At 31.9% G+C, this 144179-nt stretch overlaps 1 protein-coding gene across 1 annotated transcript; it reads right to left on the minus strand.

Moving 5' to 3' along the window:
- Positions 1-1750: 1750 nt before the first annotated feature.
- On the minus strand, positions 1751-71284 carry LOC145263885 (SNF2 related chromatin remodeling annealing helicase 1-like). Its single transcript, XM_080120965.1, has 17 exons — positions 70842-71284; positions 63294-63800; positions 59058-59108; positions 47401-47584; positions 44987-45137; positions 42197-42358; positions 40036-40101; positions 37323-37460; positions 35352-35431; positions 28525-28657; positions 27650-27714; positions 24762-24861; positions 17042-17227; positions 14796-14896; positions 12605-12692; positions 8338-8467; positions 1751-2127 (listed from the first exon to the last, which is right to left on the minus strand). Exons 2-17 carry the CDS (start codon positions 63769-63771, stop codon positions 1901-1903), a joined length of 2340 nt encoding a protein of 779 aa, XP_079977091.1. The 5' UTR covers positions 63772-63800; positions 70842-71284; the 3' UTR covers positions 1751-1900.
- Positions 71285-144179: the final 72895 nt, after the last annotated feature.

The raw sequence follows: 144179 nt of genomic DNA on the forward strand, positions 1-144179 counted from the left end.
TAATTAATTAAATAAGGAAATAATTAACTTTATCTTGTATCCTTTGTGTACGAACAATCATAATTTGCAACATTTTAACTTCCTTCATATATTAATACTCTATCTCAAATAGTGAGCAGTTTTTATCTGGATATGATTAATCTATAGATATTAGTAAAAATTTATACATATATATAACTACTTCATTTACTCACATAAAATTAATATACAAGAGTATAAATTTATGCGTAAACTTTAAGTATTTACTTCAAAAGTGCTCAATACGTAGGTAGAGCTAGTTAGTAAGTTATAAAATATATATGGCGATTAAGCTACACTAAATATTCTGTGTTTCTCTCTCTCTCTCTCTATATATATATATATAGAGAGAGAGAGAGAGAGAGAGAGAGAAACGTGGAATATTCAGTGTAGCTTAATCGCCATATATATTTTATAACTTACTATATATATATATATATATATATATATATGATGAAAATAATGGAAATAGTATTCCGACAAAATAGAGAAAATAAAAAGGAACAAACCGTATTATGTGTTCATCAACGTTTCGTCTTTATTTAGGAAGTCTCGAAATAAAGACGAAACGTTGATGAACACATAATACGGTTGGTTCCTTTTTATTTTCTCTATATATATATATTTAGAACTTGAAATTTGAAAATTGAGATTAAATTAAACATGGATCTAATATGGAAACAGTACTAACCCTACGCAGGTTTCACAAACTTCCTCCAAAGGAGAAAGTTCCATGGGAGTATTTCGTAAGTGGTCCCCAGTCACCTGTATATTCCCATTAGAGAAGATGATGGATGATGTTAGGTTTTTGCAACTCTTGCAGGGAGGTGTCGACATTCTAATATCATAGCATATGATGCAAACAGTCTTTGTATTTTTTTAGATTTATGAGATTATGCTTTTTTTCTGAAGTCTATGCAGGAAATATTCAAAAATAAAATAATTATATGATTGTTTCTGTGCTACGAAATAGATATTGTCAAGAGTGGATGTTTTAACAGGTTGAAACAGATAAATGGTGAGATGAATAACATCTTGGAATTTGGAATACAACTGTTTTGTCATTTATTTATACAATTAATTAAGTTCAGTTATATCGTTAATATAAAGTAAAAAAAACAATATTTTTTCAAAGGTGTTCAATACGAGCGTATAGCTTTTATATAAATAAAATGATATAAATATTGCAAGGAGTCTACGTGGATCGATCATCGCTTCAGCATTTTCATGTTTTTCGACAGAAAATAAAAAAGTCCAGAGGAAAATGTTGAAATGTTGATTGAAGCACGTAAGATGCCTTAAAATTAGTTTTTTTATAAAAGCGTTGCACTCATATCGCATTTTTGAATGAAAATTGGTTTTTATTTCGTGTTAATATAACCTTAACCAATTCATAGATAAACAGACATGTAATTATACAAAATCTTAAGATATATAATTTATTTTCAAACAAAATTTAGTTGGTTACAGCATCTTTTTTGAGCTTTTGTATAATTTGCCACATAAATAAAAACTGTTTCTATATATACGTTAGTTCTATTTTTAAACCTTGGTTCTATTCAAACGATATGCTTTTTAATGTTGACCTGAATGAATTTAAAGCTGAAATACAAGAACAATTTATTAGAAACAAATTAAATAAAAGTTGCTATTTTTATCCATAGATGAGGGGGGGGAGAAGGGATGTTCATATAACCGCTTTGTTGCTAAGAGATAAGTTAATAAACATTGTAGTCGACCTAACTTGGTTCAATGTATTGTAGTCGTTAATGATGGATTTTTGAACTTTATAAGATAGCCTCTAACTCATTGCTCTAACCACCGAGTTGTGCCAAGGGGAGATAATTAAGATTTTCTCGACATGTAATCACATTTTTTTTTTCTATTTCTTTTTTTTTGTCACTGGTTCCGAGAATGACATGTCGGCTTCTTCGTTCCAATCGACATCATCGATCAGCCAATCCATATCATCAGCAAATGGATCCGTTTCAGTCTTTGATGTGTTATCCTTCAAGGTTTCAGAGTTTTGGAGATCTGGAGAATTGTCTTTGGTTTTTGATTCATCCTTCGGGAAGAAAGATGTTAACTCGGACTGGTGGCTTGAAATTACTGTAAGAAAAAAAAATCAGTAATTATGATGAACTTAACTTAGTGCATACATATATATATATATATAAAATAAAAATTACAATTAAATTTACCAAAATGATCCAAAATGGTAAAATTAAAGTATATTATAAATATTAAAGAATTAATATTTATAAAGTTATCTCAGCCACATGTAAAAGCTCGGTAAAACCAAATAGGAGATAGAGCTCATAATACGAGCAAACAGTTAATAAAACATGTTAAAAAACACTTTGAAATGAGTTGAAAACATATTTAATCTGAAAAGGAAATACTAGATAAGTAGATAGTCCTTAACCCGCAGAGTTCCGAAGAAATACTTTCCTTCTCATAAGAGGGTAGGAATTAGCAAAATGCGGGATCGGATTTTGCATACAAAAGTATTTGATGAAACAACAAGTAAGTCAAAGATCTTACTTGAAAACAAAAAAGTGAAGCAGAGGGAATATGGTGAAGAAAAAAGTGATTGCATGTGAATGGATTTATATTTATGTCTCGGCAGTCGTGTGAAAAGCATATCTTATTTTTCTTTTAATATTATTGGAATTTTTCCTCTTTTCCCTTGTACATATTTGTGAATTATTCCATGGATTTCGGCCTTTGGATTATTTTGGAGCATCTTCCAATTACGGGATTTCCTTGGATTTTACTTGTGCAAATGGAAATTCAATTAACTTTCTTGAAGTTATATTTTTGGATTTTACCGTCATTGGATTATTTATCTTTCACCAGACTATCCATTCACGGGAACAAAGTTGGAGCGCTACATGAGGGAATGGAGTTGGAGCTCTACATGAAGGAACAGAGGTGGAGCACTACAGGAGGGAACGGAGTTGGAGCGCTACATGAGGGAATGTTTTAGTTTCGGTTCTAGCTGATGGTACACAAGATATATATATATTTTTTTTTTTTACTTTTCACATGCGTACTATATGAAGTGTCTTCAATAAGTTTCCAGACTTTTTTCATATGGACACTTTTATTGAAATTCTAGTTCTCTCCAAAGTAATCTCCTCTGGCTGCAATGCACTTGTACCATTCCAACAACCTCTGGAAGTCCTCTTGTGTGAGCGTGTCAATGACCTTCATCAAAGCCTCTTTCATCTTATTTCTCATAACGACAGCCTCTAAGGTTTTCCTTGCGCTTAGGGAATAACCAAAAGTCACAGTGAGCAAGGTCTGGACTATAGAGAGGCTGAGGAACTGTCTTCATGCCCATCTTTGTCAAATAGTCTGTGACAAGGATCGAGCACTCTTGAGAAAAACTTTTGTATCTTCAGTTCCTCGTGAATAATTGTGTGTACAGTTCCCACACTGACATCAAACTGTGCATTTATTGTCTCTATAGACACACGGCAGTCAATGAAATTCTTTATTTGGCTAATCAACTGGTTTTCTGACTTCCTTACTCCTCTCACACTTCTCATCCTCTCTCACAGACTCTCTGCCTTCCTTGAATCTCTTATGCCACTCAAAAACTGATACTCAATTCATGCAAGATGAGCCAAAAGCAGTCTGAAGCATTCTATGTTTCTGTGGTATTTTTTCAAGTTTAAAACAGCATTTTATTGCATATCATTCTTCTAGAGTGTCCTCATATCTAGATAGTATTTTTGAAATTCATCAGCTGTGATAATCAGGCTTTAGTAGGGTGTATTCCAATTCCTGCTGTAGCTGTTCATTTGAACCTGAAATCATAAAAATTGATCAGCTATCTCATAGGATGTGTAGCAATAACATACTGAATTTTCAAGAGCCTATAACAATTTTAAATGCCTATACAAAAAAGTCTGGAAACTTATTGAAGGTACCTCATATATATTAGGTACAATATAATATTCAATAGAGAAATAGCACCATAATAATAAATAAGAAATCTGCATAAATTAAAATATATTTATGATCCGCAAGGTGTCCCCACCCCTGCTAGTCTATCTATATATCTATGAAAGTGAACCTGTCTGTGTATCTGCGTGACTCTGTCTGTGTGTGTACATTTCCCTATGCAATAACTCTGTCAATTTAAAGTCTACAGACTCGAAATTTGATATACAGGGTAGTAAGATTTGGGAAAATCTATGTGATCGGTTTTTGGACAGAAATTTGGCTGTTAAGGGGTCAAAGTTCAACGATTTGACCTTTGAGAACCCTACCAAACTCCAGCAACAATTTTGGGTCTAAAAAATTGAAATTTTAGATATAGGTTCCTTGGAAATGGATCTAACTTAATAACTTGATTTGAGCCCAAAACAATAAATTTTAAGGTGTCATAATAGGGGTCAAAGTTTAAAAAAATTTAACCTCTGCGGTCTCTACCAAATTACTCAGACAAGTTCTGGTCTAAACATTTGAAATTATATATAAAGCATAATCAGAGATAGGGCAAGCTTTTTCATCGGTTTGGGTCGAAAATTTTTAATTACCAATATATAAATGTATTTATGTATGTATGTTTTCATGTCTGCCCAACATTTTCGACAGAGGCGACAGATTTTCTCAAGATCAGTATCGTTTTGAAGTTCGACCTTTCAGACGACAAATATCGAAAAATTGGCTAAAAACATTAACATCTTCACCTTAAACTGGGCGCTTTTCTACAGGTGGGGAGATCGCTTTTTTCACTGATATTTTTGAAAGTCATCCTCTCCTTTCGATTGTCTAGCCTTAATTTTAAAAAATGTCACTTCCGGTTTGGCGGTGGTCGTAACAGCATAGACATCAGGTTTTTTTCCGTTCTTTTCCTCCTTTGCGCTATGGGTTCGAGACTGCCTTCCTACAACCACTTTTTTTTTTTTTTTGCTCAACATACACATCCAAACACCCGGGCAATGCCGGGCTGAAATGCTAGTCTATATATAAAAGTGAAAATGTGTGTCTGTCTGCGTACACTTCCCTACCGTACATATACACACTTTTCAATATATACATATACACACTTTTCAATATATACATATACACACTTTTCAATATATACACATGCACATAAAGTTATGAACAGTACATAGGGCCCGAGCAAAGCCGGGCGGAACTGTTAGTTTATCTATAAAAGTGAAATTGTGTGCACATTTCCCTACCAAATTACTCTGTCAATTTTCAGTCTCCAGACTCGAGATTTGACATAAGGGGTATTGAGATTTGGGAAAATCTTTTTGATCGGTTTTCGGGCAGAAATTTGGCTGTCAAGGGGTCAAAGTTCAACGATCTACCAAACTCCTCTGCCAATTTTGGGTCTAAATACTTGAAATTTTAGATGTAGGTACCTTGGACATGGATCAAACTTTTTAATTCGATTTGAGCTCAAAACAATAAATGTTAAGGGGTCAAAATTAGGGTAAAATTTTTTCAAATTTGACCTCTCAGCCAATTTTTGGTTTAAACATTTAAAATTTTAAATAAAGTGTATTCAGACATAGGGCAAGCTTTTTAATCCGTTTTTGGCCGAAAATTTGGCTACCAAGAGGTCAAAGTTCAAAATATTTGACCTTTGCGGTCTCTAGCAAACTATTCAGCCAATTTTGGGTCTAAACATTTGAAATTTTACATAAAGGGTATTCAGACATGCAGCAAGGTTTTTACTCAGTTTTGGGCTGAAAATTTGGCTGCCAGGAGGTCAAAGTTAAAAGAGTTGACCTTTGCAGACTCTACCAAACTCCTCTGCCAATTTTGGGTCTAAACACTTGAAATTTTAGATGTAGGTTACCTGGACATGAGTCAAACTTTTTAATATATATATATATATATATAGATATATATATATATATATGTACGTGCCTATGTGTCTACACATTAGTCTGTAATATGTATGTATATGTATTATGCGCTCTTATGCGTGCGTCAACGTCTGTATTAACTCTTAACTGTTTAAAAACACCCCACTATGAAATGAACAACGACCACGTAACTCTGTAACTGCTAAAAATGACAGCCGTACTAACTCCCTTCCCTCTCCCTCTCCGTCTCTCTTTCTTTCCTCCCATCTATCTCTCTCCCTCTCTCTCTCTCCCTCTCACCTAATAAATATACCTTATCGAACAGGAAAAAAAAAGAAAAGTAGTCAAAATTTTAAAACCCAAAAAATTGAAACTCTTCCCCCCCCCACTCCTCTCATTACCCCCTCTCTTTTTTCTTTTCTCTTTACCATCCTCTCTCCCCCTCCCCCTCCCTATATCCATATATCTCCACCCAAGCCTACCTGAATCTGCTACCGCCACCATACACAATACAACCTAATATACTTTAAACTTCAAAACTGAAATATTGTCATTACCCACCTTCCCCCTCTATTATCTCCTACCCCAAAACTCCCGTTTTTTTGTTTTTTTTTCTTCCGTATTCCTCCTAAAAACAATTCTTCCTAATACTAACCAACCATTTCTGTAAGGTCTGACGAGCTTGTTAGATCGTAAACACGGTCCAACATCCGAAACATATGTAACCAAACAGATAAAACGGTAATAAAAAAATGAAACACTGCTAGTATATATATATAAATATAAAATGTAAATAGTTTGCTATAAAGACTCAGACAGACATTTGCACGGACGTCGAGTTCATATTTAACCCCCCCTCCCCCCAGGCTTTCATGTGCTTCAGACTAACTTTGCAACATATTTGCATTATTTACTTATATTTTCCCTACTGTTCTCCTGTGACCCAGGACTGTACCCTAATCAACCACATCTCTTACAGCATAGAAGCAACACCCTTCCTGAATACTAGTACCCAAGTACACGTATTTGGTGACTTTAATGTCCACCAAGGCTTGGTTTCTCTAGTTACGAATGCAGTTGGTAGCATCATACACAGAGTTTCTATATCCCATATGGTGACCCAGACTGTCAAGTTCCAGTCCCAGATCATGAGGACCAGCAAGCCTCATTTCTAACCCTAACCACAGTTCCCGAGGATTGTGTAACAAATACCCATGGCCCACTAAGAATTCTGATCATGTTGTGATATTGGTAGACATCACTCTAAACTCTCGACCCCAAGTAAAAGAGCCATTGCTCAAAACACCATGGTGCTTCAAGAATGCTGACTAGGAAGCCATCAGGGATCGCATCAGAGATACACCATGGAGTAGTATCTTTTCTCTTCCTGCGAGACAGTGTGTAAATGAGACTATTGAATGGTTTAAAGCAGCAAGTGAAACATTTGTTTACATCAACTAGTCATCGTCAAGGCTGACGGACTGCATGATGATGATGATGATGATGATGATGATGATGATGACATCTACTTGTGCAGCTGCCATTGCTTAAAGACATCATGCATTCCACAGATTTATCCGACAAGTCCAATATAAATCGACAAAAGTATATAGAAACTAAAAATAATTGTAAAAGTGAAATAGCCACAGCCAAAAGAAGATACCGAAACCACTAGAAAATGCATTGCGGTGCAGAAATTAAGGATTTGCGATTTCTGAAAAATGTATAACAGGCAACCAACAATTCCAACATTATCCAACAATCATGAAGTTGTTTGCATGGTAACTGAAAAGGTTAACCTGCTTGCCCAATGGTTTGCCTCCAACTCCACTTTAGACCCAACAAACCACTCTCTCCCATGTTTTCTATTTCGAACAGAAGCCACACTCAATGTGAAAATCACCCGTTCTCATGTTCGGGATATAAAAAACCTAGACACCTCAAAAGTGTGTGGATCTGATCTGATATTTGGTATATTATTAAAGAAATGCTCTGCTAATGTAGCCCTGTTCTCTCCAAACTCTACTGCAAATGCCTTACTGAATCTTGCTTCCTGATTGCTAGAAAATTGTTTCTCTTGTACCAATATTCAAGAATTCTGATGAAAAAAACTGACCCACTAAATTATCACCAATTATCCGCTTCTTTCTCTACCAAAATCTTTAAGTCCTTAATCAATCAAACAGTAGTCCACCATCTCGTACTAAACTTCTTTCTGATCGACAGTATGGATTTAGGCAAGCTCGTTTTACTGCAGATATCCTAACTGTAATCTCCGAACACATATATATCACACACTGGATAAGATAGCTTCCAACATATCTAACACCTTTGACAGGGTCTGGCACAAAGGTCTTCTCATGAAAATCATACAATATTAGTGAACGAATACTTAATATAATCAAATCTATATTTTTACTATAACAAAATCGTCACACAGAAATGTGAGAATTCATTTGAACAAAAAAAGAATGCAACTTACCCGGTTTTGTTTGTGTTTTGGTATCATCACTTCTTTCATTAGAATCCATCGACTCCGTAAATTCAGATGGGTCAATATCTTCTATAAAAGATTCGTTGAAATATTTCAGAACTTCCATCTGTTTGGAATTCTAAAAAAAAAAATGAAGAAAATTTGTTCACGATTCGCATCGGAAATAAGCAGTACGGATGAAAATGGGAAAAAAAAAAACTCAACTAAAGAGTCGACTCGTGACAGCATTTATCTTGTTTTTCTTTTTTTTTTTAAATTTTAGATTGAAAATAGTGACACCTAACTGAGAAAGGACTTCAGATATAATTCAATCGGTAAAATAATTATTTATATCTCTATACCAGGGTTTTCCAAACTTCAAGACACCATTGATCCCCTGAGGTTTTTCACGGAGTTCTAACAAGATAATTTCTAAAATAAATATGAAAAAAATAATTTCAATTTTTAACACTAACTAATGATAATGTTTACAATGATTTTTTGTTTTTGAATAAATCAAAAATTGTTGCATTTTTCGTTAATTTATTTTTTAATTTTTTTTTTTTTCATAAACCATCTTGAAACACTTTACACCTGTAGTTATGTATAAAAATAAAATAAAAATACCAGCGATGGTTGATGTTATGTTGTTTTGAAAAAAGAAAAACCGAATGAAATGATCATTCGGTTTTTCTTTTTAAAACAACACCTGTAGTTATGTATCATTTCTATTTCCAGTAAAACAGATCAATAATTAAATGTTTGCAGCCATTTAATTTTTTTCCATATAAAGTATTTGGTCCTCCTTAAGAAAGAGCTTCCGGGGCCCCTTGGGGCTCTATGAAGTCAACTTTGGGAAACTTTGCTCTAGATAACCAGAAAACATTGCTCCCAGAACACATGATTCCAAGAAAAACATCTGGCATCGATAATCTTCTTTGTTCTCAACAAGACTAACCTGGGAATAAAGGTTTTGATTTTTAATTTTTTTTGATTTTGAATAATACAATTGTGGATGAACTTATACACCCAAGTTGTTGTTGTACAGCATTCACTCATGGCAGATTGAACTGGCCGCCTCCAAAGGAGAAAGTGTCAAGGGAATATAAATTCAGAGGTGGTCCCTGCTCGGCTGTAATGTTTGGTGCATTTTTGGTCAGGAAGCCAGTATCTTCAGACAGCCTGATTTAGTAGCAACAGATGCCCTAACAGGTATTACCGCTCTGAGCGAATGTGGACCCGGGAGCAATGGTAACTAAGAGGTAACTCCACATTCCCCACAGCCCTAAATGGGGCCTCATGACTGGATGTCTTTGAAAGTCATACCCAGGACCACTATAGACACAAGGGCATAATGTGATCATTCAATTGATTGGATCCAACCTCTTTGACCTTCCATCTAGCCAAAATAAAGGTCGAAGTTGACAAGATAGATGGATGACTAGCTATTAGGATCCTGTCCAACAGCATCGCGGGTTACACTCATGGCTTATAAGTAGCCCTGTTTTTGTGGACAGGGTAACTTGCTCCTCTGTGTAGGGTTGTAATTGTGGACAACAGGGCAAACAAACATGAAACAAAAAACAAAACAGATTAATACATAATTAGCGGGACCTGTGGAAATTCCACAGGGGACTCATTCATATGTAATATTTTGATGTTCGCATTCTGTGGATGTTCAGCGTAAATGGAGAAACCCTGATATTATTGTAGCTTTTTTGTTAAAACTGCAAAAGTATTTATCTAAGCTAGCAGGGATCCCCAGTGCAGTCCAGTCATAAAATATGCTTTAATATGATATTTTAATTCATGCAGATTTTGTATATATTATCATTATAGAGTCAATTTTCTATTAATTTGTATATATTATTAAGTTGTGATTTAAAAAATAAAAAAAATATATCCATATGACTTAGGTGCATCAGCTTGAATCAAAACCAAAACCCAAATTTATGAAGAAACAAAAACAAAAACAAGTATTTACTGTATATTTCAGTGTATAAGACAACCCTTAAAATTAAAAACTCATCTTTAAAAACCAATATTTCAAATAAGATACTGTGTGTTGCAATCTCTTGCCTAGGCTAAACAAACATAGTTTTGTGATTTAGCAGTCGTCTTATACAACCGATATATAATAAATTCATTCAAATTTGCTCCATTTTTGTATCTCTTATCTGAAGGTCACCTTATACGCCGAAATATACAGTATATATAACTTGAGTTCCTTCAGCTATAATCGAAACCGAAACCAAAACTTAAGAAGAATTCTTGGTAAAATTATTTATTACAAGAAATGGAAGGTCATAACAATCAAACAACAATCACTCGGAAGAAAAAAGATGCAGGTATGACACACAACACACACACTATTGTATTAATAAATAGATATACCGACAGAAATAAATTACAATGTTAAACATATACAATAATATAAATAATTCTTAGTTTTGTTGGGTAGAAAAAAGATCCAAGAGAGTGCTCGATTCTTTAACAATAAGAGTATTCAATGGTATAAAAGAATGAGACTTTTAACATGGGACAAGTAATCAGAATTGGGAATTGGAAAAATCTTAACTTTTTATGGTATCGGAATAGATATAAAAAAAAATTTGTGCATATTTTCCAATGCCAAAAACGATTCCTTTAATTATATATTTTTTTAATTTAATTTTTTTAAAACAAAATCTTCCCCTGCTGATCTTAATAATAAAATCAATATATTTAAAACTAAAATCTATAGATCATCCACCCACAAATATGCGCACATTCAACTTGTGTTTTTTTACAGTAATCAGGAAAAAAATAACAACTTTATATTTAAATATTTAGAGATTTATAAAAACAATAGAAATTGGAAATTGTATCGGAATCGGGGAAAAATATTGGAATCACTAGCAGATGCAGAACAGTAACGGTATCAGGTTCAATTTATGAGAAAAGATTCAGGAAAACATGAGGAGGGGGAGTAATAACAATGGACTTGAGAGAAAGAAGGATAAATAAAGACCTAGCCAGAGATAAACTAGTTTGAAAGTGGAAGTTCATATCAACATAGTACCTTATGCTTCAAGCTAGGAGAGAAAGGATCCAAACAAAAAAATACTTGGTTTTCATGAGTATTAATTATAAACTGCTTACTTGCAAAATATGGCCGACGAAAGTCAGTGAGATGTTTATGATTAAAACTCAAGAGAACCCAGTATTTTGTACTCGAGTCTTCTCGCTCAACACATAAAGTACCATGTTGAGCTGAACTTTTGTAACATTTTTTTAAAACTCTTTTTCATCCCAAACAGGGGGATTGTAGGGAGTCGAGTAACGAGATGTCCGTTCACATTACATTTAAACTTCTGCATGTTAGTAGAGTCAGAAAAGCAGGAAACAGTGAGGGAATTCCAAAGTTTATCAATCTTGGGGAAGAAAATATTACAGTAAAAGCCTTGAAGGGGTGAAATTTTGCTGTTCATGGATTAGTCAGAGTATGTATGTCGAATGGGCACAAGTGTTATGATTTCATCAGAGAATATTTCGATTAAAGTACCTGTAAATATCTCCTATATTAAGAGCCAGAGTTTTTTTAAAGTTCTAAATTTTTTAGATGAGGGCTGATTGTTTATTTATCGGACTATTGTTCTCATCTTGAGTGTTATTAATGCACCATTTAGATCGGATTGACCTTCGACCGTCTTCAGAAATGTTGGTTGTTGTTTGGAAAAGAAAGGAGAAAAGCCACTGGCCTGTAGATATTTGCGCATTCTTAGAGTTAGTCCGTTTTATAGTACAATTGTACTTAGGACATCTATCCAGTCATGGCTGATGGAATGAGAACATGGTACCCCCGTGAAGTAAATAAAGGGTCCTGTTCGAAATTCCATCCGAATTCTTCAGTTCAACAGAAACATTCCTGAATTCGACAAGATAGACCTGAAGAAGGTCGAAGGTTACATCGACTGAAACGTGAAAATCACACTCAAAGCGAGAAGAGTTGACAGATGAATCTAAATAATATGAATAAATTTGTGTTTTGAAAAATGGCGTAAATCTATTTAAATCATGCCAAATCTCACTGGCAACTCTCTTCATCCTATCTATAGCTTCGGTCTTTTTAGGATTAACGCTTCTTGTTAGCTTCTTACATCAAGTGGCTTCACACCGTGTCTGGAGTGGTTTCCAAAAAAAAAAAAACAGGTGCAGAAATACAATATTGCGGCGATGTGTCATTACAACGATATGAATAAATATATATAAAAAAAAAATCAATTTAAAATTCTACCTTAAAATGCATTGTGTCCGTATTTGTGAAGTCGTCTTTTGTGAGTCCTGCTTTTCCGAGAACTTGCAGTTTAGTTTGCACTAAAGGCCTGGAAAAAAAAATAAATCAATAAAAATCAATGCAAAAAAATATCGATTATCATTTTGAAATTATTATGAACAGAAAATCTGGTCAATGTTAACAATTTTGAACAAAACATTTTATTTTGTATTGTTTTATGGCATATCAACCTTTTCGTGTTTTTTTTTAATACCGAATCCAGTAATTTTGGAAAAAATATGTTCTATGCTTTAAGTTGTTTATATTTTCAAATATTTATTCATAAATGTTTGGTTTGGTTGTATTGTTTTTATGGCATATAATATTTTAATTTGATATCATGTAAAAATAGATTTACAAATTAACCTGTCTCTGACGAAGTCTTTATTTATTTTTCTTTCTCTCATGTTGATCCTTATCGTTTTCTTCCATGTTTTCTTTCGTCTCCCCCTGGTTGATTGTTGCAGTGTTCACCCTGGATTAGTTGAGTCGGCTTCATCCAACGAATTCACCACATTCTATATAACGGCTAACCAGGTCAGAGGATGTTTCCACTACAAATGTAAGTCATTCGTGGTTCCATCGGCGGAGGGGGGGGGACAAGGATCATTTCAGTATCCTGTTTCACTGTCCAAACCAGCAAAGGCATCTGGCAAGGAGGGACTGTTGGTCTCCCCCTACCAACTAACCATGCTATTTCAACTGTTCTACATCTACTAATGGAAAAATTCTCATTCATTCTTTCATTTCCTGTTTTAAATGTAATGACTCGTATCACTTTGTGGAATAAACTATTTTCTGACTTCTTGACGCATTACACCCTCCCCTCCTCTCCAAGATTTTTGGCAACTGCCAGTATGTCTGCCATGTTACTAAAAATAGATTTAGAACTTTCTAGAAAATTCAAAATTTCGCATCTCAAACCATATTCAACCCTTTTCTTCAAACAAAACCTCCTCTTCCTCCTTCTCCTGTTGTATCTCCCTCCACCTTTCATCCTTTTACAAATATACATTCTTCGTTCACCTCTCCACAAAAATCATTTTATAAAGACTAAAATATGTTTGCCTGTCGCTAGTGTACAAGAACGTAAGTGCAAGATGAAGAAAACTTGTATATAAGTCATTGAAGTGTGACTTTTTTGCTTCCTCTGACTGGTGGGGGAGGGTGCAGACATTCTTGGGTTCCTTTTAGTTTGAACTTTGGCTGTTTATCTCCTTGTTTTTTGGTTTTTTTAAAAGTAGTTTCTAAGTTTGTGTCGGCTTACTATTTAAACACAGACTTGTTACTTTTTGGGGATTTGAAACGATTTTCATTAGCTGAAAATACTTTGAGTTAACATGTTATTGTAAAAACTTACTGGTTTTTGAAAGTAACAAAGAAAGTGAATTCCGACAAAGAAAGAGATTAGCAATCAAAGCCATTTGCTTTTTAACATTCATCTCAATTGCACTGTCAAGATATGAACGTGTTAGATGGTACTGAGATTTGCATCTCATATTGAGATAAGTTTATTATTGAATGAATGGAAAAATCTTTTTTTGTGAGGGTGGGGAGACAATTGGAACTCAAAGTTTGGAAAATTAAAAAATTAAATCTTTAATACTTGTATTAGCAATCCATCTTGTTTTCTCTTCTTAAAAGTGTAACATGAAGATGGCTATATGCAAATGCATGCGGCGAAATGACGTTACCGATAAAGAAAAAAAGATTATAATAAGGAGAAAGAAGATGATCATGTTAGAGATGTGGATAATGTTAGAGATCACTTTAGAGGCATAAATGATACTCGAGCAGACGAGAAGGATGTCACAGCAGTAACGAGAGAATGAGGAAATAAATTTTACAACAAAAATATCAGAGTTGAAGTTCTTTTCTATTCTTTGTCCACTTTGTGACTGAGCCACGTATTGGTTCGGTGGACCGCGTTATAAACTTGATCAATGAGTTTTGCCTATGGGTATAGTATGAAGGGGAGTAAAGTAATTTAAGCGACCTAGAAAAGAAAGGGAGAAAGGAAAAACAAAACGGAAGAAAAAAGAAAAGAAAAATGATTGAACTAGGAAAATGACAGCAAAAAGGAAAAAAAAAAAAAAGAGAAAGAGAAATTGTAAAAAAGAAAAAGAAAAAGTAAAAAGAAAAATTTCCGTACCATATGTAATCATCAGCAGTTCCTGGTGCAACCAAATAATATACATTAACTGAATTCAACTGTCCTAAACGATGCACTCTGTCTTCAGCTTGGACTAAAATCTGAAAAAAAAAAAATATATATATATATATGTGTCTGTAACTAGCAGGCTACCTGGTAGGACCTGGTTGTAAAATACGCTTGAATATGATATTTTGATTAATGCAGATTTCGTATTTATTATTATACTAGTGGGGGGTACCTAGCGTTGTCCGGGTGTTTGAAGGTGTGTGTGGTTTTGGGTAAATCAAAACTCCGGGGGGAGGGGGGGAGGGGGGGAGGGGGAGTTAAAATAAAAAAAAAAGTTTTGGTAGGTAAGTATGAGGATCAAACCCGAACCCTTGAGGCGAAGTTGGAAATTAAAGTGTGAAAAAAAAAACGCGTGACGTTAACCATTGGGCCACCGCGAAATACTAACGGAAACATGTTTGAATTTATTTAACTATTTAGAATTGTCAGGTGCACGTTTTAATGACTTAATGAGGTCAACTTTGACTGCGGGGTAGTATTTCATTTACTGCGGGAACGCTGTTTTTATTTATATTTTCCCAAGATGTTGGTGGGGGGGGGACCAGCTCCCTATAAAAAGGAGATTGTCCAAATTGAATAGCAATTGTCTGATATAAGGAAAATATTTTCACATTGATCAAATCTGATTGCTTTCGGACATTTCTGGTGCTCACGACCAGAAAAATACTGCCAGAATTAGTGCCGCTTTTATTATACGAAAAAGCCTAATCCAAATGTGGCGAGCGAAAAATGTTGAATATTTATCTTTTCGAAGTTGAGCAAATTAAACAGACAGGCGACCTCCATTGTTAATTCGTAGATATGAGCAGAGTATGTCATAAGGAACATAGGACAAGTAATAACTCAACTCTGCCTTTTTGTAGCAGCAACATTTATTTTCCAAGTACTTTCCCGAATAAAATGTGATCGTGGTCCTTCTTTCTGACCTCTCGAACATCATTTCAAACATGCTCTTGAACATGTTCTACTGTCTCTGCACACATTCTTTTTTATTGTCTTTTTCTTTTTCTCTGCCGTGACATCATTTCGCACACGGCTCAGCATTTGCATGCGTGCTCCATTGCACATTAATGATCAACGATGGTGAATTTGGAGACAGGCGAAATCATTGCTTGAGCTCGTATTTTATCTCCGCTTCAAAATGTTTGCTAAAATTTGCACGTCATAGTTGGAATTGTAATATGAATGCTTCTGATTTTCATTTTCATTAATCTCTACTAAACACCTGGCGATGAACATCATTGTCGAGAGTTGGGAGGAAGAAGCCAAAGAAAGGCATAGCTGGCAGAACCGTCTTTAGAAAGGGAAGGAAGAAATAGAGAAAAAGGAAGAAGTCTTAGTGCTGAGACACTATCAACGACACAACCCTGGCACCCATGTATGCGATGCTTGTGACTGGATGCTTCACAAAGAAAGAGGACTACGCCAACACCGAAGGATAAAGCCCTGAGGCACTGATTAGTCATCATCAAGACTGATGGACTGCATGATAATGATCATATAAAAAGAAATTTGTGTGTGTGAGTTCATTTCCTATTGACTCCTAAATGGCTGGGCCAATTTTAAAAAAAAATTTTTTCACACAAATGTACTTTATGTGCTTGGCAGTGTTCTTAGATAGGGTTTGTATTGAAATGTCTTTGATATCAATAAGCAGTAATAGAAAAAATCCGATAAACGAAGGAACAAGTGATTTCGATTAAAGTTAACACGTTATACAACCTAACATCACAAGTGCATTTAAGAAGTTTTATTACTGCACAAACAGAAAAGCCCATTATATAGTAGGCTCTTTGATATGACAAGGGTATGTTTGAAATAAATGTTTCTGTTTAGAGCACAACTGAACCATAATACTTGAATTTTTCCACTTTAAACTTTTATTCAAGTCATTATATGAAAATAATTTTTATAAAATGAACAGTAGGTTCTCGACAGTGCAATGTAGTGTGGACTAAGTCACTGTGGGGGGGGGAAATGAAAAATAAGCAATTTTAATGATTGCGATGCAAATAAAATAAGGGAGGGTGAAACATTTGTCGATGCTCATTCATTCCCGGGCAATGTTGGTCTCCCTGCTAGTATATAAATAAAAACTTGGCAAGTGCTAGTATATGAATAAAGAATGAAGAATTAAATTTAAAAAAGAATGAAAACAAATCATAGTTCAAACTCACCCCTGGATTCCAAAACAGTTCTGCAAACACAACCATGGACGTAGCTGTCAAATTCAAACCAGCATTGGCGGCACAGATGGACAAGATGGCTATTTTAATATCCTCACGACTCTGGAACTTGTCGCAGAAAAATTTCCGCTGTTCACTGTTGGTCTTTCCATCAATCCGAATATAACCTACTTTACACTGTGGAAAGAAAAAGAAAAACTAATGATTTTGTTTTTGTGTATTACTCACATTTTTGTATTACTCAAATTTTTGTGTTACTCAAATGTTTGTGTTACTTAAATTTTTGTATTACTCAAATGTTTGTATTACTCAAATTTTTGTGTTACTTAAATTTTTGTGTTACTTAAATTTTTGTGTTACTCAAATTTTTGTGTTACTTAAATTTTTGTATCACTCAAACGTTTGTATTACTTAAATTTTTGTATTACTCAAATTTTTGTGTTACTTAAATGTTTGTATTACTCAAATTTTTATGATACTTAAATTTTTGTATTACTCAAATTTTTATGTTACTCAAATTTTTGTATTACTCAAATTTTTGTATTACTCAAATTTTTGTATTACTCAAATTTTTGTATTACTCAAATTTTTGTATTACTTAAATTTTTGTATTACTCAAATTTTTGTGTTACTTAAATTTTTGTGTTACTCAAATTTTTGTGTTACTTAAATTTTTGTATTACTCAAATTTTTGTATTACTTAAATTTTTGTATTACTCAAATGTTTGTGTTACTTAAATTTTTGTATTACTCAAATTTTTGTGTTACTTAAATTTTTGTGTTACTTAAATTTTTGTATTACTCAAATTTTTGTGTTACTTAAATTTTTGTATTCCTTAAATTTTTGTGTTACTGAAATTTTTGTGTTACTCAAATTTTTGTGTTACTCAAATTTTTGTGTTACTCAAATGTTTGTATTACTTAATTTTTTGTATTACTCAAATGTTTGTATTACTCAAATGTTTGTATTACTCAAATGTTTGTATTACTTAAATTTTTGTGTTACTCAAATTTTTGTGTTACTCAAATTTTTGTATTACTTAAATTTTTGTGTTACTCAAATTTTTGTATTACTTAAATTTTTGTGTTACTTAAATTTTTGTTTTACTTAAATTTTTGTATTACTTAAATTTTTGTGTTTCTTAAATTTTTATATTACTTAAATTTTTGTATTACTTAAATCTTTGTATTACTTAAATCTTTGTATTACTTAAATTTTTGTATTACTTAAATTTTTGTGTTACTCAAATATTTGTGTTACTTAAATTTTTGTATTACTTAAATTTTTGTGTTACTCAAATTTTTGTGTTACTCAAATGTTTGTATTACTCAATTTTTTGTATTACTCAAATTTTTTGTTACTCAAATTTTTGTGTTACTCAAATTTTTGTGTTACTCAAATTTTTGTATTACTCAATTTTTTGTATTACTCAAATTTTTGTGTTACTCAAATTTTTGTGTTATTCAAATTTTTGTGTTACTCAAATTTTTATGTTACTTAAATTTTTGTATTACTCAAATTACTGTTCGCATTTTGGTTGATATTTTTGCAACATTTCAGCGGATGTAATATCCAACCTGTTTTAGGCAAATCTTTTTGAATTTGAGAACCTAATTATCAAACTCAAGGACATATCTATAATTTCAAACTGAGTCATTTATTTATTGCATCAAACATGAGCGAGTAAGCGTTTTAATTTTGTTATTTATTTATTTATTTATTTTTTTTTTACACAGAGATCACCACTTATCAAGGCCCGGAAGCCACTCAGGGATAAGGGTTATTGCAAGTACAATATATTCTTAGTTATAATTGCCTGTATAACAAGCTGAACATGTGTGATCCCTTTCCATGAGTGAAAAATTTGCTTTCACCATGACTAATGTTTGTGCAAAATTTCAAAAAAAAATCCAAGGCATGGTTATGGAGAAAAGTGTGAACAAACTAAAGGGAGTCAATTAGTAGGTCTAATCCCTCCTTTGCCAGGAACCAATAATCTGGGGTCTTTCAGGCATGTGTTCACTTTGTCATCTTGCATGGCAGTGACACACAGGCCCTCCCCAAGTATTTTTAATTTGCAGTGGCTTCAGCATAATGACCGCGAGACAATCAAGTAGAAGTGCAGCAACCAACTTGAAGAAAGCTGCACAGAATTTATGTTTCTGAATTTTTGAGATAAGGATTAATTATTCGTATTATTTGGATTCTTCGGACTACTGTTCTCATCTTGAGTACGATTTTCACAATGTTTCAATTGATGTAACCTTTGACCTTTTTCAGATGTATCTTGTAGAACTCTGGAACGTTTCTGTCGAACTCTGGGAATTTGTACGGAATTCCGAGCAGAATCCTTTATTTACTTCACAGATGTAGCATGTTCTCATTCCATCAGCCATGACTGGATAGAGTTCCTAAGTAATTCACAATTATATTTTTCAATCGCCCACACCGAGAATTGAACCTTCAACCTTCAGGAGAATATCACTTTTAGAATTGATTTTTCCAAGTACTCTTACCACTGCGCAAGGGTCAGAAGAATCCAAATAATACACATAAATTTATTTTATTTGGCAAAAAAGAATAAAACAATGATGTTTCAATTAGTATGTACGGAAAATAGTGGTAGAAATTTACACAGAACCACTAATCCTAAGTCACGTTGAATTGTTATGTTTGTGTATTTATTATCTCACTTGAAAATCTATTCCATGGTTTAGGGATTATAATTGAGAAAGCAGCCTTTCTTCAGTTTGATTGAAATTAGCAGTGAAATAGTTTCTTGTAATGTTTGCAAAAATCTCCCTCTGGTGCAGGAGTATTGGTGGGATTTTGAAGGCCATATGTGCTACGCATTTCAGATGGCTTGACCATCGTCTCCTGCATCAACTCAATGCATGGAAATGCCAGGTATGAGTGTGAGTTGAAGACTAAGGAAGGCCTAGCTTGAATGCATATAAATTGACTTGACTGCTTGCAACATCATTCATACCAATTTTAAAGACAAGTGTTCACGGAGAGCTGGCATGAGATGCTGCCTCATCTTACCAACCTCGGAGTCTGCAGCATCTTAAATACCAAAACTAGATGATGTAACAAGGATCGAACCATCAACCTCCAGTAATTCAAACAATACGTAAAAAGTGGTTGTCAAACATTTTTACACATGAACACTTCAAAATCTTAAGTACCTTGGTTACGCAATTTTTCTTGAGACGAACCATTTCAAGTTTGCACTTTAATAAATGTTTCAATTACATTTTCATTATACTATTTTTATTCCAATTGTGATTAAAAGCCTTAAAAATTGGTACAAACCTGATTTTGTGCAGCTTGTAGTGGTCAGTGGTAGACAAACAGAATAAAGAAAAGAAAAATGGCTAATGCTGGTGATCTTGTCACCTCATATGCAAATGAGATGCTTCCGGTTTGAATAAACAGCCTAATTTTCAGAGAATGGGTTGATTCAGATTTTGGAGTAGCAAGCTTTGACAGTAGTGTAGCAAATTTGGTATAGCGAGCGTTGACAACAGTGTGTTGAATTTAATCGCAGGAATTTTTAGTTGAAAGTTAATCAATTTGGGGAAATTGCAGAATAGTTAACAATTGATTATTTATCAACACTGGTTGCTTTTATTGATAATTTTTTGGCCGATGTAATCTCTGACTTTCATCAGGTGCCTGTGGGAATGACCAATCACCTACACATACCTAAACACATGCTGTGATCTAAAGCTAGTTCCATCAGACTTAACCTTCTTGGAGAACACAAAGAATCTCATGAACTTGTCCAAGAATCCACAGCAGCCTATGGAAGGAACATTAATTACAGACTACTGTTCTCATCTTGAGGGTTATTTTCTCAATGTTTCAGTCAATGTAACTTCTAACTATATTCAAGTATATTTTGTCAAACTCAGGAGTATTTCAGAATCTTGCACCCTTCCTTGAAAGTATATCACTTATTAATGATGGAACCAGCAATTAGTAATACCTGGACATGTGATAATGTAAGAATATCAGGTCAAAATTCACCAAATGCAGAAATCAGAAAAACTAAAAAAAACAAAAAGCAAAAAAAAACAATAAGATCCATTGTCGACAAAATGTCAGCTGGCTACCTCAGAGGAATCAGTGCGAAATATATAGCTCAACTTCTTTCCAACAATCATAGTACAAAAAATTTAATGTGCACATAAAAACAAACATGGCAACCAGTGAAAAAAGGACAGAATACAAACCCGAAACCCCTAAAAATCAGCTTTTTAAAGGTAAGTCTTTAGTTGGTACAGTAGCGCATACTGACAATAAATTATTGCTCTTAAATTGATAAATGAAAAATCCTTTATATAAGACTAGCAGGGGTTAAAATAAAAAAAAAAAGTTTTGGTAGGTGAGTATGAAGATCGAACACGAACCCTTGAGGCAAAGTGTGAAAAAAAAACATGCAATGTTAACCATTGGGCCACCGCAACATACAAACGGAAACACGTTTGAATTTATTTAATTACTTAGATTTGGCAGGTGCACGTTTTAATGACTTAATGAGGTCAACTTTGACTGCGGGGTAGTATTTCATTTACTGCGATAACACTTTTTTGGGGTGCACGTTTTAATGAGGTCAACTTTGACTGCGGGGCTTTTATTTTCCCAAGATGTGTGTTGGGGAGGGGGGGGGACCAGCTCCCCTTGTCCAATTTGAATAGCAATTGTTTGATATATTTCCACATTGATGAAAGCTGATTGCTTTCGGACATTTCCAGCGATCGCCACCGGAAAAATACCACCAGAATAGGTGTCGCTTTTATTATAGGAAAAAGACTAATCCACACGCGGCGAGCAAAAACTGTTGAATATTTATCTTCCCGAAGTCGAGCAAATTAAATAGACAGGCAAGCTCCGTTGTTAACTCGGAGATATTACAATTTATATGTGATATAAAAAGTTTTAAGAAGTTGCAAGCCGACTGACTGCTTCTCTGAAAAAAGCCTTTCTTGGACATACAGAAAAAGCGAACATACATTTTCGCTTTTATATATATATATAGAAGGGTGTGCGTGTTCTCAAGTGGTTCCAGTACCTGTCTGGCTGATTGTTGAAGGCAGATCTTTGGCTAGAATTACTACACAAATTTCTTCACAAACGAAGCAGCAAGGAGACTAATCCTGACAGAAATTGTTAAGCTGGTATAAAATTGGTCAAGTTTCAAATTATTACATCATATCCTGCCATGTCGTCATGATTGTAGTCTATTAACTTCTAATAGAATTTTCCACTACTTTAACCTGATATGGAAAAATACTGTTTCTAACATTATTTTTAGACACACATTTTGCAGTATGTAATGCTAAGAGAAAATGGATAGTCACAATAAAGATTGATCAAGTGTATGTTTCAAATTGCAAACTACTGCAAAGAAGGTGGGCTCTCTCTACTGTGCTAGAAAGTTATTTACGCTTGAAAGTATCCTGTACCTCTATAAGGCCACCATTTGCCCACGTATGTACTGTTGTCATATTTGGAGTAGGTTGGTGCATCTGCTACTAGTCTCTCACTCCTGGACAGGGTTCAAAAGAGAGTCACCAACCTAATAGGTCTTGAACTGTCATCTAAGCTTCAGCCTCTGTCCCATCGATGAAACGTGGCATCCCTCTGCCTGTTCTACAAGTATTTTTATGATGATTTTTTTTTTTTTTACGTGGTAGTCACCACTTATCAAGGCCCGGAGGCCACTCGGGGATAAGGGTTATTGCATATACAGTAATCAATGGGGCAATATCGTAGTAATCGTTAGTAATGGAGATTTGATAAAGTGTCTTACTTATGGGGGCGGTTTATCAGGAACTTGTTTATGTTGGACTTGAAGACATCCAAGTTGTAGTCAGGTGGGAAACAGGCAAATGGCAGAGAGTTCCACAGGCGTGCACTTCTAAGGAAGAAACTTTGTTCATGGACTCTAGGTTTTGATTTCAGCATAAAACATAAGTACTAATGTTTTCACCTGAAATGCGTTGGTTTAAAAGATCACCAGTCTACACAACACATTTATTTTTCTTTTCACCCTCATCTTCTGAATTGCCCCCTGTAACATGCATCATCTCCCCCATATGCACTGCCTAATTAATGTTGATTCCAACTTTTCACATTCTGTTCGTGCTCATCCGCTCTGTTTGTTGACTCTTCACGTTCAGTGGATGTGTAATATCCAATAAAAACCTTTCTCTCTGCTTGGAAATTGCTCTCTGCGGTTTCTATAATCGGATGAGGGATACCGTGAGGAGCTTCCGCCTCGTTGGAAAGTGGTTCTGTTTTTTCTCTGGAAATCTTTATTTTGGTAAGACGATCCTTTAGGATTTCTTTTCTTGCAATTATCACCATCACCCGAGTCAACAAGAATCGGCTTCTTAAAAGGCCGGTCTCTCCCACCAAACCGCAACTGTCCAGACTCTTTCTTGCCACCAAATCCACCGCCTAATCGACGTGGAACCCAATTTTTCAACGTTCGCTCTAGCTCGTAATCAACAAATGCTCTGATGAACTACAAGCACTTGTACCCCCTTGACGTAAATACCTCCGGCAAACCCAACAAGCAGCTAAATGCCACCCCTACACAGTAGAGATCCCTAGGTGTAAGAAAGCCTTATACTCCAATAGTTTCTTCCCAAGAACTGCTAGACTCTGGAACTCCCTTCCGGGATTCTGCTTTCCCAACTGTACTGACATGCAGAAGTTTAATTGTAATGTGAATAGACATCTTGCTACTCATCTCTCTTCATAATCTCTCTTCATAATATTCCTGTAACTTATATCCCCGATAGTAGCCCCCTACTACAAAGTGGCACTGTGCCTTGTTTGGGGTGAAATTTGAAGAAAAAAGAAAAAAAAAAAAAATTAAAATAGTCATTGTTTTATCATCCAATCGATGATCTTAACTTTTTTTTTGGGGGGGGGAGGGGGGGGAGTGAGCCAAGATCAAAGTGTAGTATCCGTTCTGATACTGCACTTAAATTTTTGTTCTTGATTAGTGGATGAGAAATCCTTCATTACTGAGACAATTTTTATTTTTGTTCCTTCACATTAAAAACGACCGTGGTGTCTAACTCTACCCTCGTGGGGAGGCAAAATAAATAGGAACATCGTTCTCAATCCTTTTATAGTACTGTTCCGTCATCCAATCGACGATCTTTTTTTTTTTTTTTTTACAAGTTTACAAGGGAATCACCACTTATCAAGGCCCAGAGGCCACTCGAGGATAAGGGTTAAAGAATGTACATTGGTCAAAAGGACAATATCATTGTAATCGTTAGAAGTGTAAATTTGGTAAATTGGATTAATTAAAGATGACGGCTCATCAAGAACTTGTTTACGTTAGACTTGAACACAACCATATTGTAGTCAGCTGGAAAGCAGGAAAACGGAAGACAATTCCATAGGCGTGCAGTTCTAAGAAAGAAGCTTTGTTCATGGAATCTACGTTTAGGTTTAGGCACAGATAAAGAGTGGAGGAAATTATTTATAGTGTTTTCAGCTAGATGAGTATTTCTTGTGAATGTTTGGTGAGGGGGGGGGCATAGATTGAAGCTCAGATGATTTTCTTAACTTTTATTATTTTGGTCTTGATGAGTGATTACAATTGCAACAAAGGAAGAAAAACATGTAAAAAAAAAAAAAAATTCTGAAAGCACATTCCTAAAATCATATCTCTCTGTGTACCTTGTTTTTAATGACATCTTCAATAGCATCCATGACTACTTGGTGATGAGCAAACAGTAAGAATTTGTGATCCGCTTCAATCAAGTCGATCACGTAATCCCTGAAAATAAAAAATAAAAATAATTTAAATCTGGAATTCAAATATCAAATTTACAAGTAACATTGGTTCTTGTCCATAATTCTCCCTTATATTAAAAAACAAAAATAAAGAAAAATCTGTATAATGTACATACCCATGACAAACTGAAAATATCATATTCCAAAAATCACGTAAATTGATCAAGTAGTTTTATTTTCATAAATAAAATAATTTTTTAAGTGATTAATGGAAATTCATAGGCATTACAGCATGAATCTAATAAAGTTTGACTTATTGAATTATCTCCCTTTGTTTTGTTTTTTATTACTTGGGAGTCACTACTTATCAAGGCCCGAAAGCCACTTGAGGATAAGGATTAATGAATGTAAGTTTGTAGTGTTGTAATTGTTGATAGTGGAAATTGGGTAAAATTTGATTATTTATGAGGACGGCCCGACAAGAACTTGTTTACATTGGATTTAAAGGTTACTATGTTGTATTTAACTGGGAAGTAAGACAGCGGAACAGTGTTCCGCAAATGGACAGTTCTGGGAAATAAGCTTTGTTTATGAAATCTATGTTTAGATTTAAGCACAGATAGGGAGTAAGGGAAATCGTTTATAGGAGTTGTCGCTAGTCGAATGTTCTTTTATGAAAGTTTGGCAAGGGGAAACCACAGATTGGAGTTCCATCTTTTCAGATTGTTGTTTTTGGTGTTTGTTAAGATGCAGTCAACAAATCGATTTTTTTATAAATATATCGTTTTACACAAAAACAATATTATGTACTTAATTGTAGTGCCGAAAATAGTAACATATCCCAAAATTATGAAAATCCATCAAATAGAACAACTGCTATTGTGTTTTTAGTATAAAAACGTCTATCGCCATTGTGGTCATGACACAAGTAATCTAAAATATTCACTTCAGAGTTATGTCCCCTGTGTGCAGACTCTCACTGTCTACTTTATAACGTCTAAGAAAAATGTGATTTTATCCAATTTTCTGTAAAAATTACTTTTAACTATAAATAACTTTCTACTTGATGAATTTTCGTAATTTTTTGGATATATTACTATTTTCGACATGACAATTAAGTACAGAATATTGCTTTTGCTTAAAATGGCACATTTGAAAAAAATCAACCTGTTGGCTGTATCTTAAAAAGCACCATTTTTTTCAAATAGTAGACAGGATGGTCGCTCTTCAGTTACGCATAAAATTTGATTTTCTTATTTAAAAATAAAACTACTTGATCAATTCACATACATTTTTGGAAAACAATATTTTGGCACGGGTACATACATCATACAGATTTTTCTTTATTAAAAAAAAAAAAATTTAATATGTGGAAATTCTGGATAGTAACCGATACTTATATACTCGACCATTTAAAAGATCACAACAAAAATGTGAAATAAATGTGGTGCATGCAAAAATTGAGTAGGAGTTAATCTATAATTAGGATGGATGCCCCCAAGTGAAAAAATAAATAAATAAATAAAATGATGATTTTTTTTTTATTTAATAAAAAATTATAGAATATTATTTGGTTTTCTAAAGTTTTCAAATTTAACCTTGCAAAAATATGGCTTTCGAAAGATGTAACTAACTCATATTCAAAATTATAAATATTTGTAGCAGATGGATTTGCAACAAATTCTCGCAGCTGAAGATTTTGAAATACACTTCCTTCCCGGCACGTCCAATCAGAAGCCAGCACTCAGTCACATGACTGAGTTTATAAAATCTTAAACTGGCAACACACTCTCTTTCTTTCTTTTTGATTTTTGCTGATGGTACACCCCTCTGTTGGAATGCGACTTCACCCGGGCCCTTTAGCCCCGGGCTACTATGAATACAAACAAGCCAACATGGCTATCTCCCCATGCGGTAAACACAGAAACTCATCCTACAGTACTGTTTCTAATCTATTGTGATACATGCTTCTACTACCAACTTCTAAGAGACAAATAAGCCATGATGGCTATGCACCATAACTTCAACATACACACATGAACTCTTCTCTCTTTCAACTTATAATTTACACAGAAACTCTTTTAACTACTAACCTGTTTCCTTACATGCTTACTAAGAAAGATTTTATCAGGGAGATCATTTATGAATGTTAGGAATAATAAAGACCCAAGGATAGACCCCCAAGGTACTCCCGCATTTATATCATATTGTTTAGATGTATGACCGTCAAGGACAACCTATATTATTTTCTTATTTAAGAAAGATTTAATTATGTTAAGTATTCGTCCAATGACACCAGATGATCTGATTTTCCTGAGAAAACCATCGTACCATAACCTGTAAAAAGCCTTAGATATATCAAGAGCTATTGCTCTACCCTCTCCTACTTTGTCCAGTGATGGTATATACGTTCAGAGATTACAGTTAGGATATCTGCTGTAGAATAGGCTTGTTTGAATCCATATTGTTGGTTAGTCAGAAGTTTAGCAGCTGCAAGGCGATGAACTAGAGTTTGGTTAATTATGGACTCAAATATTTTGGTGAAAAGCGGGAAGAGGCTAATGAGATGATAATTTAATGACAAGTAGGAAGAATATAAAATATAACCGTTTTTCTTCATTTTTGTTTACCGTTATAAAGTGCCGATCTGAATAAGCACCAAACCACACAATAAAAACCACCCTTACGTTTAATATTGCCCTTGTGAGAGGCACATAAATACAGACACTTCAAACAAGGCTAATATAATCAATCTCTGTAAAACAATATTAACCGTTTTCAAAATTTTTATTTTACAAATTAAAAAAAAAAAAGGGAGATGTTCAACTTACCGAACTGATTGAACTTTGGCAGAAGCCGTTTCAGAGAAATACTGCAACAAAAGTGAATGTCGATCCTGCAGAAAACAAAAAAAAAAAGTGAAATTATAACACAATCTATGTTGCACTTTGACTAATTTGACATGCAAAAAAAAAACTACACACATACACACGAAAAAAACAAAAAAACTACACACATACACACGAAAAAAAAACTACACACATACACACGCAAAAAAAAAGAAAATTACTAAGCAAACCAGGCTATTTGTCTTCGGGTATAATCTTCTGCAAAGCATGAATAGTTATGATATGTTAATGATAGCAAATAAAAATTTCTGTTTTATTTTCGTTATGTGGGAAGATGTGAAAATGGGACAAGATAGATGCTGGTAGGCATCAACAAAAAGGATGACTTAGAAGCCGAGTAAATTATGGTAAGAGATATATTACTATGATGGTTGTGATGTATATCATGTTATATTGGATCCAAACTATAATTTATAGCATTGTTATGTGTTGTCTCTTTGTAAATAAATGTCTACACCTCGTCGACTGTGAGTAATGCTCATTTCTTCAAATACTGTCATTCACATGCTACACATATGCACACATATTCATCTTCAAGCATAATCTTCTGCATAACGTGAACTTGTTTCAAATTGATTGCAACACAATTTTCTTTTTTAAATTTGAAAAAAAAAAAGCAAAGAAAAAATCTTACTTTTGATTATGCTTTTAAAAGTAAAAAAAATAAATTTGAAAGGAAAGAAAATTTTTACTTTTGATCATGTTTTTTCAAGTAAAAAAAAAAATTGAAAGAAAAAAAAAATTGAAAGAAAAAAAATTGAAAGAAAACAAAAAATTAAAAACAAATAAATCCTTACTTTTGATCGTGCTTTTTCAAGTCGCGAGGACGCATGTTTCATTTCTTTATCGATTTTGATGGAAGTTGGATTTAATAAAACCATTTGACGGGTTTTTGAAGGCAACTCAGATATGACATCTTTTTTCAATCGCCTGTTAAATCGTCAAGAAATAAAAAAAAGGATAAAAAGCTAAAAAGCATTAAAATAAAAAAAACAAAGAAAAAAATTAACACAGATATCATGTCTCGGAATTTCTGAGATAAGGATTGATATTTGGGAAGAATGGTAAAAATTAAATTATATCAAAGAAGCAGCACATACGTTGGGCAACAATAACATTCTAAATAAAACTAATATAGAATTGAAAATAATTATATATAATTTATTATTTTCAATTCTGTATATATATATATACTGAGTTCGTGTAATTCAGTAAATTTTCATATACCATAGGTTTTAAGCCAAAAATGGTTGCCTTAAGGATTAAGCTACAAAATTATCACATTTCATAATTGAGCATTAATATACTGTGTGTGCAAAATCAAGACTTCAAGACAAGGTGTTGATGGCAACAAAAAGTGTATTTCATTTTATGTTACAATTGTTTCAATGTCCAGTTCGACAATTTCAAGCATTATATCGTTTGAAAATTTTCAGAAATCTATCTGTATCGATAGTTTTATGTACACACACATATATATATATATATATATATATACACATAAAACTATCAATACAGTGGAAAAGAAATGTTTACCCGATATAATCAGAAGTAAACTTCAATGTAATATAACTATTAATGTTTATATATTAATGAATTAATCCAAACCAAATAAAAAAAAGATCAATAGAGATACAATAGTAAATAGGGCTTATCATAGTGGAAAATACAAGAATTTCAAACTGTAAATGAAAATTTACAATTAAATTTATTAATCGACAGAATACTCCAAAAACCATTTTCAAAGTCCTTATTCCGCAGAGTTTTAAAGAATTCCACTCTTTCTATTCTTCTCATCAGAGGACAGTAAGAAATTAGCAAATTATATTTGTAGCAAAGCTAGAATTTGCTGGTTGATGCATTAGATGAACAACAATTTTTGATATTTGGTCAGAAATTGTAAGAAAAACAGTTTAAAAAATAAATATTAAACAAATGGAAAAAAGAAATTGTTTTATGTTTATATATTTTTGGGAATTTTGAAAGTTATTATACTATAGTTAAAGAGAATTGTAGAAAGTTATTATACTATAGTTAAATAGAATTGTAGAAAGTTATTATACAATAGTTAAAGAGAATTGTAGAAAGTTATTATACTATAGTTAAAGAGAATTGTAGAAAGTTATTATACTATAGTTAAATAGAATTGTAGAAAGTTATTATACTATAGTTAAATAGAATTGTAGAAGGCAGTACAATGCAGAGGTAACGGAAAGACACAAGCTGAAGCAGGTGAGAAAGTTTTATTAATACAACTTACAAATACATGTGTACATATTTATATATTTCTTATACACATTATATTTATATTTGCACAGTGGTCACCTGGTATATACCACCAGACCGACTTTCCCAGGTAATCATGGTGCAAAAGAAATATGTAAATATGTACACATGTATTTGTAAGTTGTATTAATAAAACTTTCTCATCTGCTTCAGCTTGTGTCTTTCCGTTACCTCTCCATGTTACCGCCGTCTACAATTCTATTTAACTACATACTATGCAATGCTTCAAGCAAACTACATCTTTTTGTTTTTTTTAATTACATTTTCACCCCAAACAAGGCAAATTGCCACTTTGGTGTAGGGGGCTACTATCAGGGGCAACAACTACTGGGGTACTATGTAGGGATTTGGGCAGCAAGGTGTCGGTTCACGTTACACTTGAACTTCTGCACGTCAGTACTGTTGGGGAAGCAGGGACCTGGAATGGAATTCCAGAGTCTAGTGGTTCTGGGGAAGAAACTATTGGAGTAAAAAGATCTTTTACATCTAGGGATCTCTACAGTGTGTGGGGGTGGGATTTAGCAGCCTGTCGGGTTTGTCGAGGGTGCTCACGTCGTGGGGGCACAAGTGATTGCAGTTCGTCAGAGCATTCACCACTAAAATACTTGTAGAAAAGGCAGAGGGATGCAACATTTCGTCGATGGGACAGAGGCTGAAGCTTAGATGCCAGTTCAGGGCCTATCAGGTTTGCGACTCTCTTGCGACATATATTACTACTTATATTATACTATGTATATGTATTTTTATTTGTTTTACATAAACATTAATATGTTGCTACACATTCATGAGCATGTTTCGGTCAGCTAGTTACAAGTAACTAGAGACATCTTCAGGAGATATTCCTAATACAAAACATATTACTGCTTATGTAAAACAAATAAAAAGTATATCTTGCCCTACTTCGATATTGAGCACTATTGTATTAGCCTCGCAAAAACTTCATTGGTTGCTTTATCTCTGAAAAATATTAACCTGGAATTATATATGTATGTATGTATATATATATATATGATGATGATGATGATTGCAACGTCTTGTCAGACGAGTGCCACTCCCTCATACACTTAAAGTCCATGAGCCCAAATGCCTGAGGGAGTATCTATACAAAGATGATGTTACAGAGTCTTAACTTTGTACGACAGCTAAGTCTCTCTTTTGGTTCAAAATACTGATATCCAGCAACAAGCAAGAGCAAGATAGCTAGCAACAAATTAAACTGCAGACCATCTTAATGTAGGTACTGGTCACTCGCTTTATGGTTTTTATATCAGAGATTTGCTTCTCCTACAAAGGTTGCCTTCACCACGGCTTACGGGAGCCCTCTCCACCCCAACACACATATACACACACACAAATATACATGATGCTAGTTGGTCGTTGACCAAGAAAAAGGGTTCATCCCCCATTGAAAGGTCTTGTTTTTAATCCTTCAGGGAGACTAGCCATCCTCCTCACCCCAACACACATATATATATATATATATATATATATATATACACACAAATATGCACGGTGCTAGTTGGCCGTTGACTCTGAAAAAGGTTCATTCGCCCTTTGGAAGGTCTTGTTTTTAATCCTTCGGGGAGACTAGCCACCCTCCACACCAAACAAGTCGGGTGGGGGAACCAGTTTAGTCACCGGTGACCCGACCATGAGGCAGGTAGTACTGGGTTACATGGTACCACTAGCATATGACATGACCTGTATACATATATATATATATATATATATATATATATATATATATATATACACACACACACACACACACGCACACACACTTGTTGCACCTACCCAATGTTGCCATTTTATAATTAATTTCCTTATAATATATACCAATCCTTATTTAAGAAGCTCAATGTAATTACAGAGCAATATAGTGAATAAATGACAAAAGACTATATTCCAAAGTTCATGATGTTGGCCATCTTATAATTTATTCCTTTAATTCAGTTGGCATTTACAATTCTTGATAGTATGTTTCATAGCACAAAATCAATCACTTAATTATTATATCAATCAATGAATCTATTTTGCCCTTAACTCATCAGAAGAAACAGTAACAATCAATCCGTCAACAGTAAATAAAGTGCGTTTTGACATGATTAAAATCCGAAAAATGGAAGAGAAGCTGTAAATACCTTATAATATGTTTTGATTACGCCATTTTGAATTATGAACATATATATATATATATATATATATATATATATATATATATATATATATATATATATATATATATATATATGACAAAAGTCTATATTCCAGGTTTCAGGATGTTAACCATCTTACCGTTTATTTCTTTAAGTACGTCTATATTCGATATTTGAAGATGTTGTTCATCTTAGCATTTATTTCTTTAAGCATGTTAAAATGTTCAATTTTTGACAGCACCTGTTTCGTAGTGCAGAATCATTCATGTAATTATTATGTCAACTTTCGAATTCATTCCACTATCAAAAGAAAAAGAACTCATTAACTTTAAAAGCAAATTAAGGAATATGGAAATGATTACAAAATCCCAAATTGAAAGAGAAGTTGCAATTATTTTTCAATTTGTTACACCATATATATATATATATATATATATATATATATATATATATATAGGGTGACCAAAAAAAACGGGCCCCAACTCTAATTAGGCTTCGTTTCTTAGTGTTTTGTTGGAATGAAATGAAACTTTGGTCATAACTAGTTTATTATATTCAAAACATCAAATCAGGGTCTTTGGCCTTTTTTTCTCCATTCTACAGCATATGTTCTAGATGGCCTCCATTTAGCTTTTGCTTTTTTTGGGTCACCCTGTATATATATATATATATATATATGCTCTGTAGTTACATTGAGCTTCATAAATTAAAGGATTCGTATAAAAAAAGGTGAAAGATTATTCAATAAACATATATATGTACACATGTAATGTGATTGTAGCATTGTTATATCCTAGATATAAATCTGCTGAAAACTCCAGTGTTAATCAAAAAGTGCTCAATGACAAACAGAGCGTAATGATTACAGTATATTTATTTACACAAACATTATTGGCTACATATGTGCATACATTTTTCTGTTGCAATCAACTAAACGATGTGAAAATAAGAATTCAGATGTGAAAAGTAGTTGAAATAATCGAAATAAGACAAATTTTCAAAAATTATTTTAGATTTTTTTTTTTTGAGTTATTATTTAAATCATTCAGATTATTTGAACTATTTTTCCTTTCTTGAATATTTTTGTCACAATGTTTTGGTCAGTTTTCAACCTTCTTCAGATGAGTCTTGTCAAACTCATTATTATTCAATATTTTCAGAAATATTACTGAACTAGCAGGCCGCCCGGTGATGCCTAGTCGTAATATATGCATAAATATCATATTTTAATTCGGAAAGAAACTGAGACATGTGAGTATTATGTTTTTTCTAAACAGTTCATTTCTTGTAATTTAAAAAAAAAATACTCGCGTTAAGATCGAAAACAAAATCTAAATATAGTAAGTCAAGTATGATAACCATTAGGCTAGCTTGATACTGTTACAGGGAAGGGCTGTCCCCTTTCCATGTAAATAAGAAGAATATTAGATAAGTAAACATGAGATTAGGATAAGGCTAGAATCGAACCCTGCAGGGAAAATTAAGAAATGGAATGTTAGAAATGAAGTCTATTGTTAATTCTTTTAGAAATCTGAATATTAAATATGTCAGTAAAAGAATGAACAATGCAAATTAAATTATATTGTTTAAAATAGGTTAGGCTAGAATTGAGGATTCTTTTGTTTGTAAAAAGTGTGTTGGACAAACGTATGTAAAGCCACGTGAAATTAGTCACGTTTGAAAACACACTTCTGACGTCATAGACAAAGGACATTTCTCCATATTATGGGTTCGGATTTTAGTCAGTCAGCAAGAGAGTTGGTCAGTTGATCTCTTAGAAGCGAAGGGAAAACATTTAGACTATGTAGATCCAAATTTGAATTCCTGACGTCATCGACCGGTCGGTCAGATGAATAAAGAAGTCATCATTATATTGTAACTGTTGTCTTGTGTCACATCCTTCATCATGGACGAAAGGTAATTGTGTTTTATCATCAATTATAATGAACATTGTGTACCCCCTTCCAAGTTATGTATCCCATCTCCTTTATCACAAGAATTGTCTCCCCTTCTCCAAGATGTGTTATAAGAACTGATATATAAATGCTTCTCTCCCTCATCATCACTATCGTTATGTCTAATGTACAGGAGTCCCGTTATATATGTGTCACAAGATGAACTCTCCGTCATCTCTTTAAATATGAACCCGTACTATTCAACAATACGATCTTTAAAAAGTGCTTTCAAACGTACTTATTCTTACCATAAAGAAGCTCTCATGTTTCACGGCCGCACATGTGCATTCCTGAAACAGTTGACAAGCAGATAAAAATCCAATGACCACCAAGAATCAATTTTTCAATTTTGACCCTTTAACAACTGCTTTCAGATGAAGACCAATTAAAAAGTTTTCCACATGTCTGAATACCTTATATACCAAATTTCAAGTCTGTAGATAAAAAATTTGTGGAATATATCGGTTAAGAAGTGTCCTCACACATACACACATTCTCACTTTTATAGATATACAGACCATGCTAGAAAACTACTGACACCTGAAAGTATCCTGTACCTCTATAAAGCCACCATTCGCCCATGTATGGAGTATTGCTGCCACATCTGGGCTGGTGCATCTGCTACTAGTCTCTCGCTCCTTGACAAGGTTCACAAACCTGATAGGCCCTGAACTGGCATCTAAGCTTCAGCCTCTGTCCCATCGACGAAATGTTGCATCCCTCTGCCTTTTCTACAAGTATTTTAGTGGTGAATGCTCTGACGAACTGCAATCACTTGTGCCCCCATGACGTGAGCACCCTCGACAAACCCGACAGGCTGCTAAATCCCACCCCCACACTGTAGAGATCCCTAGATGTAAAAGATCTTTTTACTCCAATAGTTTCTTCCCCAGAACCGCTAGACTCTGGAATTCCATTCCAGGTCCCTGCTTCCCCAACAGTACTGACGTGCAGAAGTTCAAGTGTAACGTGAACTGACATCTTGCTGCCCAAATCCCTACATAGTACCCCAGTAGTTGTTGCCCCTGATAGTAGCCCCCTACACCAAAGTGGCAATTTGCCTTGTTTGGGGTGAAAATGTAATAAAAAAAAAAAGAAAGATATTACAATAAAATAGATTCCAAATTATTACTGATGGTTTGGTATTTTTAGACTGGGCTCGTGTTTAGGTGAAATGGATCAACTTTTATGCTTATTAGATTATCTTCAATAAAAATTCATAAGAACCTAATCATAATTCGTTCTTCCATGAGGATTTGCAGTTCAGCCATGTTGGATGATCCGGAAAAATCCCAGCCCCAGGCATTCTGGATTCACAGTTCAGGAAACAAAAGAGAAAACAAAAAAATTCATTCAAAAATGTTGCAAAAATTCTTTCTTTGAACATTTAATTAAAAAATTTTCAAATTGAGTGTGCATGTCGAAACGTTTTTGATATTTTAATTCATGGAAATTTGGCATTTATTATTATAAAGCCATTTCTCTGTTGATTATTATATTGTACCCAATACATTGTAAGTATTTCAAAAGTAGAAAAGAAAAATACTTAGGTGCCATCAGCTAGTATCGAAACCAAAACATTTAACACTCCAGTTTTAGTCATTACTATTTGAGCTATCATCAGATGGTGGAAAAGAAAGAAGAGAAAAAAAAAGGAAATAAAGAAAATTTTTTAATTGTGTTCAATACTTGTAGCGGTCAATACAAAAACAGGATTGCTAACGTTTTTAAGCAAACGTCTATGAGACTGCCCCCCCCCTCTAAATTCCACAATTTTCAATTTTTTTTTGGTTAATCTCATCGATTACAGACTTATCTTTTCAAATCAAAAAAAAAAAATTTTTATGATGTTTATCGCTGGGTATCAGTTTTCAATTGTTGTATTAAATTGAACACCGCTTTGTAACTATCATCAAGAAAAAAAAATACCGATTCTCTCATGTGACCGATGAATATTCCAATCTAAAAAACGGGTTACAAAAGGAAAAAATATGTGACTATAGTCATTTAAAATATTGTTGTATTCAAACCAATGTAATTTAAACTAAAAAGAAATATTATTTATATCAAGTTCAAAAATTGTTTTATTGAAATATGTTTTTAATTTATTTTTATATAAATAAACTTTGTATTTAATCTTTCTTTGAAATGAATATTTTTGGAAATTTTTTTTTGATGCTGAAACAAAAAATTACTGTGATATTCGTTTTCAGCATACCCGAAAACATGTAAAGCTCATCATTTTAAAGATGAGTCTTGAGTTGGAAAGGACAGAGACAGGTAAATCTAGAGAGAGGAGGGGGTTTAGAAAGTTCCTTTCGATAACCCATTTTTTGGACGGGAATATTCAAAAGATCTCATCAGTAATTTATGCAAAATTATTCTTTGATCCTGTATAGGTAAAAGAGTTATCTGCTCCTAATAACAGGAAGTACTCGTGGAGTTATTTACCTTGATAACAAGTAAACGGGCAGTGATCTCCCCTGATAAAAGACAATCATTTTACACATATAGGCGCTTCAATATTATAATACGAAAAAGAAAATTGAATTTTAATTAAAAGAAAAAAATGGTACCTATGTAATTGCCATGTCACAAATAGTAACATATTCAAAAATTATGGAAAACGATAAGGTGAAAAATAATTTTTTGCGTAAAAATACGTTTGTAAAAGCTAGTGATTTGGTTTCAAAATCTACCGATTTGAATTGAAGTGTTAACAGGGGAGGTAATTAAGTTTTCAATTTTTTCACAAACTTAATCAGTTTATTTTTTTTATATATAAAAAAAATTCAAACAGTTAAAAAAGTAATTTTCTAAAAAAAATCACAAATTATGTCTATATGTTATGCTTATTTTTGTTTTTTGAATAAATTCTGTCTTTCAACTGAGTTACTTCCCCTTTTGCTAATATCATGTGACCGAATATGTTCGACCCAGCATGTAAATTTATCAAACTCTTTTTACTCTTATCAGAACTGTTTTTTATGAATAATTATTTTTCTACTTTATCGTTTTCCATAATTTTTGGATATGCTACTATTTATGACATGACAACTACACAGGTACCATATGTTTTACTTGAAATTCAATATTTTTTTTTGTTTGTATAATATAAAAGCACTCACATATGTATTATTTTTTCTTCAGCAATCCAGATTTGCAATTATTATATTATTAATATATAAAACCACTCACCTTTTTCCCATCGCAATATCGAACTCCAAAATCTAAGTAGCTAATTATACGTGGTGCAATAGCCACAATTTGGGTGTAAAGTTCCATTGGCCGTGATAAAGCAGGAGTACCCGACAGCAGTATAACACGAGAGGCAGCCTGTTAACAAAATTTGCAAAAACAGAAATTTTGAAAAATCTTTTTGGATTTAAAACGCTGGCATGTGTTGGACGCCTTTTAGAAATTAATTTCTGAACAAACTAATTTATCAAAGCCAAATCATCAATCAATTTCATTTTAAAGTAATTACATACCAATATACAATAAAGTGAGACTGGAAGTGATGACTTGTATAGCAATCAATTTTATTGGCAAAAAGAAATAGCAAAGTGCAGCAAGCCATATAAAAAGATAAAAAATATTGCAAGACGTCGTCGTTGTTGTCATCATCATCATCATCATCATGACGGGCTTTTTACCGGACCAATGTAACTCTTCCTCTCCAGAGTGTCCCGTCTTCCATCAGCTGCCTCAGATCTTCTGATTAACAGTTGGTGTTGTGTGCTATCTATCTGCTGGATGTACGTGGATCTAGGTCGTCCTTTGCTTGTGCGTCTGTGTCGTGGAGTCCATAGCAATACATCACTCACTAATTCATGCTTGCTCCTGGGACAATGACCAGCAAATCATAGGCGTCTCTCTCTGATGGTATTAGATATGGCAGGTAGGTTGCCATAAAGTTGCTGCTTTGTGGGATGATTTTGCTAAGATATATTTAATACTGTTCGTAGCATACGGGTGTATGTGTCGTCTAGTTTTCTTTCTAATCTTTCAGTAAGTGTCCAGGCTGTAGCACCATATACAAGGACAGACTCTACCACTGTCCTGAGGAACTGCCTTTTCAGTTTGTTAGTTAGTCCTGAAGTCCATACTGAACATAGCCCATCCAATGTGGCCCATGCTTTTGAGGTGCGAATTTTGATGTCTCTCTCTGTGGAAACTATGTTGCTGCTCAGATATGTAAATTCAGCAACTTCTTTCAGTGTTGTTCCAACCAGAGCCCGGATCTCTCCTTCCACATTGAAAGTCAAAAACTGTCTTATCTACATTAATGTGGGGACCAATATCATTTGCGGACTTTTCTAGCTTGTTTTTTTTTTTTTTTTTTTTACATGGGGGTCACCACTTATCAAGGCCCGAAGGCTACTCAGGGATAAGGGTTATTGTGTGTACAGTAATCAATGAGATAGTATTGTAGTAATCATTAGTATTGGGGGTTTTGATAGAGTGTCTTACTTAAGGGGGCGGTTTGTCAGGAGTTTGTTTATGTTGGACTTGAAGACGTCCAAGTTGTAGTCAGGTGGGAAACAGGCAAGTGGCAGAGAGTTCATGGAATCCACGTTTCGATTTCGGCACAGATAAAGAGTAGGGGAAATTTTTCACAGTGGATTCAGCTAGACGGGTGTTTTTCGTGAAAGATTGGCGAGGGGGGACCAGAGATTGGAGTTCAGACGAGCACCTGCCATGGAAATAACGATAAAACAAGGATGCCGCCTCTGGGCATCTTCATTAAACTTGGAGTGGTTCTGGAACTATTGCTTTATAAATGAACTTTCTTGAGGAACAGTGTGCAGCTGAACCAGCAGAGTCTCCCTCTTCTTTTTTTTTTTACATGGAGGTCACCACTTATCAAGGCCCGCAAGCCACTCGGGGATAAGGGTTATTGCGTGTATAGTAATCAATGGGATAGTATCGTAGTACTCGTTAATATTGGAGAGTTGATAAAGCGTCTTACTTAAGGAGGGGGCGGTTCATCAGGAATTTATTTATGTTGGACTTGAAGACATCCAAGTTGTAGTCAGGTGGGAAATAGGCAAACGGAACAGAGTTCTACAGGCGTGCAGTTCTAAGAAAGAAGCTTTGTTCATGGAATCAACGCCTTGATTTAGGCACAGATAAAGAGTGGAGAAAATTAATGACAGTGGTTTCAGCTATCTTTAAAAGAGATTGGTTGAGTTATGTAAAACGAGATGATATTGCAAGATATCTGCATGGACACGTGGCGTAGCGAATAAAGTACTTATACTCTTCTGAAGATTGAAGGTTCAATCCTCAGTGCAAACAACACTCAAAATACAATTACTTAGGACTTCTACTCTGTCTTAGATATTTGAAACGAGAGCATGCTACTCCCGTGAATTAAATAAAGTGTTTCATTCAAAATTCTGTGCAGATTGGAGGTTACATCAAAATGTTGTAAACCTGATCTGAGTTGAGATGACATTCACCCAGGATGGGTTGAACTGGCTTCTCCCATAGAATGCATAGTGTCTCGCACAACCATGCACAATAGTCTGCAGCCACCAAGATAAATAGCCAATCCTGTCACCAGCTGTTGACTGGAGCAAGGTTCGATGTCAGATCCAGCTGGTCCCTTCCAGCCATCTACACTAACCAACCTTGGAGGAGTTCTGGAACTATTGCTTTGTGGATGAACTCTCATGGGGTACAGTGCAGCAGAATGAGCAGAGTGTCTTTTTAAAAGGGATTGGTTGAGGGGGGAGGGTGATCCTGCATTGCGTCCTGATTTGAGTTTTGGAGATAAAATGGTGCCAGCAGACCTGCAGAATTCAACAGAAGTAATATAGGTTGAACACTTCCAGCCTTTTGAGATCCGTAGATCTCATTGGCCAGATTTGTATTGTTGAATAGTCAAAGAAAGAGAAATTCTTACCTGTAAAAGTGGAATTGCAGCATTTGTTCTGGCACTTTTGTAATTTTTCAAAAAGTGTGATTCATCCTAAATGAGAAACAAATAAAATATTAAAGACAACTTTAATTTATCCCTATAAAATGTTTCATCAACTATAGGTTGGTCATTTACTTGAAACGTTAATCGGTTTGTATATACCAATCATAATAGGTTAAAAAAAATTTTTTTCCAGAAAGTTTTAAAAAGTCCAAGCTCAATGAATGTCTTTCTAGGATCCAAGAGCATATATAGCGTAATATAATAGTTCTCAAAATTCTGAAGATCAAGTTTTCTCAGCTGGTAATTTATTTGCTTTTCAAAAGGTTACCATTACAATATTGTTTTAATCGTAACTAACAAGTCAGCAAAATTATGTCTTTGCTGCATTTTTAGTCACTTACTCATCAGAAGATCACCTTAAAAACATAGAAAAAACAGACAAACTCTGCCATTTTTTTCTTGTTGCAAGAATTAAAATTTTATATTATTCATCTTCATTATATATATATTACTTGCTACCTTTGTCCCAGCACTGTCGAGGAAAGGAGATTCCACGGCCAAAATTTTTGTTGAAGAAAAGTGCGTGCTTGTTTAGGTTTGCAATAAAAATTTAAAGAAAGAAAATTTAAATGATTCTTAATTTTATGAAGGAAATAAAACGAATATGGATTGTTTTTGTCAAGAGGAGTTTGACTTTGTCAGTCATCGAAGCATTCCACTGGGCTTACTAGGAGATGATGTAAGGACTAGAGAGAAAGTGTTGTTAATCCCTAAGAGAAACATCTTTTTTTTTTTTTTATGCAGTGGTCACCACTTAGCAAGGCCGGGAAGCCACTCAGGGATAAGGGTTATTGCAAGTACTTTACGTTAGTGTGGAGATTTGATGAAGTGTTTACTTAAGGGGGCGGTTCATTAGGAATTTGTTAACGTTGGGCTTGAAGACATCCAAGTTGTAGTCAGGTGGGAAGCAGGCAGACGGAACAGAGTTCCACATGCGTGCAGTTCTAAGAAAGAAGCTTTGTTCATGGAATCCACGTTTTGATTTAGGCACAGATAAAGAGTGGGGGAAATTTTTCATAGTGGATTCAGCTAGACGGGTGTTTTTCGTGAAAGATTGGTGAGGGGGGACCAGAGATTGGAGTTCAGACGAGCACCTGCCATAGAAATAACGATAAAACAAGGATAGGCTCGCAACGTCTCTTCTGTGGGAGAGAGGTTGCAGGATAGAGAAAAGGCCATCCCCCACTAAGCCACGAAGTCTATTTTGTACTCTGTCAAGGCAGGATAAGCTGTTTTTAGCAGCTTCTGCCCAGATATGGCAGCAGTATTCCATCCTTGGACGTATTTGGCTTTTATATAGATAGAGAATTGCATCAGTAGTGAGATATCTTCTGGAGCGGTAGAAGGATCCCACCATCTTTCCAGTGACCTTGGCAACAGACTTGATGTACGTGTTCCATTTCAGATCAGGAGTAAAGATCAAACCCAGAAGCTTGTCAAAACACGGGGCCTCTCCCAGACGAGAGCCATCCATCTCAATTGATGCCAGATGGGGATCAGAGCATTGATGATGTAAGGATAGGAGTTTGGTTTCAGATGCATTAAAGGTAACCAGCCACGTCTGACTGAAAATGAGAATAAACAAGGAAAACCAGAAGTGAAATGTTTTCTTGCAGTGTCCAAGAGAGGAAGGGAGTAACAATCTATATATAAACAATGGAATTGATTTGGTCACAAAGAAAAGATATGTTTTAATATATAAACCAGAAATACAAGTCAGAGAGCTGTTCACGAGAGGAGGCTGACTTTGTCACTTGTGGAAGCTACTAAGAGACGATAAAAGGACTAAAGAAAGAGAAAGCGCTGTAACTCCCCGAGGGAAACACCCAACTGTGAAAAAGAGAATAAACGAGGAAAACCAAAAAGAAGTCCTGTTGTTACTGCTTCACAGTGAAATGTTTTCTTGCAGCGTCCACAAGAGAGGAAGGGAGCCAGAAACTAAGGTTAATAGTCCGTTATCAAATGGCCTTTGTGTGTTTATGCGTCATGTTTGTTGAAACCGTCCCGAACAAATTACTGTTACCTTGTCCATGTTATGCGAACTCTGTTTGAACATGTGTAAACACACACACCCACAACTTACCATGATGATGACCCGGAACCTCTTGGTCAGCAATTCTTTCTTTAGTTTTGTCATTAAATCGTAACTAAGAATAATGACCAAACCACTGGTACAATTGTCCTTGGATTTTAAGACGACATTGATGGCTTCAGGGTTCAGACTTGGCACCCAACGACGGAATTGCTAAGAAGCAAAAAGAATAATTAAAAAGTTATAAACAAAAAATTGAGGACATTGCCAAGGCTGCTGCGATGAAAGTGAGCTCTCCTAACTGTGCTAGAAGGTTACTCACAGGGATACTCTCAGGTGTGAGTAGTCTTCTAGCACGATAGAGGGAACCCACCTTCTTTGCAGCAGCTATCGCAATGAGCTAAGAGTATTTGTTCCAGCTCATATTGCCTGCGAATGTTAAGCTGAGTTTCTTTATGAAAAAGAAGCTCGTTTCTATAGCACTAGGTGTGTCAGAAATTTCGTGAAAAATATTGAATAATTCCACCCCGTCTTTCCAAGCTTATAACTCCTCGAAAAATGTAATTCAAGCCCTAATTTTTTTTTTTTTTTCAATTAAAGGAGCAAGGACCAAGGTTTCATTAAAAAGAAACAAAAACAGACCGCATAGTTTTTTTTTTAAAAAGGTTTTAGATTTTGGAGAAATTACGAGATTTTATATTTTATTCGCAGTTTCGTGTTAGGAGTGTCAAAAATTCCTACAAAAATTCTGATATACATATTTTCTGCATTGCATTAAGTTTTTTTTACTTTTCTTTATTTTCGTTATTTGTTGTTTAAGTGCATCAATTTTTTTATTTTCTGTATTATTCTTGTATTTGTTTCTACTTTGCTTATGACGTATTTTATCTTTATTTATTTACTAGAGACCCGGCGTTCCTCGGGATTGAATCAGGATACACAATTCCAATATTTTTATTGTCATCAGAATCGATGAAATCGTCCATTTGTCAATCGAATCGATTGATTGTCTGCTCTAATTGCGGAATTCACCGCGATGAAACTGGATGAAACTTCACATCCCTCAATGCAGTGACATAGTCCACAATACATTGTAGTCTATATTGCACTGTAGAGAATCTGCTGTTGATTATATAAAATTATTTTTATATAATGACTTGATGAAATGACAACAACGAAAAGAAGCAACAAAAAAAAAAAGAGATCCCGTATAAATGAATTTATTTTGTTATCGTAAATGTTACAATGAATCTATAGTTTAAAATTATTTAGGTACTTGTACAGTTTAATCAAGACATTAAAAAATGAAAATATCGAAAAAAGGTTATATTGTACGTATCCGTTTTGGACTGAATATCTCCGAAAAAAAATTTCATTTAATTTGATCGAGTAGTTTTTTTTTTTACTGCAGAAAAACACGTTTTTATGAGAGCGCGTTGAAGTCAGCCATTATGAAATTTGTTAAACATGCCATGGGGGGTTACTCCATGTAAAGCGCCGACACTCCCTCTCCATCTTTAATACTAGCTTTTCTTCCTAAAAATCGAACCTTTTGCTCGATATCATAACAAATTGTGTTTTCGCTGAAAAAAAACCCCTACTTGATGAAATTAAGTGAAATTTTTTTTTTTCAGAGAACTTCGTTCTATAACAAATACGTACAATATAATCTTTTTTTAATATTTTCGAATCGATTGATTGCCTGCTCTAATTGCGGAATTCACCGCGATGAAACTGGATGAAACTTCACATCCCTCAATGCAGTGACTTAGTCCACAATACTGTAGAGAATCTGCTGTTGATTATATAAAATTATTTTTATATAATGACTTGATGAAATGACAACAACGAAAAGAAGCAACAAAAAAAAAAAGAGATCCCGTATAAATGAATTTATTTTGTCATCGTAAATGTTACAATGAATCTATAGTTTAAAATTATTTAGGTACTTATCATGATTAAACTGTACAAGTACCGTTATTTATTTTAAGACAATTAAAATTGGAAATTGTGGAAATTCTTAAATAAGAATAAAAATGCTCGGTAATGTTGCTGAATAGGGTTTGTGGGTGATATGGGGGATTACATCTGTTTTTTTTTATTTTCAACATTATTACATGAGGAGTTATTCCATTTCACTCAATTTTAGTTTTTGATCGCAAGGTCAAGGCTGCTACTTGGGCTACAAAATTCCAGGTGGCAGCCATATTAAATTTATTCATTCAATGTTTACAATTTTTAATCAAACATTTCTCGAGTTTCGATGGATAAAATAAATTAACTTTTTACTTGAAAATGACTCCTCATGTAATAATGTTTAAGATAAGAAACGCTTTTAATGCCTCGATGCCTCCGTTCAGTCTCGAAAGACAAAGGATACCCCCTGTAGGGGGCAGCTGCGTGTATATTTGTGAGGCAAGGGTTGCACAATCCCTCCACCACACCACTCCTGAATCTACACTGCTTGAGTCCCGTGGCAAGGAGAAGTCCAGGATGACTGGAAACAATGCCGAGATAAGCAGAGAGTACACAGTACTTGGAAGTCTCAAACAGTCACCCATCTGGTGCAGGCCAGGCTCATCAGTGCTTAACTTTGGTGATCTGACAGGAACCGGTGTGTCAACGTGATTATGCCGTATATACTTTTAATGCTTACACTAACTTATTTTCTCATATCATTCACAAACATTATTTAGCGATATTACTAAATAGTCATGTGAAAAAAGATCAAAATATATTAGCCTTTATTCATTCCAGGACAATGCCAGATAACCCTGCTATTAAAAAGTATTGCATTAGTACACTGATTAGAAATAGTGAAATGTAACGAGAAAATCTTACCTGCGCCCAATCAAATCGAACCGAAGATGGAACAACAACAAGTACAGGCCATTCTTCTCGATAATAACAAGCCAATGCGATGGCCTGAAGCGTCTTTCCGAGACCCATGTCATCAGCCAAGAGAATCCGTCCTTTTCGATGAATTCCCATGCTGGAATAAAACAAAAAAATTCCAATCAACAAAACAATTATGTTTCCAAAGTTTTGAGATAATTGGGTTATTGAAAATGCTGCTCTTATCTTGAGTGTTATTTGCATGACATTTTGGCTGTTGTAACCTCTGACCTTCTTTGGGTGTACCTTGTTGAAAATTTTTAGTGGCAAATCTGCATGGAATTTCAAACAGAACCTTTCATTTAATCTATGAAGGGCTGAAGGTTCAATGCTAAGTGTTGGCAATTATCAGAATATAATTGTGAATTATGACTTCTGTAACAGAGCGTAAACGTGTGTATGCAAATGCTAAGTTGTGTGTGAAGAAAAAGGCTATAAAAAGAATGTGTGCAGAGACGAACAATCATGTTTAGCACGTTCGAGAGTACATTTGAAACAATGTTTGAGAGAACAGAGGTCAGAGAGAAGGAGCACAATCACGGTTTATTCAGGAAAGTACCCAGAAATAAATGTTGTTGTTAAAAGAAAAGGAATCCAGTTATTACTTGTATTATGTTCCTTGTAACGCACCCTGAAATGGCTACATGTTATCGTGTGTATAAACGTGCGTACTATGCTACACTTCTACCTGGTTATCTATCTATATATATAAATGCCAAAATGTGTGTGTGTGTGTGTGCAGTTTTTTTGTATGTCCAGCAAAGGTTCTTTTTGCGGGAGTTCTCGGGGGGGGGGGGGAGGGATGTTTACTATGTCTTAAAACTTTTTATATACTTCTTAGATGATAATATCTACGATTTACAAAACGTCGTAAATATCTTTTATTTCAGCGACTTTTATCTTACAAAATTCACGCTGTGAATTTGTTTTCTTTACTACTGCTACTGCTCTGGCATGATATTTGACTCAGAAAACCATACGTTGACGTTCAACCACTGGCGTCATCAGATTATTAAACTCAAGGCTTCGGGTTCGAGCCTACCTACCCCCCTCCCAAAACTTTTTGGTTTTTGTTTTTCCCAACATGTTCATTTTTTTTTCATTTTTTTTACGTTCCTTCGTTATATTTTTGCGTTGGTTTTTCCGATTTTTTAAAGTTTAATGCCGTTTTTTTTAATAATATTTAAACAGTTATTACTTACCCCCCCCCCCCAACTCCAAACACCCGGGCAACGCCGGAACCCCCGCTAGTCTAATATATGTATAGAAAATGTGTGTTAGTTTGTGTGTGTGTGTGTGTGTGTGTATGTTTGCCAAAAACTTTTGACATATGTATTGGACCGTAACAAAATTAGTATCGTTAGAAAGATCAATCTCTTGGATGAAAAATATCTAAATATTGGCCAAAAAGATTCTAATTTTTTGCATCAACATTAGTGCAAGTCATATGCAATCTCAATGTACATTTAAAAAAACGTTATTTTGATCCGTCATGATGTCATAAGTCCTCGTGGCCGTGGCAGCTAGCGTGGTAGCTTTTTTCACCCCCTTTTCCTCTTCTGCATTACAAGTTTGAGCCTGCCTGCTGTGGCTAAACTTTTTTTTTGCACTCATACGGGTACTCGCTGATATTCTGATTGAAACAAAAGTTTTCTTTTTCTGGGGATTGCTCAATAGCCTTAGTATACCATCTCTGTCTACCTGGGCAACGCCGGATATCCATGTTAGTCTTTTATATAAATCTCAGCCGTTTGTGTGTGTGTGTTTGTGTGTCCGCTAAAAACTTTTGTCATCTGCATCGAACTGGCATAAACATGGTACCCTTAGAAAGAGCAATCTCTCCGACACATCCTAATAAAATCTCAGCAAATCATTCCTTCTTAAAAAAAAAAACAGATTTATTAGATATGGAGATACAGCTTAGTGGTAGAGCATTCGACTACAGATTGAATAAAAGAAGAGTTACCATTTAAAATCACTGCAAATCATTTCTTCGGTTGCATATTTTAAAACTAAACATTAATCAGAAGTGATTTTCCAGGGTCATACTTCATCAACTCCAAATATCAGCTGACGTTATATTGTAAACAAACACAGACGGAATTTGATGAATGACATTATTATTTCAAATATTTTTTTGCAAATTAGTCCACCAGGCAAATTATTCCTCGTAATATATAATATTCAATAGAGGATTGATTCTATAATAATACATACGCGATCTGCATAAATTAAAATGTCATGTTTAAGTGTATTGTACGACTGGGCAGCTAGTATCTAAATAAACACAGAATTCAGAATAAGCCTCAAAAAATGTGTAATTGATGATAGTAATATGTTGCGACGGAAGGTTTACTCACAAGACACTTTCTTTCTGAAAACTCATAAGCGTCTCGACAAGGCACGGGTCAAGAAGCGAAAGGTCAGCCTTTGGAATTTGGGAGACAGTCGGCCGTCCAGCAATGGCATCTGAAAATGTTTTGAGGATCATCTTCGGCAGTGGAATGATTAGCACATCTGGTTGAAGACCTCGGGCTTGATTCACTAAAAAAATTAAAAAACAAAAAAATATTAAGATTCGTACATGCATACACCAATGAAAATGCAGCCCCCAAATGTGACTGCAAAATGTTGTTCACTACCCCCCCTACCCTAAAAAAAAAAAAAACTCCAAAAAAGGTGGCATCTACGAAGTTCCTCAAATAAGTTTTCAGACTTTTTTTTTTTTTTTAACACAGTGGTCACCACTTATCAAGGCCCGGAAGCCACTCAGGGATAAGGGTTATTGCAAGTACAGTACGTTAGTGTGGAGATTTAATGAAGTGTTTACTTAAGGGGGCAGTTCATTAGGAATATATATATTAATTTATTTTTATTTCAGACTTTTATTCTCATCTTTATTAGTTATAAAATCAAAGAATCCAACCTTGATCGCCCTTCGGGGCCCGTGGCGCAGTTGATAGAGACGTTGAATCTCTACAGTTCCAGATGAACATTGTCTGAATATTGCGGTTTCAATCCCACCCAAAAGCGTGCCAGAGGTTTACTTGGCCAAAATGTGGTGAGACGACAACAACTATGGATGGCAGTGATGGCTGAGAATGCAGTTAGGAGATTCAAAGTTCCTATCCGTCGCGGTTACCGCCTGACGAAGGCCAGAGGAATAGTTGGCCGAAACGTTGTGAATAAAACAAACCAATAAAAAAGATAAAAAACAACAACTAATAAAGATGAGACTAGTAGTCCGAAATAAAAATAAATTGATATATATAATGCTCATCTCAAAAATGAATTCCAATTAAGGAATAATGTATATATAAGCTCAATATTATTTAAATATAACAACAGAGCATATATAAAAAATATATAAACACCTGGAAGGCCCCATGGAAATTGTTTCATAACGACAGCCTTCAAGGTTTTTGTTGAGCTTAGGGAATGATCAAAAGTCACAGGAAGCAAGGTCTGTGCTATAAGAGGGTGAAGAACTGACTTGGTGAATTGGTGCATTGTCTTGGTGGAAATTCCACTGACCAGAGTGCTGCTAGCGCTCTAATGCAACCAAATGAACTGATGAACGAATTGGGAGCAATTTTACCCCTATAATGCTCCCTAGGGTATCAACCAGTTATCTTGGAAAATTTGTTCTGGCAAAAATATACTTTCACCATGACTAATGTTTGTGCAAATTTAAAAAAAAAATCAAAAGCATGGTCATTTAAAAAAATGTGAACAAATGAATGGACGAACAATTTTGCGGCAAATTTACCCCTATAATGCCCTCTAGGGGGAACAACCAAAATTATCCCGGAAAATCTGTTCTGGCAAAAATTTACTTTTACCACAACTAATGTTTGTGCAAATTTAAAAAAAAAAGATTCAAGGCATGGTTATTGAGAAAATGAATGTACGAACGGGAGTGAATTACTAGGTCCAATCCCTCCTTTATCAGTGTCGGGAGACCAATTACAGAGAGCACTGGCCTTTTACCACCCAAACCACAGGGTATACTATGGTGGCCAATGTTAACATCTTGGCATTCAAAATGAAATACTTAAATACGTTTTTGCGAACATGAATCCCTTGAATTAATAAAAACAAATAAAAATATTCTAATCCAATCAAATGAATTTCTCTAAATTTCTAAAAATTGACATTTTTGATCCACCTTGAATACATAAAGAGGCAGATTTTTCTTCGATAAACCAGTTGACCTGAAATCCATGGACAGGCATCCCTCCATTGGGTCTTGAGCCTGCTACCAGATCTCAACTCCTTCAACAATCGTACGCAAACATTAGAAAACACACAGATACACAATTCATCGACTCCTCCACTATCATCTACTTAAACTTACTGAAATATTCTAAACCTTTTTCACTGAACTTTCATTCTAGTATGAAAACAAATGAACACTGACTTTTATTTATAACTTTAATAACATTTTAATGAAATATAATTTGTATATTTGGAAGTTTTGGTTATGGTTTTAGGCACGTGTAATGCACGACTCTTAAACAGGAAAACTCTGACTTCTTTGATATCTCAACAAAAGAATTTCCCTTGTTTTACAAGAACTCTAACAATCTATGTCTTTTTGCTATTGCTGTAAACTCCCATTTTTCACCCATATGTAAAATATCTTTTGTGTCTGTATGCCTCTGAACTCATTATTTTGATTTTGTTGATCGTATAACATGTTTCTTCTTGTTATCTACCTGTGTATTTAACTATTTGTGTATTTGTTTATTTGTGTATTTATCTATTTGTGTATTTATCTATTTGTGTATTTAACTATTTGTGTATTTGTTTATTTGTGTATTTAACTATTTGTGCATTTAACTATTTGTGTATTTAACAATTTGTGTATTTGTTTATTTGTGTATTTGTCTATTTGTGTATTTAACTGTTTGTGTATTTATCTATTTGTGTATTTAACTATTTGTGTATTTAACAATTTGTGTATTTGTTTATTTGTGTATTTATCTATTTGTGTATTTATCTATTTGTGTATTTGTTTATTTGTGTATCTATCTATTTGTGTATTTAACTATTTGTGTATTTAACTATTTGTGCATTTAACTATTTGTGCATTTAACAATTTGTGTATTTGTCTATTTGTGTATTTAACTGTTTGTGTATTTAACTATTTGTGTATTTATCTATTTGTGTATTTAACTATTTGTGTATTTGTTTATTTGTGTATTTAACTATTTGTGTATTTAACTATTTGTGTATTTGTTTATTTGTGTATTTGTGCATTAAACTATTTGTGTATTTGTTTATTTGTGTATTTAACAATTTGTGCATTTAACTATTTGTGTATTAAACTATTTGTGTATTTATCTATTTTGTATTTGTTTATTTGTGTATTTAACTATTTGTGTATTTGTTTATTTGTGTATTTAACTATTTGTGTATTTAACTATTTGTGTATTTATCTATTTGTGTATTTGTTTATTTGTGTATTTACCTATTTGTGTATTTAACTATTTGTTTATTTGTGTATTAAACTATTTGTGTATTTTACTATTTGTGTATTTAACTATTTGTGTATTTAACTATTTGTGTATTTATCTATTTGTGTATTTATCTATTTGTGTATTTAACTATTTGTGTACTTAACAATTTGTGTATTTATCTATTTGTGTATTTAACTATTTGTGTATTTATCTATTTGTGTATTTAACAATTTGTGTATTTATCTATTTGTGTATTTAACTATTTGTGTATTTATGTATTTGTGTATTTATCTATTTGTGTATTTAACTATTTGTGTATTTAACAATTTGTGTATTTATCTATTTGTGTATTTAACTATTTGTGTATTTATCTATTTGTGTATTTAACAATTTGTGTATTTATCTATTTGTGTATTTATCTATTTGTGTATTTAACTATTTGTGTATTTAACTATTTGTGTATTTAACAATTTGTGTATTTAACAATTTGTGTATTTATGTATTTGTGTATTTATCTATTTGTGTATTTAACTATTTGTGTATTTAACTATTTGTGTATTTAACAATTTGTGCATTTAAGTATTTGTGTATTTAACTATTTGTGTATTTAACAATTTGTGTATTTAACTATTTGTGTATTTAACAATTTGTGTATTTAACAATTTGTGTATTTATGTATTTGTGTATTTATCTATTTGTGTATTTATCTATTTGTGTATTTAACTATTTGTGTATTTATCTATTTGTGTATTTAACAATTTGTGTATTTATCTATTTGTGTATTTAACTATTTGTGTATTTAACTATTTGTGTATTTAACTATCTGTGCATTTAACAATTTGTGTATTTATGTATTTGTGTATTTAACTATTTGTGTATTTAACAATTTGTGAATTTAACAATTTGTGTATTTATGTATTTGTGTATTTATCTATTTGTGTATTTAACTATTTGTGTATTTAACAATTTGTGTATTTAACAATTTGTGTATTTATGTATTTGTGTATTTAACTATTTGTGTATTTAACTATCTGTGCATTTAACAATTTGTGTATTTATCTATTTGTGTATTTATCTATTTGTGTATTTAACTATTTGTGTATTTAACAATTTGTGTATTTAACAATTTGTGTATTTATGTATTTGTGTATTTATCTATTTGTGTATTTAACTATTTGTGTATTTAACAATTTGTGTATTTAACAATTTGTGTATTTAACAATTTGTGTATTTATCTATTTGTGTATTTAACAATTTGTGTATTAATCTATTTGTTTATTTAACTATTTGTGTATTTATCTATTCGTGTATTTATCTATTTGTGTATTTGTTTATTTGTGTATTTGTTTATTTGTGTATTTATCTATTAGTGTATTTAACTATTTGTGTATTTAACTATTTGTGTATTTAACTATTTGTGTATTTATCCATTTGTGTATTTATCTATTTGTGTATTAAACTATTTGTGTATTTATCTATTTGTGTATTTATCTATTTGTGTATTTAACTATTTGTGTATTTAACTATTTGTGTATTACACTATTTGTGTATTACACTATTTGTGTATTTAACTATTTGTGTATTTATCTATTTGTGTATTTATCTATTTGTGTATTTAAGTATTTGTGTATTTATCTATTTGTGTATTTATCTATTTGTGTATTTATCTATTTGTGTATTTAACTATTTGTGTATTTATCTATTTGTGTATTTAACTATTTGTGTATTTAACTATTTGTGTATTTATCTATTTGTGTATTTAACTATTTGTGTATTTAACTATTTGTGTATTTAACTATTTGTGTATTTATCTATTTGTGTATTTATCTATTTGTGTATTTATCTATTTGTGTATTTAACTATTTGTGTATTTATCTATTTGTGTATTTATCTATTTGTGTATTTATCTATTTGTGTATTTAACAATTTGTGTATTTAACTATTTGTGTATTTAACAATTTGTGTATTTATCTATTTGTGTATTTAACAATTTGTGTATTTATCTATTTGTGTATTTAACTATTTGTGTATTTATCTATTTGTGCATTTAACAATTTGTGTATTTATCTATTTGTGTATTTATCCATTTGTGTATTTATCTATTTGTGTATTAAACTATTTGTGTATTAAACTATTTGTGTATTAAACTATTTGTGTATTTAACTATTTGTGTATTTAACTATTTGCGTATTTAACTATTTGTGTATTTAACAATTTGTGTATTTATCTATTTGTGTATTTAACCATTTGTGTATTTATCTATTTGTGTATTTAACTATTTGTGTATTTAACAATTTGTGTATTTATCTATTTGTGTATTTAACAATTTGTGTATTTATCTATTTGTGTATTTAACAATTTGTGTATTTATCTATTTGTGTAATTAACAATTTGTGTATTTATCTATTTGTGTATTTATCTATTTGTGTATTTATCTATTTGTGTATTTAACTATTTGTGTATTTAACAATTTGTGTATTTAACTATTTGTGTATTTAACAATTTGTGTATTTATCTATTTGTGTATTTATCTATTTGTGCATTTAACAATTTGTGTATTTATCTATTTGTGTATTTATCCATTTGTGTATTTATCTATTTGTGTATTAAACTATTTGTGTATTAAACTATTTGTGTATTAAACTATTTGTGTATTTAACTATTTGTGTATTTAACTATTTGTGTATTTAACTATTTGTGTATTTAACTAGTTGTGTATTTATCTATTTGTGTATTTAACTATTTGTGTATTTAACAATTTGTGTATTTATCTATTTGTGTATTTAACTATTTGTGTATTTAACTATTTGTGTATTTATCTATTTGTGTATTTAACAATTTGTGTATTTATCTATTTGTGCATTTAACTATTTGTGTATTTAACAATTTGTGTATTTATCTATTTGTGTATTTAACAATTTGTGTATTTATCTATTTGTGTATTTAACAATTTGTGTATTTATCTATTTGTGTATTTAACAATTTGTGTATTTATCTATTTGTGTATTTAACTATTTGTGTATTAAACTATTTGTGTATTAAACTATTTGTGCAATAAACTATTTGTGTATTTAACTATTTTTGTATTTATCTATTTGTGTATTTAACTATTTGTGTATTTATCTATTTGTGTATTGAAGTATTTGTGTATTTAACTATTTGTGTATTTATCTATTTGTGTATTTAACAATTTGTGTATTCATCTATTTGTGTATTTAACTATTTGTGTATTTATCTATTTGTGTATTTATCAATTTGTGTATTTGTTTATTTGTGTATTTGTTTATTTGTGTATTTATCTATTTGTGTATTTATCTATTTGTGTATTTAACTATTTGTGTATATAACTATAAGTGTATTTAACTATTTGTGTATTTATCTATTCGTGTATTTATCTATTTGTGTATTTGTTTATTTGTGTATTTGTTTATTTGTGTATTTATCTATTTGTGTATTTATCTATTTGTGTATTTAACTATTTGTGTATTTAACTATTTGTGTATTTAACTATTTGTGAATTTAACTATTTGTGTATTTATCTATTTGTGTATTTACCTATTTGTGTATTTAACTATTTGTGTATTTATCCATTTGTGTATTTATCTATTTGTGTATTTAACTATTTGTGTATTTAACAATTTGTGTATTTATCTATTTGTGTATTTAACTATTTGTGTATTTAACTATTTGTGTATTTAACTATTTGTGTATTTATCTATTTGTGTATTTAACTATTTGTGTATTTAAGTATTTGTGTATTTAACAATTTGTGCATTTAACAATTTGTGTATTTATCTATTTGTGTATTTAACTATTTGTGCATTTAACAATTTGTGTATTTATCTATTTGTGTATTTAACTATTTGTGTATTTAACTATTTGTGTATTTATCTATTTGTGTATTAAACTATTTGTGTATTTAACTATTTGTGTATTTATCTATTTGTGTATTTATCTATTTGTGTATTTAACTATTTGTGTATTTAACTATTTGTGTATTTAACTATTTGTGTATTTAACAATTTGTGTATTTATCTATTTGTGTATTTATCTATATGTGTATTTAACTATTTGTGTATTTAACTATTTGTGTATTTAACAATTTGTGTATTTATCTATTTGTGTATTTAACAATTTGTGTATTTATCTATTTGTGTATTTAACTATTTGTGTATTTAACTATTTGTGTATTTAACTATTTGTGTATTTAACTATTTGTGTATTTATCCATTTGTGTATTTATCTATTTGTGTATTAAACTATTTGTGTATTTAACAATTTGTGTATTTATCTATTTGTGTATTTAACAATTTGTGTATTTATCTATTTGTGTATTTAACTATTTGTGTATTTAACTATTTGTGTATTTATCCATTTGTGTATTTATCTATTTGTGTATTAAACTATTTGTGTATTTAACAATTTGTGTATTTATCTATTTGTGTATTTAACTATTTGTGTATTTAACTATTTGTGTATTTATCTATTTGTGTATTTAACTATTTGTGTATTTATCCATTTGTGTATTTATCTATTTGTGTATTAAACTATTTGTGTATTAAAATATTTGTGTATTTATCCATTTGTGTATTTATCTATTTGTGTATTAAACTATTTGTGTATTAAACTATTTGTGTATTAAAATATTTGTATATTTAACTATTTGTGTATTTATCCATTTGTGTATTTATCTATTTGTGTATTTAACTATTTGTGTATTTATCTATTTGTGTATTTAAGTATTTGTGTATTTAACTATTTGTGTATTTATCTATTTGTATATTTAACTATTTGTGTATTTAAATATTTGTGTATTTAACTATTTGTGTATTTAACAATTTGTGTATTTATCTATTTGTGTATTTAACAATTTGTGTATTTATCTATTTGTGTATTTAACTATTTGTGTATTTAACTATTTGTGTATTTATCCATTTGTGTATTTATCTATTTGTGTATTAAACTATTTGTGTATTTAACAATTTGTGTATTTATTTATTTGTGTATTTAACTATTTGTGTATTTAACTATTTGTGCATTTAACTATTTGTGTATTTAACTATTTGTGTATTTATCCATTTGTGTATTTATCTATTTGTGTATTAAACTATTTGTGTATTAAACTATTTGTGTATTTATCCATTTGTGTATTTATCTATTTGTGTATTAAACTATTTGTGTATTAAACTATTTGTGTATTAAACTATTTGTGTATTTAACTATTTGTGTATTTATCCATTTGTGTATTTATCTATTTGTGTATTTAACTATTTGTGTATTTAAGTATTTGTGTATTTAACTATTTGTGTATTTATCTATTTGTGTATTTAACTATTTGTGTATTTAAGTATTTGTGTATTTAAATATTTGTGTATTTAACTATTTGTGTATTTAACTATTCGTGTATTTAACTATTCGTGTATTTAACTATTCTTGTATTTATCTATTTGTGTATTTAACAATTTGTGTATTTATCTATTTGTGTATTTATCTATTTGTGTATTTATCTATTTGTGTATTTAAGTATTTGTGTATTTAAATATTTGTGTATTTAAATATTTGTGTATTTAACTATTTGTGTATTTAACTATTTGTGTATTTAACTATTCGTGTATTTAACAATTTGTGTATTTAACTATTTGTGTATTTAACTATTTGTGTATTTATCTATTTGTGCATTTAACTATTTGTGTATTTAACAATTTTTGCATTCATCTATTTGTGTATTAAACTATTGGTGCATTTATCTATTTGCATATTTATCTATTTTATGTATCTATTTGCATATTTAGATAGTTGCATATTTTTCTATTTTGTGTATTTAACTCTTTGCATATATATCTATATTGTGTATTTAATTATTTGTGTATTTAATTATTTGTGTATTTATCTATTTGTGTGCTTAACTGCCTTTTTAATGGTTTTTAACGCTGATTTAGCTGATTCTGTTATAACAAGCCGTTTGCAAGACAGACACAAGACGCTGTATATATATATATATATATATATATATATATATATTCACTCTCAAGCATGTCATCACAGCAAAACTGAAGTGAATTATGATCTTTGGCTTGTGATTTCTCTGCATCCATTTGGAAACCGTTGCTGACTTCTGGGGAGACCTGTTTAACCCATCTTGTATCTTTGGCGTCTCAAAAACCAACTCACTAAAATTAGCTCGGCTAATTCAAACCTGAACTACTTGCACATTACTTCCGGACCCCATTTAGATACTTTCTAGTGCAACTTGATCGGTCACTCAAGTTTAATATCTGTCACAGCATGACCCCCTTGACCTCCTCTGCACCCACATGCTCGCTCAACTTATCGTTTCCCACAATTAAATCTTTGTTATTTACTCAGCTAGACAATTAGATAGACAGATAGATAAACTAATAACTGAATAAATGCTTTATACCTGACATTGCCCGTTTACCTAACCCCGTTTTATAACATGTAATTATGAATATAAAACTATTTTCACTGAAAATATTTCTCTGAAATTAGTTCATCCCAAAATACTTTGACCAAATTGGTATTTCTAAAAAAAAAAACTCTCTAAAACAGTGATAGGGACTCTTCCAAAATACCAATGGCTATTGCCAGTTAGAAATCAAAGGTAAGCGACTGTTGCAATAATGTGAAATCATCTGTGACAGTTATTTAGAGAGGTGGAGAACACTGAGATTTATTGTCACTCAGTCTGCAGGGAACACCACAGGTTATTGCCAGTGAATGATCGCTGATGATGACCTGTGTGAGAATTCAAAAAGAAATCTGTATGGTGTGCATACCCATGATGAAGGGATATCTCACATTCCAAAAATCATATAAACTGATTAAATAGTTTTTATATTAGAAAATTGTCTTTTTATGAATAATTGAAGAATAAATGTTTTGTTTTTATTGGAATTTTTTGAGATGAGTAATTTTTGATTTTTTTTTTTTTTTTTTTGGCGGATTGTTATCCTCATCTTCATAGTTGTTGCTGTTTCACCATGTTTCGACCAATTAATCCTCTAGCCTTCTTCAGGGGATTAACTGTGAAAGAATAGGAATGCTGAAACTTGTAACTTGCAATTTTAATTTATACAAATATTGTATTATAACAGAACCAATTCTCTATTGAATATTATATTGTACCTAATATATAATAGTGATTTCAAAAGTTAAAAAAAAACCCAAAAATTGGGTGCCATCAGCTGGAATTGAAACTAAAACATTTAACACTCCGCCTGTGTCTCCTACTGATATAGATATCTTCCAAAGAAGAAAGTGTCAAGGGAATATAAATTCACAAGCAACCCCCGGTCGCCTGTGAATTTATATTGAAGTTTTGGTCAAGATTGGTTGGTTGGTTGTTTTTGTTTTACGGCATATCAACCCTTTTCGGGTTATTTAATGCCGAATCCAGTTATTTTGAAGAAAAAATTTTTAATAGAATATTTTTTTTTTTTTTTCAAGTCTGTTTCTATTTAACCCATAGTTGGGACCTTAACAGGTACTACCACTCCGGGTCAGAGTGGACCTGGGAGCAATGGCAATTAAAGGGTGGCTCCACACTCGCCAAAGCCCGCAAGCTGGGGCCTCACCACTGGATATAGTTTAAGCTCATATCCAGGACCTTTGGTCAGGAAGCCAGTATCTTTAGACAGCCTGATCTGGTAGCACTAGATGTCCTAACAGGTATTCCCACTCTGAGCCAAAGTGGACCTGGTAACTAAGGGGCAACTCCACATTCCCAACAGCCCCCAAATGGGGTCTCATCACTGGATGCTTTTTAAAGTCATACCAAAGATCAGCAGTCAGGAATGCAAAAACGTTGACGCTTTTTTTTTGTTTTTCTGGTGAAAGAAGAACGTGCAAAAATTAAACATGATTAATAACAATTAACCTGAGACCTGATTATTCAACCTCATCAGCTTAACGTTCACAGGCAACATGAATTGGAACAAATACATTGAGGACATTGCTAAAACTGCTGCAAACAAAGTGAGCTCCCTCTACTGAGCTAAAAAATTACTAACACCTGAAAGTCCACCATTCAGTCATGCATGGATTATTGTTGCCACATCTTGGCTATTGCATCTACCACTAGTCTCTCCATTTTGGACATGGTCCAAAAAAATCTCCAATCTAATATGTCCTGCACTATCAGCCAAGATTAAAACTCTGTCCCAATCATCACAATATCACATCCCTGTATTTGTTTTACAAGTATTTTAATGGATTATGCTCTGATGAACTCGTGCCCCCTTGACGTACATATTCCTGATTGTCCTGACAAGTAGCAAAATTCCACCTCTTCATTGCTGATGTCTCTAGATGATGGAAAATCTTCTACTCTAATAGTTTCTTCATTTGGAGTGCTAAAAAAGAAACATTTTAATGATTTATACAAGCTGTTAGCTTCGTACGATACAAAATCTTAATCCATTGAATAAAAAAATGTTGATCCATTAAATAATAAATTCTGATCCATGAAATAATAATAAAAAAATCCTGATCCATTAAATAAAACATCCTGATCCATTAAATATAAAAATTCTTACCTAGTTTTTCATATTCAGTCAGTTTAAACGACCAGCATTTTGTCATGGAATCTGAAAAAAAAAAAAAAATGTGAAAATTAAAAAAATTTTTTTTTATTACATTTTCTCCCCAAACAAGGCACATTGCCACTTTGTTGTAGGGGGCTACTATCAGGGACATAGACATCTGGGGTACTGTGTAGGGAGTTGGCCAGCAAGCTGTTAGTTCACGTTACACTTGAACTTTTGCATCTCAGTACAGTTGGGGAAGCAGGGACCCGGAAGGGAATTCCAAAGTCTAGCTGTTCTGGGGAAGAAACTACTGGAGTAGATTGCTCTGTTACATTTAGGGATCTCTACTGTGTAGGGGTGGGATTTAACTGCTTGTCGGGTTTGTCGGGGGTATTTACGTCGAGGGGGCACAAGTGCTTGCAGTTCGTCAGAGCATTCACCGTTAAAGTACTTTTAGAACAGGCAGAGGGATGCAACGTTTCGTCGATGGGACAGATGCTGAAGTTTAGATGACAGTTCAGGACCTATCAGATTGGCAACTCTCTTTTGAACCTTATCTAGGAGCGAGAGACTAGTGGCAGATGCACCAGCCCAAATATGACAACAATACTCCATACATGGGCGAATGGTGGCCTTATAGAGGTACAGGATACTTTCGGGCATTAGTATCTTTCTAGCACGGTAAAGAGAACCCACCTTATTCGCAGCAGTCCTGGCGATACTCTCAATGTAATTGTTCCAACTCATGTTTCCTGTGAGCATTAGGCCGAGGAGTTTAAAGGATGTACTTTCAGATAAAGAGTCATTGGCCATTGCTATAGGTGGTAGAGAAGGTTTCTTGTAATTATTGAAGAAAACTAGTTTAGTCTTGGCAGCATTGAATGTGACCATCCATTTATGTCCCCATTCCACTACAGATTGGAGATCACCCTCTAGTGTTTCTGCCATTTCTTTAGATATGTGTTCATTTGTTTTCCTGTCGTGTCTGTTATAGAGTGTGGTGTCGTCAGCATATATACCCATCTCACAGGTTATTTTGTCAGGGAGGTCATTTATGAATATTAGGAATAACAGAGGTCCAAGGATAGGCCCCTGAGGCACTCCCGCATTTATATCATATTGTTTAGATGCACGACCGTCGAGGACAACCAGGATTTTTCTCTTATCTAAGAAGGATCTAATTATGTTATGTATTCTTCCAGTGATACCGTATGATCTGATTTTCCTGAGAAGACCTTCATGCCATACCCTGTCAAAAGTCTTAGATATATCTAGAGCTACCGCTCTACCCTTCCCCCACTTTGTCCAGTGACTGGTATATACGTTCTGAGATTACAGTTAGGATGTCTGCTGTGAAACGGGCTTGTCTAAATCCATATTGTTGGTCAGTCAGAAGTTTAGCATCTGTAAGGTGATGGACTAGAGTTTGGTTAGTTATGGTCTCAAATATTTTGGCAAAAACTGGGAGGAGACTAATGGAGCTATAATTTACTGGGTCAGTTCTTTCGCTAGAATTCTTGAAAACTGGTACCACAGAAGCAATTTTCCAGCAGGCAGGAAAGCAAGATTCATTAAGGCATTTGTGTAAAGTTTGGAGAGAACTGGAGCTACTTCGGCAGAGCACTTTTTTAATAGCACAGCCGGATGAGATCAGGTCCACATGCTTTTACAGTGTCAAGATTTCTTATGATAGCATGCACCTGAGAAGGGGTGATTTTCAGATCGTCTAGTGTGGCATCTGTCCACAAAGGAAAGTCAGAGAGGGGGTATTTGAAGGGGCCAGTGTGGAGTTTGAGGCAAACCGACTGGCAAGCATGTTAGTCTTCTCAGTTGCAGAGCAAACAACCTTATGATTGTTGGTTAGTGGGGGAATTGTTGATTGCCCATTATTTACTACACTGTTGTAGATTTTCCAAAAGTCACGGGTTCCTAATTTCTGTGCTTCGATGCGTTTTTTAGTGGTTTCAGTAAATTCTCTCTTAGCTGTCGCTATTTATTTCTTACAGTTACTTCTGGCTTCTATATACTTCTGTCTGTTTGAACTGGATTTATGTTGGTTAAATTTGCAGTATGCATGCTGCCTTTGCGCTATTGCAGCTGCACAAGTAGAAGTAAACCATTGGGGAGATATTTTGCCATGGGGCGTCCCTGATGAGATCCCTGATGGCTTCCCAGTCAGCCTTTTTATAATATCTCGTTGTTTTGAGCAGTGGCTCTTCAGTTTTGGCTCTAAAGTCTTTTTCAAGCATTACCACTGCATGATTGGCGTTCCCAAGTGGGCTGTGGGCATTAGTAATACAATCATCGGGACCTGTGGTCAGAAACAGATCTAGAAGTGATGCGTGTTGTTTATGCTGGTTTGGGAAACGGATTGGAAACGTAATCATCTGTGATAGGGAATGAGATATAGAGAAGTTATGTGTTGTGGTACCAGCTGCGTCTGTGGGAGTAGAAAATTCAAGCCAGTTGCTGTGGTGGACATTGAAGTCACCAAATACATGCACTTATGCGCTAGTGTCGAGGGAAAGTGCTGTATCTATACTGTCAGAGACTTTGTTTATTAGGGTACAGTCCTGGGTCCAGGGAGAGCGGTAGAGAAAATAAAAGTAGCTAATGTTATGTTGCATGTTAAGTCTAAAGCATATAAAGGCTTGATCATCTTTTTCTAGGTTTGTTTCTCTAGTCAAGGGAATGGTATTACAAATGTGAACTCTAAGTCCGTGCATGTGTCTTTAGTTTCTCTAGTCAAGGGGAGGGTGTTTCAAATATATACTCCAAGCCCGTGTATATGTCTGTCAGAGTCCTTAGTCAGAGATATCCAGGCATGTTAAAGTAGTTAGAGGGGATGGAGGAGTGTAGGTTAGTCTCACTTAGTGCTAAGATATCCGGGGTGTTTGTTAGGAGAAATGCTTCAACATCATTTAAATTAGTTCTAAGCCCACGGATGTTCGTAAATGCAAGCCTCAAGGGAGAAGGCAGGTTGTTTTTTTTTTTTAGTTTGGGCCTGGTTTTAGCGTAATTTTTGATTGTACTGTCATCATTTTTTTTTTTAAGAGTTTCAGTTTAGGTAAGGGGTGCTGAACAAGTGGTTATCCAGAATACTAGACATGCAACACTAGCAGACCATCAGTTATCCTTCCATCTACTAAGATTGTGGACTCGGGATAGCCACCGGAGATGAGTGCAGGATCCCTTTCCATGCGCGATATGGCACTACAAACAACCCGATATTATACAACTGTATGCAGCCGCTCTAAGCACTACCAAAGAGTTAAGGCTCCTGTACTACCAGTCGGGAACAGCAGCCAGGAACTGTCTATCCGGTACCCTCAACCCATCAGACGATGGTCAACTCAATCTACTTGTACTGGCATTCAAAAAGGTAATCGAAAAGGCTGGAATGTCGGAAATATTGAAACGGCAGTTATAGCTAACCATATATGCAGGGAAAATGGAAGCCCATCTACCGTCAATAGTCTTATAAGTGAACTTAGTATAAAAGATAATACAATATGGGAATCATTAATTATGAATAATAGATTAGAGCAATGCTAATATATATCTATATGTAAGGGTGTTACAGCAAAATCTGACATTTGACAAAAAGTAAACAAAAAACCAGGAGGTGCTGAGGCGAGTGATGAAACTTGGATGGACGAGATTATTACATCTTTTAGCAGGATTCCGCTCGTGCATTCAAGACTAAGATGACTGTACAATGTCCTTCACCACCCGTTGCTGAACTTGTGGCCACTCTCCTCATCTGACTGCACCACCCCGTACTATTTATTCTGGCATGTGATCGAGGTCCAGACCAACAAGCATGGCTACAACATGATTGACTCTCTGAAGGCTGCGATTATGGAGGAGTTCACTGTTACAGACAAGGTGTGTATGCGGTTCGTTTCGTTCTTGTCTTAAGATGATTGTCTCCAGCAGTGGCGGGGATTACATGTAATTCTAACTTATGAATTGCTGTCTCAACAGTTTACTAGAGAAATTGTTGGTTATTTTTCTATAATAACAATATTTAGAAAAGATAAATAAAACCCCCATCCCAGATAGGAGATTAGAACAAACGGTTACAAATAATTCACCGAAATACATAAAGGCTATCGTATATGGGATGGAGGGTCACAGATGAATCATTTGCAATTGCTCTCTGTGTTAAAGGTTGATATGTCACAAAACAAAGAAACTGAATCTGATATAGTTTACCAGATCCACATAAACGTTGATGCTTACTATATTCTTTAGTCTCCATCGTCTTGAAGAGCGCAATGAGACCTTCATGGAAGGTTGTCTCCACCATGAAGCGCGTCCGAGATAAGAGAATAACATGCGCTTTCACAACAGTCGTTTTACTATAAAATGAATTCACTGGTTGAGCACTTTTTCCCAAATCCAGTTTTCCGTTGCTGGCCGTCAGATTTGTACAGCTACTCATTTTAGATCCGGCATCATTATTTTTCGGCTTTGTATTGGGATTGGATCCCGAACCATTTCGAGAAATGAAGGAAGAATTTTTACTGTACGTAGAACTGCGATTATGCAGGGGAGCAGGAAGAGAGGGAGGAAGAAAAGGGCATCTTGTTGGCGCGCTTGCACTGTCTGTGTGCTTTGGGTTTGGATCAACATGGGATCTTTTTTGAGCCAGTTTCTCAAGTGCTCGGGCCTTGTTCTCCTCAATCCGTCTCCTTTGCTCCTCTGTCAGCGCAGACATCTTGGACTGCGACTTCCGAGTTCCAAAACCTACAGAAAGAAAAAAAGAAAAAGAGATGATAAGTCACAAAGTCATTGAATAATGTGTCACTTTCAGGCATACAACTGGCCAAGTAGTAGATGGTCAGCAAAAAAAAAAAAATGGAAACAAACGGAAATGGAACTATGTTGTCTTTTCTAGGGCGACAATTTTATCATTTTATCATTCCACCCTGTATTTATGGGATTTCCTTCACCAGTTTTAGGGATGTCAGTCATTAGTTTTTAGGGATATGTTCATGTCAGTTTGAGGTTTTACTTTAGGGTGCTTAGTACTGAAAGAATATTTCTATGGTGGCTGAATTCAGAGAAATATTTTCAGTGAAAAAGGTTTGCAGGTTTTATATTCAAATGTGAGAAAAATGAGAGACATTGCCATATTGTAAATAAAACAAAATAATAAGAAGGCATATATTCACAAAAAAGAGATAATTTATATATTTTTAAAATGGAAGGTTTACAGCAATAGGAAAACATAGAATGTTCGTAAATATTTTTAGAGTTTTCATGAAAACAAAGGGGTTCATTAGCTGAGACATTAGAAGAAGTCTGGATCGATTAATCCGTGATGAAACTGCGAGTTTTAGGGGTCAGGAAAATCGTATTCAAAACTTCTCTACTCAAATAAATTATAATTCATTGAAAGTTGTTTTTAAGAGTTCATGTCATTTGATTTTGTATTATTATTGGAGTTCAGTAAGATTTTTTTTTTTTTTTTTTTACATGGAGGTCACCACTCATCAAGGCCCAAAGGCCACTCAGGGATAAGGGTTATTGCGTGTACAGTAATCAATGAGATAGTATTGTAGTAATCATTAGTATTGGGGGTTTTGATAGAGTGTCTTACTTAAGGGGACGGTTTGTCAGGAGTTTGTTTATGTTGGACTTGAAGACGTCCAAGTTGTAGTCAGGTGGGAAACAGGCAAGCACCAGAGAGTTCCACTGGCGTGCAGTTCTAAGAAAGAAGCTTTGCTCATGGAATCTACGTTTGGATTTAGGCACAGATAAAGAGTGGGGAAAATTATTGACAGTAGTTTCAGCCAGACGAGTGTTTCTCATGAAAGATTGGCGAGGAAGGGATGAGAGATTGGATCTCAGACGAGCACCTGCCATGGAAATAACGATAAAACAAAGACAGGCTCGAAACGTCTCTTCTGTGGGAGAGAGGTTGCAGGGAAGACAAAAGGGCATCCCCCACTAAACCACGAAGTCTATTTTGTACTCTGTCAAGGCAGGATAGACTGTTTTTAGCAGCTCCTGCCCAGATGTGGCAGCAGTACTTCATCCTTGGAGGTACTTGACTTTTATATAGATAGAGAATTGCATCAGTGGTGAGATATCTTCTGGAGCGGTAGAAGGATCCCACCATTTTCCCAGCGTCCCTGGCAACAGATTTGATGTACGTGTTCCAGTTCAGTATATTTTAATGAATAAAGTTTATACAGATTTGCAGACACTAATAAGTCAATGAGTTGTTCGTGTGTCTGTGTATTTGTTAATGTTTGTGTGCGTATCTGTAAGTGGAGAGAAATGTTGCAGAGATGAGTGCCCACTGTGGGGCGCCTAGCGACACAGATCCATAGACTCGGGTCAACTGGGTTCCACTGGTTCAGTGAAGAAAAATCTGGCTTTTAAAGAGTTTAGGTAGCTCCCAGAAAGACCATTTCAGAAAGTTTTCTGATTGGTCCAAAATATAATTATTTGTTTTTCTGAAGGATAGTGTATGCGCAGACGATATGCGTACACGTGATTTTGGATGTGAATGTGTAAACATTGAACGCTACATAACCTCTGCCCTTCTTCTTATATATATCTTCATATATTTATTCATATATTCATTCATATATTTATTCATATATTTATTCATATATTCATTCATATATTTATTCATATATTCATTCATATATTCATTCATATATTTATTCATATATTTATTCATAGTGCTTAGTTTGGTTTTGTAGAGGAAAATTGTTTTTCGTTTTTGATTTAGCAGAACATGATTGGGTTTTGCGAAAAGAAAGGAAAAAAACCTAATAAAATCAATGTTTGATGCAGTTGGGGTTAGGAAGCCAGTATCTTCAGACAGCCTAATCTGGTAGCATCAGTAAAACATGATTCACTAAGAATTTTAAGACCAATTAAAATGTCTTACTAAGTGAAATTGACTTTTAACTGCGTCTAAAAATTGTAGACTGTGAGTTGGCTGCATCTTAAACAAATGTGGCACACAACAGTGCATCCATTCAGCTTGTGATAATATTTGACTTTATTAATAAAAAAAAAACTTACTTGATTAATTTACTTAACTTTTGGAATATGACATCTTTGGTCCAATAGACTTCGTAGCCTCGTAGGGGATGTCCTTTTCTTTTCCCTGCAACCTCTTTCTCACAGAAGAGATGTTGCGAGTTTGTCTCTGCTTTATCGTTATTTTCATGGCAAGTGCTCAGCTGAGCTCCAATCTATAGTTCCCCCCTCACCAGACTTCCACAAGAAACACCCGTCTAACAGAAAACACCATCACTAACTTTCTCCCACTCTTTATCTGTGCCTAAACCTAAACATAGATTCCATGAACAAAGCTTCTTTCTTAGAACTGCACACCTGTGGAATTATCTTGTTTTCCTGCTTTCCAGCTGACTACAATATAGTTGTCTTCAAGTCTAATGTAAACAAGTTTTTGATGAACTGTTCCATATAAGTTAACAAATTTACCGAATTTCCATTATTAATGATTACTATATTGTCCAATTTCTACTGTACACTCTTTAACCCTTATCCTCGAGTGGTCTCTTGGCCTTGATAAGTGGTGATGCCTATGTAAAAAAAATAAAAAAATAATGACGAGTGCATACATCATAACGATTTGGTCAATGTGTACTGGTTGTCCAACCTTCAAAGGGTGTTCATTCCGAAAGCCATTCTTAACATGGGGAGGTTGGAGGTGTTTATTCTGAAAGACATTTTCAACCTCCCCGTAATCAACTTCTTAAAGATAGTGGTCCCCAAGTGCACTTTTTTCTTAAATTAAGTGTAATTCTTAATAAGCACCCATTTATTTATTGACCACGTTTTCGATTTGTTTTCTATAGCAAAAAATGCGGATATATAGACTAATATGATATTAAACCAGCATGCTGCCAAGTCGCCTATAATTGTTGATGAAAAGACCATTGAAGAAGTTGAAAGCTATATCTACTTGGGAAAGAAAATTACGAAAGATAGAGATCTCCTCCCTGAGATAAAGAGAAGGGTAGCATTGGGATGGGAAGCTTTTGGGAAAGTGTAAAATATCATGAGAAGCCGATCAAAGGGAAAATCTTCAATGAATATGTACTACCTGTGATGATCTACGGTAGTGAAACATGGGCCATGACAACTTGCCAAAGTGAAATCTTGATAGTAGCATGAAAGAAGATGGAGAGGATAATGTTAGGCATCACTCTACAAGACAGAAAGACAAACATCTGGATCCGCCCAACAAACAAGAGTCATTGACATCAATACTGCCATCAAAACATCCAAACACAGATGGGCAGGACACGTAGCCAGACAACATGACAACAGATGGTTCATCGTGAACATAAGCGGCCAAAGGAAAGACTAAGAACGAGATGGAGGGACGACCTAATACAGCACATGGATCCCACATGGCAGCGAATATCTCAGGACAGAGTTAGATGGCTAAAGTTCAGGGAAGGGTTCCTCATTGAGTGATAAAACCCATGTTGATGTTGCGATTATATATATAAGTTTTGTGATTATATATATGTTTTGCGATTATACAGGGTGTTTCAAAAGTCTTGGGAACATTACAAATGCGTATATCTCATGAACTATTCCAGGTAGAAAAATGAAACTGGTGCCATTTTAAAGCTTGCTTAATCAAGTTTTTGGTCATACTAATGATTTTCGTCTTATGTTTCCAGGTGCAGTAATGTCGTTCTCTAAACAAGACAAGGCATTTTGCGTCCTCCAATTTGCAAAGACTGAATCGTGGACATGTGTTCAGCGTGCATTTCACAGGAAATTTAAAAAAGAAGCCCCTGAAAGGAAATCCATTGTCAGATGGCATGCTAAATTTGTGAAAGATGGGTGTTTGTCCCAAGTAAGCGAGCAGGTCGCCCTTTAACTTCAGAAGATGCAGTTGAGCAAGTTCAGACAGCCTTTCAGCAGAGCCCCCGTAAATCAGTGAGAAGAGCCAGCAGAGAACTTCAGCTTGCTCCAGCAACTATCTGGCGTTTCTTAAGGAAACGACTGCAAATGGTACCTTACAAGCTCAAGTTGATCCAAAAGTTGAAGGACACTGATAAGCCACTTTGCCGTGACTTTTGCATTGCAATGCAAGAGAAGTTGGAAGATAACGGCTTTGATGACCGGCTTGTTTTTAGCGATGAGGCGACCTTCCATCTGAATGGCAAAGTTAACAAGCATAACACTCGCATATGGGGTACTGAGAATCCTCATGAACTTCTTGAGCACGAGCAAGATTCACAAAAAGTGAACGTGTTTTGTGCAATTTCCAAGAAAGGTGTCTATGGACCGTTCTTCTTTGAAGAGGCAACTATCACTGGTGAATCCTATCTCAACATGCTGGAAGACTGGTTAATGGCTCAGTTGGAAGAAGCAGAATCTGATGACTTCATTTTTTAACAAGGTGGTGCACCTTCACACTGGAGTCTTAGAGTAAGACAGTTTCTTAACACAAGGCTGCCTGGTAGATGGATTGGGAGATCTGGGCGAGGTGATGACGTTCTCATGCCCTGGCCTCCTAGGTCCCCAGATCTTACCTCGTGTGACTTTTTCCTTTGGGGTTTTGTCAATCAACAAGTCTATGTGCCACCCCTTCCAAGAGATATTGACGAACTAAAGGCTCGAGTAACGGCAGTTATGGGAACCATTGACGTCAAGATGCTGGAACGTGTTTGGCAGGAAATGGACTATCGACTAGATGTCTGCCGTGTGACGAATGGTGCTCATATTGAGCAACTTTGAAGATTCCCCACAAAACTTGAAACTTTAACCTTTCCAACGGTACCAATTTCATTTTTCAACTCCTAATAGTTTTTGAGTTATTAAAAATCGTTATGTCCCCAAGACTTTTGAAACACCCTGTATATATATATATATATAAGTTTTGTGATTATATATATAAGTTTTGTGATTATATATATATATATATAAGTTTTGCGATTATATATATATAAGTTTTGTGATTATATATATGTTTTGCGATTATATATATATAAGTTTTGTGATTATATATATATATATATGTTTTGCGATTATATATATATAAGTTTTGTGATTATATATATGTTTTGCGATTATATATATAAGTTTTGTGATTATATATATATATATAAGTTTTGCGATTATATATATATAAGTTTTGTGATTATGTATATGTTTTGCGATTATATATATATATATATATATAAGTTTTGTGATTATATATGTTTTGTGATTATATATATATATATAAGTTTTGTGATTATATATATAAGTTTTGTGATTATATATATAAGTTTTGTGATTATATATATGTTTTGTGATTATATATATATAAGTTTTGCGATTATATATATAAGTTTTGTGATTATATATATAAGTTTTGTGATTATATATATAAGTTTTGTGATTATATATATAAGTTTTGCGATTATATATATGTTTTGCGATTATATATGTTTTGCGATTATATATATAAGTTTTGTGATTATATATATATATATAAGTTTTGCGATTATATATATATAAGTTTTGTGATTATATATATGTTTTGCGATTATATATATATGTTTTGCGATTATATATATATATATATATATATATGTAAGTTTTGCGATCATATATATATAAGTTTTGTGATTATATGTTTTGCGATTATATATATAAGTTTTGTGATTATATATATATAAGTTTTGTGATTATATATATAAGTTTTGTGACTACAAATCATAAAACTTCAAGTTTCAACTTATGCAGCAAACAGCAAATACATAAAAATATGAAAATTTTTAACGTGACTGATTATTTTGCTAGCAATTTTTTCCTCTGATGGGAAGAAATAGCATTATTTGAAACTCTGCGGATTAAGGAGCACCCAATAATGCTGAATAATAAAAACATTTTGTAAATTTCTACTTTACAGCTATTTTTTCTTATATATATATAAGTTATGACAAGGCTGCTGCAAAAAAAAGGTGGGTTCCCTCTATCAAGCTAGAAGACTGCTCACACCTGAGAGTATCTTGTACCTTTACAAAGCCACCATTCGCCCATGAAGTATTGTTGTCACATCTGGGCAGGTGCATCTACCACTAGTCTCTCCCTCTTGGATAGGGTCCAAAAAAGAATCTTCAATCTAATAGGTCGCACTTTATCAACTAAGCTTCAGCCCCTGTCTCATCGCCACAATGTTGCATATCTGTGCCTGTTTTACAAATATTTTGGTGCTAATGCACTTACTGATCCGCGCTATTTTTTAAAATCGTATTTCCAAGTTTAATTAAAGTTTTATATGTTTTTTTTTATTCAATTGTAAGGTATATAATAGTTACAAAACACCCTCCTCTCCCCATGTTAAGAATGGCTTTTTAAATAATAACGTTATTTCACCACGGATCAACAAGTGCAAGTGCACTAATACCAATATTTTAATGGAATGTGCTCTGATGAATTCACTTGTGTCCCCTCCCTCGACGTACATAATTCCGACAAACTCGCTTAGCAACAAAATCACACCTCTTCACTGTTATGGTCCCTAAATGCCAGAAAGCTTTCTACTCTTATTATTTCTTCCCTCGAAGAGCTAGACTTTGGAATTCCATTCCTGCTACTTGCTTCCCTGACTGTACTGATATGCAGAAGTTTAAATGTAATGTAAACCAACATCTTGTTAAATCTTTCTAAGGCATTGTCCCAATTAGTAGCCCTTTACGTGCTTGTTTTTGTGAACGTGAAAAAAAAAATTGATGAATGTAAAGATTGCAATAACATGAAAATAACAACAACAACAAAAACACTTACGATCTATTTAAAGGCGATCCAACTTTTTTTGCTTTATCAAATATGAATTCGTTGAAGAAAATTGTGAAAATAACAAAATGGCTGACATGTTTATATTTCTTTTTCTTGCATCAAATTTTCTGCTTTTTTTTTCATTCAAAACAAACGCAATTGTTAAAGTACGTTGTGTCGTTGTAGTGTTGACTTTTTGAAAGAAAAATAAATACTTGGGAGTTTAAAACGTTTTCTGATTTAAAACTCAGTCGAGTTGCTTTTCATGTTAAGAAAAATCAACATTAAATTTTAAAAAGACAAAAATTGAACGAATGTTTGTAAGAAAAGAAAACTATATTTTTTGTTGTTAAACATGAAATAAATGAAGAAATGAAGAAATGTGAAAATCTTCGGAAATTGAAAACAAATTAAAGTCGATTGTAATCACCGCCGGTGTAACAATTATTTATGTCCCCGATAAAATAAGTTCCGAACCCTTTTCTTTTAACATTTTAGCTATTCCCACCCAAATCATTTCAATATTTGGTACTTGTACAGTTTAGTCAAGACAATAAAAAAATGAAAATATCGAAAAAAAGTTTAAATTGTACGCATCTGTTATGGAATGAAGTTCTCCGAAAAAAATTTCACTTAATCAAGCAGTTTTTTTTTTTTACAGCGAAAAACAATTTGTTATGATACCGAGCAAAAGGTTCGATTTTTAGGAAGAAAAGCTTGTATTAAAGATGGGGAAGGAGTGTCGGCGCTTTACATGGAGTTATCTCCCGTGTCGTTTCTAAAATTTAAACAAAAATTTAAAACAAATCTTCAACGCGCTCTCATAAAAACGTGTTTTTCCGCTGTAAAAAAAACTACTCGATCAAATTAAGTGAAATTTTTTTCCGAAGATCTTCATGTCAAAACGCATACGTACAATATAACATTTTTTCGATATTTTCATTTTTTAATGTCTTGATTAAACTGTACAAGTACGCACTATTTATGTGTACGAGGTTGGAGGTCCCTGTGGTAGGTGTTATCAGAATTTTTGTAGGAATTTTTGACACCCCTAACACGAAACTGCAAATAAAATATAAAAAAACTCGTAATTTCTCATTTAAAAGTGGGTTGTTTATTTTCTTTATGGATTATACTTCCAAAATAAACTATTAAAGTTGTATAAAAAGTAATAGAAATATAAAAAAAAAAATTGCAATGAAATTAATTGAATGTTACGAGTTCAGTATTTTTCAATTTTTAAACTTTAAAAATCTATCAAAATTTTTCTTTTGATTTCATTTTTACGATATTTTCAGGGTCAATGCGAAATTTGAATTTAGGAAAACTCGTCACGGGAAAACTCGTCTCGGGAAAACTCGTCTCCGGAAAACTCGTCTCCGGAAAACTCGTCTCCGGAAAACTGGTCCCCTTTCGCTAGGTAGGAAAACTGGTCCCTTATTGAATAAATGTCGATTGAAAACACATTTTATGATCGTTCTTGAAGGAGATATTGTTTTTTAAAATAGACTATAATCCCCATAATATTTAAAAATATTTTTTACTTGTTTAATGTTTTTTTTTTTTTTTTTTTTTTTTAAATAAAATCGATTTTCTAAATGTTCGCTTTCTAATTAACTGGTTAAGTTCTTAGTGGTTTCACTTATTTTAAAGCGGTTAGTATGTTCATAAACGAAACCGCTTTTTTATATTAATATAAAAAGAATATATGGGTTTGTATTACTGTACACATAGATTCGAAAAAGTTGTCAAAAAAACAAATATATAACAAATAAATGTTATCAAAGGCAAGATAGATTACTTTTCTACCAAACTGGATATAATTTTCGTGTTTTTATTCAATTTAACATGTTTATTGAGCTCGAAAAGCATACAGTGTTTACCGATGTATTGGAAAATTTAAAATAGCGGCCGACTCTCTCTTTAACACGGTAAGTTCGGAAAAAGGTGTAATAAATAATAAACTAGACAAAATACTGTTAGAAATTTGCTCAATATATGTTACCGTGACATAACTTGACATATATTCGGTGGTTTTTTAATAGCATTTTCTCTAGTTTATTATTTATAACACATTTTCCCGAACTTACCGTGTTAAAGAGAGAGTCGGCCGCCATTTTGAATTTTCCAATACATCGGTAAACACTGTATGCTTTTTGAGCTGAATAAACATGTTAAATTGAATGAAAACACGAAAATTATATCCAGTTTGGTAGAAAAGTAATTTATCTTGCCTTTGATAACATTTATTCGTTATATATTTGTTTTTTGACAACTTTTTCGAATCTATGTGTACAGTAATACAAACCCGAAAATTGATTAATAAATTTATTTAGTGATTACTTTTTCTCTTAATGATTGATTTTAGAATTTTGAAGTAAAAATTAAAAAAAATTAAAAATTAGTTAACGAGAGATTGTTAGCACATGGCATCCCTCGCGCCAAAAAAATATTTCGTTTTTAATTTATTAGTTAATTTTTGCAAAATTTGACAGGACGACAATAAATGTTGATAATAGATAAAATTATAATTTTAAATAACGCATGAGTGCATTATGAGAGAAAACAAAAACATAACAACAAAAAAAAAACTATCATAATTAAAAAACCAAAATAAAAAGCAACGAAAAATCGAATCGCTGCCTATTTTTAAATTTTTTGGTTTTGTTTTTAATTATTGTTTTTATGACTCCAAAAAACATTGTTAAAATAAGAACAAAAAAAAAATTTGTAATTAACTTTGTATGAACATAATAAACGCTTTAATATAAGTGAAACCACTAAGAACTTAGCCAGTTAGGTAGAAAACGGAAACTTAGAAAATCGATTTTATTTAAAAAAAAAAAACAAAAAAAAAAACATTAAACAAGTAAAAAAATTTTTTTAAAATATTAGGGGGGGGGGCTATAGTCTATTTTAAAAAATAATATCTCCTTCAAGAATGATCATAAAATGTGTTTTCAATCGATATTTATTCAATAAGGGACCAGTTTTCCTATCTAGCGAAAGGGGACCAGTTTTCCGGAGACGAGTTTTCCGGAGACGAGTTTTCCCGAGACGAGTTTTCCCGGAACGAGTTTTCCGGGCACCGGCTGACATATATTCGGTGGGGTTTTAACAGTATTTTGTATATCTTTTAATAGAGACTTTTTAATTTCATTTTTTGTTGGTTGTTTTTCGGAGGGAGATATAGTTTTTACCCCCCCCCTCTCTCTCTAAATTATATTTAAAAAAAATATTAAAATTTATTATTTTCTTTTTAAAACCAAATCTCCCTCAGTAATTTCTTTAATTTTCTATTTTTTAGCGATTATCAAGACCCCTAAGATGTGATATACTCTCATGTCGGACATTATTTCTCACGTAACACTCGACATGTTTTTTGTTTGTTTTCTGTGTTTTTTTTTTCGGGTTTGTATTACTGTACACATAGGTTCGAAAAAGTTGTCAAAAAAACAAATATATAGCAAATAAATGTTATCAAAGGCAAGATAAGTTACTTTTCTGCCAAACTGGATATATTTTTTGTGTTTTTATTCAATGTAACATATTTATTCAGCTCGAAAAACATACAGTGTTTACCGATGTATTCGAAAATTCAAGATGGCGCCTCCTCACACCCGCTTTAACACCGTAAGTATGGAAAAGTGTGTTATGAATAAAAAAAAAAAACTATACAAAATACTATTAAAAACCCGCCGAATATATGTGAACCTATGTCACGGTAACATATATTGAGCGAGTTTTTAACAGTATTTTATCCGGGTTTTATTTATAACATCTTTTTCCACACTTACCGTGTTAAAGAGAGAATAAGACGCCATCTTGAATGTTCCAATACATCGGTAAACACTGTATGGTTTTCGAGCTAAATAAACATGTTGCATTGAATAAAAACACGAAAAATCTATCTAGTTTGGTAGAAAAGTAACTTATCTTGCCTTTGATAACATTTATTTGTTATATATTTGTTTTTTGACAACTTTTTCGAATCTATGTGTACAGTAATACAAACCCTAAAAACCAATATGTCCTTCAAGAACGATCATAAAATGTGTTTTCAATCGATATTTATTCAATAAGTGAGCAGTGACCAGTGTTCCTACCTAGCGAAAGGGGACGAATTTTCCGGGGTCGAGTTTTCAGGAGACGAGTTTTCCGGGCACCCGTTTTTATGACAGCGTGTTGAAGATAGACATTTGAAATTTTTTTAATACACCACGGGGAGATAACTCAATGTAAAGCGCCGACACCCCGTCCCCATCTTTAATATTAGTTTTTCTTCTTAAAAATCTAACCTTTTGCTCGATATCATAAAAAAAAAAATACTTGATGAAATTAAGTGAATTTTTTTTTTTCGGAGAACTTCATTCCATAACGGATACGTACAATTTAAACCACTTTCGATATTTTCATTTTTTAATGTCTTGATTAAACTGTACAAGTACCAGAAATTTTATGAACGTTAAAATGTATAAGTTTATACATTTGTTTAAAAATGTAAATCAGCAGACGGCAATGAAGGTAAGCAAACATTTTGATTGTGTGTGCATGTGTTTGTGTGTGTGTTTGTGTGTGTGTTTGGATGTATGTCTGTGTGTGCGTTTGTATGTGCGCGTGTTTGTGTGTGTGTGTGTGCTTGTGTGTGTTGTGTGAGCATTTGTATGTGCGCGCGTGTGTGTGCTTTTGCATGTGTGTGCGTGAATCAATGAATCATTTCTTTTTTATTATTATTATTTCACTTCAGTCATTTTTAAAACATCAAAGAATTCCTTCGTGGAGTTAACACTTGATTTTATTACGAGTTAAACTTCGTATATATTTTCAGGATAGACGTTGTTTTGTTCGCTTTTTTTGTTTAGATTTCTTCTTCTTCTTCTTCTTCTTCTTCTTCTTCTTCTTCTTCTTCTTCTTCTTCCTCTTCTTCTTCTTCTTCTTCTTCTTCTTCATCATCATCATCATCATCATCATCATCATGAGGCGGAGGAGGAGGAGGAGGAGGAGGAGGAGGAGGATAGTTACTTGAAGTTTGTCGAAATTTAACGAGATTATTTTTGCAGCTTAGAATAATTTTAAGTATTCTTAAGTATGTAAGTATTCTTTCTGTTTTTTTTTTTTTTTTTTAATATTTCTCTGCAAAATTCGTTTAAAAATTTATTAATAAAATTATTAGAACTTCATGTGCGTTTTGACAAACTTGAAGAATTAGATGAAGTTATCTCCCCTGGCGCACCCTCCTTCTTTTTTTTAAATTCAATTTTCACCCCAAACAAGGCATAGTACCACTTTGAAGTATGGGGCTACTATTGGGGACATAAGTTCCCGGGGTATTATGAAGGGAGATGAGCAGCAAGATGTCTGTTCACATTGCACTTGAACTTCTGCATGTCAGTACAGTTGGGAAAGCAGAATCCAGGAAGGGAATTCCAAAGTCTAGCAGTTCTGGGGAAGAAACTATTGGAGTAGAAGACTTTCTTACACCTAGGAATCTCTACTGTGAAGGGGTGGGATTTAGCTGCTTGTCGGGTTTGTCGGGGGTAATCACGTCGAGGGGGTACAAGTGCTTGCAGTTCGTCAGAGCATTCACCGTTAAAGTACTTGTAGAACAGGCAGAGAGATGCAACATTTCTTCGATGAGACAGAGGCTGAAACCCAGATGACAGTTCAGGACCTATCAGGTTGGCGACTCTCTTTTGAACTCTTTCAAGAGAGACAAGTAGCAGATGCACCAGCCCACATGTGACAACAGTACTCCATACATGGGCGAATGGTGGCCTTATAGAGGTACAGGATAATTTCGGGCGTAAGTAGTTTTCTAGCACGGTAGAGAGAGCCCACCTTTTTTGCAGCAGCCTTGGCAATGCTCTCAATGTATCTATTCCAGTTTATGCTCCCTATAAACGTTAGACTGAGGAGTTTAAAGGAAGTATGTTCGGGTAACGTGTTCTTGGCCATTGCTATTAGTGGTAGAGGTTTCTTGTAATTATTGGAGAATTGCTCCATCACGATCACTATCACTAAAATGTCATTTTCTTAAAAAAATAAATAAATAAAATGAACGAATGAAGTTTTCCCTCAGACCAATGACGAATTATTCAAAAGCTCCAAGGTTTCAAAGTGTAATTCTGTTTTCTGTTAATGTCAAGATTCTTCACAACTAAAAAAAACAAACAAAAAAACCTTACAATAACGATTTTTAAGGTTTTCGGGGGTGCTGAAAACGAATATAAAATTTTAAAATGGTACAGAGATATAGTTTTAATCATATAAAGAAATTACTTTTTTAAAAAAGTGGGGATTACTTTTCTATATGAATTCACCATAAAGTGAGCACCCACTTTCTGGCCATCTGGTGATAATTTTTTTTTTTTCAGTATTTGGCCTGAAAGGTCTTTTTTTGTAAAATTTTACTTACTTTCCAGCATCTTTAAAATGACGAGTTATTCAGGTTTTTCGCTAAAACGAATATCGCATTTTAATTTGTCGCAAACAAGTGTTTTTCCCCAATATTAAGCAAGATAATTCCTTATGTTATCAGTGGTGGCCATTTCTTTACACGCGAGCGCACATACTTTTGACGCTCTATAGACAAAAAATATTGCAACCATGAATAAGTAATCTAAAATATTAGTTTGGAGTTATTTCCATTGCGTGTAGACTCCTACTGTCTCCTTTATAATGTAATTACCCAATTTTCCTTAAAAATTACCTTTAACTACAAATAATTTTCTACTTAATGATTTTTCGTAATTTTTGGATCTATTACTATTTGCAGCATGACAATTAAGTACGTAATATTGTTTTTGGTTAAAATGACATATATATATACTTTTTAAATCGATTTGTCGACTGTAACAAGCACCATAAAAATTACCGGAATTACATTGCTTGATATCTGAAAAACTACTTGCTTACAGCAAATTAAAATTTTTTTTTTTTTTTTACACAGGCATCACCACTTATCAAGGCCAAGAGGCCACTCGAGGATAAGGGTTAAAGAGTGTACGGTAGAAATTGGACAATATAGTAATCAATTCGGTAAATTTGTTAATTTATATGGAACGGCTCATCAAGAACTTGTTTACGTTAGACTTGAACACAACCATATTGTAGTCAGCCGGAAAGCAGGAAAACGGAAGACAATTCCACAGGCGTGCAGTTCTAAGAAAGAAGCTTTGTTCATGGAATCTACGTTTAGGTTTAGGCACAGATAAAGAGTGGGGGAATTATTGATAGTGTTTTCAGCTAGACGAGTGTTTCTTGTGAAAGTTTGGCGAGGGGGGACCATAGACTGAAGCTCAGTCGAACACTTTCCATGAAAATAATGATACATCAGAGACAAACTCGCAACATCTATTCTGTAAGATAGAGGTTGCAGGGAAGAGAAAAGGACATCTCCTACGAGGCTACGAAGTCTATTTTGAACTCTATCAAGGCAGGACAAGTCCTTTCTAGTAGCTCCTGCCCAGATGTGGCAACAGTATTCCATCCTTGGACGTACCTGGCTCTTATATAGATGGAGAATTGCATCAGCAGTGAGATATCTACTGGGTGAATAGAAAGATCCCACCATTTTTCCAGCGGCCTTGGCAACAGATTTGATGTACGTGTTCCATTTAAGATCAGGAGTAATGGTCAAGCTCAGAAGCTTGTCAAAACTTCAGGTCTCCTGAAGATGAGAGCCAATTGATGCCAGATGTGGATCAGAGTGTTGATGATATAAAGAGAGAAGCTTGGTTTTAGATGCATTAAAAGTAACTAATCACTCCTTTCCCCATTGTACTACGTGCTCAAGATCAGAGGAGAGAGAATCGGAGAGAACTTGGTCGTTTACTGTCTTAGATGTGCTACCATAAATGGTAGTGTCATCAGCATAAATGTCTTCAAATGATGTAAGGATGTGATTTGGAAGATTATTAATGTAGATCAGGAAAAGAGTTGGACCCAGGATGGACCCCTGAGGGACTCCAGCATTACTCCAACTACTACTCTTATGAACCTATCAGAAAGAAATGATTTAATAATTGAGAAGACATTTCCAGCTATACCATAGCTAGAGATCTTGTGAAGTAAACCTTTATGCCATACCCTATCAAAGGCCTTTGATATGTGTTAAGCAATTGCCCTAGAAATGTTGCCTCCGCCGAGAGATTTGCTAATCCTATGAGATATAACTGTAAGCACATCTGCTGTAGATCTAGCAGAATGGAAACCATATTGAGTGTCACTAAGAAGGTTATTTTTGTTGAGATGGTTCATTACTTCTGTATTTAACACAGATTCCAGCAACTTACTTATGACGCACAGGAGACATATTGGCCTGTACTGAGAGGGGGATGAGTGATCACCTAAATTCTAAAATACAAGGCATACTGATGAGATTTTCCAGGGAGATGGGAAACTATTCTCTTAAGACAACGTTTAAATAGTTTTGTAAGTATGGGCACTAGTTCTGGTTGAAGTTTTTTGAGTACTATAATTGGAATACCGTCAGAGCCTGTTGCTTTACTCGAATCAAGGTTTTTGATTAGTTTGACAACATCACGTACAGATATATGTATATCACATAGCGTGTTTTCTGATACAGGAGGAAATATTGGGGGTTGCTGGCCTTGGTCGCAAAGGGTAGAATTAGCTGCAAAGTTTGCCTTTGTCTGATGTTGATGAGATTACCTCAGGTCCATTGATGATAATTGGGATAGAGCACACGCTTCTGTTCAGGATTCTGTTTGCTATTTGCCAAAACTGGTGGGAACCAAGCCGCTGCTCAGCTACTTTGGACCTGACGGACTGAGCATACAACTCTCTTGCATTCTTTATTATTTTCTTACAATGGTTGCTGGCAGTCCTGAAAGCGGCTTTAGTTTCCATACATCTATTATGTTGGAAGCAGTGGAAAAAGTGATTTCTGTGCGCAATGGCAGCAGCACATTCTGGAGAGAACCATGGCTGGCTGTTAGGTTTTTGCTGAAACTTTTTAGAGGGTATGAAATTGTCTATACCTACAATTAACCATTCCGTCAGGTCTGATACTATAGAGGACACATCCTTTTTAAACATGGAACGCAGAGGTAGATCCGATATAAATGTACGGAAGCTATCCCAGTCAGCCTTAGTGTATCGATATACTGTACGATAGAGAGGTACATCTGGGAACTTATTACATTTCATTTTTATCTTAATTGATACAACAGAATATCTAAGAGAAGACAGAACAGAAACCGAACATAGTTCAGGGCAAGTTGTGAGAAAAAGGTCTAGTAGACTCACATACTGGCCATCATTGTCAGGCACACGGGTGGGTTCGTGAACAATCTGAGTGAGGTCATAAGCAATGGAGAAATCATGACAGAACCTCCCCTCATCATCGGTCTTGTTTGAGTGGGTCAACCTTTCCACGTTGTGAACATTGAAGTCTCCACATACGTGAATGTTAGCTGAAGGAGAAGCAGATAGAACTTGGTCAATTTTCTCAGATATGCTTTTAAAGATAGTAACTCCGCTATTGTGGGGGTGATAGAGAGTAAATATAAATGCAGTAGTGTGAGCTAATGCAACCCGGAAGCACATATAGGGTAAGTTAGGATCTTCTCTGGAGATGTCCCTACTACATGGAAAGCCATCTTTAATATAGGCACATATTCCATGCCCATGCGATCTTGGGGGTCAGATTTAGAAGTTAAGTTAGAGTATCCTTTAATTGCAAACTCTTCTAGGGAAATAGCTTGTCCAATGCCAGTTTCACTTAAAAATAAAAGGTCTGGTTTAGTCTCCTGTAATTGGGTTTCAACCTCTGGAAGGTTAGAATGTAGACCCCTGATGTTGGAGAAGGAAACATGGTAGTGGGGGGTCTACGTTGGATGTTGGAGAACCGGGTTTAATCGTGTATTTTTTCTTGAAACTTATCATGATGGAATTTTGGAATTTGTAGACTAGGTCGTCAGATTTGTTTAGAGCAGGACAGAGAGGGAAAACTAAGAGAGAAAAAGAAACGAAGAATTATTTATTTATTTATTTTTTGTAGAACATGGTAAGGTAAATCTGTACAATTACCCACTATTATGGCATCGAGGGGCCCCACCAGAAGCTACTGCATGGTCCAGAATCCATTCACCAAATGGCAATACAGCAGCCCCAGTACTTTGCTCCTGTTGATAGGACAGCCTCCTTAGTGGTTAATCCAAGGTTCGGGTCCTTGACCATCAGGCGGATAACGTCAGCCCAGATAAAACGTTTACCTCCAACACCCTTACTAGTGACATGGCTACAAGGATAGACATAGAAACAGAAAATTTCCGCCATCTCTGCCAACTGTTCGCGCAAAATACTGCCAACCTAGAAAACAGCTTTTCTTTTTCCTTTGTCAGAAAAATCACTCATTAAAAAATGAGGACTGAGGGACAAATAAGGAGAAGCGAGAGTAACGGGAGCTGTCGAAATGTGATATTCGTTTTCAGCATACCTGAAAACCATTGATTGTCATTTTAAAAGGTGATTGTTAAGGTGGGAAAAAATTAGACAAAAAAAAAGCATTCAGGCAGCAAAAAAAAAAAAAAAAAGAGAGAAGAAATTATCACTAGGTGGCCAGAAAGTGGGTGATCATTTTATGCTAAAGTTATATAGAAAAGTGATCCCCCTCCTTTTGAAAAAAGTAATTTATATGATGAAAGTTATCTGTGCCACTTTTTAAATATTATATTTGTTTTTAGTACTCCCGAAAACCTATTATATATCATCATTGAAAAGGGCTATTGAAGGTGGAAAAATTCTAGATATTGACCAAGGAATTTTAGGAATCTTTATTTTTGTTCTAATGCAAAGTGCTTCTCTTGTAGCTGAATATTCCTTATGTTAATAACTGACCTTACCTCTAACTCTTACCTCGCGAGAAGGCCAGTAAATAATGACATGAACTGATATTAAATTAAAGCTATGATTAAAAACAAGGGAAATAACTTCTCTATAAAAACAGGAGTTATGTCCCCTGTATTTTGCGACATTTGCGTTTAAATCTAAATATTTGTATTCACTTCGGAATTCTAATTTATTTATTCGCATATAAAAATGGTGATTTTCCAAAAACGCCAACACAGTAAAAAAAAAAAAAAAAAAAAAAAAAAAAAAGAGATGAAAAAAAAAAAAACATAACAAAAAACGTTTCCAAAGGTAAATTAAGTCACTTTTTTATCTACTTGGATAAGTTTTTTTTTATGCTTTCAATTATTTTAAAGTGTTTATTTACTTAAAAATAAAGTACTGTAAAGCTTATCGAGTTAGAATGAAAAACAAAATGGTGGCCCCATTGGAACCATAATCAAGCATTCAGAAATCGAAAATTAAGCAAAATACTGGTAAAATATTACATTTTCACACAATTAGTCACATTTCACGATTAGTTATTGGATCTGTTTCTATTGGTAGTTTGCATGCTGTGAACAGCAATTCGTTTCTGTTCGCTTGAATCTTACTAGTGTGTAAGATTATGTGCGTGAGATGATGAAAGCTGGTATGTGAGTCATTGAGTCCTTTCCATCCAGTATTAAAGGGAGTATTGAGCTGTAACACAGTGCATATGAACGCGTAGGAAAATATCAGCAGCAGTAAAGGATGGATAGCTTGCGAAGGGATTAACAGCAGCAGCAGCAATAGCTGAAAAGCGTGCATATGCAAATGAAGAAGTGTGCGCGAGAAGGAAAAAGAAAAAAGGAAACCAAAATGCAGCACATGCTCGGGGGAGAAACAAAGAGGATGGACGTGTAAAGATGCAGACGAGAAATGGCTGGCTATGGTCGGAGTGGGGTCGGAGAAACAAAGTCGACGTTGAAGAAAATGGACGTGTAAAGTCAAAAACGGGAAATGACTGGCTATGGCCAGCACACGGTTGGAAGGAAGAGAAATGCGTGCCAAGTTAGATGACCTGTGGCAGCGAAAGACTTTTTAAGTCGTGTCGAGACGAGATACTGATGGTAATAAAAACTTTTGTTGAAAAAATAAAAAATACTGACCCAGATTTACAAAGCAGACATTCTGGAGTACAGTTTGAGGTGCAGCTGGATTAATAGTTCTGGAGAAAATTGATTTTGTTGATCAGGTCTTATAAGCTTATGCTTTCATATAGGTGTGTTATTTTTACGGCTTAAAGCGATTTTCATTGGTTGAAATTACAATGTGTTAATACATTCCTGTGAATACTTACTTGCTTTAAGATGTGACGAGGAAGATGAATTGAAATGAAGCTGAGAAAGAAAGCAAATAAGCTATTAGAGCCATTTGCTTTTTAGAATTCATTCAAATCACATTGCAATTCAGTGCTAAGTCTAATCATTTATTTTTGGCTCATTGTCAACCATTGCTTTATATGTTTGAGCATTCAATTTGCATTGTTATTCGGAAATAGAGTATGGTCTTATCAGCAAATACACCAATTTCAAATTCCATTTTCTTTTTTTTTTAATGGAAAATACTCCAGACAAGGCTTGATGCCACTTTCTGTAAGAAACTAATAAGACTGAAAGATGATTATTGCAAAGACAAGCGATGCTTATTGACCTTAGTTTCTCCTCGACCATGTGGTGTCCTTTCTTTCCCTTTTTCTTTTCACGTCAGCTTGGCACACTTACTAATTTGCATATGCGTTCAAACACTGCTCCTGCTGCTAATACAATCGCTTCTTCGACTGCTGCTGATATTTTCCCACATGCTCATACGTGCTTTGTTACACAGTAGCTTCTTTCTGAGAACCACATTCTTGTGGAACTCTCTTCCTGCTGACTGTTTTCCTCCTAATTTTAACCTTTCTTTGTCAAATTTGATGTACCAGAATTCATTGGATACATTGCGCTTGGTGGAAAACTTTACACATATTATTTTGTTCATTATATCCGATGCGTATATATGGCAGAATTGCATTGACATACCGGTTCTCGTCAAATCATCAAAGTTAAGCAACGTTGAGCCTGGTTAGTACCAGATGGGTGACATTTGGGAATTCTAGACACTGTATGTGCTCTCCGTTTATCTTGGCATTCATTTCCAGTCGTCCTATACATACATTTCACTTGCCACTGGTATTTAACAATGTCGACTCAGGAGAAGTGTGGTTGGAGATTGCACACCTCCTGCCGTAAAATTCTCACACACAGATGCCCCTTCGTGGGTATCCATGGTCTGTCAAAGACTGAAGGAGTCCTTATATCCGATGCTGTTGGTAGATTGTAGTGCTCTCTTTTGATGGCCTTGTTGCTGAAGAGAGCCATTGGGTTTTTCTATATCATCTATATATATAAAAGTGAAAATGTGTGTGTGTATGTATGTATGTATGTATGTATGTATGTATGTATGTGTGTGCACTTTTTCTGTATATCCGCAAAAGGCTTTTTTCGCCGGGCTTCTCGGTCGGTTAGCTCCTTCTTAAAGCTTTTGATATGCTTTCTAAATGATAATATGTACGAATTACGAACTGGGGTCGCGTGAGTATTTAATTTGCCCAACGTTCATGTGCTATTTTTTCCAGATTTTTTTGATCGCTGCGTGTTTCTTTCGCTTTTCAGTATAAAAAAAGCGAATGAAGCGCAAATTGCGTCAAGGTCAAACATCACGCGACTTAACTTTCGAGCACCTGTTAATTTCACTTTATAAAAGATAAATTAACACAGCTTTCACTTCCTCTCCCCTCGTGACCGAGATGGTTAGGTGTCTGGGGTTTTTTCCCCTTTCGTTTTCACCTTCGCGTCAAGGCTTCGGTTTCGAGCCTACTTTTTTTTCTTTTACACCTCCAAACACCCGACCAACGTTTTTTTTTTTAAACAGGGTTGTTTTGATTTACCCTTCCCCCCCCCCACACACACCTCCAAACACCCGGGCAACGCCGGGTACCCCCTCCACCCCCCGCTAGTTAGTAATAAACCCCATTTTGTAGGTAATAACACCCAATTCTATCATTCTTTCAAGATCCTTTTTAAATTTCTTAATACAAATACAATATTCTGCGGAGGGTTTATGATTGGTTTGATTTCTGGGTCCATTGTAATATGATTGGTTTGATTTCTGGGTCCATTGTAATATGATTGGTTTGATTTCTGGGTCCATTGTAATATGATTGGTTTGATTTCTGGGTCCATTGTAATATGATTGGTTTGATTTTTGGGTCCATTGTAATATGATTGGTTTGATTTCTGGGTCCATTGTAATATGATTGGTTTGATTTCTGGGTCCATTGTAATATGATTGGTTTGATTTCTGGGTCCATTGTAATATGATTGGTTTGATTTTTGGGTCCATTGTAATATGATTGGTTTGATTTCTGGGTCCATTGTAATATGATGGTTAATGGGGAATATAACAAGTTCAGCAAAGCAGTCTTAGAATTCCGATAGAAAATCAAACTTGCTTGTGTTAATCTTGTCTACATTTTTAATGAGGTTGAGACTGGTAGAAGCCTTCAATCAAAGTATAGAAGATGCATCTGTATTTACTGCAATAAACATAATACTTCGAATGCATTCTTATTAGTTGAACACTTACATTGGTATTGCTGTGTTGTTAGACTCATATAGTGTTATGCTAGTGGATTTTAAATTTGCATGTATAATCTTTTATGGAAAGAATGTTTACTTGGCTGGCTGAGTCTATTTTAAATTCTAGGTTCATTGTAGATTTACATTCCAGTAATCAGACATTAATTTTGTGGATGTTTTTGTTCGTGGATGAGAATTTGGCAGAAATGCAACCTACAACAGTTTTTGATTTAGCATCGTTAGCAGAAGATGCTTCACTGTATTCTTGGTGTACTTTATATACTAATCTTTTAGGTACTGATTTTGTTTGTTACATTTGTTGCTGGTCTGTCCGAAATGTGAAAATGAAGAGAATTTGGCAGTTGCTCGTCTGAACTCCAATCTCTGGTCCCCCCTCGCCAATCTTTTACAAAAAACACCCGTCTAGCTGAATCCACTGTCAAAAACTTTCCCCACTCTTTATCTATGGCTAAATCAAAACGTAGATTCCATGAACAAAGCTTCTTTTTTAGAACTGTACCCCTGTGGAACTCTGTTCCGTCTGCCTGCTTCCCTCCTGACTACAGCTTGGATGTCTTCAAGTCCAACGTAAACAAATTCCTGATGAACCGCCCCCTTAAGTAGACACTTTAAATATCCACACTAACGTACTGTACTTACAATAACCCTTATCCCTAAGTGGCTTCCGGGCCTTGATAAGTGGTGACCACCTTGTAAAAAAAAAAAAAAAAATGTTTATTTTGTCATCAGTGTTATTGTTTAGAGAGTTTGCAAGATCTGGAAAAACAAAAAAATTCACTCCAATTTCTAAATCGAAATTTTTTAATGTCTTATCTACACTCTTATATCAAAATCAACCAAAAGAGAAAATTATTTGCGTTTGATTCCAAGTGTTTTAGAAATATTCTAGCAGTCAAATGGAACGTTCAAACTACCAACCAAAACGTCAGAGACTACACTAATCAACAGGCAGTATCGTCAATAATCTGCCAACTGCATCTAGACTGGCTTGAACATACACTAAGATTGGCCCCAGGGAAAAATGCCAACCAAGTGCTCCAATGGATTCCTGATAGAAAAAGAAGAGGAAAACCAAAAATGAATTAGAAGCAGACAATCGAGAGAGATTTGATTGCAACAGGAAGAAGCCGAAGGGATGCCGTGGATTTAGCTTCAGATTGAAAACGATGGTTGACTTTGACTGCATCATGCATTGCAGGGTGCAGGAATTCCTGAAACTGAATAAGTTTAATTTACAATTATTAATAATAAAAATATGAATAATAAGAAATAGTTATTTTTCTGGAGACGAGTTTTGACTTTCAGATAAACACAATGTGCTGCATGGAAAAGGGCTGTGTTAAGAACTGCGTATCATATCACCCTCTCCTCAAAAATGTGTTAAAAGAACTGTAATATAAATGTCTTCTCTCCCTCATCATCACTATCGTTCTGTCTGTATTACATGAGTCCCGTTATATATGTGCCCAAATATGAACGCCGTCACCCTTAAAAATGAGCCCCCTGCTACACATCAGAAGAGATTAAAATGATTCACGTCAAACTTCGTAAAAGTCAGAGGAGAGTCCCTTAGAGGCGAAGGGTAGAAGATTAACCTTATAGATCCTAGTTTGAATTCCTGACGTCATCGACCGGTCGATTAGATGAATAAAGAAGTCATCATTATGTTGTAATTGTTGTCTTATGTCATCCTTCATCACGAACGAAAGGTAATTGTGTTTATCATCTTATAATGAACATAGTGTAACCCTTCGAAGATTATGAATCCTTATCACCATCATCATAAGTGAATTATCTCCCTTTCCTCTAATATGTGTTAAAAGAACTGTAATATAAATGTCTTCTCTCCCTCATCATCACTATCGTTATGTCTGTATCACACGAGTCCCGTTATATATGTGCCCCGATATGGAACTCCTGCTATTCAACAAATGCTGAAGAACAACAATTTATTCTTTGAGTAAATAAATACATTTATAAAAACCAAGAAAAAAAACATGAAGTATTTCTGCCTTCTCTTGGTGGGTGCATCAACCACTGACCCCTTCCTCTTTGATAAGGCCCCCAAAAGAGCTTATAATTTAATAGTGTTGGAAAAATATTGGATCCAGGCAAAACCAGATGTAAATCATATTGCTACCGATGACGTCAACCCTACATTCCAATTGAAGAATCGAGATTATGAAACAATAATAGTGTTGCGTCCAGAAAAATGGTTTGTCAGAATAATAGAATATTCGAGTAATAAGTATACAAGCTCATTCTAAGTTAAATACAATTTATTCACAGCAGGAACATTAATTATTTATAGAACAGTATGCATGTGTTAGCCCAGCCGCCATATTGTCCACCTTTCTTTTCTTGCAACTTTCCAGTGTTTTTCTAGGATCTATACAGAGTGATAACTCTTATTTTCTTTATTAGAGTTATTTCCCCTTTTGATTGCTATAACAGATAGAAAATATTTTAACTGCATTAGAATGGCGAAAAGGCAGAACAATAAACATTGAAACAGTGAGAGAAAATATTTTAACTGGATTGGAATTGTTAAAATATTTCAAATCGAAGATCAAAATAAGTGAACAATTAGATTCCGATCAAGGAATGTGAGGTGATATAAATATAAGTCATAAACAAAAGCAGTCAGTCAGACAGAACAGAGAGAGTGAGAAAAAAGTCAGCCGACACATTTTTGCTGTTACTGCAACAACCACACACCAACCCCATACTGACCAAAACTCTCTCGCTTTTGTCAGACTACCACCGTAATACGGCCCTGTCGGTGGGGCATTAGAATACGCCGACTGCCCCCCTGCAGAGGGTAAAAGTCCCTCAATGGGGGTTCTGGATATGACCTTAAACTATATCCAGTGGTGAGGCCTCAGCTTGTGGGCTTTGGGGAGCGTGGAGCCACCCTTTAATTACCATTGCTCCCAGGTCCAATCTGACCCGGAGTGGTAGTACCTGTTAGGGTCCCAACTATGGGTTGAATAGAAACCAACGTGAAAGCAACTATTCTATTAAAAAAAAAATTTCTTCAAAATCTTTGGATTCGGCATTAAATAACCCGAAAAGGGTTGATATGCCGTAAAACAAAAAAAACTAACCAATCTGTAATATAAATAAAACATTGTTGATTTAACAAGTTGTGGTTTGGTTACAAAAACCATGTCATCAACGTGTATATACTATGACACACATTTTGTAAAGTGCAAACGTAAATTATATGGACAACAATATTATATTAATTTATTTTATTGCGGATTATTTTGTTTTTTCACAACGATTGGGCCAACTATTCCTCTGGCCTTCGTCAGGTGGTCTAGAAGTGTAAGCCATGTTTAGTTTCCGATGGTTCGTTGAGAGGTGACTGGTTTGCAGTAGACAGTTCCACAGAGCAAAATATTCTTACCGTGTCGAGATGGAAAAAAACATATGAAATTGCTCCAGAAAAAGTTTAATATTTATGAAGCAATTCTGGTTTCTGATTGGTTGGTAGCAGAACGTGAATTAATTCGATTCGTCAGTTCCTAGCAGCATCGTTTATAAATAGAATCGTCCGACTGTGTGGGATCATACCCCATTACAAGTCCAATATATTGCAACAGGTGGTAACCACGACGGGATAGGAACTCCGAATCTCCTAACTGCATCCTCAGCAATTACTGCCTTCCATAGTTGTTGTCGTCCTACTACGTTTTGGTGCAGTGGATAGAGACATTGAATCTCTACGGTTTCAGGTACGTATTGTCTCGAGAAAACGGTTTTAATTCTACACAAAGTCGGCCAAAGGCTTATTTGACCAAAATGTGGTTAGACGACAACAACTATGGAAGGCAGTAAGTGCTGAGGATGCAGTTAGGAGATTCGGGGTTCCTATCCTGTCGCGGTTACCACCTAGTTGAATAGTTGGCTGAAATGTTGTGAAAAACAACAATAAAAAGATGAGGATAATAATCCACAATAAAAAGATGAGGATAATAATTCACAATAAAAAGATGAGGATAATAATTCACAATAAAAAGATGAGGATAATAATTCACAATAAAAAGATGAGGATAATAATTCACAATAAAAAGATGAGGATAATAATTCACAATAAAAAGATGAGGATAATAATTCACCATAAAAAGATGAGGATAATAATCCACAATAAAAAGATGAGGATAATAATTCACAATAAAAAGATGAGGATAATAATCAACAATAAAAAGATGAGGATAATAATTCACAATAAAAAGATGAGGATAATAATTCACAATAAAAAGATGAGGATAATAATCCACAATAAAAAGATGAGGATAATAATTCACAATAAAAAGATGAGGATAATAATTCACAATAAAAAGATGAGGATAATAATCCACAATAAAAAGATGAGGATAATAATTCACAATAAAAAGATGAGGATAATAATCAACAATAAAAAGATGAGGATAATAATTCACAATAAAAAGATGAGGATAATAATTCACAATAAAAAGATGAGGATAATAATCCACAATAAAAAGATGAGGATAATAATTCACAATAAAAAGATGAGGATAATAATTCACAATAAAAAGATGAGGATAATAATCCACAATAAAAAGATGAGGATAATAATCCACAATAAAAAGATGAGGATAATAGGCCACAATAAAAAGATGAGGATAATAATTCACAATAAAAAGATGAGGATAATAATTCACAATAAAAAGATGAGGATAATAATTCACAATAAAAAGATGAGGATAATAATCCACAATAAAAAGATGAGGATAATAGGCCACAATAAAAAGATGAGGATAATAATCCACAATAAAAAGATGAGGATAATAATTCACAATAAAAAGATGAGGATAATAATCAACAATAAAAAGATGAGGATAATAATTCACAATAAAAAGATGAGGATAATAATTCACAATAAAAAGATGAGGATAATAATCCACAATAAAAAGATGAGGATAATAATCCACAATAAAAAGATGAGGATAATAATCCACAATAAAAAGATGAGGATAATAATTCACAATAAAAAGATGAGGATAATAATTCACAATAAAAAGATGAGGATAATAATTCACAATAAAAAGATGAGGATAATAATTCACAATAAAAAGATGAGGATAATAATCAACAATAAAAAGATGAGGATAATAATTCACAATAAAAAGATGAGGATAATAATCCACAATAAAAAGATGAGGATAATAATTCACAATAAAAAGATGAGGATAATAATTCACAATAAAAAGATGAGGATAATAATCCACAATAAAAAGATGAGGATAATAATCCACAATAAAAAGATGAGGATAATAATCCACAATAAAAAGATGAGGATAATAATTCACAATAAAAAGATGAGGATAATAATTCACAATAAAAAGATGAGGATAATAATCAACAATAAAAAGATGAGGATAATAATTCACAATAAAAAGATGAGGATAATAATCAACAATAAAAAGATGAGGATAATAATCCACAATAAAAAGATGAGGATAATAATCCACAATAAAAAGATGAGGATAATAATCCACAATAAAAAGATGAGGATAATAATTCACAATAAAAAGATGAGGATAATAATTCACAATAAAAAGATGAGGATAATAATCAACAATAAAAAGATGAGGATAATAATCCACAATAAAAAGATGAGGATAATAATCCACAATAAAAAGATGAGGATAATAATCCACAATAAAAAGATGAGGATAATAATCAACAATAAAAAGATGAGGATAATAATTCACAATAAAAAGATGAGGATAATAATTCACAATAAAAAGATGAGGATAATAATTCACAATAAAAAGATGAGGATAATAATTCACAATAAAAAGATGAGGATAATAATCAACAATAAAAAGATGAGGATAATAATTCACAATAAAAAGATGAGGATAATAATCAACAATAAAAAGATGAGGATAATAATCCACAATAAAAAGATGAGGATAATAATTCACAATAAAAAGATGAGGATAATAATTCACAATAAAAAGATGAGGATAATAATCAACAATAAAAAGATGAGGATAATAATTCACAATAAAAAGATGAGGATAATAATCAACAATAAAAAGATGAGGATAATAATCCACAATAAAAAGATGAGGATAATAATCCACAATAAAAAGATGAGGATAATAATCCACAATAAAAAGATGAGGATAATAATTCACAATAAAAAGATGAGGATAATAATTCACAATAAAAAGATGAGGATAATAATTCACAATAAAAAGATGAGGATAATAATCCACAATAAAAAGATGAGGATAATAATCAACAATAAAAAGATGAGGATAATAATTCACAATAAAAAGATGAGGATAACAATTCACAATAAAAAGATGAGGATAATAATTCACAATAAAAAGATGAGGATAATAATTCACAATAAAAAGATGAGGATAATAATTCACAATAAAAAGATGAGGATAATAATCAACAATAAAAAGATGAGGATAATAATTCACAATAAAAAGATGAGGATAATAATTCACAATAAAAAGATGAGGATAATAATTCACAATAAAAAGATGAGGATAATAATTCACAATAAAAAGATGAGGATAACAATTCACAATAAAAAGATGAGGATAATAATTCACAATAAAAAGATGAGGATAATAATTCACAATAAAAAGATGAGGATAATAATCAACAATAAAAAGATGAGGATAATAATTCACAATAAAAAGATGAGGATAATAATCAACAATAAAAAGATGAGGATAATAATCCACAATAAAAAGATGAGGATAATAATCAACAATAAAAAGATGAGGATAATAATCAACAATAAAAAGATGAGGATAATAATCCACAATAAAAAGATGAGGATAATAATCAACAATAAAAAGATGAGGATAATAATCCACAATAAAAAGATGAGGATAATAATCAACAATAAAAAGATGAGGATAATAATCAACAATAAAAAGATGAGGATAATAATCCACAATAAAAAGATGAGGATAATAATCAACAATAAAAAGATGAGGATAATAATCAACAATAAAAAGATGAGGATAATAATCAACAATAAAAAGATGAGGATAATAATTCACAATAAAAAGATGAGGATAATAATTCACAATAAAAAGATGAGGATAATAATTCACAATAAAAAGATGAGGATAATAATCCACAATAAAAAGATGAGGATAATAATTCACAATAAAAAGATGAGGATAATAATTCACAATAAAAAGATGAGGATAATAATCAACAATAAAAAGATGAGGATAATAATCCACAATAAAAAGATGAGGATAATAATTCACAATAAAAAGATGAGGATAATAATTCACAATAAAAAGATGAGGATAATAATTCACAATAAAAAGATGAGGATAATAATCAACAATAAAAAGATGAGGATAATAATTCACAATAAAAAGATGAGGATAATAATCCACAATAAAAAGATGAGGATAATAATTCACAATAAAAAGATGAGGATAATAATCAACAATAAAAAGATGAGGATAATAATTCACAATAAAAAGATGAGGATAATAATCCACAATAAAAAGATGAGGATAATAATTCACAATAAAAAGATGAGGATAATAATTCACAATAAAAAGATGAGGATAATAATCCACAATAAAAAGATGAGGATAATAATTCACAATAAAAAGATGAGGATAATAATCAACAATAAAAAGATGAGGATAATAATTCACAATAAAAAGATGAGGATAATAATTCACAATAAAAAGATGAGGATAATAATCCACAATAAAAAGATGAGGATAATAATCAACAATAAAAAGATGAGGATAATAATCCACAATAAAAAGATGAGGATAATAATTCACAATAAAAAGATGAGGATAATAATTCACAATAAAAAGATGAGGATAATAATTCACAATAAAAAGATGAGGATAATAATCCACAATAAAAAGATGAGGATAATAATTCACAATAAAAAGATGAGGATAATAATTCACAATAAAAAGATGAGGATAATAATTCACAATAAAAAGATGAGGATAATAATCAACAATAAAAAGATGAGGATAATAATTCACAATAAAAAGATGAGGATAATAATCCACAATAAAAAGATGAGGATAATAATTCACAATAAAAAGATGAGGATAATAATTCACAATAAAAAGATGAGGATAATAATCCACAATAAAAAGATGAGGATAATAATTCACAATAAAAAGATGAGGATAATAATCAACAATAAAAAGATGAGGATAATAATTCACAATAAAAAGATGAGGATAATAATTCACAATAAAAAGATGAGGATAATAATCCACAATAAAAAGATGAGGATAATAATCAACAATAAAAAGATGAGGATAATAATCCACAATAAAAAGATGAGGATAATAATCCACAATAAAAAGATGAGGATAATAATCAACAATAAAAAGATGAGGATAATAATCAACAATAAAAAGATGAGGATAATAATCCACAATAAAAAGATGAGGATAATAATCAACAATAAAAAGATGAGGATAATAATCAACAATAAAAAGATGAGGATAATAATCAACAATAAAAAGATGAGGATAATAATTCACAATAAAAAGATGAGGATAATAATTCACAATAAAAAGATGAGGATAATAATTCACAATAAAAAGATGAGGATAATAATCCACAATAAAAAGATGAGGATAATAATCAACAATAAAAAGATGAGGATAATAATTCACAATAAAAAGATGAGGATAATAATTCACAATAAAAAGATGAGGATAATAATTCACAATAAAAAGATGAGGATAATAATCAACAATAAAAAGATGAGGATAATAATTCACAATAAAAAGATGAGGATAATAATTCACAATAAAAAGATGAGGATAATAATCCACAATAAAAAGATGAGGATAATAATTCACAATAAAAAGATGAGGATAATAATCCACAATAAAAAGATGAGGATAATAATTCACAATAAAAAGATGAGGATAATAATCAACAATAAAAAGATGAGGATAATAATTCACAATAAAAAGATGAGGATAATAATTCACAATAAAAAGATGAGGATAATAATCCACAATAAAAAGATGAGGATAATAATCAACAATAAAAAGATGAGGATAATAATCCACAATAAAAAGATGAGGATAATAATCCACAATAAAACGATGAGGATAATAATCCACAATAAAAAGATGAGGATAATAATCAACAATAAAAAGATGAGGATAATAATTCACAATAAAAAGATGAGGATAATAATTCACAATAAAAAGATGAGGATAATAATCCACAATAAAAAGATGAGGATAATAATCCACAATAAAAAGATGAGGATAATAATTCACAATAAAAAGATGAGGATAATAATCAACAATAAAAAGATGAGGATAATAATCCACAATAAAAAGATGAGGATAATAATCAACAATAAAAAGATGAGGATAATAATCAACAATAAAAAGATGAGGATAATAATCCACAATAAAAAGATGAGGATAATAATCCACAATAAAAAGATGAGGATAATAATCCACAATAAAAAGATGAGGATAATAATCCACAATAAAAAGATGAGGATAATAATCAACAATAAAAAGATGAGGATAATAATCCACAATAAAAAGATGAGGATAATAATCAACAATAAAAAGATGAGGATAATAATCAACAATAAAAAGATGAGGATAATAATCCACAATAAAAAGATGAGGATAATAATCAACAATAAAAAGATGAGGATAATAATCAACAATAAAAAGATGAGGATAATAATCCACAATAAAAAGATGAGGATAATAATCAACAATAAAAAGATGAGGATAATAATCCACAATAAAAAGATGAGGATAATAATCCACAATAAAAAGATGAGGATAATAATCCACAATAAAAAGATGAGGATAATAATCCACAATAAAACGATGAGGATAATAATCAACAATAAAAAGATGAGGATAATAATCAACAATAAAAAGATGAGGATAATAATCAACAATAAAAAGATGAGGATAATAATCAACAATAAAAAGATGAGGATAATAATCAACAATAAAAAGATGAGGATAATAATCCACAATAAAAAGATGAGGATAATAATCAACAATAAAAAGATGAGGATAATAATCCACAATAAAAAGATGAGGATAATAATCCACAATAAAAAGATGAGGATAATAATCCACAATAAAAAGATGAGGATAATAATCCACAATAAAACGATGAGGATAATAATCAACAATAAAAAGATGAGGATAATAATCAACAATAAAAAGATGAGGATAATAATCAACAATAAAAAGATGAGGATAATAATCCACAATAAAAAGATGAGGATAATAATCAACAATAAAAAGATGAGGATAATAATCAACAATAAAAAGATGAGGATAATAATCCACAATAAAAAGATGAGGATAATAATCAACAATAAAAAGATGAGGATAATAATCCACAATAAAAAGATGAGGATAATAATCCACAATAAAAAGATGAGGATAATAATCAACAATAAAAAGATGAGGATAATAATCAACAATAAAAAGATGAGGATAATAATCCACAATAAAAAGATGAGGATAATAATCCACAATAAAAAGATGAGGATAATAATTCACAATAAAAAGATGAGGATAATAATCAACAATAAAAAGATGAGGATAATAATCCACAATAAAAAGATGAGGATAATAATCAACAATAAAAAGATGAGGATAATAATCAACAATAAAAAGATGAGGATAATAATCAACAATAAAAAGATGAGGATAATAATTCACAATAAAAAGATGAGGATAATAATTCACAATAAAAAGATGAGGATAATAATTCACAATAAAAAGATGAGGATAATAATTCACAATAAAAAGATGAGGATAATAATTCACAATAAAAAGATGAGGATAATAATCAACAATAAAAAGATGAGGATAATAATTCACAATAAAAAGATGAGGATAATAATCCACAATAAAAAGATGAGGATAATAATCCACAATAAAAAGATGAGGATAATAATCAACAATAAAAAGATGAGGATAATAATCCACAATAAAAAGATGAGGATAATAATCCACAATAAAAAGATGAGGATAATAATCCACAATAAAAAGATGAGGATAATAATCAACAATAAAAAGATGAGGATAATAATTCACAATAAAAAGATGAGGATCATAATTCACAATAAAAAGATGAGGATAATAATCCACAATAAAAAGATGAGGATAATAATTCACAATAAAAAGATGAGGATAATAATCCACAATAAAAAGATGAGGATAATAATCCACAATAAAAAGATGAGGATAATAATCCACAATAAAAAGATGAGGATAATAATCAACAATAAAAAGATGAGGATAATAATTCACAATAAAAAGATGAGGATAATAATTCACAATAAAAAGATGAGGATAATAATTCACAATAAAAAGATGAGGATAATAATTCACAATAAAAAGATGAGGATAATAATCCACAATAAAAAGATGAGGATAATAATTCACAATAAAAAGATGAGGATAATAATCCACAATAAAAAGATGAGGATAATAATCAACAATAAAAAGATGAGGATAATAATCAACAATAAAAAGATGAGGATAATAATCCACAATAAAAAGATGAGGATAATAATCAACAATAAAAAGATGAGGATAATAATCAACAATAAAAAGATGAGGATAATAATCCACAATAAAAAGATGAGGATAATAATCCACAATAAAAAGATGAGGATAATAATCCACAATAAAAAGATGAGGATAATAATCAACAATAAAAAGATGAGGATAATAATCCACAATAAAAAGATGAGGATAATAATCAACAATAAAAAGATGAGGATAATAATTCACAATAAAAAGATGAGGATAATAATCAACAATAAAAAGATGAGGATAATAATCAACAATAAAAAGATGAGGATAATAATCAACAATAAAAAGATGAGGATAATAATCCACAATAAAAAGATGAGGATAATAATCAACAATAAAAAGATGAGGATAATAATCCACAATAAAAAGATGAGGATAATAATTCACAATAAAAAGATGAGGATAATAATCCACAATAAAAAGATGAGGATAATAATCCACAATAAAAAGATGAGGATAATAATCCACAATAAAAAGATGAGGATAATAATCCACAATAAAAAGATGAGGATAATAATCAACAATAAAAAGATGAGGATAATAATCAACAATAAAAAGATGAGGATAATAATCCACAATAAAAAGATGAGGATAATAATCAACAATAAAAAGATGAGGATAATAATCAACAATAAAAAGATGAGGATAATAATCAACAATAAAAAGATGAGGATAATAATCAACAATAAAAAGATGAGGATAATAATCCACAATAAAAAGATGAGGATAATAATCAACAATAAAAAGATGAGGATAATAATCCACAATAAAAAGATGAGGATAATAATCAACAATAAAAAGATGAGGATAATAATTCACAATAAAAAGATGAGGATAATAATTCACAATAAAAAGATGAGGATAATAATCAACAATAAAAAGATGAGGATAATAATCCACAATAAAAAGATGAGGATAATAATCCACAATAAAAAGATGAGGATAATAATTCACAATAAAAAGATGAGGATAATAATCCACAATAAAAAGATGAGGATAATAATTCACAATAAAAAGATGAGGATAATAATTCACAATAAAAAGATGAGGATAATAATTCACAATAAAAAGATGAGGATAATAATCAACAATAAAAAGATGAGGATAATAATTCACAATAAAAAGATGAGGATAATAATTCACAATAAAAAGATGAGGATAATAATCCACAATAAAAAGATGAGGATAATAATTCACAATAAAAAGATGAGGATAATAATTCACAATAAAAAGATGAGGATAATAATTCACAATAAAAAGATGAGGATAATAATTCACAATAAAAAGATGAGGATAATAATCAACAATAAAAAGATGAGGATAATAATCCACAATAAAAAGATGAGGATAATAATCCACAATAAAAAGATGAGGATAATAATTCACAATAAAAAGATGAGGATAATAATTCACAATAAAAAGATGAGGATAATAATCCACAATAAAAAGATGAGGATAATAATTCACAATAAAAAGATGAGGATAATAATTCACAATAAAAAGATGAGGATAATAATTCACAATAAAAAGATGAGGATAATAATCCACAATAAAAAGATGAGGATAATAATCCACAATAAAAAGATGAGGATAATAATCAACAATAAAAAGATGAGGATAATAATCCACAATAAAAAGATGAGGATAATAATTCACAATAAAAAGATGAGGATAATAATTCACAATAAAAAGATGAGGATAATAATTCACAATAAAAAGATGAGGATAATAATTCACAATAAAAAGATGAGGATAATAATTCACAATAAAAAGATGAGGATAATAATTCACAATAAAAAGATGAGGATAATAATTCACAATAAAAAGATGAGGATAATAATCAACAATAAAAAGATGAGGATAATAATTCACAATAAAAAGATGAGGATAATAATTCACAATAAAAAGATGAGGATAATAATCCACAATAAAAAGATGAGGATAATAATTCACAATAAAAAGATGAGGATAATAATTCACAATAAAAAGATGAGGATAATAATCCACAATAAAAAGATGAGGATAATAGGCCACAATAAAAAGATGAGGATAATAATCCACAATAAAAAGATGAGGATAATAATTCACAATAAAAAGATGAGGATAATAATCAACAATAAAAAGATGAGGATAATAATTCACAATAAAAAGATGAGGATAATAATTCACAATAAAAAGATGAGGATAATAATCAACAATAAAAAGATGAGGATAATAATCCACAATAAAAAGATGAGGATAATAATTCACAATAAAAAGATGAGGATAATAATTCACAATAAAAAGATGAGGATAATAATCCACAATAAAAAGATGAGGATAATAATTCACAATAAAAAGATGAGGATAATAATTCACAATAAAAAGATGAGGATAATAATTCACAATAAAAAGATGAGGATAATAATTCACAATAAAAAGATGAGGATAATAATTCACAATAAAAAGATGAGGATAATAATTCACAATAAAAAGATGAGGATAATAATTCACAATAAAAAGATGAGGATAATAATTCACAATAAAAAGATGAGGATAATAATTCACAATAAAAAGATGAGGATAATAATTCACAATAAAAAGATGAGGATAATAATTCACAATAAAAAGATGAGGATAATAATTCACAATAAAAAGATGAGGATAATAATTCACAATAAAAAGATGAGGATAATAATCCACAATAAAAAGATGAGGATAATAATTCACAATAAAAAGATGAGGATAATAATCAACAATAAAAAGATGAGGATAATAATTCACAATAAAAAGATGAGGATAATAATTCACAATAAAAAGATGAGGATAATAATCCACAATAAAAAGATGAGGATAATAATTCACAATAAAAAGATGAGGATAATAATTCACAATAAAAAGATGAGGATAATAATTCACAATAAAAAGATGAGGATAATAATCAACAATAAAAAGATGAGGATAATAATCCACAATAAAAAGATGAGGATAATAATTCACAATAAAAAGATGAGGATAATAATTCACAATAAAAAGATGAGGATAATAATCAACAATAAAAAGATGAGGATAATAATCCACAATAAAAAGATGAGGATAATAATCCACAATAAAAAGATGAGGATAATAATTCACAATAAAAAGATGAGGATAATAATTCACAATAAAAAGATGAGGATAATAATTCACAATAAAAAGATGAGGATAATAATTCACAATAAAAAGATGAGGATAATAATTCACAATAAAAAGATGAGGATAATAATCCACAATAAAAAGATGAGGATAATAATCAACAATAAAAAGATGAGGATAATAATCCACAATAAAAAGATGAGGATAATAATTCACAATAAAAAGATGAGGATAATAATCAACAATAAAAAGATGAGGATAATAATTCACAATAAAAAGATGAGGATAATAATTCACAATAAAAAGATGAGGATAATAATCCACAATAAAAAGATGAGGATAATAATTCACAATAAAAAGATGAGGATAATAATTCACAATAAAAAGATGAGGATAATAATTCACAATAAAAAGATGAGGATAATAATCAACAATAAAAAGATGAGGATAATAATCCACAATAAAAAGATGAGGATAATAATCCACAATAAAAAGATGAGGATAATAATTCACAATAAAAAGATGAGGATAATAATCCACAATAAAAAGATGAGGATAATAATCAACAATAAAAAGATGAGGATAATAATCCACAATAAAAAGATGAGGATAATAATTCACAATAAAAAGATGAGGATAATAATTCACAATAAAAAGATGAGGATAATAATCCACAATAAAAAGATGAGGATAATAATCAACAATAAAAAGATGAGGATAATAATCAACAATAAAAAGATGAGGATAATAATCCACAATAAAAAGATGAGGATAATAATTCACAATAAAAAGATGAGGATAATAATCAACAATAAAAAGATGAGGATAATAATCCACAATAAAAAGATGAGGATAATAATCAACAATAAAAAGATGAGGATAATAATCCACAATAAAAAGATGAGGATAATAATTCACAATAAAAAGATGAGGATAATAATTCACAATAAAAAGATGAGGATAATAATCCACAATAAAAAGATGAGGATAATAATCAACAATAAAAAGATGAGGATAATAATCAACAATAAAAAGATGAGGATAATAATCCACAATAAAAAGATGAGGATAATAATTCACAATAAAAAGATGAGGATAATAATCAACAATAAAAAGATGAGGATAATAATTCACAATAAAAAGATGAGGATAATAATCCACAATAAAAAGATGAGGATAATAATTCACAATAAAAAGATGAGGATAATAATTCACAATAAAAAGATGAGGATAATAATTCACAATAAAAAGATGAGGATAATAATTCACAATAAAAAGATGAGGATAATAATTCACAATAAAAAGATGAGGATAATAATCCACAATAAAAAGATGAGGATAATAATTCACAATAAAAAGATGAGGATAATAATTCACAATAAAAAGATGAGGATAATAATTCACAATAAAAAGATGAGGATAATAATTCACAATAAAAAGATGAGGATAATAATCCACAATAAAAAGATGAGGATAATAATTCACAATAAAAAGATGAGGATAATAATTCACAATAAAAAGATGAGGATAATAATTCACAATAAAAAGATGAGGATAATAATTCACAATAAAAAGATGAGTATAATAATTCACAATAAAAAGATGAGGATAATAATCCACAATAAAAAGATGAGTATAATAATCAACAATAAAAAGATGAGTATAATAATCCACAATAAAAAGATGAGGATAATAATTCACAATAAAAAGATGAGTATAATAATTCACAATAAAAAGATGAGGATAATAATTCACAATAAAAAGATGAGTATAATAATTCACAATAAAAAGATGAGGATAATAATTCACAATAAAAAGATGAGGATAATAATCAACAATAAAAAGATGAGGATAATAATTCACAATAAAAAGATGAGGATAATAATCCACAATAAAAAGATGAGGATAATAATCCACAATAAAAAGATGAGGATAATAATTCACAATAAAAAGATGAGGATAATAATTCACAATAAAAAGATGAGTATAATAATTCACAATAAAAAGATGAGGATAATAATTCACAATAAAAAGATGAGTATAATAATCCACAATAAAAAGATGAGGATAATAATTCACAATAAAAAGATGAGGATAATAATTCACAATAAAAAGATGAGGATAATAATTCACAATAAAAAGATGAGGATAATAATCCACAATAAAAAGATGAGGATAATAATTCACAATAAAAAGATGAGGATAATAATCAACAATAAAAAGATGAGGATAATAATTCACAATAAAAAGATGAGGATAATAATTCACAATAAAAAGATGAGGATAATAATCCACAATAAAAAGATGAGGATAATAATCCACAATAAAAAGATGAGGATAATAATTCACAATAAAAAGATGAGGATAATAATTCACAATAAAAAGATGAGGATAATAATCCACAATAAAAAGATGAGGATAATAATCCACAATAAAAAGATGAGGATAATAATCCACAATAAAAAGATGAGGATAATAATTCACAATAAAAAGATGAGTATAATAATTCACAATAAAAAGATGAGGATAATAATTCACAATAAAAAGATGAGTATAATAATTCACAATAAAAAGATGAGGATAATAATTCACAATAAAAAGATGAGGATAATAATCAACAATAAAAAGATGAGGATAATAATTCACAATAAAAAGATGAGGATAATAATCCACAATAAAAAGATGAGGATAATAATTCACAATAAAAAGATGAGGATAATAATTCACAATAAAAAGATGAGGATAATAATTCACAATAAAAAGATGAGGATAATAATCCACAATAAAAAGATGAGGATAATAGGCCACAATAAAAAGATGAGGATAATAATCCACAATAAAAAGATGAGGATAATAATTCACAATAAAAAGATGAGGATAATAATCAACAATAAAAAGATGAGGATAATAATTCACAATAAAAAGATGAGGATAATAATTCACAATAAAAAGATGAGGATAATAATCAACAATAAAAAGATGAGGATAATAATCCACAATAAAAAGATGAGGATAATAATCCACAATAAAAAGATGAGGATAATAATTCACAATAAAAAGATGAGGATAATAATTCACAATAAAAAGATGAGGATAATAATCCACAATAAAAAGATGAGGATAATAATCAACAATAAAAAGATGAGGATAATAATTCACAATAAAAAGATGAGGATAATAATCCACAATAAAAAGATGAGGATAATAATTCACAATAAAAAGATGAGGATAATAATCCACAATAAAAAGATGAGGATAATAATTCACAATAAAAAGATGAGGATAATAATTCACAATAAAAAGATGAGTATAATAATTCACAATAAAAAGATGAGGATAATAATTCACAATAAAAAGATAAGGATAATAATTCACAATAAAAAGATGAGGATAATAATCCACAATAAAAAGATGAGGATAATAATCCACAATAAAAAGATGAGTATAATAATTCACAATAAAAAGATGAGGATAATAATTCACAATAAAAAGATGAGTATAATAATTCACAATAAAAAGATGAGGATAATAATTCACAATAAAAAGATGAGGATAATAATCCACAATAAAAAGATGAGTATAATAATTCACAATAAAAAGATGAGGATAATAATTCACAATAAAAAGATGAGTATAATAATTCACAATAAAAAGATGAGGATAATAATTCACAATAAAAAGATGAGGATAATTATTCACAATAAAAAGATGAGGATAATAATCCACAATAAAAAGATGAGGATAATAATTCACAATAAAAAGATGAGGATAATAATTCACAATAAAAAGATGAGGATAATAATCCACAATAAAAAGATGAGGATAATAATTCACAATAAAAAGATGAGGATAATAATCAACAATAAAAAGATGAGGATAATAATTCACAATAAAAAGATGAGGATAATAATTCACAATAAAAAGATGAGGATAATAATCCACAATAAAAAGATGAGGATAATAATCCACAATAAAAAGATGAGGATAATAATTCACAATAAAAAGATGAGGATAATAATTCACAATAAAAAGATGAGGATAATAATTCACAATAAAAAGATGAGGATAATAATTCACAATAAAAAGATGAGGATAATAATTCACAATAAAAAGATGAGGATAATAATTCACAATAAAAAGATGAGGATAATAATTCACAATAAAAAGATGAGGATAATAATTCACAATAAAAAGATGAGGATAATAATTCACAATAAAAAGATGAGGATAATAATTCACAATAAAAAGATGAGGATAATAATTCACAATAAAAAGATGAGGATAATAATTCACAATAAAAAGATGAGGATAATAATTCACAATAAAAAGATGAGGATAATAATTCACAATAAAAAGATGAGGATAATAATTCACAATAAAAAGATGAGGATAATAATTCACAATAAAAAGATGAGGATAATAATTCACAATAAAAAGATGAGGATAATAATCCACAATAAAAAGATGAGGATAATAATCAACAATAAAAAGATGAGGATAATAATTCACAATAAAAAGATGAGGATAATAATTCACAATAAAAAGATGAGGATAATAATCCACAATAAAAAGATGAGGATAATAATCCACAATAAAAAGATGAGGATAATAATTCACAATAAAAAGATGAGGATAATAATTCACAATAAAAAGATGAGGATAATAATTCACAATAAAAAGATGAGGATAATAATTCACAATAAAAAGATGAGGATAATAATCAACAATAAAAAGATGAGGATAATAATCCACAATAAAAAGATGAGGATAATAATCCACAATAAAAAGATGAGGATAATAATTCACAATAAAAAGATGAGGATAATAATTCACAATAAAAAGATGAGGATAATAATTCACAATAAAAAGATGAGGATAATAATCCACAATAAAAAGATGAGGATAATAATTCACAATAAAAAGATGAGGATAATAATTCACAATAAAAAGATGAGGATAATAATTCACAATAAAAAGATGAGGATAATAATTCACAATAAAAAGATGAGGATAATAATCAACAATAAAAAGATGAGGATAATAATTCACAATAAAAAGATGAGGATAATAATTCACAATAAAAAGATGAGGATAATAATCAACAATAAAAAGATGAGGATAATAATTCACAATAAAAAGATGAGGATAATAATTCACAATAAAAAGATGAGGATAATAATCAACAATAAAAAGATGAGGATAATAATTCACAATAAAAAGATGAGGATAATAATCAACAATAAAAAGATGAGGATAATAATTCACAATAAAAAGATGAGGATAATAATTCACAATAAAAAGATGAGGATAATAATCAACAATAAAAAGATGAGGATAATAATCAACAATAAAAAGATGAGGATAATAATCAACAATAAAAAGATGAGGATAATAATTCACAATAAAAAGATGAGGATAATAATTCACAATAAAAAGATGAGGATAATAATCCACAATAAAAAGATGAGGATAATAATTCACAATAAAAAGATGAGGATAATAATCCACAATAAAAAGATGAGGATAATAATCAACAATAAAAAGATGAGGATAATAATTCACAATAAAAAGATGAGGATAATAATCCACAATAAAAAGATGAGGATAATAATTCACAATAAAAAGATGAGGATAATAATCAACAATAAAAAGATGAGGATAATAATCCACAATAAAAAGATGAGGATAATAATCCACAATAAAAAGATGAGGATAATAATCAACAATAAAAAGATGAGGATAATAATTCACAATAAAAAGATGAGGATAATAATTCACAATAAAAAGATGAGGATAATAATTCACAATAAAAAGATGAGGATAATAATTCACAATAAAAAGATGAGGATAATAATCCACAATAAAAAGATGAGGATAATAATTCACAATAAAAAGATGAGGATAATAATCAACAATAAAAAGATGAGGATAATAATCAACAATAAAAAGATGAGGATAATAATTCACAATAAAAAGATGAGGATAATAATCAACAATAAAAAGATGAGGATAATAATCCACAATAAAAAGATGAGGATAATAATCCACAATAAAAAGATGAGGATAATAATCCACAATAAAAAGATGAGGATAATAATTCACAATAAAAAGATGAGGATAATAATCAACAATAAAAAGATGAGGATAATAATCCACAATAAAAAGATGAGGATAATAATCCACAATAAAAAGATGAGGATAATAATCAACAATAAAAAGATGAGGATAATAATTCACAATAAAAAGATGAGGATAATAATTCACAATAAAAAGATGAGGATAATAATTCACAATAAAAAGATGAGGATAATAATCCACAATAAAAAGATGAGGATAATAATTCACAATAAAAAGATGAGGATAATAATCAACAATAAAAAGATGAGGATAATAATTCACAATAAAAAGATGAGGATAATAATTCACAATAAAAAGATGAGGATAATAATTCACAATAAAAAGATGAGGATAATAATCCACAATAAAAAGATGAGGATAATAATCAACAATAAAAAGATGAGGATAATAATCCACAATAAAAAGATGAGGATAATAATCCACAATAAAAAGATGAGGATAATAATCAACAATAAAAAGATGAGGATAATAATTCACAATAAAAAGATGAGGATAATAATTCACAATAAAAAGATGAGGATAATAATTCACAATAAAAAGATGAGGATAATAATTCACAATAAAAAGATGAGGATAATAATCCACAATAAAAAGATGAGGATAATAATTCACAATAAAAAGATGAGGATAATAATTCACAATAAAAAGATGAGGATAATAATTCACAATAAAAAGATGAGGATAATAATTCACAATAAAAAGATGAGGATAATAATCAACAATAAAAAGATGAGGATAATAATTCACAATAAAAAGATGAGGATAATAATTCACAATAAAAAGATGAGGATAATAATCAACAATAAAAAGATGAGGATAATAATTCACAATAAAAAGATGAGGATAATAATTCACAATAAAAAGATGAGGATAATAATCAACAATAAAAAGATGAGGATAATAATTCACAATAAAAAGATGAGGATAATAATCAACAATAAAAAGATGAGGATAATAATTCACAATAAAAAGATGAGGATAATAATTCACAATAAAAAGATGAGGATAATAATCAACAATAAAAAGATGAGGATAATAATCAACAATAAAAAGATGAGGATAATAATCAACAATAAAAAGATGAGGATAATAATTCACAATAAAAAGATGAGGATAATAATTCACAATAAAAAGATGAGGATAATAATCCACAATAAAAAGATGAGGATAATAATTCACAATAAAAAGATGAGGATAATAATCCACAATAAAAAGATGAGGATAATAATCAACAATAAAAAGATGAGGATAATAATTCACAATAAAAAGATGAGGATAATAATCCACAATAAAAAGATGAGGATAATAATTCACAATAAAAAGATGAGGATAATAATCCACAATAAAAAGATGAGGATAATAATCAACAATAAAAAGATGAGGATAATAATCAACAATAAAAAGATGAGGATAATAATCCACAATAAAAAGATGAGGATAATAATCAACAATAAAAAGATGAGGATAATAATTCACAATAAAAAGATGAGGATAATAATCCACAATAAAAAGATGAGGATAATAATTCACAATAAAAAGATGAGGATAATAATCCACAATAAAAAGATGAGGATAATAATCAACAATAAAAAGATGAGGATAATAATTCACAATAAAAAGATGAGGATAATAATCCACAATAAAAAGATGAGGATAATAATTCACAATAAAAAGATGAGGATAATAATCCACAATAAAAAGATGAGGATAATAATCAACAATAAAAAGATGAGGATAATAATTCACAATAAAAAGATGAGGATAATAATCCACAATAAAAAGATGAGGATAATAATTCACAATAAAAAGATGAGGATAATAATTCACAATAAAAAGATGAGGATAATAATTCACAATAAAAAGATGAGGATAATAATTCACAATAAAAAGATGAGGATAATAATCCACAATAAAAAGATGAGGATAATAATTCACAATAAAAAGATGAGGATAATAATTCACAATAAAAAGATGAGGATAATAATTCACAATAAAAAGATGAGGATAATAATTCACAATAAAAAGATGAGGATAATAATCCACAATAAAAAGATGAGGATAATAATTCACAATAAAAAGATGAGGATAATAATTCACAATAAAAAGATGAGGATAATAATTCACAATAAAAAGATGAGGATAATAATTCACAATAAAAAGATGAGGATAATAATCCACAATAAAAAGATGAGGATAATAATTCACAATAAAAAGATGAGGATAATAATTCACAATAAAAAGATGAGGATAATAATTCACAATAAAAAGATGAGGATAATAATTCACAATAAAAAGATGAGGATAATAATCCACAATAAAAAGATGAGGATAATAATCCACAATAAAAAGATGAGGATAATAATTCACAATAAAAAGATGAGGATAATAATTCACAATAAAAAGATGAGGATAATAATTCACAATAAAAAGATGAGGATAATAATTCACAATAAAAAGATGAGGATAATAATTCACAATAAAAAGATGAGGATAATAATTCACAATAAAAAGATGAGGATAATAATTCACAATAAAAAGATGAGGATAATAATTCACAATAAAAAGATGAGGATAATAATTCACAATAAAAAGATGAGGATAATAATCCACAATAAAAAGATGAGGATAATAATCCACAATAAAAAGATGAGGATAATAATCCACAATAAAAAGATGAGGATAATAATTCACAATAAAAAGATGAGGATAATAATTCACAATAAAAAGATGAGGATAATAATTCACAATAAAAAGATGAGGATAATAATTCACAATAAAAAGATGAGGATAATAATTCACAATAAAAAGATGAGGATAATAATCCACAAGAAAAAGATGAGGATAATAATTCACAATAAAAAGATGAGGATAATAATTCACAATAAAAAGATGAGGATAATAATTCACAATAAAAAGATGAGGATAATAATTCACAATAAAAAGATGAGGATAATAATTCACAATAAAAAGATGAGGATAATAATTCACAATAAAAAGATGAGGATAATAATTCACAATAAAAAGATGAGGATAATAATTCACAATAAAAAGATGAGGATAATAATTCACAATAAAAAGATGAGGATAATAATCCACAATAAAAAGATGAGGATAATAATTCACAATAAAAAGATGAGGATAATAATCCACAATAAAAAGATGAGGATAATAATCCACAATAAAAAGATGAGGATAATAATTCACAATAAAAAGATGAGGATAATAATTCACAATAAAAAGATGAGGATAATAGGCCACAATAAAATAAATTAATAGATAATACTTATTTCAATAATGAATTCCAATTAAATAATCAACAATATTATAATAGGTCTCACACTGTCTAGCAAGCTGCAGCTTCTGTACCATCACTACAATGTTACATACTTGTAGTTGCTTTACAAGTACTCTAATGGAACGTGCTCTGACCAACTTGCTATATTAGTGCCCCCTTAACATAAATATCTCTGACTAACATGATAATCAGCAAAATCTGATCTGTGGAGGTCCCTGGATGCCGGAAGACTTTCTACTCTAATAATTTCTTTCCTAGGACTTTTAGCCATTGGAATTCCCTCTCCACTCCCTGTTTTTCTGTCTGTATCAGCATACAGAAACTTAAATGTAATGTGAACAAACATCTTGCTGCACAAATCCCTACTTAGGATGCTCCTATAGGCATGGCTTTGAATTCATAATGGTTTTTTACTGTGTCAGTGGCAATCTACCTTGTTTCGGGTAAATAAAAAAAATAAATAATAAAAAAAAAATTATAATATCTTGCGAGAAACCAAAATAAATCATAAGAAACAAAATTAATGCGAAAATGTATGTATATTTGTGCGTGACCGAGATAGCAATATTTCTACAGTCATGAAAATATTCGTTCGCTTGACTTGAGAGATTCGGATTTAAAAGTTCTAAGGTTAGGGTTAGGGTTAAGGTTTCAGATTAAAACTTTCTAAAATCTTTCTTTGTGGATCTTGCTGATCTAATGTGGTCAGTACGTATCTTTGGAGCATTTTTTTACACAATCCTTTATATTATTGTTGCATGCTATGAGATGCCTTCAATAAGTTTCCAGACTTTTTTGTATAGGCATTTCAAATTCAGTACACATCTTATGAGATAAGTGGTCAATTTTTATGATTTCAGGGTCAAATGAACAGTTACAGCAGAAATTGGAATACACCCCACTAAAGTCTGATTGTCACAGCTGGTGAATTTCAAAAATGCAATCTGGATGTGAGGACACTTTAGAAGAACGATATGCAATAAAATTCTGTTTTAAACTTGGAAAAAAATGCCATAGAAACGTATGGAATGCTTCAGACTGCTTATGGACCATCTTGCATGAAGCAAGCATCAGTTTTTGAGTAGAATAAGAAAGTCAAGCGAATCAGGAAGTCTGTGAAGGAATAGAAAAAGTGTGGGAGGAGTAAGGAAGTCAAAACAGTAAAATTGATTGGCCAAATAAAGAATTTCATGGATAAGGACCGTCGTGTGTCTATAGAGACAATAAGTGCAAAGTTTGATGTCAGTGTGGGAACTGTAAACACAAGGAACTGAAGATGCGGGACATTTGTTCCCAGGGTACAGTCCACAATTCCATACTTGTCACAGACTATTTGACCAAGATGGGCGTCAAGACAGTTTCTCGCCCTCCCTATAGTCCAGGTTTTGCTCCCTGTGACTTTTGGTTATTCTCAAAGCTGAAGGAAAATCTTTGGTTATTATTATTTTTGGTTATTTCCCTAAGTTCAAGGAAAACCTAAGAGGTCATTTTGAGACAATTGAGGAGATGAAAGAGGCTGTGACAAGGGTCATTGATATGCTCACACAAGAGGACTTACATGGGGCCTTCCAGAAGTTGTTGGAATGGTACAACAAGTGTATTGCAGCCGGAGAAGATTACTTCCAAGGGGGCTAGAGTTCCATGTGTGTATTATCAATAAGAGTGCCTATGCGAAAAAAGTCTGGAAACTTATTCAAGGCACCTTGTGTGACATCCTTAAACTGCATTGATTGGACAGTAGAGAGCAGAAAAGAGAATTTTGCATCGCATGCTGATTAAGTCAGTTTTGTAGCCATAACAAAGTTCGATTTCCCTATTTCCATCCCCAGGCAGTTGTGTGTTTTCCACTCGACCCACGGTGCTTCTGAGGTGGGATAGAGGGCCTTTTTTATTTTTTTTTGCTTTTTCACCCTAAACAAATGCACAGCGTCACTTTGATGCAAGGGGCTACTTCTTGGGACAAAATTTGCAGGGATTGCACATAAGGAGTTGCATTTGAACTTCTGCATGTCAATACAGTTGGGGAAGCAGGGACTTGGGAGGGGATTCCAAAGTTTAACAGTTCAAGGGAAGAAACTATTAGAATAGAAGGTTTTCCGGCATCTAAGAATCACTACGGTGAAAAGGTGAAATTTGGAATTCGTTGGCACACCTTCCATTAAAATACTTGTAAAATAGGCACTGGGGTGCCACATTTTGTTGATGCGAGAAAGGTTGGTATTCGGTTGACAGTGCTGGACCTGTTAGGTTGGCCACTCTTTTTTGAATCTTGTCTAGGAGTGAAAATATAGTAGCAGATGCATCAGCAACAATACTCCATGCATGGGCGAATGGTGGGCTTGTAGAGGTACAAGACATTCTCTTGCATAAGTAACTTTTAACACAGTAGAGAGAGCCCACCTTCTTTGCAGTTACCTTGGTAATACCCTCGATATATTTGTTCGAATTCATACTCCTTGTGAACATTAAGCTGAGAAGTTTCAACCAAGAGCTTTCAGGTAGAGTATCATTAGCCATGGTTATTAATGGTTGAGAAGATTTCTTTTAATTGTGAAAGGAAAGAAGCTTAGTCTAATTAGTTTGAATCCATTTATGTCCCCATCCCACTTCAGACTTGAGGTCTTCCTCTAAGTCTTCAGCTATTTCCTTAGATATTTGTTCATTTGTTTTCCCCTTGTGTCTGTTATAGAACGTAGCGTCGAGCAAATATACCTATCCCAGAAACAAATTCATCAGGGAGCACACCCACATTTACACATGTTGTTTTGATGTACGACCATTGAGAACAACCCGGATTTTTCTCTTATTTAAGAAAGATTCGATTATGTTAAATATTCATCCACATGTAACGTAACATTCGGCTGCAGTCGAGATTGAACTCACTACACGAGTTTGTAATTCAAATCTTGTCCGTAGCTGAATACTTGAGATGCTTCGCCAGGGCTATCGGAGGTATTTTTTTTTCATGACGCCATCACTAGATGGGCTGCTTACTACGGCTTAAGAAAGGCCCATCTACTCTTCATGGTATGATAGACCGCGCCAGTTTCCCAACTTGGTATTTTACCTCGCGGTGCATACATCACATTGCCTTCCCAAATGATCACCCATCTGGTACTAGCCAAGCTCAACATTGCTTAACTTAAGTGATTTAGCGAGAACCGGTGTGTCAACATGATTGTATCAGATATGATGGTGTATTTATGTGTGTATTTATGTGTGTAGTTATGTGTGTAGTTATGTGTATATTTATGTGTATATTTATGTGTGTATTTATGTGTGTAGTTATGTGTGTATTTATGTGTATATTTATGTGTGTATTTATGTGTGTAGTTATGTGTGTATTTATGTGTATATGTATGTGTGTAGTTATGTGTATATTTATGTGTGTATTTATGTGTGTATTTATGTGTATATTTATGTGTATATTTATGTGTATAGTTATGTGTATATTTATGTGTGTATTTATGTGTATATTTATGTGTGTATTTATGTGTGTAGTTATGTGTGTATTTATGTGTGTAGTTATGTGTGTATTTATGTGTATATGTATGTGTGTAGTTATGTGTGTATTTATGTGTGTAGTTATGTGTGTATTTATGTGTGTATTTATGTGTGTATTTATGTGTATATGTATGTGTGTATTTATGTGTATATTTATGTGTATATTTATGTGTATGTTTATGTGTGTATTTATGTGTGTATTTATGTGTATATTTATGTGTGTATTTATGTGTGCATTTATGAGTGTATTAATGTGTGTATTTATGTGTGTAGTTATGTGTGTATTTATGTGCATATTTATGTGTATATTTATGTGTGTATTTATGTGTATAGTTATGCATATATTTATGTGTGTATTTATGTGTATAGTTATGTGTATATTTATGTGTGTATTTATGTGTATATTTATGTGTGTATTTATGTGTGTAGTTATGTGTGTATTTATGTGTGTAGTTATGTGTGTATTTATGTGTGTAGTTATGTGTGCATTTATGTGTGTATTTATGTGTATATTGATGTGTGTATTTATGTGCATATTTATGTGTGTATTTATGTGTATATTGATGTGTGTATTTATGTGCATATTTATGTGTGTATTTATGTGTATATTTATGTGTATATTTATGTGTGTATTTATGTGTATAGTTATGCATATATTTATGTGTGTATTTATGTGTGTATTTATGTGTGTAGTTATGTGTGTATTCATGTGTACTTGTTCAACAATATAATATGATTTAGTTTTCATGAAAAGACCATGTTGTCGTAACTCATCAAAGGCCTTGTCTATGGCTATTTCCTTAACTTCACTTGCCTTATCCAGCGCATGGTATATACGTTCAGAGATTACACTTAGGATATCTGCAGTAGAACAGGCTTACCTAAATCCATACTGTTGGTTGGAAATAAGTTTAGTATATTTGAGGCGGTGGACTAGTGCTTGATTAATTAAGGACTCAAAACTTAAAAGACGTCAGTGGGAAAGGGCACATTCTCTAGCCCTCTGATTTAAAGCTGTAGTTTGGTCTCTTCCTAAGATGTTAGTGGTTATGCATAATTGAGGAAACTTCTCCTTGATCTTAATCATTGGGTTCTGAGTTCATGAAGAGAATGGCATTCATCACTGGGAGCCTTTGTGATTTTTACTCATCTGTAACGTTCCTGTTTCACATATCTGGGGATAATGCTAGTGAGGATATGCAATTTGTTCAGGTCGGTAGAAAATGGGAAATGTTTTTCTTTATGGAATTATAAAATTATGCGGAGATTTGTGGATGCTTGAATAGCATCAATATTTTTTCAGGATGAAAACCAATTACAAAGTTTTCCCCATGTATAAATACCCTATGTACCAAATTTCAAGCCTGTAGATCAGAAATTCGTTGAGTATATAGGTTGAGAAGTGTCCTCACGCGTATACATACAGATGTGCCCAGTATTGTCAAGTATTAAACGTAACGTTAAATTCTTTAAAAAATGTTAAAAAGAAAAAAACGAAAAGAAACGGAGACATGTGCATACAAGTATTATGTTTTTTTTTCTAAACAGTTCATTTGTTGTAAGCAAAAAACAACAACAACGAAAAAAACACTCGAGCTGAGATCGAAATCAAAACTTAAAGACAGTGAGTCAAGTACGATAACCATTAGGCGAGCTTGCCATGCTCTTTAAAAATGTGTTTTTAAACCTTATCAAACAGTTGACAAACATAATAAAAATTCAATGAACCCTAAGTACCATTTCTTAAATTTTAACTCCTTAGCAACCCTTTTTTCTGGAAGAGCACCATTTAAATATGTCCAAGAAAATCTGTACGTGTGTATGAATAAGTGAATGTGTTCCACATACCTTGCATTTTACGTGAAGGTTATTCACACGTGTGTCGACGTGCCAAAGAAGGACTTCTTTGTGTATTTGGCTTTTATACTCTACTATCAGGCCGTCCGGCTTTGCCCAGTCATAAAATACGCATACATATGATATTTTAATTCATTCAGAAACTGAGACATGTGCATGTGAGTATTGTTTTTTCCTAAACAGCTCACTGCTTGTAAGTAAAAGAAAACAAACTCGAACTGAGATCGAAACCAAAACCCAAAGACAGTGAGTCAAGTACGATAACCATTAGGCCAGTTTAACTAGATCTTTAAAAAGTGTTTTCAAACCTACTTATTCTTAACATCATGTGAACAATTCATGCATGTGCAATCGTGAAACAGTTTACAAACAGATAAATATCTGATACCTCTCTCGAGTACCATTTTTTTCAATTATGACCACCTTAGCAGCACTTTTTATCGGATGAAAACCGATTAAGAAGTTTTCCACATGTCTGAATACCCTATATACCAAATTTCAAGTCTGTAGATAAAAATTCGTAGAGTATATAGGTTGAGAAGTGTGCTCAAGCACACATTTGTGTTTTTGGCTTTTATATCCTCTGATCCTAGCATCCTTAGCACGAGAAAAATAAAAATAATGAGGTATGAGTGTCCCCTAGTCTATTTATATGTGTATTTATGTGTACAGTTATGTGTACATTTTTGTGTTTTGTGTGTATAGTTATGTGTACACTTTTGTATGTAGTTATGTGTGTACTTCTGAGTGTGGTTATCTGTGTATTTCTGAGTATAGTTATGTGTGTATTTATGTGTGCATGTATGTGTGTATTTATGTGTGCAGTTATGTGTGTAGTCATGTGTCTTGCTATGTGTGTGTATATATGTGTGCATTTATGTGTGTATGTTTGTGTGTAGTTATGTGTGTATTTCTGAGTGTTGTTGGTTGGTTGGTTGTTTTTGTTTTACGGCATATCAACCCTTTTCCGGTTATTTAATGCCGAATCCAAAGATTTTGAAGAAAAATTTTTTAATAGAATATATTTGTTGTTTTCAAGTCGGTTTCTATTTAACCCATAGTTGGAACCCTAACAGGTACTACCACTCCGGGTCAGAGTGGACCTGGGAGCAATGGTAATTAAAGGGTGGCTCCACACTCCCTAAAGCCCGCAAGCTGGGGCCTCACCACTGGATATAGTTTAAGGTCATATCCAGGACCCCCATTGAGGGACTTTTACCCTCTGCAGGGGTGGGGGGCAGTCGGCGTATTCTAATGCCCCACCGACAGGGCCCTATTTCTGAGTGTAGTTATGTGTGTATTTATGTGTGTATGTATGTGTGTATTTATGTGTGCATTTATGTGTGTAGTTATGTGTATAGTTATGTGTGTGTATGTATGTGTGCATTTATGTGTGTAGGTTTGTGTGTAGTTATGTGTGTATTTCTGAGTGTAGTTATGTGTGTAAGTATGTGCGTATTTATGTGTGCATTTATGTGTGTAGTTATGTGCATAGTTACGTGTGTGTATGTATGTGTGCATTTATGTGTGTAGGTTTGTGTGTAGTTATGTGTGTATGCATGTGCGTATTTATGTGTGCATTTATGTGTGTAGTTATGTGTATAGTTATGTGTGTGTATGTATGTGTGCGTTTATGTTTGTATGTTTGTGTGTAGTTATGTGTGTATTTCTGAGTGTAGTTATGTGTGTAGTTATGTGTGTATGTATGTGTGTATTTATGTGTGCATTTATGTGTGTAGTTATGTGTACAGTTATGTGTGTGTATGTATGTGTTCATTTATGTGTGTAGGTTTGTGTGTAATTATGTGTGTATTTCTGAGTGTAGTTATGTGTGCATCTATGTGTGCACTTATGTGTGCAGTTATGTGTGTAGTTATGTGTATAGTTATGTGTGCATGTATGTATGCATTTATTGTGTAAATTTGTGTGTAGTTATGCGTGTATTTTATGTTTGTTGTTATGTGTGTAGTTATATGTATATGTATTGTGTATTTATGTGTATATTTATGTGTGTATTTATGTGTGTATGAGTGTGTGACAATCCCATATTTACATACGTTATGTCAATGATATTCTTATTTTAGCTGACGATAATGACCCATTACACAAACTACATAATCTTTAACAAAAAAACCCCCAAAACTTCGTTCTTAAATTATCCACAGAACTGAACGTAAATAATAAAATCCCATCCCTCTATTCGTTATTATTGGCATGTTTATTCATCGGAAAGATGATGGATGACACGTGCTGGGAGTTTTTTTTTTTTTTTTTTTTTTTTAACAGAAGCTGGTTTGTACAGAGCCAGCTTCACTCTCTCATCCCAGCCATCCTGACTGAATGAAGCTAACAGTTCAATAATAATAATAATAATAATAATAATAATAATAATAATAATAATAATAATAATAATAATAATAATAATAATGATAATAAATATTCGTCCAAACTCTAACTACCGACTTCAACTGTAATCATCACCGACCGTTCTCATTGTCTCTCTCTCAGCTGTTCGGAAAAGAAAACTGCCTGTACATATAAATTATCTCTGTGAAATTTGAAAAAGATAGGCTCAGCCGTTTCGGAACTTATGAGGAAGGAACTTTCACACAGACATAAAGTGACTTCTGCATAATAGATAGAGATATGCATGTGTCTTGTATATATATATATATATATATATATATATATATATATATATATATATATGTGTGTGTGTGTATGTGTGTGTGTGTGTGTGTTTGTATTTCTTGTGTCAATCGTCTAGTGGTGTATATAACTGTGTCTTTGATATAGCAAATGTGCGTATACAGCGTGTAGAAATATTCATTATGTCCTGCGTGTATATGAAATGTTCGTTGTGTGTGCGGGCGCTTTTCGCAAATACTCGTAGTTAACAAACATGACAAACTTTCATAGACAGCTTTTTACAATTAAACGATAACAATATGTCTGCTTGTCTCTGACCAAAAGAATCACATACCTTCTTATTTGTCCAAACCGTAAAAAAAAAAAACACCATAACAACGAATTACATTTTACATAGATTCTATTCGTTTTATGGATGTTTTTGTGGTCGGAGTTTGGCACGCCGAGTCTCCTTTCACATTTTCACTCGTTTCCCTGTCCACTTCAAACAGGATCATTTACACGTCCGTTCACTAACATTTCTCGCCAACTCATCAGTTTGATCTCTGCTAACCAACTATTATGTCAGCAAGCAGACCAAATCACATATCGTTCATGTAAGCTAAAATATGGTTACTTATAACCAAATTCCACAACTACTCTGGAAATTCCTAAATCGACTTTGTTTATGTAACTTCTGCATAAATTCCTGACTAAACATTCTTAGCTGTAAATACACATTTTCCAAAATCTAATTGTTTTATTTTTCTAATAATAATAATCGACCAGGTTACTCGGCGTTGTCCGGTTAATATCTAACAATTCGTCCAATAGTCTAAACACCTGAGTAACTCCTAAATAAGCTGTCTTATCTGTAGAAGCAAAATATCGGGTCTGCTGTATTGCCATTTGGTGACTGCAGTTTGAACCATAAGTAGTTTCTGGCCAGGCTTCTCAATTGGTTGGCATTGCTGTGGTTATTCTTTCTTCAATAATTTTATAAAGATAATCTGTTTACTCATTCTCTGTGGGGGTTGTCTCTCAACCCGTCTAAAATGTTTTTCCAATCCCAACATGAAAAGTCCTAGAACAAAAGATAAATTTGAACCCTGATCTCCAACTTCTAACGTTCACGAAGAATATCGAAAGTTACACCGACAGAAACGTTGTGAGAAAAACATGAAAGTAGACAGAATAATCCAAATAATACAGAAAGAAAAAAATAATAATTATTAATTTTATCTTCCCTCGCCTTTAGGATTTTATTTCTGCATGTTACGTTGAATCTAGCTAGAAAGCGATACAATTCCAACAATCTATCTATCTATCTATCTATCTATCTATCTATCTATCTCTCTCTCTCTCTCTCTCTCTCTCTCTCTCTCTCTATATATATATATATATATATATATATATATATATATGTATATTGTATATTTTGGCAGCAAGTCATTATTCGAGCACGTCTGATTGAACACGACAGAATTATTCTTTTTCCCGATTTTTCTGGATATCTTTTCCATTCGCCGAGCAGTCTTTTTTTTATTTCAGCTGACATGTTGTATAAAATGGCGCCAAAAATTTATTGCCCAGCCATATTCTATTAAAGCACTTTCTATCGGTGCATCCGAAAAAAGAGCGAAATAAAAACTTAAAATTATAAATATACCAAGCCTCAAAGGAAAAGAAAAAGAAAACGATAACTACAACAATCATTCCTGATGATAATCAGACGCACTGATAGAAAGCGCTTCAGTAGAATATGGATGAACAACAACTTTTGGGCGCCATTTTATACAACATTTCTTGACAGCACCTGTTTCGTGGCACAGAATCATTCATGTAATTATTATATCAATTTTTTATAAATTTCATTCCGCCCTTTAACTCATCAAAAGAAAAGGAACTTATCAACTTTAAAAGAAAATGAAGAAATATGTGCATGATTACAAAATTCGAAAATTGGAAGAGAAGTTGCAATTATTTTTCTATTTGTTACGAATTTGACAAGTTCCTTTTCTTCTAATGAGTTAAGAGTGGAATAAATTTAAAAATTGATATAATTTCATGAATGATTCTGCGCTATGAAACAGATGCTGTCAAGAATTGTGCATTTCAACGCACTTAGAGAAATAAACAGTAAGATGGTCAACATCTTGAAATTTAGAATATAGACTCCTGTCATTTATTTATATATGCACTGTAGTTCATACATTAAAACACTGGTCTAAATAAAAGGTGAAATATAATTGAATAAACATATTTCCCTATATATATATATATATATATATATATATATATATATATATATATATATATATGTATATATATATATATATATATATATAGGGAAATATGTTTATTCAATTATATATATATATATATATATATATATATATATATATATATATATATATATATATATAATCGTATCAATGATCCGAAAATTTCATCAGACTTTCAGAAACGATGAAAATTTTCGGATCGTTAATACGATTCCGTAATCGAAACATGTTTCCACACTTCTTCATTTTTAATGTCATCTAAATGTGTGAATTCTACGTAGTAACAGTCTACAATACATTGTTATCTACATTGCACTGTAGAGAATCTACTGTTGATTTTAGAAAATTATTTTTATATATAACTAGCCCGGGGGGGGGGGAGGCGGCGTTGCTCGGCTGTTTGGAGGTGTGTGTTGAGAAAAAAAGTAGTAGCAGGCAGGCAGGCAGGCAGGCAGGCAGGCTCTAACCCGTACCGCGAAGGAGGCAAAGAAAGTGAAAAAAAAATGACGTCTTTGCCGGTGCGCCCATCACTATACCGGAATTGGCGTAGGTTTACATTAAGGCTAGATAATTGAAAAGAGTGAATATCGGCGAAAAAAGCGACCCGTCCCTGTAGAAAAGTGCCCAGTTGAGAATGAAGGAATTAATGTTTTTGGCCAATTTTTCGATATTTGTCGCCCGAAGCTTCAAAACGATATCAATCTCGTGAAAATTCGTTGCCCCTGTCGAGAGTTTTAGGCATACATACATACATACATACATACACACATACATACATACATACATACATACATACATACATACATACATACATACATTTAAACAGACAGATGAGATTTATATTATAGAAGATGGCTTTTATTAAAGTTTAAAATTCAAAGTCATGTATCATGGTGCAATTGTGCTTAAAACAGAAAAAATAATTTTGAACGCGCCCCTGTTATATCAAAGAACCTACGGTTGATTTTATATGTCGGACGTTTCGGCTTTTGTGGTAATAAAACTTCTCAAATGCACTTGCGATGTTAGGCTGTGTAAGGTGTTAACTTTGGTCGAAATGACCTTTCCTTCTTTCATCGGATTATTTCGATTATCGATTATCGATTATCGATACTCATCGAAGAAATTCCGATACAAAATCCATCTAAGAACACTGCCAGGCACATAAAGTACATTCGCGTGAAATTTCATAACAATCGGCTCATCCGTTTTCGAGTCCATAGGGAACTCTCTCTCTCTCACACACACACATGCAGACAAAGTTCCTTTCATATAATAATGGAGATAAAGATACTGCCCCGCATTTGCGACGAATCCAGAAACACAGCAAACGGTAAACATGAAGTTTGAGATTTTTCGGACATGACTTTACGCCCTTTCATGTACTGAACGACACGCACAGCCATCCATACGTACTTCTTCTCCTCCTCCTCTCTTCCCTCCTCTTCCTCCTCCTCCTCCTCCTCACACAATGGACAATTCTAGTTTGGACTGAGTCTTGATCTTTTCGATCGATTCTAGAATATCTGAAGAAAGCCTGCGATTTTTATAGGATCTGACGTGCATTGGATTCACCTGTTTCTTGCAATAACTGAATAACCGATGAAGTCAAATGGAAAAAAAAACGAAATGGAAAGGCGAAAGTGACCGAATAGTGACGGACAATGACGAAGTGACATTGGATTCACCTGTTTCTTGCAATAACTGAATAACCGATGAAGTCAAATGGAAAAAAAAACGAAATGGAAAGGCGGAAGTGACCGAATAGTGACGGACAATGACGAAGTGACTGGAATTACCAATTCGGAGGAGCAATAAGCGTGTCGGCTGTTGCGTGCGTCATTGGATCAAAATGTTCCGGTGAGTTGGGCAAATTGACGTGAAAACATATCGACGGAGATGGATAGAGAGGTAGAGACCTATTGCTGTCTGTCTGTCTATCTATCTATCTATCTATCTATCTATCTATCTATCTATCTATCTATCTATACCAATTTATCTGTCTGTCTATCTATCTATCTATCTATCTATCTATCTATCTATCTATCTATCTATCTATCTATCTATCTACCATTCAAACACTACCGTGTTTGAATATATGGTTAATTGGCAGTTTTAGTCATTTAGAACTGCTTTAAACCTTCACCACTCACTCATTTCTCGACCAAATTTCAAACAATTATTACAGTTTATAGACCACCTTTTCAGCTATATTGTGAAAAAAAATGTCAATTTTCGTTCCGTAAAACAAAAGTTATGATGAATTTTCTGGTGTTCAAAATCGTAAAGATATGTAAGGAAGTGAGCGACCCTTTTTATGGCTGGTTTCCATAGCAACCACGTCGCTTCAGCAACTACTGTTGCTACTAATTCCCTGCTGTTTCGAAAGGAGAAGTAACGAGTGAAACAAAGAGAATGAAAGCATGAAAGAGAGATAGTTGGGGGATTTTATTGAAAGCAGACGAGTGCCGTCATTGTTATTACATATGTGTTAATGGGGACAGAAAAATTAGACTGACATTAAACAAAGAACAAGTGAATTTATTGGAAGCCTGGAAAAATTAATGATTACAATAGAAAAAACGCGAGCATAAAAAGTAATATGGTTAAGCTTAAATATGGAAAAGTAAAGGACTAGTTGTTAAAACTGGAAAAGAAAAGGACAAGATATTCTAGTAAAAATATAATAAATTTATAACTTAAAATATTGTAGCATTAAGAATTTTTTTAAATTCAATTTATAACATTATATAATCAATGTAATCGTTCTATGTTCCTATCTATCTATCTGTCTATCTATCGAACACTGTCGGGGGATGCCAAGTAACCTGAACAATTTTTATTATAATTGTTGTTGATGTTAGGAAATGTTTCGGGAATGCTAGCGTGGAATGTTAGAACATAAACAACGGAGATGATTTAGTGATGACATCAGGTGAATTTAATGCTACGTGTGTTAATGACGTAATGATGACATCAGGTGAATTTAATGCTACGTGTGTTAATGACGTAATGATGACATCAGGTGAATTTAATGCTACGGTTGTTAATGACGTAATGAGATAGTTTAGAAAAGACATGTACAGTTTTAGTTTAGAGTTTAGATTTGAGAGTCACACTGGGAGAGTTGAATAAGTTAGCATGGAAGATATCGTCTCCACGTTTGGAATCTGGGAGAAACGCGACCTTAGCATAATGTAGGGATCAAAAGATGTAACCGCCACAAATTCCAAACCGCAAATAAAGTTATATCAAACATATAACTTATTGTTGTTTTCTTTCCTTCGGACGGAAGATGAATTTTGATAAAGAGTAGAGAAGACAACACAACGAAGAGAGGTATATACTTTGTCTGTGCGCTAGGTGTGTCAGAAATTTCGTGTAAAATAGTGAATAATTCCACCCCGTCTTTCCAAGCTTATAACTCCTCGAAAAATGTAATTCAAGCCCTAATTTTTTTTTCAATTAAAGGGGCAATAACCAAGGTTTCATTAAAAAAAAAACAAACAAAAAACAAACAACGTGTTTTTTTTAAAAAGGTTTTAAACTTCGGACTTTACAAGTAAATTTCTAAATTTGAATATATTATTTACTGACCTTTTCTCTTCAATTTGTGATATATAATACTTTGGTGAGTAAATTAATTATTTACTTTTTAATAGACACTTGAAAATGGGGGGGACGTGAATTTAAAAAAAAACGTTTGCCTAAAATATTATATTCAGTTTATTGGAAAGAGCATAAAATTTCACATTGATCCTGAAATTATTGTAAAAATAGAATCAATAGAAAAATTTTGATAGATTTTTAAATTTAAAAAATTGAAAAATATTGAGTTCGTAAAATTCATTACTGTTTTTTTTTTAAATAAAAAAAATATTTCTATTACTTTTAAAACAACTTTAATAGTTTATTTTGGAAGTATAATCCATAAAGGATATAAACAACCCACTTTTAAAAGAGAAATTACGAGATTTTTATATTTTATTCGCAGTTTCGTGTTAGGGGTGTCAAAAATTCCTACAAAAATTCTGATACACCTACTGCTACATAGACTGATGTTAATTAACTGTTTTATTGTATGTGCAGCACACCCACACACATTGTACAAAACAGACGGTTGTCACACACATTGACCATGATAGACGCTTTTGTTGACACACATACAAACGAGACGGTATATACACATATGCTATGTAACATATCTATCTCGATATATTTATGTACCACTTTTTATCAATCTAGTTACTTATACAACTATATATCCTAGCATCTCTATATATCTCTCGACGCAACCCTTTCCATGTACATAATGTCCAAAAAGTCACTGAAGGGTTTTGAACTTAAATAGATTCTTTATTTTTGATGATATCTTTCTGTAATTTTAACACATTCTGACTAAGACATTGGGAACATTAAAAATGAAATGCAAAATTCAAACAATCTTTATCAATAAGAAATAATGTCTTTTAAATGTTGCTCATTTTTAGCTTCGCATATGTGTGCTCTTTCAAAAGCATTATTCATGACAGATTGCAGAATCTCTGGATTGCGATTAAACTCCTTTATTTCTGGCAAATAGAGCAATAGGTGTGTTAGTTAATTTTCAAAGGCCCCCGGGGCCTGATAAGCGTTGACCCCTAATTAAAAATGAAAGAAAGAAAAAATATTGTACAATAATTTTTATTAAACGGGTCCAATTATAATTATAGGATTGCGGCCTTTTTGATAGCAGAAACTTACTCTATGGCCCTCACGTGACATGCCTTTTTTAGGCCAAAGCCGTATCCATTTGGCTAATAAAGCTCTCCTTGTATGTTGCGTGTCTATGTAATTTATCTTTGCATGTGTATGTGCGTGTTTTTAAGAACATCAAGGCTTGTGTGTGTGTGTGTGTGTGTGCGCGCGTGTGTGTGTGTGTGTGTGTGTGTAAAAGCATCCACTTTTTAAATTGAATATTTGTGTGTGTTTGATGTGTTTGTATGCATACTGCAATGGCGCCGTCCATTGTCCAACATGGGTGATGGAAACAGAGGGGAGGGGGCGTATGAATAATTACCTCATTAGCCGAACGTCAAGACGTGATTAAACGAAACCAAGAAAGCTGTGTATTATTATTTTACACCGGGAAATAGTTGCCCATTTTAGCGATTTAAAAAGACAAATTATCTTCTATTCAGTTTTAAAAGTTAAAATAGAATAGGATTTGGAAAATGATCTTAAAAGTTTTTTTATTTGTTTAATTCATTCCGATCCAAGTTAAAATATTTTCCAAGCGATAAAATGTTTTAGTTTTATGCTTTATCGACTAATTTGAAATTATTTTGACTTTAATTACGTTTTTTTTTAAATTTTAAGTAAAAAAATTAAAAAAAAATGTTTTTAAAAATTAAAGAAATTATTTTGTACAAAAATAATTGTTACCTTTTTAATTTTTGCAATAAAATCGAAAATTTCTTTCTTTCAACTTTTCTTTCGCTTTTTAAAAAGATTTTATTCCATATTTCATGTCAATTTTTTAAAAAGATTTTATTCCATATTTCATGTCAATTTTTTAAAAAAGATTTTATTCCATATTTCATGTCAATTTTTTAAAAAGATTTTATTCCATATTTTATGTCAATTTTTTAAAAAGATTTTATTCCATATTTCATGTCAATTTTTTAAAAAGATTTTATTCCATATTTCATGTCAATTTTTTTAAAAAGATTTTATTCCATATTTCATGTAATTTTTAAAAAAAAGATTTTATTCCATATTTCATGTCAATTTTTTAAAAAGATTTTATTCCATATTTTATGTCAATTTTTTAAAAAAGATTTTATTCCATATTTCATGTCAATTTTTAAAAAAGATTTTATTCCATATTTCATGTCAATTTTTTAAAAAGATTTTATTCCATATTTTATGTCAATTTTTTAAAAGATTTTATTCCATATTTCATGTCAATTTTTAAAAAGATTTTATTCCATATTTTATGTCAATTTTTTAAAAGATTTTATTCCATATTTTATGTCAATTTTTTAAAAAGATTTTATTCCATATTTCATGTCAATTTTTTAAAAGATTTTATTCCATATTTCATGTCAATTTTTTAAAAAGATTTTATTCCATATTTTATGTCAATTTTTAAAAAAGATTTTATTCCATATTTCATGTCAATTTTTTAAAAAGATTTTATTCCATATTTCATGTCAATTTTTTTTAAAAGATTTTATTCCATATTTTATGTCAATTTTTTAAAAGATTTTATTCCATATTTTATGTCAATTTCTAAAAGATTTTATTCCATATTTCATGTCAATTTTTTAAAAGATTTTATTCCATATTTTATGTCAATTTCTAAAAGATTTTATTCCATATTTCATGTCAATTTTTTAAAAGATTTTATTCCATATTTCATGTCAATTTTTTAAAAAGATTTTATTCCATATTTTATGTCAATTTTTTAAAAAAGATTTTATTCCATATTTCATGTCAATTTTTTAAAAAGATTTTATTCCATATTTCATGTCAATTTTTTAAAAAGATTTTATTCCATATTTTATGTCAATTTTTTAAAAAGATTTTATTCCATATTTTATGTCAATTTTTAAAAAAGATTTTATTCCATATTTCATGTCAATTTTTTAAAAGATTTTATTCCATATTTCATGTCAATTTTTTTTAAAAGATTTTATTCCATATTTTATGTCAATTTTTTAAAAGATTTTATTCCATATTTTATGTCAATTTCTAAAAGATTTTATTCCATATTTCATGTCAATTTTTTAAAAGATTTTATTCCATATTTTATGTCAATTTTTTAAAAGATTTTATTCCATATTTTATATCAATTTTTTAAAAAGATTTTATTCCATATTCTACGTCATAGTTTTTTTCTATTTATTTTCAACATTTTTTCTGTCCTTTTATTTCTTCATATTTTTTTCTTCTGTCTCTCTTTCTCGTTGCTATTGCTTTTGTTCAAAATTGTCTTCGAAATCTAGTGGGCTGTAACATAGTGCATATGGGAAGATGTCGGCGGTAGCGAAGGATGGTTAGATCGCGGGGAGATTAGCAGCAGCAGCAGCAGCAGCAGCAGTAACCGAAAAACCCGCATACTCAAATTAGGAAGTGTGCACAAGAAAAAGAAAAAAAAGAAAGGAAAATGCAGCAAATGTTCAGAGGAAAAACAAAGTCGGCGTCGAAGAGAATGGACGTAAAGCGAAGGCGAGAATGCGGCCAGCGTGAGGTTGGAGAGGAAAAGTATACATCGGGCGAAAGGGACGATGGTCAGAGACTTTTAAGTGGTGTCGAGACTCGGATTTATATTTATTTATTTCCAGTTTTATTTTTATGGATTACTAAAGTAGAGTGTAACGGCCACGATACAGGGTGAAGGATTTTTTGCTTCCCTGCTTTTGTTTTTCTCACAGAAAAGCCATTGCGAGTGTATATTTGCTCTATCATTACATTTATGGTAGACTAATGGAGGTGTCCGGCGTTGCCTGGGTGTTTAGGCGGTGTAGTAAGGAACCCCGGGGGAAATAAAAACAACAGTAGCGGGGGATGCCCATTGTCCGGGTGTGTGTAGGTCGTGTAGTAAGGAACCCCGGGGGAAATAAAAACAACAGTAGCGGGGGATGCCCATTGTCCGGGTGTGTGTAGGCAAAGGTGTTAAAACAAGTGGTAATAGGTAGGTAGTTATTTTTGGAATATTTTTTTAATGATATAATGTTTAAATTTGTTCAAATAGTTTCTAAACAATTATAACACGTAAGGAAATACATCATATAATGTCCTTATTTTATATTTTGTTGTCTTAATTTTTGCAAAACCGATAATCATGAAGTTTAATTAATTGAATCAATTAATATTGACTTTGATTTTATTAGTATATGAACATTACTGGAATTTTTATACATATAAAAATTATGTTAAAATAATATATATATATATATATATATTTATATATATATATATATTTATATATATAATTCCTGGTTCGTTCGTTATTAGTAGTCTAAATAACCACTCGACGGATGGCTTCCACATTTTGGTATAATATGTTTACTGTACCCATGCGTGTTTTTATATATATCTTTTTAATAATAAGATTATACTTAATTTTTCTTTAATAAATAGGTGTTTTTCTTTGTACCGATGGGCCATTTTTTTATTTGGGGAAAATTATTTACCACTGCCTGCCGTCACGTGACATTTTTTACACGGTGGTCACCACTTATCAAGGCCCGGAAGCCACTCATGGATAAGGGTTATTGCAAGTACAGTACGTTAGTGTGGAGATTTAATGAAGTGTTCACTTAAGGGGGCGGTTCATCAGGAATTTGTTAACGTTGGACTTGAAGACATCCAGGTTGTAATCAGGTGGGAAGCAGGCAGACGGAACAGAGTTCTACAGACGTGCAGTTCTAAGAAAGAAGCTTTGTTCATGAAATCCACGTTTTGATTTAGGCACAGATAAATGTGGGGAAAGTTTTTCACAGTGGATTCAGCTAGACGGGTGTTTTTTGTTAAAGATTGGTGAGGAGGGACCAGAGATTGGAGTTCAGACGAGCACCTGCCATGGAAATAACGATAAAACAAGGATAGGCTCGCAACGTCTCTTCTGTGGGAGAGAGGTTGCAAGGAAGAGAAAAGGGCATCCCCCACTAAGCCACGAAGTCTATTTTGTACTCTGTCAAGGCAGGATAGGCTGTTTTTAGCAGCTCCTGCCCAGATATGGCAGCAGTATTTCATCCTTGGACGTACTTGGCTTTTATATAGATAGAGAATTGCATCAGTAGTGAGACATCTTCTGGAGCAGTAGAAGGATGCTACCATCTTTCCAGCGACCTTGGCAACAGACTTGATGTACGTGTTCCATTTCAGATCAGGAGTGAAGGTCAAGTCCAGAAGCTTATCAAAACATGGGGCCTCACCTAGACGAGAGCCATCCATTTCAATTGATGCCAGATGTGGATCAGAGCGTTGATGATGTAAAGACATCTCACCCACCACTCACCTCTACAGGCTGTGGTGGTCTCGCTTAATGTAAACAAAATGTGTTTATTTTTGCTTTTTTATATAAATAAAGCATCGTAATTTGTAACAATAAAAAATAATAATTTTTACAGGAACATTAAGAAAATAGCCCCTAAAGTCCGTATTAATGAATTCGATATAACTCGATGCAAAATGAATTTCTCACACTACCGATGCTATTTTTAGCACAAACAAGGTGTTTGTTTTTTCATTTAATTCAATATCTTTGGATTTTACTTTATTAATTATCTTTGAAATAATCCCAGAAAACTAATATTTATCTCTAAAAGAATTTTTACAATTAATTTATTTAACTTCAAAATTTAGCTGAATTGGTAAGCTCGCCGTGAAAACATTTTTCATAACTTTTTTTTTTTTCACGTATACAAATATTTTTTCCTTTGGGAAATTCAATTTAGTCCTTCAAATTCAACCAAAAAGTTGTCGGAAGCCTACAAAAAAAAAAAAAAGAAAAAAAAAAATTCGTTCATTTTGGCCCGTACCTATACAATGGATATTAGCTGCAAATCGACCATTGTGGATCATCTTTTTACTATTCAGGAAATTAAAGATTCAATTAGATTCCTATTTCAGTCACCTAAATTATTTAGTGTGAAAGGAGTTTACGAATTTATATCCAAACCTAAATATTATTTTTACTTAAATAAAAATAACATTAATACGCTAACTTAGGTAAATTTTTCATAGAATGCTCTGCTTTACGGTTGTTGTAAAAATGGAACGGAAATTTAAATTTCCTTCCCTTTTAAATTAAGTACATTTTTACATTACGTCCAACTCATCGCTCACATTCGACATGTAAACTTATGTAGGTTTTCGGGTATGCTGACAAGGTTAGGGGTGTCTACTCCGAAAGCGGTTCTTAACATGGGGAGGTTTGGGGGTGTCTATTCCGAGAGCCGTTCTTAACATGGGTAGATTGGAGTGTTTATTCGTTGTAAACGTACCCGGCAACCTATAAATGTCGACATTTCCAATGTGAACGGTAAGTTGGACTTATGTAAAAAACAATAAAAAGATATATCAAACTGACTTTTTTTCGCTTAAAAATGGAACTATTTCTGTTTCGTTAATAACTTTTTTTTTCTTTTAAATATTTTGTGTTTTATAAAGTAAAAAAAGGATTAAAACGGAGCGAAATTTAAGTTTCCGTTCCATTTTTACAACAACCGTACCAATAAGGGGAATTGATTTACTAGGATTTGTATTAGACGCTGAGCACTAGGTGTATCAGAATTTTTGGGGAAATGTTGCCAGATTTGCCCTTTAGTTGTACAAATAGCCTCAAAGTCTATTATCCCACAAAGGGGACACGTTGGGTCGGCACCGGTATATAGCGATTAATGTAAACAAACATTTGTTTATATTTATGTGATTATTGAAAATGTAATCCTATAATTAAAATTTAATTTAAATTAATCACGTTGTTTAACAAATAAAAAATAGAAAGAATGCAAGATCAAGTTTTAAACTTGATCTTTCATTATTTCGTTTTTGTTTATTTGTTAACCAACGTATTGTTCAATGTTTTAAATTTTAAATTATAAAATAAAAATTTTAAATTATAAAATAAAACACATTTAATCATTTTAAAACTTTATCTTTCATTATTTCCTCTTTGTATTTGCTAACCAACGTATTATTTGTATTGTTCAATGTTTTAAAATTTAAATTATAAAATAAAAATTTTAAAGTATAAAATAAAACTCATTTAATCATTGTGAAACTTTATCTTTCATTATTTCTTTTTTGTTTATTTGTTAACTAAAGTATTATTTGTATTGGTCAATGTTTTAAATGATAAAATAAAATTTTAATTTATAAAATTAAACACATTTAATCATTTTAAAACTTAATCTTTCTTTCATTTCTTTTTTTTATTTGTTAAAAAAGGCGTTCACATTAATCGCTATATACCGGTGTCGACCCAACCTGTTCCTTTTTGTGATAAGAGGCTTCAATGATATTTGTACAACTAAACGGTAAAAATTGCCGTATTTGTGATACCCCTAACACGAAGCTGCGAATAAAATTTAAAAAAAAACTCGTAATTTCTCTTTTAAAAGTGGGTTGTTTATTTTCTTTATGGAATATACTTCGAAAATAAACTATTAAAGTTGTTTAAAAATAATAGAAATACTATTTTTTATTTTTTTTTAAAACAGTGTTTACAAAGTGTCGGTGCGACTTCCTGCAGCCATTTTTTTTACGTAATTAAATCAATTGAATTTTACGAATTAATTTTGTTCAATTTTTAAACTTTAACAATCTATCCAAATTTTTCTATTCGTTAAAATTTTACGATATTTTCAGGGTCAATGTGAAATTTTATACTCTTCCCAATAAACCGAATATAATATTTTAGACAAACGTTTTTTAAATTCACCCCCATTTTGAAATATCCAATAAAATTTTTATAATTAATTTATGAACCAAAGTTTTATATATCACAAATCGAAGATAAAAGATTAATAAATAATATATTGTAAATTAAAACAAAAAAAAAAGTGTGTTTTGGAAATTTACCTGTAAAGTCCAAAGTGTAAAACTTTTTTTTAAAAAACACGTTGATTTTTTTTTAATTGGAAGCCTATGTTCTTTAGTAATAATGGACGTGACGACAATTTTTTCTGTTTCATTCAATGTTTTCTTTTTTTAGATATTTAAAAAAAATTCACTCAACAGAAAAGAATGAAAATATAATAAATCAAAAATTTATGTATTTCTTTGAGAAAAGAAAAGAAAAAATCCTCGAGTGTCTTTTTTTTTAAAGGCAAAATCTTACAAGTAAAATTTGACTATTTTTAAACTATGGGAACACATATTTCTTCACGGACAAGGCTAGACGACTAACGCGAACGCGTGGTTTTTACTTCCTTCTGTCCATCCGTAGTTCAAAACAATAAAAAAAAGTTATTGCTTCATGGCGGCTTTTTCAAATAGGCATTTAAAAAAATCTTTTATTTAAAAAATAAATGGATTTTAAAATATAAATATGGATAAATACTTAACAATGAAAAATGGAACTACACATTGATTAGTAGTTTTTATAGGTAAGTGATTTCTGTGGAATTTATATTGATTTTTTAATAATCGACGTAAGTTAAATTTCGTTTATTTTCTTCAAATCTTTTTTCAAAGAAAACCGATTTAAAAAAAAACAAATGTTTCAGAATTTGTTATTAAACCTGTTTTTTTTTTTTTAAATTCGGTCTTTGCTCCTTTAATTGAAAAATAAAGTAGGTTTGAATTACATTTTTCAAGTAGTTATAAGCTTAGAAAGATAGGAGGTGGAATTATTCAATATTTTTTCACGCATTCGTATGGTCGGTTTCTGACACACCTACCTGAGCACTTATTAAAATCATTAAATTGTTGAATTTTTTGAATTCTGGTGAAATTTGTTATTTTAATCGCTGATAGCCCATTAAAAAAATTGAACACAAGACGAAATTAAAAAGAATGGTACTTATGCAGAATTTGACCCCCCTCCGCGATTCCAATTATGGTTAAGGTTCGACTGGCAATCACTGGGTTCAACCGAGCGTTGTTCAAATGTTGAAACACTAAATCAGCTTTTTATTTATTTTTGTATAACTAATTAATTAATTAATTAATGATGGGAATATTTTTTGTTTACTTTCTTAACATCTGCTGACAAAAAAATAATTTGTACATTCTCTTGAAAAAAAAATTTCTCTACTTTCACCTAACTATTTACAGTGTTCATATAAAGCATTCATCTGTTTTTTTTTATAATAAAAATTCCGTTCCCCCCAAAAAAACGTTTACTACCAAATTTCTTTTAAAAAAATACAAGTTTTCCTGAAAAAAACCCTTTCCCCTAACAATTTAAGGTAAAAAATGAATCTTTTTTTGAGGAAAAGAAAATAACTTTTATAGATAAAAAAAATTGCAAAAAATAATAAAAGTAAATAAACAATAAAAAATGCAATTTTTCTTGAGGAATGTGTTCCATTTTAACAAAATGAGCCATAGCAACGCGTGGCCGGGTACAGCTGGTATATATATATATATATATATATATATATATATATATATATATATATATATATATAGTTCCTGCATAAGTACCATTCTTTTTAATTTCGTCTTGTGTTCAATTTTTTGAGTGGGCTATCAGCGATTGCAAACTAACAAATTTAACCAATATATATATATATATATATATATATATATATATATGTTATTGTTGTTTTTTCAAGCGATACATACGGTTAAAATTGGCTCCGCCTCGAAGCTCATTTTTTTTATTTATTTAGAAAGTCGCCCTTTTTAATTTGTTTGGTCGTATATAACATTTTTATTTATTTATTATTTTTAAAACAGTACTCTACGTACACGCGTGTTTCGAGGTCGTTACCTCTCGTCAGCGTAGTTCAACTGTTTCTAGGGATCGAACCTCAGACCATGTTTACCACAGTCCGGTGCCTTAACCGTTAGGCCACAAACCCTAGATTAATTTTACTGTTTATTTTTATCGCTTATAAATTTAGATTTGTTATTGTTGTTTTTTCAAGCGATACATATGGTTAAAATTGGCTCCGCTTCGAAGCTCATTTTTTTATTTACTTAGAAAATCGCCCTTTTTAATTTGTTTGGATATATATATATATATATATATATATATATATATATATATATATATATATATATATATAGTTCTCTCTGTTTAATTCTTTTTCCTTAACATTTAGACATTTCATATCTACAATAGACCATTCTTTCTTTCTTTTCTTTTTTCTTTTTTCCTTTTCTTACTTCGTTGCTTTATTTCTTCCTGTTTTTCTTTCACGTGTCCTACTTTTCCTTCTTTTATATTTCTTATTACCCCTTTTTTTCTCCCATTTTTTCTTTCTGTATTTCTTCTTTTTTCTTTCGTACTTTCACTTCCTTTTTTTCTTTTTCCTGTCTTCTTTTCGTTACTTCCTTTCTTTAATATATTTTTCATTCTTTCTTTCTTTCTTTCTTTATTTATTAGTTATTCTTCATTTCGTCTTTGTTTTTCCCTTTCTACATTCTGTCCTTTCTTTGTTCCTTTTTCCTTTCTATTTTTATTGCGTCTATTTTCTTTCTTTCTGTTTTTAATTTTTACTCACTTTTTTCTTTTTTTTCTTTTTTTTGTTTACTTCCTATTCCCTTTTTTATTTTTTTCTGTATTTCTTTTTTATTTCTTTTTTTATTCCTCGTTTGTTCCTTCGTTTTTTTCTATTTCTCTTTATTTCTCCTTTTCTCCTTTAGTTTTTCTTTACTCCTTTTTATCTTTCCTTTCTTTCTTTGTTTTCCGCCTTCTTCCGTCCCTTCTATCTGTTTCCCTTTCTTTCCTAACTATTTCCACCCTCTTTTCCTTCTTCTTTAAATAATAATAATAATAATAATAATAATAATAATAATAATAATAATAATAATAAATTCTTGTATTTCCAGTCTTTTAGAGATTGCTTTAAAAAATCATTGCAATCCATAATGAATAGGAACTAATTTCTTTGTATACTTCTTCCTTTTTCTTTACTTCCTTTCTTTTTTCCTTCGTTTCTTTCTTTCTTTGATTCTTCCTTTCTTCCTGTTATAGTTTCCTTCTTTCTTTGTTATTATTCATTTCTTCTTTGCTTCTTCTTTCTATCTTTCTTTATTTCTTTATTCTTCCTTTCTATTTTTATTACCCTTGTCACTCCTTTCTACCTACCATTCTTTCTTTCTTTTTTCTTTTTTTCATCCGTTTTTCAATCTTTTCTATCTTTTTTTCCCGTTTTCTTCTTTCTTCCTGATTTTATTCATTTATCCGTTTTGCATTTTTCTTTCTTTCTCTCTCTTTCTTTCTTTCCTTCTTTCTACTTCATTCAATTGCTTCTTCCTTTCCGCCTGTCTTTTCTAACCATTTTTGTCCTTTTGTCTCTTCCTTCCTTATATTCTTCGTCCTTTCTTTCCAAATAATTATACCCAATAAATTCTCGTATTTCCAATCTTTTCGAGATTGCTTTAAAAATCCCTGCAATCAACAATGAATATGAACTCATTATTTTCATCATTTCTCATTAATCGATTTCAAAGACAATAAAGCAAGAAAGAATCACCGAGAAATCATCCAAATTGCTTCCAGGTCAAAATTGAAAAGTCTATTCAACAAACGAACCTTTATTCCTATAATTCGACTATTGTCAAAGATATAAACACACTGATGTACCAGATTTTGTGTGCGTGTGTAGGGGATATAACAGGCTAGCAGATGGAAACGGATGTTGCCCGGGTGTAAAATATGCTGAATAATATTATTTAACATATATATCCAAGTGTAGTATCTGTTCTTAGTTCGATCCTAGACGGTTAATCACTTGTAATTGTACTCGTACTCCTGATGTAATTCACCCGGGGTGGATTGAGTCCGAAAAACACCCGTCTAGCTGAAACCACTGTCAGTAATTTTCCCCACTCTTTATCTGTGCCTAAATCAAAACGTAGATTCCATGAACAAAGCTTCTTTCTTAGAACTGCACGCCCGTGGAACTCTGTTCCGTTTGCCTGTTTCCCATCTGACTACAACCTGGATGTCTTCAAGTCCAACATAAACAAATTCCTGATGAATCGCACCCTTAAGTAAGACACTTTATCAAATCTCCATTACTAACGATTACTACGATACTATCTCATACTATCACGCAATAACCCTTATCCCCGAGTGGCTTCCGAGCCTTGATAAGAGGTTACCTCCATGTAAAAAAAAAGCTGGCTCCAAATATATTTGGCGCATCACGAATCTCAGCATATCTCAGTCATTCTCGATTCCATCGTCGCACGTCGAAGACGGGGGGGGGGCGTCGCTTGTAATTGCTTAAGTGAGAGCAACTATTAGGTTCTGTCAGGTTAAGTTTAAAGCTTGATACTCATTTTGCCAATGGGGGGGCTCTTTTGGCTCCTTTCTACCCCCCTTTAGGGTGCCTATCTTTCAGACCCTTTTGGCTAACTTGACTTTTAACTAACTATTACTTATTTTTGATTTTTTTGCAGTGTTCCATTCCGATCTCAGCTTCAGCAACTCCTAGGCTTCAGAAACGCCCAAAAGGTTTAAAATTTTCTCATTCTGAATCAGCCGTCTCAACTGAAGTGTGCGGATAGAAAAAAAACAAAACAAAACAAAAACAAACGTTGATGCTCTCAACAGCATATGGTGATCGACTCAAGAGTTGCTACACACGATAGCGACCCAGTGACACCTGTTAGTTACGTTGTATCGGGCGGTGTCACACATGATGCCACCCCAGTTGCATCTGCTGGCTCGGTTTCTGGTCACATCCGATGGCATCTCAATTAAGTTCGTCCGGTGTGTTGGGACTTGTCACACCCCGTGACATTCCACTTGCGTTCCTTGATTCTGTTGTGTGGGGACATATCTCACTCATGGCCTACTAGCTAAAACTGGGTACCTATGTTGAGGGTACTCGATCGTACCCTAATATCGCTTGTATGGAGAAGAGTTTATCCAATAGTACCTCTATCCGGTTGTCGGCAGGTAACGAAGAAATCATATCACGCTTGAGACAAGAAATGATGTCATTCATCCCAAGTAGAACCGTAGGGATTCAACGCCTCTATCCATTGCGCCATGGGCCCCGATTTTAGGTGAGCGTTGTTTGAAGATAGCGGTTTTAATCCTACCCAAGCGTGCTTGGGGATTGGTTAGGCAAAACGTGGTTAGACAACAGCAACTATGGAAGGCAGTAATGACTGGGAATAAGTTAGAAGACTCAGTATTCCTATCCCGTTGTGGTTAATCATCTGAAGAAGGCCAGAGGAAGAGGTGGCCGAAATGTGGTGAAAAAAACAACAACTATGAAGATGAGGAGATAACAGTCCGCAAAAAAACAAAACAAAAACAAAAACGAAAAAAAAAATGAATGCACAAATTATGAAGCCTCATCTCAAAGGATTAAAAAACAAACAAACAAATAAACAAACAACAAACAAACAAAAACCCAAAAGAATTATCGGAGGACTATATATATATATATATATATATATATATATATATATATATATATATATATATATATATATATATATATAACTACTTCATTTACTCACATAAAATTAATATACAAAAGTATAAATTTATGCGTAAACTTTAAGTATTTACTTCAAAAGTGCTCAATACGTAGGTAGAGCTAGTTAGTAAGTAATAAAATATATATTGCGCATAAGCCTGAAGAATCCTAGTGGATGAATCGCGGAATATTCAGTTTAGCTTAATCGCCATATATATTTTATAAATTACTCTCTCTCTCTCTCTCTCTCTCTCTCTCTCTCTCTCTCTCTCTATATATATATATATATATATATATATATATATATATATATATATATAATAAGTTATAAAAATATATATCGCAATTAATCTGAGTTATTGCTAAGTCTGCTTACGATCGAGTTAGGAATCTGTTTGATGGTGGGTGATTGGACTTAGGGTTTACGTATATTGGATTAGCGTTATCTTTTAAGTAGGGTTCATATGTATTTTTTATCTAAATTTAACGTCACGTCCAGGAAGTTTATTATTTTTATGTTAGCTAGTACGTCTACTTTTAGACCTAATTTTTCAATTTCCTTGTATATGATTTTCTTAAAGTTATCCCCATTGACTTTGTTGGGGTCTTTTATTATAGCTAGTCCGTCATCTCTATATAGGCCGATATCCGTAGTATCAAATATGCGTATGAGGGTATATAGAATGAATAATCCCACAAGATCTGCTGCCTCTGCAAAATCCAGAGCATCCATCGCCAAATCAAACGAATTTGTCATTTTAGTTGTTATCCATTTGTTATTTATTAGAACTGATTTTCTACATTTTTTAATCATGCGGATTTCTTCCGAGAATATATCAGTTTATGCCTCGGCAAATTCCAGGGCAATGTTGAAAAGTTCTTCGGATATCGAGGGATAGAAGTCTATGATGTCGAACTGTATGAACGTACATTTATCTTTGTTTTCTATTGTTTTTAAACCAAATGATTGCTTCGGGAGTATTTGCTCACTGGTTACATTCTAGGCCTTGTTTGATTCGTTTGTTTACTCTAGAAAGTATTGATTTGCTAATTCTACCTATTTCTTATTTCGTTCGGTTTATCAAGCGAGTGCTGGGATTATTATTGAAGTCACTTTGAGCAAAATGTATGCTTCTCTAGGTTTCATCTAATATAGTATAATAGTATATATATATATATATATATATATATATATATATATAATTTATATATATATAATATATATATATATTAAGGACTATCCACTTATCTTGTGCTTCCTTTTTTAAAATTAAATATGTTTTAAACTCTTTTTCAAGATGTCTTTTAACATATTTTATTAATCATTTGTTCATATATATATATATATATATATATATATATATATATATATATATATATATATATATATATATAGTCTTGGAAGTTTTTAACCTTTGAAACCATAAAAAAACTATTTTTTATTATTCGTTAGAAAACCACTTAGTTAGTAAGTCATTTAACCACCTGCAATCACTGCATCAACTTGGTCTCCCGAATTCACTGTAGTACCAGTAATAATTAATTTTTTTAAGGGATCATCAGTTATTTAGCATGTTTCGGGGATTTGAAAACAAAATAGTATATTACATCATGGCTCCCCAGCAGTGTTGATCAAACACCACCTCCCTTAATCTTAGGAAAAATATGTTACACATATTAGATCTAGTTTCCTATTCTTAATTACTTTATCTAACCTATTCATGTTTCTTACCTATGAGATTTTTGTTTCCAAATTAAAAATGGATATATTTTTTAATTTACCAGTCTTGTATTTATAAGATTAGGATTAATCCATTTGTTTTGCATTTATAAGATTAGGATTAATCAATTTGTCTACTTATCGCCCCCACTGTGATTATTATTTTGTATATTTACATTCTTATTTATTGAAAATTAAATATATATAAAAGTTAAAATATTGTTTAATATATATATATATATATATATATATATATATATATATATACATTTTATACATTGCTAATATAGTTTTGGATTTCCTTTATTAATATATTCTGGTTAATCTTAAACGATTCCAAAGCATCAGGATAACGAACAAATGCTTTATTTAACTGTTTAAATATTTTAGTTTTATCCCCATCTTGTTTTATCATCCTTATTACTAAGCTAGAAACTGGTGGTATAAAATCTATTAATTTTAAAGTAACGCGAGCTATTCTCAAAAACTCTGACATAATGGTTCCATAAAACACAAAAACAGGGCAGGTACTATCTTTATGTGGCATATGCACTATTTGAAAGGGGAAATACTTTCTTTTATCAAATATTTTATAAAGAAAAATCCCATCCTCAATTTTTATATCCAAATCCAGAAATGTAGCCTGTTGTCCTCTATGTTTACAATTCTATTCTAACTCCTTTGGATATATAAGATGTTTATTTTTTTCGAATTCATCGTTATCGTTTATACATATAAGACCATCTATAAATCTCGTACACGCATGAAAATTATGTGTTTTAGATATATAATTTTTATTTGTGATGCCATATATATATATATATATATATATATATATATATATATATATATATATATATATATATATATACTCGAGTCTATGTAAATACAGATTTGCCCCAAATGGTGCAGGATCCAATCCCATTAGGATACCTATCGTTTGGAGTAATATTTTATTTCTCATTTGAAAATAGCATTCTTTAATAAGATGACTTACAAGTATTTTTTAAAAATACCTTTAGTAACACTCGTTTTGCTATTCTTATTTTTACACCAGAAAGTTTTAGAGTTTGAAAAGTTTATATATTTACCTTTGCCACCTTCAAAAGCAAAATCCACAGTATCATTTAATTCTTTTATAAGTTTTTCGTGCAGAATTTTAGTATATAGCGTACTAAAATCATAAGTAGCTATAGATTTTGCTTTTCTTCTGGAATTTATTTTATCCAATTTTTCTTTCACTGGTTTGGAATTATTTACTACCCAAAATAGATTTATATTACTATAGAATTTTCTTTTCAGGTGAAAATTATTTATTTGATTTATAATTAATTTAAATATTTTAGATATAGCTTTACTTAAAGGTTTAGTGATGCACGTTTTTGAACCTACAATAAATCTAACACTAACTGGATTTTTGTGCATTTTAGGTATCCAATAAATACATGGACGTTTTTTGTTTTTTTCATCTAACTTTAATATATTAATTAAGTTTTAAAATATTAATTTATATATATATATATATATATATATATATATATATATATATATATATATATATAGTAAGTTATAAAATGTATATGGCGATTAAGCTACACTGAATATTCCGCGTTTCATCCACTCTAGGACTCTTCAGGCTTATGCGCCTTAGCCTGAGGAATCCTAGAGTGGATGAAACGCGGAATATTCAGTGTAGCTTAATTGCCATATACATTTTATAACTTACTAACTAGCTCTACCTACGTATTGAGCACCTTTGAAGTAAATATTTAAAGTTTACGCATAAATCTATACTTTCGTATATTAATTTTATGTGAGTAAATTAAGTATATATATATATATATACACACACACACACACACACACACACATATATATATATATATATATATATATATACTATTATAACAAAAGTCATTTTGTGTGTTGTGTGCGTGTGTGTGAGTTCCTTGCTTATAGTTTCTAAAACGATTGAGCCTATGTTTTGCAAATTTCACAGAAAGGTAATTTATATGTCTGGCAGCGTTTTTAGATAAGCTATGTACAGAAATTCACCCGATAAGTATCGAAAATCGAAAAAATCCGATCTTAAAAAATAGTCTTTCTTCTTTTCTAGAAAAAATATAAAAAAATGACAGAGGAATATTTTACGTTACACCGGTGTAATCTTGGCTTGTTTAATGTAGAATATTTCCAAGTAAAAATTATTATTTTTTTTATATCTATAAGAGAAGAAAGATTATTTCTAAAAACGTCAAGCCTAAATATGAGCCGACGTGATACTGTAAACAAACACAGACGGAGTTTATATGATCGACATTATCATTATTATTTTTTCATTTTCTATTTTTTTTTTGTTGCGAATTAGTTTACCGAGCAAATAATTCTTCATAATATATAATAATCAATAAAGGATTGATTCTATAATAATACATACGCATAAATTAAAATATCATGTTTAAGCGTATTTTATGACCGGGCAACGTCGGGTGGCCAGCTAATTAAATTATAGTTATTATAGTTATAAAGTCTCTTTAAGGAATCCAAATTGAATCATTTTTAAAAGGTTAAGAAAAAACGGTAAATTTAGCGCGAATCCAACATTCGGACTTCCGGTCGTCGAATACTCTCAGAGTGTTTACTATGCGTGCCGATTTGGCGTTTATAGTTTCAATTTCCTTTATTTCTTGTGTTAATTGCCGGTGATGTTGAGATAAGAAGCTAGCCTTCGAAATCAAGAGTGACTTTGTAACGGGGTTTAAATCTCCCGACTAGCAGCAATTATTACTTCCTCCGCTGATGAATGAAACACGAGTCCTTGTAGGTATAAAAATAATAGTCAATATTCATTGTAAAAATATTATCTTTCTTTCTCTGTCTGTCTCTGTCTGTCTCTGTCTCTGTCTCTCTCTCTCTCTCTCTATATATATATATATTAATAAAGAAAGAATATGTAGATATAAAAATATATACTAATACTTCTTAGCTCGAGCCCTATGTACTGTTCATAATTTATGTGCATATATATATATATATATATATATATATATATATATATATATATATATATATATATATATATATATATATCAAAACGTTTGACTCATGTGTAGGTAACGTACATCTAAAAGTTCAAGTGTTTAAACACAAAATTGACGGACGAGTTTGGTAGAGTCTGAAAAGTTCAATTCTTTCAACTTCGACCTCTTGGACGCCAAAATTTCGCCCCAAAACCAATTAAAAATCTTACCCTATGTCTAAATACACTTTATGTAAAATTTCAAATGTTTAGAGCCAAAATTGGCCGAGTAATTTGGTAGAGACCGCAGAGGTAAAATTTTTTAAAATATTTGACCCCAATTTTGACGTCGTAACATTTATTATTGTGGGCTCAAATCAAATTAAAAAGTTTGAACCATATCCAAGTAGCATACATCTAAAATTTCAAGTGTTTATACGCAAAATTGACGGAGGAGTTTGGTAGAGTTTTCAAAGGTCAAATCGTTTAACTTTGACATCTTGACAGCAAAATTTCTGGTTGAAAACCGATTAAACAATTTTCCCAAATCTGATTTCCCCTTATGTCAAATCTCGAGTTTGTAGACTGAAAATTGACAGAGTAGTTTGGTAGGGAAATGGACATACACAGACACAGACAGACAGACAGACAGACATTTTCACATATATATATACATATATATACATATACATATATGTATACATATATACATATACATATATGTATACATATATACATATATGTATACATATATACATATATATGTACATATACATATATATATATATATATATGTGTGTGTGTGTGTATTCTTTATAATGAATATATGCTTAAAGTTAATATATTGGTGGTTACTTGTACGTGTAAGCACCTAAAATATAATATATGGGTCATATTTCAATGCTAATTTTTATTTGAGTCTATTAGATGAATGAAATTATATTTTGTATTAACTGATAGGGACTTTCAATGCTTGCCCTAGAATTTTTGACGTCACCATTTTGTACGTATTTTGTGAAGCTATTTATAGGCACTGTTTATTAACAATTACTTCAGCGACGGTAATGTTAAAATTCCGAGAGTGTGTAAAATATGTTGTTTAGATTTAATAAAATGAAATACGAACATCACGTACAAAAATAATTTTTAGAATTCTGTAACCCACACGAAATGAAAATATGAAATATGAAATCAGTTAAAAAACATTTTTTCCAACCCAGTGTTCTCCCATTTTTGGGCAGCTGGATATTTCCCACATTGAGAATCGACCTTGTGTCAAATTTTGGTTTTGTGGGGAGGTAAGTATCATGTTCAAATCATAACGTTCTTATTAATAAAAACCATTCTTATCATAATGATGGTGTGGGTATTATTAACTGTTATGTACTTTCATCTAATAATTTAATTAACATAACTACTGATAAAAATCAAAATAACTAGAAAATCGTAAATCCTACCAAAAGGTAATGCTTGAGTATCTTGTCCCTAAAAAAATGTTACAAAATGCTGTACGTTTCAAACGCTTTAAAAATATGTTAAAAGAAGGAAGCGTGACAATAATAAATAGTAATTGCTTTCATATAAAGAATTAACGTAATAGAAGCACCCACAACATCAATGCAATATTTTTGTTCTCTTTCAAATAAATAGAGGTGTGTCTTGATTAAACATTTTGTACTTTCAACTAACAAGGAAACAAAAAAAAAAAGGCAAACCAAAAAGTAAAAAAAAAACAAACTAATTCATAACTTACCAAACCAAAAAAAATAATGTTTTGATTTCGAAAGTTATTATGAAACTGGGAGGGGTATCTTAGCAAAAGAATTTGTACTTTCACCTAACAATTAACGAAGCAAAGTGGGCCCAAACGGAGAAGTAAAAAACAAAACAAAACAAAAAACAACAAAAATTTTTTTTTTAAAGAGATAAAAAAGAACTATATAATAAATACTAAAGGCAAAATAAGTTACTTTTCTACCTACATGATAAATGTTTTTAGTTAAGCTAGTTGTTTTACCAGTCTTTATGTTGCTAAAAACTGAATAAGAACAAATATCGTAAAAAATAATTCAACTTTAAAGGAAAGAAAGCAACACGTTGTATTGTCTGTGCAAACATAGTGTGTATGGTAATCTAACAACGCAATAAACAGAAATACCGCAAGAAGTAATTTACATGTCGCACGTGGGCGTTTTTGTACATTTTTGGTGTATTTGTATGGTTGTCTGTAGACACCTACATTCAGCGTATAGGCTTATGGAAACGAGATCTGGTAGATATCATTTTGATTCGTTCGGACTACCGTACCCGTCACAGCACAGTAGGTGCGTTCGTGTTTAGAAGCGTACGATTGGAATCTTCCCGCACGCGTAGTGTACGCGTATAGGAAAGCATAATTGTGAAATTGAATTAAAGAAAGCCAATTTGACAGGACGATATGGCAAGACACAATTTGTTTTCATGCTATTTGTATGCGAAGTCAGCTATGTTTGTGTAAGCTGAGGCGGTCGTTTTTGTGATA

Source organism: Euprymna scolopes, chromosome 39, assembly GCF_053919585.1.
Source record: "Euprymna scolopes isolate OS-2025 chromosome 39, ASM5391958v1, whole genome shotgun sequence".
NCBI classification, from domain to species: Eukaryota; Metazoa; Mollusca; class Cephalopoda; order Sepiida; family Sepiolidae; genus Euprymna; species Euprymna scolopes.

What these genes read in the sequence shown, in the direction of transcription:
- LOC145263885 (XM_080120965.1), bottom strand. Translation starts at nt 63,771, where the DNA reads ATGTCTGCGCTGACAGAGGAGCAAAGGAGACGGATTGAGGAGAACAAG. An exon ending in GCCAAAGTTCAATCAGTTCG is followed by an intron (nt 24,862 to 27,649) that starts GTAAGTTGAACA and finishes TTTTATTTTCAG; the next exon opens with GGATTACGTGATCGACTTGA. An exon ending in CAAAACACAAACAAAACCGG is followed by an intron (nt 2,128 to 8,337) that starts GTAAGTTGCATT and finishes TTTTTCTTACAG; the next exon opens with TAATTTCAAGCCACCAGTCC.